Source organism: Colossoma macropomum, unplaced genomic scaffold (assembly GCF_904425465.1).
Source record: "Colossoma macropomum unplaced genomic scaffold, Colossoma_macropomum, whole genome shotgun sequence".
Taxonomy (NCBI): domain Eukaryota; kingdom Metazoa; phylum Chordata; class Actinopteri; order Characiformes; family Serrasalmidae; genus Colossoma; species Colossoma macropomum.
Window position 1 is genome coordinate 26,072,883 of NW_023494810.1, and position 108,404 is coordinate 26,181,286.

The window sequence follows — 108,404 nt, forward strand, 5'->3', positions numbered from 1 at the left end:
GCACATCTGTAATGCCTTTTTCTTTGATCTCTACTAAAGCAATACACCACGAGAAGTTGTGCTGCATTGCGTTACAGTGATTTTAGGCTCAAAGCAGAATAAAACCATTTTTATCAGGATGTTAAACTAAAATTTTCAGAAAAATGCCATTTTTAAGTTCCATATGGAAGATGTGTTAACTTATTTTCACTTAGAAAATCAACAAAACTAAAGGTCTGCACAAGGCAGGTTCACCTGCAGGTCCCACGTGGTCTCATGGTCTGCTAAATAATTTGCAGGCAGGATTCAATTTGAAGCACCACAGTCATTGTTGTGGCTGCGGGCTTGTGCGGGGGGTGGGGTATTATGGCTGGTTGAGTGGGGTGGGCTTGGGCATTTATCGGCTGACAGGCAAGTAAAAAATAAAAAAGCATCAGTAATTATCACATGAAGCTGCATAGCATCTAGTAAACAACTTTTGCATAAAAGCCAAATGTTTTGTTTTGTTAACCTGTTTTGGCTTTAATTTAATAGAGTAATTAACTAAAAATATGATTCTGATACAGATGAAAAATAAAGTTAGTAGCAAAGCTATGTTTTTTTTTTTTCTTGGCTGTGCACACTTGTCAGTGATGTCACATGACGCTCATTGTTTAAGTTCATATGGTTTTGTTTAACCTAAAATACACAACAAATTTTCTTCTGTTTTGCAACACTGAAACATATTTTTAACATATTTTTGCAGCAAGGTGTGTGAAGGGATGGTGTATCTGGAGGCTGCACTGCCATGTTGCGGGGTTTGCACGGACACTTCTGACACCAGTGTAGCAGATTACAGCAAATGCAGGAGGGAGTGGACAAGGACCACAGGCATAGCCCAAAGGTAGGTGCAGGTGTGCATAGCGTGTGGTTGAAGTGGGCAGGTGTGGGCAAAAATGGCACTAGATTTTGAAGGTGGGAGTAGGCAAGAATGACTCCAGATTTTGCAGGCGCAGTCAGATGTGATTAGTGGTTGAATTGGGTAGGCGGGCCTTAATAATTAGGACTATTCAGACCTCTAAACAAAACAGAATTTGTCTAGGGGTGTTCAAACCTTTATATATGTGTGTATCTCATATTTTACAATGGCTTCAGTTGTGGTTCAGCAAATCAGATTGTAGAAGCAGGACTGTCCATTTCATGAATAAGCGTGATAACACTTCGTTTTGCTGAAATCTCAGTCTACACTGGCTATTGAATTTATTATTCATGACTTGAGCTACCATCCTCGTTTGGTCATCTTGCTGCCTCTTATTAATTTGTCACTTTTTTATTATAGAGTGCACTGAAGCCTCTGTATAAAATGCACTACATTAATACATCTTCAGAGATTTATTGACAGAGAGTAAAAAGCAGATTAGAGTAAAGATATGCCATCCTTCATTCTGTCTGTAATTGGACAATACATGAGTTCAGCCCAGAATAGTAAAGTAATAGGCATCCAGGAAGACGGCAAAATCAGAGCACGTTTTCATAACTCCGGCTTTTATGGAAATGTTCCTTTTGACGACCGTCTAGACACGCTTTTTTTGCATGATGCAACCTGGAGAAAGCCCTGTTCCAATACTTCATCATCAACCTAGTACAAAGAAGATGATCACAATACCACAAAAAACGGAGACATCTCGAGCTAACAGGGTCACATTTGGCCCTACGACAGTTTCCCCTGGGGTATCGATGCTCTAATCTGCAGGCTTACTGTCGGGCACACCTCGCTAAAGTTATTACAGGTAAGGCGTGTCCTGGTTATCGGTGCACCATCCTGAGTCCTATACCTTCTGTGGCTTTTAAACTGCACTGGAGGCTTTATGAGTCTCTCACAGAGGACAGTTAGAATCTCATCAGGTCCCAGACAGAGTGCCTCTGATAGAATCCTCTGATAACTTTTATAGTCCTTCCCCTGAGATACTGCCTCAGGGAACTGGGCAACGGGGGGGGGACGAGGGAGGAAAGTGGGAAGAAGCTACAGCCAAAGGGTTTCATTTTTTAACTGTCCTATCCATGTTCTTAAGCATTGCCATTAAGGATATTTTGCATAGCGTCAAATGTAGGTGAAAATACCAAATAGCAATTCTTGCTCTTAGATGGGTAAGATATCAGCCCCCAAGGCTGATCTGGAATAGTTTAGGAGAAACATCTCTGTGAAGTGTACTTAATTCTGCGTGTTTGAATTATAAAAGGCAAAATGTTTTCCTTCAAAAAAGTTGATATAACAGCACAGGTACTGGTTTTAATCATACATCTATTGAAGTCCATGCCAAATGGCAGTCCACTGTACTGCTCATTTTGCCAACCATTCCACTACATTATATCTTTTCTGGGGGTTCAACAGGCAATTTTTGGGTCACTATCATATTTAATGCTTTGTCCAGTGGAGCTCAATACTAATAGATGACTTACACTGCTTGCACTTACACCAAAAACCTGAATCAGAACATTCAGTACAATGTCTGCTCTAAGGTGACCACTTTTAATTGCTAAACAGTAAAAAAACAGTTAACCATCAAAAACAGTTCAACTGCAGTCAAAATGACCATAAAATACAACTTATATTAAAAAATACAACATATGTAAGGAGAATGTCAAAGGAAAAAAAGGGAAAAACAAAGAGTTTCCTAATGTGGAATTCAAAAAGTGAAAGAAATTGGGACTCCTAACAACCACGCAAGGCCCAGTAGACCACTGTAAACTGTCCCCATCAGATAATGCAGCACTCAAAGCTTTCATCTTTGACAGAAAATCAAGCTCCACCCTTCTTCAGATCTGAAGAATCCACAGGTGTTTCTGTCCGTCCTTCCACTGTAAGAAGACAGTTCAATACTATGAGTCTGAAAGGATGTGTAGCTTTCAAGAAACCCTTACTGAGAAAAGGAAACATTGGATGTGTTTGGGATTACTTCGACTGAGAAAAGCAGAAAGTACAACCAACTTCTGAGACTGAAATTGGGAGGTGAGGATAAACATCCCTGCAGATTTCTTTGAAAAAATGAAAGCAAGTGTCATGAAAAGAATAGATGCTATAATAAAGGCAAAGTCTGCACACACTAATACTGAAATAAAATAGTTTTCGTTTTTGTTTTCTGTTAAATGTTTTCTACCTTTTCCTGACACTGAAAAATGAATAAGTTGCACTTTTGACTGTAAGTAAATAAATGAAAGGTGGTCTTTTGTAGAGTACTGTAGATAGGCACACTGCACTTGATATTGGGCTCAAAGCTAGTACATTTAAGTATATCGCTGCTGTCGGAACAAAACCTCGTATCTCCATGTTTGGTGTTTTTCGGTTTTTGACATGATTTGCAAGTGCCCATGGTCCTATATATTGCGTGTAAATTTCATGATAAATGGACCAAGAGAAATAACCCAGAATTACTTGGAAAGAAGTCTGGTTCCATTGACTTACATTAAAAGAAGAGTATGTTTTTTCCTTCTCCTGTAAAGTTATCATTTTAGAGATATAAGATTTTGACCCGACAACAGCGATATTCTAGTACATGCTGTCACAGTGCTGGTATGCTCCATGATTTATTCTTTAGCTTAGAAATACAGTATCAGGAAACACAAAAGAACCATTTTTTTCTACTTCCTACCATTTCTACTTTCTCCATTATACCTTTTCACATCCTAATGATGGACCTCCTGGTATCAGGCAGGTTTACAGTTTAAGGATTACGCCAGATGCTTGTGTTTGTTCTCTTGCCTCACTGACTCTCATTTCGCTCATCAGTATGGGTCTCAGCACTACAGCGGTGATAATCCCCAATGCCATGTCTAGTTGTATAGATGTCTCACGTGAGCTTTCTGCCAGTTACACACTATTCAAATACACATAATAAAAATGTGTGACCGGTTCCGTCCGCCTCCAGCCCGACAGGTAGCCTTGCTATCTCACTCCTCTCGTTCGCCGTGTCTGGCTAAGATTAAAAGAGCTATCTGAGGGAAAGTGGAGGAAGGAGATTGGGTTTGTTACTCAGCTTGGATTTCAGCGTAATCATTCTCTCACTGCTCTCTCCCTCATAGACAGCTAATCAGCATCCTCAATTACCCAAATAAATGAATCTGCTCTTTCTCCAGCCAGCATGAATTAAAGTTCACCGTCCCGTCGCGGAAAAATAAAGAGTCTTCTAATTAGTTTCTGCACTCCACTCTCCTCGTCAATCGTGTCAGGCTTATTTTCCAAGGTTTCATCGCTGGATCCAAATTCTGCGATTCCTATCGTTTACAAAGGCAAGCACAAAGAAACTCCATTTTAGTATCTGTATTTAGTGACAAGAAATTTAGTATTTAGTAAACTTGATCATTCATAACATAATCATATGCTTTTTTGTTTGCCAAACAGTGCTTTAACACTGTTTTAAATCAAGTCTTTTAAAGGCTTCCTAGTTAATCTTTATCCAATAAAGTATTTCGGCCATGCAGAGTTTAAAGAAATTCTTTGGCAGCAAATCAAATTTACACAGTTTTCCATTTTCCCCAGATGTATTCGATCAGGCAAGACATGTTTGGCGTCCAAATTTTGCTTCTGTAGTTTAGTGATGGAGCTATTAGGCTAATGTTGCTAACAAACACTAGACATCAATAGTCACCCAAAATCTTTTCTCTCAACCTGGTCAAAACGTATCTAGGTCTTCATTAAGGTACTGCAGACCTTTGCAGTTTCCGCAATTTCTGTTGTTTCTTTTTACAAATAATGAGATGTGCATGCATGAAAACAGGACATGGAATTAAGCACAAACCACATCAAGCCTGTGCCACCTTAATAAAGATCTGGACGTGGTTAGAACAGGCTGAGAGAAGTTGTGGGGGTGTATTTACATAAAAAATGTAGGTTTCTATTGATTTCTAGTGTTTGTTAGCAAAGTTAGCTCCAGCACTAAACTAAAACAGCAACATTTGAACCCCAAATACATCTTGGTTGATCAACAACATCGATATATTTCACTGAACCATTAGCTGCACTATGTGTGTTTCTTGGTAAAATTGATAGCATAAGTAGTCATTTAAAGTCAGAGGGGTTGGGTCAGATGTCGTGGGAGATTTTTGAATGTCATACGTCTTCATGTATTAACGTCACACACAGACTCAAAACGAAGGTCAGGCTTGATGTTTAAGTCCCAATTGCAAAATCAACATTAAATTGATAAAAATATGACAATAGTAGAACATTCACTTAAATGCTTGGAGAACATCCTCCACCAAGTTTTGACTTCTCTTTCGATACTCTCTGCAAGCACTAGCAAACATCAGATTCATCCACTTAGGGAAGGTGTCTGAAGCACAAACGACAGTACAAAGTGTTCTTCTGCACATTGCATGCAATTACACATTTCCACCAGAGAGGGCTTACACACTTACATAGTGCAGCTTTAAGGCCAGACGCTACAGTCAGAGATGTTGGTCCAGTCAATCTTTATTTTCTGATTTTTGGATCAATTGCACCTATAACATGTCTTCTATTAAACTTTAGCCAAAAAATGCCAAAACTCAATAGAAATATATTTATTTCAGTCAATTTGAATGCCTTTGCATCTAACTGTGTTTTCCAATTTAGCAACTTTGATGAAGGCTTAGCTCCACCACATTTGTAACAGCCAGGTTGTATCATATATCATTGAAAAGCTGAATTTAAATAGATTCCAAATTGAATGTCTAAACATCAAATTTCTTTGTACCAATGACAGCCTTCATGCAAATAGTGCATGCTTTCTGAGATGTCACTGCGCAGTCTTGAGGCTCATTCTTAATTCCTTTTTTCTCGAAATCAGCTACATTCAGAACCATAAATCTCAGCGTCTAGAATACCTGTATTAGTGAAATGTTGCATGCTCATCCATAACCATATTCTAAAGCATTTTATAGAAGGATATTCCATATATATTGCTGAGTATATTTTATTTTGGAGTATCATTTTATAGTAGCATTGTGTAGTGTTTTCTTGATTAAACAATAACACAATGAGGTTTCACTATGATGTACAGTACAATCCTTCCTGTAGAGTGTATCTTCACAAAGAAACAGATTTTTTTTATTTTATCCTCCAATGGTTTTGGTTTTTAAAAATATGCAAATGTATGCAAATTTAAGTTGATCCAGTCTCATTTTCATATCTAGATGCATTTCTTTAAAAACAGTAATCAACTGGGAAAGATTGATTGTGGTATCTATTGTTTTAAAAAATGACCCTGTTCACTGGTAATGTCCACTTCTAGTAGTTGGCCTTATTTACTTTGATTACTTGATTAATCATCAAAATAATCAGTAGATTGCTTGATTAGTAGTATCACTGAAAGTGACAGCCCTAAGTAAAGAATACATTTCTAATCTGCAAACACAGAGGTATCTCTAAAGTTAGCATCTTTAATGAAGGCTTAGCTCCACCACATTTGGTACAGCCAAGTCTTGTCATATATAATTGAAAAGCTAAATTAGCCTGTCTAAACATGTCAGTTTTCTTTGTGCTAATGACAGCCTTCACACAAAGAATGCAATGTTTTTTGAGATGTCAGTCTCATTCTTGAAGTTGTTTTCTCAAAATCAAAACCTTCAGAACCAAAAATCTGTTCATGAAATGTTGCATGTTCATTCCTAACCATATTCTAAAGCTGAGATGTCAAACTCAGGGCCATACTACAAAATCTCATCAAATTTGCAGTACAGAGAAAAAAGAGTTTTTATTTCATTTTTAATTAATGTTGTGCTGGAACCCAAACTGGCCGTTCTTTACTCAAAATATGAGAAAACTTCAACAGTAAAATATAAACACTTGTAGTAGACCTTGAAATATTACATGGACACTTGAAATATTCAAAATACAAAATGCTTGAACTAGAGACCTGGCATCCTTTCTTTGCTGCAAGTTCATTAAGACTTAGGCTCAGGCTTAGGTTCTGAGCTGCTGAGCTGACGTTAGGTGTTTATGTTGGTTGAACTGAAGCTGAAATGCATTTAGTGATATGACTGGTGAGGAATTGTGTAGAACTATGTAGAACTGAGGGGTAACCACTGTCCCATAGACTGTTAGGTAGGAGAGTCGGAGTGCACCTCATGTTGAAGTGTATGCTGGGGATTGTAGTGCAGCGCATTGTGAAACGAGCTAATATTAATAGAAAATTAAAACACATTTGCAGGCCAAATACGATTGTCCTGCAGGCCTGATCTGGCCACTATTATAGAAGGATTTCCATATATATTGTTGATAGCTGGATTTATGCTTTCAGTGCTTTTCAAATCCGACCCAAGACACTTTCATATGTGGTCCTAGATTGGATACGTATCCGATTCGTGGCTAGGCGATTTTAATGTGACGCTCAGATCGGAATTCATGTGCTTCTTTCCCATTGCGCTTGCGCCATCATTCAGTGTTACCATGGCAGCAGCGCTGAACAGACGTTAAAGCCTGTAAACGGTGGAAAAGCAACACATCTCACCTTTTTCGCCTTCATCTTGCTCTAATAATGAAGCTGAGAGCTGATCAGGGTTAATTATCTTCACAGCGAAGCTCATTCTGACCATTAGTCTGTTTGCTGATGATGCACATGATTCATTCACATGACGTTACTGAGTAGGATGTGTGCCTGCGGGTCATTTCAGGATGCTGGTTTGTTCACATTAGTGACAGATTTAAATCACTTACCTAAACGAGTGTGAACCATCATGTCAAAGAGATCGGATATGATCAGATTTGAGCAATGAGGCTTGTAATGTAAATGTAGCCATATAGTAGCATTTTGTAGTATTTTCTTGATTAAACAATAAAACAATGCGATTTCACTATGATATACTGTAAAATCCTTTGTCTGGAGTGTATCTTCACAAAGAAACAGATTTTTGATTCTCTCTTCCAAAGGCTATAGTTTTGGTTTTTAATTATATGCAAATTGATGCAAATATAAGTCTATCCAGTCTCATTTGTATATCTAGATGTATTTCTTGGCAAAACAGCATTTAAAGATTGATTGTGGAACCTATTGTGTTAAAAAAATGACCTTGTTTACCAGCAGTGTCCAGTTTTAGTGGTTTTAGCCTTGTTTAATCCTTTGATTACTTGATTAATCATCAAAATAATCAGTAGATTGTTTGATAAGTAGTATCCCTGAAAGTGACAGCTCTAAGTATGGTATTCATTTCTAATCTGCAAACACAGAGGTATTCTGTGGTGCCTTGGTGCCTTTTTAATCTGATGCAGTAGTTTGTGCCACTGCCAGAGATAAGGCATGGCCAAAAGAAAAGTATTGATCCGATGTACAGTGTGCGAAAAGCCTCGCGTACGTCAGCTTGGACTGCTGCGCGTCGGCCTACTGCCAGAACTGGCCTTGCAATTTTACTGAAGGATTCAAGGCACTGAAAATATGAAAAATATTCACATTTTTCTGTTGAAGTACCCTCAGCTGACAACTCCAGCTCAGAATTATGCGAGCCTGAATTACTGGTTTCATTTTATCCAGTAGTATAAAAGAGATGAATGCTGGAGGTTGGTAAGGTTAAAAGCTATCGATTACACGCGGTGTGTCATTACTTTCGGGACTTTGAAGTTATGGTCTCTGAAGTGAGAACTAAACAGGACTGCCATGAATATGCAACGTCATGATGCGTAAAACTCCATCTTCGTCCCAAACTTAGGATAAAAAGATTGCTTGAAATGACAATGTGTCTCTCTCTCCACTGAGCTGTCAGACCTGTCAGTTCAGGTGTTTTTTCCCTTCTCAATAGAAGAGATTCATGCCTTCAAATAGTCTCTGACCTTTATACGGATTGATGGTAGCCATGGTAGCCCACTGTTTTCTTCACGAGAGCAGAAAAACATGCATTGATCCGCAATTTTCGAGAGCAGGTAAACACCGAATGAAGGAGCCTCCTGCGAAAAACAGAAAAAAGAGACAAACACGAGGAGTGCACCTTAATTTGAGGCAGAGAAAATAAGACTAGACAACGTACAGCCAAACACGTTCATATCCTGTTACTCATTCTATTCCAGTAGCGCTGCAAGGCTTTGCTTCCTCTCATGATGTTGAGGTCAGCGTGCCTCTCAGCTAGAAAGCCCTTTTCGCTTACATCGTGAGTAAAAAACATTAGCATGAACCTCCCTCTGCTCATCCATTCTGCCTCTTTCTCCACCACTAACCCAAAACCCAGCTCACTCGGACATGAAGATCAATCGTGCAGCAAACTCCAAGCAGCCCCTCCAAATATCTTAAGCCGAATTAGCATTCAGCTACCTCCTCATTCAGGTTGGAGCACATCAATGGCTAAAGCTAGTAGACAGGAGTGTTTTGGAAAACATGCAGTAGGTGAACATGATCAGAATCAGCTGAACTTTTGCTCCTAACGTGATCAGGAACCAGCAGCCAAATGCACTCTTAAAAAAAAAAAGGTTCCTCGAGGAGAAAGGCAGTGGTTCTATGTAGGACCATGTACACTTAAAAAACCATTTGAATGTTTTTTTGCGTGGTTAAATGGTTCTTCTCTATGATAGAATACTAGCTGTCTTTAAAGAACCCTTCAAAAATGGTTCTGTATAGCACCGCAAAGGGTTCTACTATCGTTATGAGTCAAAGAACCATTTTGCTAAGAGTGTAAATACAGGCCTGTAGTCTAATATTTCAGTACTTACTTGTCCCTGCTTTGCCTTTATTATATAGACTTAAAAAGAAGGGTTCTTTAGTGGAAAATGGTTCTATATAGAACCATAACCACTCAATAAACCCCATGCATGGTTAAGGGGGTGCTTTGCATCATGAAATGGTTCTTCAGATGGAGAATGTGTTTTATATGGTTCTATATATAACCTTTTTGAAAAGGGTTCTATAGAGCACCAAAAAGGGCTCTTCTATTGTTACATCCTTGACATCGTAACAATAGTGCTATGTAGAACCCTTTTCAAAAAGGCTCTATATAGAACCATCTATAGCATATTATACATCAATCTGAAGATTCATTTAACAATGCAAAGAACACTTCAAACATGCAAAGGGTTCTTTGAGTGTTCATGGTTCTAAATAGGACCATTTTTCTTATTAAAGAACCCTTGAAGAACCATCATTTTTTAAAGTGTAGCTTCTGTTTTCTTTAGGAGACTTTTCAAAATATTTATTCAAGATATTTTCCCACACTTCCAAAGTTCAGTCTTAGAAGTTGGTTGAATTTTCTGCTTCACACAGTCCAAGTAATCCCAAACACATTCAATGATGTTGAGGCCTGGACTTTGTCCACTTTCTGTGCAAATTTTCTTTTGTCTAGTTCAGCTTCTTGATAGCTACACATCCTTTCAGACCCATTAGATTGTGTCAGAGGACAGAGCTGTAACTACTTGCTTTTAAGGTTGGAAGATTTAAAGTGACAGTGGACAAACAAAAGTAAAGCATGGACAAATGATGTACTAATAGATTTGTAGTTATACTCTTCTGTATAATTTACTGTTTCCTTTCATTGACGCTGAATGATGAATAACTTGATGGCCATTTTGACTGGAAACTTAACACATGAAAATACAAGTGCAAACTTTGGGTAAAGGGTGAAAAAACAAAGTCATTGTTTTTGTTACCTGCTGCTTTAAAAAAAATGCTAATAAAATTAGGCCAAAAAACTGCCACCAACAATATGGCCAAAAGGAAATTATAAAAAAAATCAGCCATGAAAAGTCATGATGGCTGCACCCCTAACAAACACCATTCCTAGATCAGTCTGGCTGATGCGTTATTAACATCAGCATTGTGCCGGGGCTCTGAGGGGAATTTCATTCCCAGGCATGTCTATGCATCTGATTTCATCATCGTTCAGGTTTCAGTTATCCGGTCCTGTCACAGCACCATTGCACGGATGTCCAGCCCCCCTAATTAGCCGCCGATCATCATGTTTGATTAACAAGCTGTAGCCACTGACCTTCTGGAAATGGCCGTTGCTCTGCTGTGAGTCACCACTGCTTCATTACCTCAGCCCGGTCTACGCCCTGTGGAAAAGCAGGTGGAAATTTCCCAGCAAACCGAGGGCATTTTATCCCCTGACCGTAACAGTAATGATGCAGCAGGCGCAGCACAAACTTTGCTTACCTTGAGGCCACATTATCAACTTCCAGGGGATCTTGCACAGAAATAGATGGGGTCAAACATTATAGTCATACAGTATAGGTACAAAAGTGTCACAATACCCCTCCCAGGTAGTAGGTTCACTACTTTAACCTATAGGAAGTAAGTTATTACTTTCATTTGGATATTTTATTGAAAAGTAAGTATATAATTCTATATTGTAATCATATAGTAAATTACACAATGAGTCACAATTACACTCCGTAGTGGCAAATTCAAGTCTGCACTTCTGGCCTTTTTTACATTACATTTTACATTAATGTCATGGCAACATGTCAAAGCAGCCAGTGTTGTTGTGCATAATATTTTTACAAATGTAGTTTTCAAAAGTTTGGGCACCCTTAGCCACAATATAACTAACTAACTAAATAAATAAATAATTAAATAAATAGAACTATTTTTAAAAATCATGTTTTTCTGCAGATGTTAATGTACAATTACTTTATACTCACTAAACTTAGCAAAAAATAAAAAAGTAGTAAGTTTTATATATATATAAAAAATATATATATATATATTGCCCAAACATTTGTATACAACTGTATTTATTTTCAGGAAGTGCAATTGTGATTAGAAGCTAATTTAGAGATTTATATATAATTTATATTAATTTATATCTCACAAAAATGTGTTTGTGACTGAATGCTTTTATATCGCTGCTGTCAGAACAAAACCTTGTATCTCCAAAATGGTAACTTTATAGTAGAGGGAAAAAACCTACTTAATTTTTATGCAAGTCAATAAAACCAGAATTTTTTCCAAGTCATTTTTGGTCATTTCTTTTGGTTCATTCATTGTAAAATTTGCATACAGTGTAAAGGGCAACAGGCATTTTCAAATTATGTCAAAAGCTGAAAAGTGACAAAAATGGAGATGTGAGGTTTTGTTCCGACAGCAACGATATATTCATGCATTTCAAAACGGGGCCAAAGAATATTTAGCATATATTTCTATATCTGTCAAACAATAGAGTTATTTTCTTCTCTCAACCCTACATACTTCTTGAACAGTGCTTAAGAAAGCCCAAATAGGTCTGCCCTTGATCACAGTCAGTTACAGTCAGTTGTCAGCTACATCGTAATGTTGGTAACTCATTCAAGCTGGGTGGCACATGACTACTTAATGATGGGGTAACACTGTAAAGTATGACAAAACAGCACTGTACACACATCACTAACTATTTGTCACATTCAAATCATAATCTTCTACTTATGAACATAAACGTACTATAAATTGAAAGGTTAGAATCCACACTTTCAAAAGAATCTCTCCACTAGTTTTAATGAGCTACGAGTGAGAGATAATTAGTATAGAATTACACCATGCTGCAGCTTCTAAGAGCTGAGATGCACCTAATTGCTGACAGCTGTTATCCACATAATCTGCAAAGAAAAGTACTGTCAGTAGAATAAGATGCTTTGGAGAAGCTGCACACAAACCCAAGAAGTCCAGTAAAGACCCCTGCCACTGGACTGTGGAGCAAACATACCTCTGAAGTGATGATGCATCATCAGATACCGTTAGAATGAGTTGAGCTCAACCTGTCAAAAAGATTCAATAGAACAGTCACTTTTGTTTCCCTGAAAAAAAATTTTTCATAGATGGTTCCAAGGAGAACCTTTTTGCTAAATGAAATGGGAGAAGTGTGAAAAACTTTGTTAAAGTTGAAAGAACCTTCTAGTAATGTAAGTTATATACTCTCAAAAAAGATTGGTCTTCAAGGGTTCTTTAGTAAAGACAATGGTTGTATATAGAACCATGAATACTCTATTCTATTTGCATGCTAAAAGGTTCTTCAGATTGATGGAGAATGTGTTGTATATGGTTCTATATTAAACTTTTTAGAAAATGGTTTCAAATAGTAGCAAAAAGAGCTCTTCCATTGATATGATTTCTAGCTTGTAACAGTAGAAGAACCATTTTTGGTGCTTTAGAATCATTTTTAAAAAGGTTCTAGATAACACCATATACAACACATTCTTCTTCTTTTTTCACAGTGTAATCAGCCAGTAACAGAACCTGACCTCACTGATGCTCTAGTGGTGAATGCAAATCCTCACAGGAATGTTCCAACATCCAGTGTACACTCCAAATAAAGGTTCTTTGGACCTATGCAATTGAATAACCAAATTTGGTTCCCTAAGTAACCTTTTTCGATGGATGGCTCACCATATAACCATTCTGTAAATGTGATATATGAATAATGGCAATAACCATCTAGGAAACTTTTCTTTTAATAGCGTAAATGTTTTTAGCACAACAAAGAGGCATTTATTCTTGGCACATCATGTTGTCCAATATTAGCTGTTGACTCAAGCGCTAATACAAAGTATGCTGAGCGCTCCTTTATATTAGGTTCCTGCACCACTACCTTCATAAGCTACTGTTGTTACTGGAACTGTATCTCTTTAGCTTGTTTGCTTGCGTTGTTTGTCACTTCTGTACACTGGCAGTGTGTAAAGGATGCCTGCACCCATATCAGTGCTGCTATCTTAATAACCTTATGCTTCCTATTCTCCCAATGCCATCCAGTCTCATTACTCTTCTCAAACTGTGTATAGGCGAGGGTTTGGGTGGGCGGATGGGTGGGACGGGGGACTAATCTGATGAGGAGAATCGTTTAACAATAATCTCTTTTTTTTTTTCTCTCTCTCTGTCTCCATTGTGGTTATCAGCATCACAAATATTAAGACATTAATAATGGAGCAAAGAGTTAGAAACGAGGGATTTTCTTGTAAACACATTTTGTTTTCATCCTAGATTTTGTGGCAATCCTTGGTGCAAAAAAAACAAAAAAAGAAAAACAAAACAAAAATACACACCCACATAATTCACAGTATCATTTCTGCTTTCTCTATCAATCCAGCCTCTCCTTAATCATAGCGCATTTTAATTAGATTTGAAGCTGTGCCTCGTTTCGGTAATGGCACGTTGCATCATTTTCTCGACGTAATCTCGGCCTGGACGCGTAAGATCCATTACGCTGCTCCTAAGTAGATAGCCAGGCTGGTAGTGCCCGTGGAAGAGGCCAGAGAAAAAGCAACTTTAATCTTGAAAACAAACAGCAGACGGAATGAGGAGGACGCAGGAAGTAGGGAGAGAAAGCAGCAACGGCAGAAACTGCAATAATTGTATAGGAGACAGCGGTAGTCTCACTTTGAAGTAGTGGCGTAGTGGGAGAGCGAGCGAGGAAAGAGAGAGCTCATTTAGATTGCACTGAAGGTGTGGGAGGCTGTAAATCTCTGCCGGGGAAAAGATCGCATGGTCACCGGTGCCTTTGCCGCGTCCTTGAGCAAGGTCGTTCAACTTCAACAAGGCCCTTACGGGCTGTGTATGTAATTGGCTGTTTACAATAAGATATATTGGACTGTCCACATGATTTACGTCCACTTTACAGAATCTGTGTAAGCGTCGAAATTGAAGGGATTTTCAGAATTTCTGTATTATTCTGTATGATTCAATTCGAGATGTGCACCATTCAGAGTTGCTTGATGTAAAATGGTTTACTGTAGACCTGCTCTTTACAGTGGTGGTCATAGGAACTAGGATAATAGGATAGGATGCTGTGCCCACTGTGCCAGTTTATTGAGTACTAGATGTGTTTAAATGCAGTCATTATTGGATTTTGGCAGTTATCTGATTATTCAAGTGGTCATGTAAACAGCATACTCTCATTTCTTAGATCGAATCAAGGCCTAAAAATTCAATTAGCAAACATATATATTTCTGATAGAAATAGCTGGATTTTAGCTCAGTAATTGGGTTTTTCAGTTCATGTAAACTCTTACTCTGATTTCTTTCATTTTTCTCAGTCTGCGCACGTGTAAAACAGAGCGCCGTCCTGGAAATAGCAAGCAGCGTAACACAGCACCCATGAGATGGCAACAAAACACTTTTAAAATGATGCTGAAACCAACCACATGCTTGAAAAATGAAAAATTTAAATATTCTTAATTTTCTAGATGATGTATAATCATATATTCTGTGACTCGATGGTTGAAGAAAAGCCACATTTAAGCATTACATTACCTTTATGTCATGTCTTTTATTGAGTTTATTGGTTGGTTGCACAGCAGAACCCCGGTTACTGTCTGACTAATGTAGACTCGTGAGTTTTCCCATTATCTGATTACCAAAGTGCATGTAACCATATTGAATGAATTCCTGACAGAATCTGTTAGAAGCAGTTATTGGATTATTAAGTGCATATCAGCACACTCACCATCGAGTATCAACAGATAATCTGTTAATAACATTAACATCTATAAACAATCTGTTGTGGGCTATCCAAATAAGGTGGGACCTTGAGTAATTACTCAAAAACAGTAATTCATTACAAAGTACTAATTACTTCTCTCTAAATGTAATGAAATTACTTCATTTATTACTTTCTTTACTCATTACTTTACTTCCAGGTTACTCTCTAAAACCCATGCACAACTGCACCAACTGGAAAGTAATTCAATGGTTGAGATGAAATCATTAAAATCATTTAGAGTGGTTTGACGTTTAAATGGTGCATTGTAGAGAACTTCATTACAATGGTGGTGATGGGAACCAGGGGTTGCAATGTCTGCAACACAAACATAGCCATTTTTCATACATTCTGAAATGATCAGCGAACCTAATCTTCTGAGCTTAAAATGGAGTGTTAACAATGGCAAAATAGCAGCATATCTGAGAAGAAAACAAACTATTTTACCTTACAACACCATGAATTCACCTTGTTATAAACGGGTTAAAGAAGTATACAGTTAAGGCCAAAATTGTTGGAAAAATGTGTCAAGCAGTGCATTCATAATCAATATTATATGATGAAACTTTCAGAGCAGAAACTTTTCAGAAGTTTGGTTCCCATTACCACCACTGTGAACAATTCTCTGGAAGATTCCCTGGAATTTCACATCAAACCACTCTGAATAACTTTGTTTGCATCTTAATGATTTAATTATGCAGAAAATGTTTAAAATCCCCTTTCAATTGTCAGACCTTGATGGTTCTGCTGTATGGTTCAAATATAACAATGCAATTACATATCGCTGTTGTCGGAAGAAAACCTCCATTTTTGTCGTTTTTCAGTTTTTGACAAAATGTGAAAATGCTTGTTGCTCTTTACATTGTGTGTAAATTTCAGGAAGAATGGACCAAAGGAAATGGGCAAAAATGACTTGGGAAAAAAAGTCTGCTTCCATTAACTTACATTAAAAGTAAAGTAGGGTTTTTCCTTTTCCTGTAAAGTTACCATTATAGAGATACGAGGTTTTCTTCCGACAACAGTGATGTGTAATTACATAGTGAGTTATACAATGAATTACATACACAGTTGATTTGCATTCTGTATCAGGTTCATGTGATACTTCTGACTTTTTTCCAATTGTTTTGATGTCAATATCATGGCAGAAGTTTTTTTTCAAATAAAATCAGAATAAAATAGACCCTGCTCTACTCATGAAAACAAATAGGGTAACAACCGAAAGCTTAAAATCTGTATTTCTGATAGAATTTTAGCTCTAAATAAGCTACAAGTGATTTTTACCACTGACAGTAACTACAGCAGTTAAATCTGACCAGGCATTAGGATGTTGTCTTGCTCATTTGCCTTTGTAAAGGAGTTTATTTGCTTCTGTTCAGTATGCAGTTTAATGAGGTTGTCAATGCGGCACAACTGCAAGCTTTTCAAACAGCACGTCTTGCTGTGAGCGCTTCCCTCACTGGTTAGTTAGCATGTTTTCTTGTTTTCTCCTCAGTTCTCCATCAACCAGTCATTCATTGCAGCGCATGAGACGTCCCATCCTTTCATACGTGGGCTTTGGGGCTCTGGCACGATATAAATATCTAACACACCATTTTGTCAAGAAACTTCCTCTCGCCGTTTCGGCACAGCGGCAACAACCTTTCCTCTTTTCCGGGAGTTTTCAGGCGAGTGTATCTGCTCGCTGCAGTCAGCAATCAAAACCTGCCTCTGGCTGGTAAACACTCTTTGAAACCTCCTAAAGATGCTGTCATCCGCACACTGTTGTCTCCTAGCCGCACATAATGTTGAGAGACACTCTACTCAGAAGCAACTTAGCAACATACTGTAGGCGCGTATATGCGTGTGGGGCTGTCAGGGTGGGTGTGTATGTGTGTCTGTCTGTGTGTGATAGGGAAGGAAGCAGGGAGAAAAAAGAGGAAGAGAGGAAGATAGAAGCTCACACCACACAAAACAAAACAACATTCACACACGTTCTGACCGATTCCTTTCCTTAAGCACCTTAGGACTTGGAGGCCATGATGATAATGTAGAAAATACACCTGAAATGTTTGCCCACTGGGCCAGATTATTAGGTACAACTACTCTTATTGATCCTTTTGTCAACAACCATTAACATGCCTACCGACTACCTGAGGTGGAAAGTAACGAATTTACTTTACTATAGACATTTTTCCTGTAACGGTACTTTTTGGTGCAGAATTAGTGTCGCAATAGTACTTTGACTTGACTGATTAATAAAGTATTTTTACTTCACTAGTTTTATTTTTACAGGGCAAAAATAAATAAGCTGTAATAGCATTTTAAACCATTTACAGTTCATGAACAAATGAAAAGAAAAGATTTGCTCTACAGTTATTTTCTGTAAATATACCAGTAAATTTTACAGTAATTTTGAGTGTTTTTACTCTTACTCTTGAGTAGTTTCTTTCATTAGTACTTTTACTTGCATTCAAGTAAATTATCAATACAGAAGCAAAAATAAATGTGCATTTTAGTCCATAAACCAATGAAAACACCCAGGTAAATTTGCTCTGCAGTTATTTTCTGTAAATTTGCCAGTAAATTATTGTAAATTTTACAGTAGTTTTTTAAGTGTTCAAGCCATTTTTACTCTTACTCTTGAGTAGTTTTCTTCATTGTACTTTTTTGTACTCAAGTCAATTTTCATTACAGTAACAAAAATAAAAGTACATAAACCATAGAGGAAAGCCTGGTTACAGTATTTATAGTACAGTAAAATACAGGTTTGCTAATTTACAGGACCATCCTACATACATATAATACAGTTATTTTCTGTAAATATACAGTACTTCACTGGCAACTCTGCTGTCAGCAAATTTCTGTAAATTTTACAGTACTTTTTTATTCAGTGTTGAAGTAGCCTTTACTCTTACTTTTGAGTAATTTCCTTTATTAGCAACTTTACTTCTAGATCACACTCTAAAACATATACACAACTGTAACAACTGGAAAGTGCAACAGTCCTGTTTAATCAATTATTTAGATAGAAATAGCCATTTAGGTGAACATCATTTGAGAGGCCTGTCACTATGCTTACCTTTCACCAAGACACCTCCAGTTACACTGATTAAAAAGATGAACAGCTAAAGCTGTTTAAGAACCTTTAAACTAGACGGTTGAAACAGTTCAAAAACAGCTGCCTCTGAATGGTTTTGTAAAGAATAAAACGTAGAGCTTACAGAGCTGTTTCTGAACAAACCTCCAGTCTGATTTGTTTAGATAAGGTCAGGGCTTGCTCGTGTTCTCAGATCATCAGACACCAGTTTAATACAAGCTGGATTAGATACTTTGACAGATTGTTTGATTAAAATTCATGCGTAATTAATACTAGCTACATCTCCAAAAGATTTTTTTTAGAAAACGCTTCAAGAGCGTTGATGTAGGCTACTAAAACGGAAATTGTCAGTAGTGTTTTATGAACGTTGACAAAACCTTTTTTCTGTTCAACGTTAGTGGATTTTTGGTTTCTACCAATACCTGAAATACTGAAAAAAAATTATTGGAAAAGCATTTTTTTTTTTTGACATTTACACATAAGTTTAGTGTCAGGTACTTGAAACCCAAACAGCATGATGGAGAGAGGGGTTTAGCTGGCCTGAGGAGAAGATGAGAGCACGTTTAAAAGGAATTCTGCCACTTTTCAGCTCTTACAGAGAGAGATGTCCAGATAAGACTAGAGCCTTTCTAAATGGAAAGTGCTGAAACAGCTCTATATGTCTGAGAAACTTGATCTCTCCTGCGATGGTCCCAATGGGAAAAAAAATAAATAAATAAAATAAAATCAAATAAAAAACTTCCTTATCAGTAAATTATGATTATATGTTACACTCAAGGTTGAGTAGTAACGGAATACATGTAACAACGTTACATAATCAGGATACAAAAAGTGGTAACAGCAATTAATTACAGCTACAGAACAAAAGGCAGTAATCAGATTACAGACCCATTCTAAAGAGAGGGTGGTTACCAGCAAGATTACATTATCACTCACACACCAAACTGTTTTTTCTGATTATTTTCTTCATTCTCTGTTCAATTTTCCGCCTCTCTCCACCAATATTTGTTGTCTCTGTGGTCAGAATAGCAACAAGCTGACTGGATAGTCGGGTCCCAGCAAATACAACATTTAATAAACACTAAAATGATTCGTTTGTCCTCTGCTTCATCACATGTGGACATCTGCATCTCCAAAATCAGCTCAAACTGAGCTAAAGACCTCTGAGCTGTGTGAAGTCTCCACAGTGCTTTTGCTTTTCCAAAATGGAAATTAGTCGACTCTCTGCCTTTCTTTGCAAGGAGCAAAGGATATCCTTGCCACTTGAAGACATTCTCTTTTGTTTTTCTTTTACTTTTTTCACTATGAACAATACAGCGAAATTAAAAGTTTTGCATCCTGGGGTTTTTTTCCACCTCACACCTAGTCACTAGGGTGGGACTCCTCTTGTCACTTAGTGCCTTTAGTTAGGGAACATAACTGTACCATAATCCATTGAAATTATATTTTGTATTGGAGTTTGACTCCAATACAACGCCAAAGAAAACAGTTCAGTGCTGAAAAAAACAAGAAAGTTGCAGTCTGCACCATTCGCCCTAAACATATATAGCTAGAGCTGTACAAGGTAGGGCTGTGGTTAATTAGCCTTTACCCACCATGGTGTGCTGTCAACTGTTATAGTGAGTTAACCCCTTAAAATCCCAAGCTTATTACATACTAAAGCTCATTATTCAGTAGCTACAGGGACTTCAATGCAAGCCTGCTGAGCTATTCTTAGGTTGTAGAAGTGTGTAAAGAAACTTTGGGCCCACTGGCCATTTAAGGGGTTAACTAAGCAGTTAAAATGCGAGGCCAGCATGTTGTGTTAAAAATGTCTCTTTTCTCTCTGATTGCGGAACCTGCAATGAAGTAGGTTAACTGGCTGTTGGTGGAGACATAATGCTTCCCAACTGGCCTATGCTAGAAATTCTGCCCACACCATTGGTATAGTCTTGGCAATTATGAGCCATGCTATAAAATATCATTTTGCCTCATAACAGCTCATAAAAACTGCAGTTTAAAGTCATCTTGTTGATATTTATATGAATTTAATGACATTGTAAGTAGTCCAAAGGTAACAAAAATTATGAAATATGTAAAGTAAACTAATGTAATCTGATAATATTGTGTTACTATAACATAATAATCCTTTCAATTAGGTTGTACATTATATATACCACATTTGTGAAGTAGCCCACCCAGCCCTGGTTACATTACACTAAGTGATACCTGGTGAGCAGTGGTCCTCTGGTGGTACTATTGATGCAAAGGTAGAGGGTGGCTAACAAACTGCGCACCAACAGATGGGCTTCAGTCAGTATTTATACACCTACAAAGGGCATCTGCATGGTACCCGATAAAAGCCAACGAGGTGTAGGCGTGCCTAATAAACTGGCAACTCAGCACATATTCACTTTCATCTTAATCTATTGTTGTTGTGCTTCTTTTCTTCTTTTTCTTCCTTTTGTGTTCCAAGAACAGCGGTTGTGGCCGGCAGTCGCAGACTGACTGTTGAGTTTTGAGAGCACACCCTGCATCTTAATTCCGCTGTTTTCAATAACCGGCTTGGGCAGGGAGCTGAAACAAAAGCGGCCTTTCTTTTTTTCCCAGCCTTGCAGACTGAACCGTGGCTCACCGGCTCCCCCAAATGGATGGCAGAGGAGAGCAAGGGAAAGAGAGGGAGAGAGAGGAAGAAAGGACACTGACCTCGTCCTCTCGTCAAGGTCAAAACATCTATATTTAATCAACATATAATCTGGAGCAGCGGAGATCGAAGGTACTCGATGCTTCAGGTGATCGTCTAAGAGCTCTGGACAAAAATGTGGGATGGTCTCTGTGCGCTTCAGCTTACAGTTTCTAAATGTTAAACCCATCATTGACAGGATACAATGCAGACATGCGAGAGATACAGACTCGTTCTAGTACACAGCACTGGCTGCCTATTTGAATGATGTCATTAGCTTTAGACAAAAGAAATGAACTGGAGCAATTCAGTCCTTTCACAGCACCATTCTTTCAGAGCACAAAGCCGGTCCATCTGTGGACGCGAATGTATGACCAGGACTGGGCTACAAGAAAAGAAAAAAAAAGAAGGGGAACTGGCAGATAAAATGAGAAAGTGACCTTCACATCAAAGCTGAAAGGATATCTCTGCGAGCCGAAAGGCCGGACAGCATGAAAAGCATGTGATGAATAGTGTTTCTTACACTGAGGTAAACTTCAGCAAACGACGAGAGCTGAGACCTTTCTGCCAATATATGCCCGTATGCCTCTTGAGCTGAACTGCTGGAACAATATGGGATTGAGCATTTTTCATCCCCACATGATGGTTTCTCAACAGTGAAAGGACATATCAAATCTGTGGCTTCGAGTACTGTGAAAGAAGATGTACCGAAAAGCTTTGACGTGAGATGTGGCAGTACCCTGTCACAGGAAGGTAATCAAGTAGAGGCTAACATCTGAAGTGAAAGTAGGAAATGAAGCATGCATAAGTTAACATGTTTCAGAGTTTGCCAGAATTGTTCTGCCAATATATGCCCAAAGGCTATAGAGCAAACAATCAATCAATCAACCCTTATTTAATCTTGGAGAACATTGAGGGTGCCCCTCATTTACAATGTTGCCGAGTTAATACAGAGCAAGGGATTGATAATGTGAAAGAACGTATCAAATGATAAAAGTCAATTTAAGAAACAAAGACTCAGATCAGGTAAAGTGAAACATTAATAATAAAAATACATAAAAATATAATAAAAAATAATAAAACAGTAATTAAAACATATATAAAATGTAAACATTAATAAAATCAAATCAAAATAAAATAAGAGGAAGATAAGATAAAAAAAAATTAAAATGACAAATAATAATAAAATAATAATTAAAATAAGGATAACAATATGAATAATAATAATGGATAAAATAACAAATAATAAAATAATGAAAATAAGATAAAAATGGTAAAAAATCAGGTAAGACAGTTGCAGGCAGAGGGGAGGTGGTTAGAGAGTAGAAGTTTAAAATGACCAAGTGACGCCAGCGAGCTGAGCTTTAGTGTTTCCTGTAGTGAGTTCCAGCTCGCTGGTGCTCTGTAACTAAAAGCAGATTTTCCCAGTTCAGTAAAAACCCTTGGTACCTGGCATCTGATCCAACCACTGGAGCGAGTCTGATAAATACCATTATTTACAGATAAGTAATATATTCTGGCAAATGGCTGGAGAGTGTTTTATAAATAAAAATAAACCAGTGTGTTTCCCGCTGTGTAGCTAGTGATGGCCAACTTTCTCATACAGTCTGCAGTGATGAGTGTTATAAGGGTCTCCAGTGATGAACCTCAGTGCAGAGTGATGGAGTCCAGTGGTTTGAGGGAGCTGGTAGATGCGTGTTTGTAAATTGGACAACTGGAATAATATAGGATTGAGAATATAACGTAATTGTATACTCATAAAAACTATGGTTTTTCAAGGGTTCTTTAGTTAAGACAATGGCTCTATATAGGACCATGAACAGGTGAAATGTTCTTCAGATTGATGGAGAATGTGTTGTATGTTGTTCTATATACAACCCTTTTAAAAAAGGTTATGTATTTCACCAAAAAGGGTCCTGCTATTGTTACAAGCTTGACACTGTAACAAGAGCAAAGCCCTTTCTGTTGCTAAATAACACCATAAACAACACATTCACCATCAATCAAGAACCATTTCACCATGCAAAAAAAAATGTAAACATGCAGATGATTCTTTGAGTGTTCATGGTTCTTTATAGAACCATTGGCTTTACTAAAGAACCCTTGAAAAAACATCTTTTTATAAGTGTAGTTTAGAGTATGGTGTTGCCAGATTTGACAAAATCTTTCCATACAGTACTATGCAAAAGCCAGACTACTTCTCACGCAAAACAACCAATAAGCACAAGTTTTCCATTTCTCAGGAGATATTTTTGAGGAGATTTGATATAAGAGAACCCACTTGTGTAAGGAAGGAGAAGGTCAAAGGGAATTAGTGAATTTTCAAGACTGAAAGTCAAAAAATGATTATAAGCTACAGAGAAAATGGGATTCCTAATAACCATGCAAGACCTGGTAGACCACCAAAACCTTCACCATCTGATAAACAGCACTTAAAGCTTTCATTTTTGAGAGAAAGGAGAAAATCAAGCTCCACTCTTTTCAGATATGAAAAATCCACCTCCTTCCACTGCAAGAAGACAGCTCAACACAACGTGTCTGAAAGGATGTGCAGCTGTCAAGAAGCCGTTACTGCGAAAAGGAAACCAAGACCCAAAAGAAGAACATTGGCACATCAAACAAAGAAGCTGCTGGTGTTCTCAGAACAATGAACTGGCCACCCCAGAGTCCAGAACTCAACTGTTAAATGTGGTTGGACTGTGAGAGAAGAAAATGCAGCCAACTTCCAAGACTGAACTTTGGAGGTGTGGAAAAATATCCCTGCAGATTTCTTTGGAAAACTGAAAGCAAGTCTCCCGAAAAGAGTAGAAAGCAAAGGGTGGACCTACTAGATACCAAAAAAATGGGATATTATATTGAGCTGCTGAAGTTTTTCTGTAAACTATAAGCAGCTCGTACTTAATGACCATTTTGATGGGAAATAAATGAAGGGTGGTATCTGGCAGTACTGTAGTTACAGAAATTTAAAACACAATAAAAGCAAATTTTCTTCCAAAATGCCAGTATCTCACTCCAAATCAACCTATATATGAAAAAGTATAAATAAGCATGCTTATCAAAGATCAAAGGTCAGTTTCTGCTAAGAAAAAAATCACAATGAGGCCAAAAAAATTATAATAAAGTTGCTTCAAGGAGCCTGGAAAGTGCCTGAGAGTTGGTCATATTCAGACAGCTTTCATCCAACGTTTTAGGATATGTTTTATAAAACATGTAAATGTAGTAGAATGAGGACGTTTTTGTTCCAAATCTAACAGAATTACATTTAAAGCTGCTAAACACAGAGCTGCTCAGTTACAACACATACCTCAACTTAAAATGCCTTAAAATTTTAGAAAACTGGATTTTACGTTTATTCAAACTACACAGTTGTGTATAAAAGTTTGAACACCCCCAGTCAAATAGCATGTATTTTTGAAAGAAGGTCCTGTTCAATCCCTTTAACGTTTAACCCAAAGTTAGGCCCTTGGGGACAGCCAATCAGAAAAGAGGTCATTTCCATATCTCTTAAAGGTAGAGTAACAAAAATGTCTGTTTAGTTCTAAGATGGATTGGAAAATGGCCATGTAAAATGGTGCATAAAAACAAGGCAAGGGTAAAAAGTGGACGTCAGGGCCAAAAAGTAGAAGAACAATGTTATAAAGAAAAATCTCCTACTCTTTCAACCGTCATTCACCACAGACCCACCAGCACAGTTCAACGATGAAAAGAGAAAGAATAGCCAGCACAACCTGCACTTCTCTTAGCTTCTGATGAAATCATTTAGCATGTATAGGGGACAGACTGAGTATTTGCTTTGTGAAGTAGAACTGAAGAAGCGTGCCTCAGAACCTGACCACAAAGCACACACCAACTTGTTAGCCCTCCGGGGTACAGGAGAGGGAGGACGACGACCTTGAGAGCCTGCGGCCTTCTCCCTGCTATCACGTCTTTGAGGCTTAGCGTCAGGGAAAGTTCTAGAGCGTTGCTGTGCTTTGGCGGGAATCGATTCGCTGAGGCTTTTCACACTGTTGTGCAGGAGGGACCAATAACCTGTCACAGAAATGTCTTGGGTGTTTTGGGGGGAACAGTAATGCACGGAGCTTTTATTACAGCACTGGGAAAAATGCTATGTCTGACCTCGAGGGATAGGATACGCAATGTCTGGGTGTGTATTACTGCCACCGAATGTGTTACCAAGCACAAGTACAGGAGCTCTGCTAGCCACTTGGTGCTGTAGCTGTGGTGTGTGGAGAGGAGAGAGAGGTGTGATGCTCTAAGAAATACAAAATAGTCCAGAATTGGTCAAGTGCTTTTTATAAAAGCTCCATGTTTAATTATTTAACATCGCAAAACTAGAGATAACACTTTTGCTTTTCTGATACCGATACCAATCTTGAAACGTGGGGTATCAGCCTATTACCTAGAGTTGTAGTCAAGAGCATTAGAGGCGAGTCTGAGCCAAGACTGAAACCTGGACACAACCAAGTCCGAGTCAAGACCAAGACCAGAAGTAGCAAGACTAACTTTGCATGGTCACGTCTGGAAGCAAGTAATGGTGAGGTTATTTTTCAATCCTTCGTCTCTAAACCTTTTTCAAAAGCACCACCTAAGGCAACTAAAGATAAATCAAGCAACCTACATGCATTTTTATTATTACATAAAAACAAAGTAATTAATAACTTTCTAATCTGCCCTTGGGAGATGTTTGATTATGGGGAACAATGAACATCAACAAACAAATAATACCTAGTTAGAAAGATCAATTGGATCCTCAAACAAACATATTTGATGTAAACCTGTAGAGGAAGCACTGTTTTATTCTGTTTGAAGGTTCTGCTGATATTCAGTAGCGATAGAAAATGATCATTTCCAGTCACCTCAGATGAAGGCATCATTCTCAGCTGGTCAATTTCTGAGGGCACCTTACCCCAAAACCGTTCATTTTCACTCCTGAGACTGAGACCAGACTTGAGTACTATAACGGTATCTATATATCAATACCAGTCTGATATTTCTTCTTCAGAACTACTAAGATTTGGCTATTTTTAATTGAGGCACTTCACTTAAGATGCACATCTCAAAAGTTCAGCCCGATGTTTAAATCTCAAATGCAAAATCAACATTATATTGATGTGATGACAATAGTAATTAATTCATATACATCTTCAGAAGACACGTCCTTCACCAGGTTTTGACTGAGCAAACATCAGATTCATCCACTCAGGGAAGGGGTCTGCATTACAAAATGTTCTACCGCACATTGTATGCAATTACACATTTCTACCAGAGAGGTCTCCAAACCCCCAAACAGAACGTAGTGTAACTTTAATCTAAATCTTAATATTAGGCAGGGTCTCTGAGCTAGCTATGTGTTTTCTATTGATCATAGTTGAGGTGGGTGGGAGGAGAGATGAAACAGCATATTATTAGTTAATAGAATTTTTCCTGCTCGCCGGATGGTGACATAATCAAAAATAACTTTTAAATAATATATGATATGATGAATTGTGCTTAGTATATAAACCAAAAATGTAAACAAAGGTCAATTTTGACTTCAGGTTGACTTTAAGGTTAAGGTTTAGGAAATTCTTCATACATATATGTAGTGACATACTTTAACTCGTTTTCACATCATTTAAAAATGCCGCCCACCCTTTACATTGTATGAACATTTCTTGATGATTGGACAAATAGAAATGGTCTGAAATTACGAATTACTGTAAGATACACAAGAGCTAAGAACATGTTGTTCTTCTGCTTCAGGGTTCAACCATTTCATGATGTCACATCTGTTTCTTATGACCTCAACAATGTACAGTGGGCTCCAAAAATTCTAAGAACTAATATTAGAAACAAAAGTAGAATCTTATTTACATATTTACATACATTTCAGATGTTCTTAGTATTTAGTTCCTTTCACTTTAATGACAGTGCTCACTCGAGCTGGCACTGACTCCACAAATTTGTGAAAAAGCCTCTGATGAGTACATCAGATCCACTTAAGAGTCATTAACATGAGCTTTAATGGAAGAGATAAGACTGAAAAAAGTCTGACCTTTTTGTACAAAGGTCTAAACATCAAGGTCACAAATTTGCTTAAATTTGAATGGTGGCTGAGAAATCAAGCAGAAACTTGAATATGTCTCCTTGTCATAACTTTCCTTTGTGTTCAAATTTTCAAAATTCTTCAAAATTTCAAAATGAAACAACTTACGTTTCTTATTTCCAGGTTCAACGTTCACAAACTAAGGATAATATGGTGCAGTTGATTTAGTATTAGTGCCATATGCTATATGTTCTTATTTTCAGGAGACCCTGGGCTACTCAGTTATGTCATTATTCGACATATAAATGCTAAAAGAATTTTGATACCTTTATGAAAAATTGTTCTTGCCACCTCCTATTTTTTGTAAATTTTTGCTTATACAAACTTTGAAAACTGTTAGCGACCTGAGCCTGCAAGAAGTTTGATGATAGGTTATTCTGTTGCTTATTATTGAGTAAAAATAAATGATCAGCATAAGGCAGTCATGCCTTTCATTGATTTTCAGTCCACTTGCATTCATGCTGAATGCTAAAACTCTGATAACCAGCAAGACAGGCCTTATTTTTCAATTTCAAACTGAGTTATTTGAGTTGGTTATTATTTGAAAAAAAGATTTTCTACATGGTCTTAGACTCTGGACTCCACTAATACAGATGGTGGCATATAATGACTTCACATTAAACCCAGATGAGGTATAAAAACAAACTTGTGTGTGTGGCTGTGCGGGAAATTGAAACATCTTGGGCGGGCGAGGTGTGAGAGAGAGGAAAAGAGGGAAGCAGAGGACCAGAGAGAGAGAGTGAGAGAGAGATGAGTACAGCCTAATTTATCCACACTGGCTCTATGATGGGGGTCCATCCATTACACCAGCGCTGCCACATGCACATACACACACACACACACACACACACACACACTCTTACTCACTCTCTCTTTCATGACTCTCTAGTCCGGAGAGATTCTCCACATAATTACTATGATTATGGCAGATTATATTGGGCCTGTGTCCAGCTTGCGGTGTGAGGAGAGAGAGGAGGGCTATTTTCAGTCAAACATTTGCTATTTCATTAAGGCTCACTGCTCTGAATGAAGAGTTGATGTTTAATGAAGACTATTCATCCACTGGCATCAACAGGGTGCCCTTTTCATTGCTCTGCGCAAGACAAAGTGTGCCATTCCTCTCAGGTACATCACTTCTTTGTCCAGTCTCATAATCAATCAGCACGTTCTTGGTCAACTGAGTTTACATGCATGCACTTACACAGTACATTGACCACTGAAGAGCAAAGTGGACGCAGAAGTCAAACACAATCCTGTAGACAACCATGAGAAGATGGAAGATAACATATATAGATAAACACAAGCTTCCATTTAAGGTGCAAACGTGGTTAAGGTTCTATATTTCCCATTTACCAATGCTATGTAATTTACTTATTTGCCCCTTTGTGTGGGAAAGGTGGGATTAGTTGAGTTTAATAGAAAATCTGGCCTTTTGATTAAGTGTTATTGGAGCAGCAGTATCCAGTTGCAGCCCTGCAGGCCTCTAGCCAATTGCACCAGCTGAATATATGCTCCATCATAGCCTAGTTTAAACATAAATTGCCCCGTACATTCACATTTGTGAGCTGCTAACATTTAAATGGTTGCACAAGGCAGTGTGGTGACCCACCGCTGGCTGATGCTGGACTCGTGAGTTCATGAGGATGATCCAGGTGGATCATGGGAAGCTTGCCCTCAGGAAAAGGGACTTTTTAATGTTGTTGTTTATTAATCTGAAGTGTATATATGTGAAGCAGGATGATGCATGTGGCTAGTAGTGACTTCCCCTGTGAGTTCTGCATTGTTTATGTGCCTTTCTGTACTAGTGTTTAATGAAAAGTACTTCTCATGGGGGAACCATGGTCTTCTCTGTGTCTTACTCCATGCCTTTGCTACAATAGTTCAATGTAGCCTTAATTTAAGGCTTAATATTTGCACCTGTTTAACATGTTCTTTTGGGAACCTGAAGTGGTTCTTCTATAGCATTGCACTGAAAATGGTAGATGTTGTTCATTCAGTGTCTCACAATACATGACCGTTCACTGGACCCAATCATGGCTCTCATGAATGTTATTCCTGACTTTGTTCCCTGTTTTTTCTAATATCATTAATTTCACTAAGGGCTGCAATGCATATCTGCTCAATTCATCTATGCTTCCATGCCTATTTACATTCTGTCTATTAGACCGTTCGAGCTATTCATCTGCCAACTGTGTTTATCCAAATCATCTATCTAAGTGTCTGACCATGTGTTACTGCTTTGCACAGTCCCTGAGCCACTGCCCTTTCAATACAAAACAATCTCTATATGGTGCTCCTTCATATAATTCCAATTTTTCACATGAGCTGGTTCCCATTTTGCTCTAACGGGATTATTTCTTTCCATGGATCTGTGCAAGCATAGCGGGTATATAGTAGGAGACATAGTGAGGTGAAAGAAGGAGAAGTGGAGTGTATGTAGCATGTGTGTGTTTTGGGGGTGTACATAGAGGGTCAAGTTGTATCAAGAGGTAAAATGTTAGCAATGGTGCAACAGCAATGCCACACATGAGGATTCAAATGTATCTTCGTATTCGTCCGTTATTCATTCATTAAACACACATTGTGGTGCCGTACTCAACTAAAGAAAGCGTGGATAGTTGCAGTCATGATTAGGCTTTTTCAGAGTGTATTATTCAGAGCTAAAAAGCTATGTTAAGGGTATCCATATTATTGACTCAAAGGGGAAGCAGCATTAGTAGCAGTCACGCATCTCATCTCAGCAGCTCTTTAAGACACACAAAGCCTGTTCAATGCAGCAGTGCAATTGTTGCTTCTGTTGAATTGTAGCTCCATGGGTAAAGTGAGTCTGCGGAGAGGATAGCCACCAGTGCAGAGGGTAGCCTCGCTTACTGAGCAACATTCCACTGTAATCCCTTCTCCAAGTTGACAATCTATTCACTCAATGTTGTTTAGTTTCATTTAAAAACGTCATGGTTACATCTTTGAGTTAATTCTCTGTGTTACTCCTCCTGCTCTGAGGATCAGAGATTCAGTTCAGGGCTACCTTAAATGCAGTTCCACTTTAAATTCAAGAAAACCGAGGCTTAAACAGAGAAAGACCAGGATGGAACAAGACAGGATGTTACAGTTGATGTTTGACCTGTGACTAGTTGAATATGGCATAAATTAAATGAAGATAATAATAAAACTAGAAAAGGAAAGTTTGTGAACGAACTTTAAGTTGGCTTGAAAAAGCCAGCTATAATTGCGTTAAAATGTTTAAATGGTGGAAGACTGCTGATGGTTGTTAACGTGTTGCTTAAATGTTGCCAGGTTGTTGTTACAGTATCCAAGGTGCTTGGCGATTTGTTGCACCTTAAATTCAGTGCTACCTTAAATGTAGTTCCACCTTTGTTGATGTTTGATATGTGACTAGTTGAATATGGCATACATTAAATTAAGATAATCATACAACTAGAAAGGGAAAGTGGCAGAAGCGCACTCTTCAGGTATGGGACCTACGATCCTGCAAAGTTTTGTGGTTCTAGCTTGAAAACTGCGGGACGAGAAACATTTAGTTTTTTGAGCATAGAATAATAATAAGAAGAAGATTGCGAATAACAGTAAGTTGGCTTTTTCAAGCCAACTTAATAAGATACAAATTGAGCTGCGTCTGGTAAAAACATGCTCTTTATACCTATAGTGAGCCAAGATTCATCCAGGATTTTATAGTGTTGATCTGTGGTGAGCCATGATAACGCACTTGTAGAGATGACACTCTCTGGGGGGCGTGCAAACATGCATTTAATCAAAGGTTATATGTCAAGACAGCCAGGGTCCTTTATTAAAATGTTACATTTGGATGCTCAGAACAAGAGTGCGTTTTATCCACTTTCTGTAGGTGCTTTCAGTACAGTTAGTATGAGCCATTCTGCAGTGCAGGGTTTCTGTATGTTGCTGCTTCAGCAGAACTATGACATATTAGCACTGTAATAAATATACTTTGTAACTTCAAGTTTGTTTGTTTTTTTCGCATTATTCGAAAACACCAGCTGCCCTTTAAATAGTGTTAACATTTCATAGTGAATGTATCAAAAGAAATGCTTGAAAAGCAAATCTTTCAAGTTTTTTGTTACATTATCAGATAAGAATGTTTAGAACGTTCACGTTTTTCCTTCTCCTTTAAACTTACTGCAGAGAATTTCTTGAGACAGTGACAATATATATATATATATATATATATATATATATATATATATATATATATATATATATATATATATATATAGCAAATATACATATTTCTCACCTAAATGCAAGGTGAGAAATACAGGGGTATTTAAGTGATGAAGTGGTTCTTCAGATTGACAGAGAATGTGTTGTATATGGTTCTATATAGAACCTTTTTAAAAAGAGTTCTATGCAGCACCAAAAATGGTTCTTCTACTGTTGCAAGCTTGACATCATAACAATAAAAGAACACTTTTTGGTGCTTTATAGAACAATTTTCAAAAACGTTCTATATAGAACTACATACAACACAGTCTTTATCAACCTGAAGAACATTTTCATCATGCAAAGAAACATTTAATCTTGCAACAGGTTCTTTGAGTGTTCATGGTTCTACATAGAACCATTTTCTTTACTAAAGAACACTTGAAGAACCTTATTTTGAAGAGTGTATGTCAACCTCGTGACAATGGAAGAGCTCTGTTTGGTGCTGTATAGAGCCCTTTTCAAAAAGGTTCTATACAGAACCATACACAACACATTCTCCATCAACCTGAAGAACCATTTCACCATGCAAGAAATCATTATAAATGGCTCTGTGGATGTTCATGGTTCTTTACTAAAGAACCCTTGAAGAATCATCTTTTTTAGAGTGTATGTCAAGCTTGTAACAATGGAAGAACCCTTTTTGGTGCTGAACAGAACCCTTTTCAAAATGGTTCTAGATAGATCCACATACAACACATTGTCCAATAACCTGAAGAACCATTTTACCATGCAAAAAAATCATTTAAGCAAGCAAATGGTTCTTGGGTGTTCATGGTTCTATAAAGAACCATTTTCTTCACGAAAGAATCCATGAAGAACCATCTTTTTTACAAGTGTATGTCAAGCATGTAACAATGAAAGAGCCATTTTTGGTGCTGCATAGAACCCTTTTCAAAAAGGTTCTATATAGAACCATTTACAACACACTCTCCACCAACCTGAAGAACCATTTTACCATGCAAAGAATCATTTAATCATGCAAAGGGTTAGTATTTTCTTTACTAAAGAACCCTTAAAGAACCATCTTTTTCAAGACTGTATGTCAAGCTTGCAACGATGAAAGAACCCTTCTTGGTGCTGTATAGAGCCCCTTTTAAAAAGATTCTAGAACCACATATAACACTTTCTCCACCAACCTGAGGAACCATTTCACCATGTAAATGGTTCTTTGAGTGCTCATGGTTCTATATAGAACCATTGTCTTTAATGGATGGAAACGGTTAACACACTGACAGACGTTAAACTAACAGAATATTGTTTATTGTTTACATGTGCTGTGTTTTCTCACTGCTCAGACAACCTTTTGCACAGTACTGTATGTGTGAGGATCTGAATATCATTGTCAACCCGCAGCACCTGTATACATGCGCAGGACTGTTGATTTATACACATGATAAATTGTTGCCTCTTCAGACTGAAATCTCATTGAGGTCTGTTACAGAATTGCCTCCTTACCCTTGGCCTTGAGGGAAGGATTGCCCAGTGTGCTAACAATAGCACCGAAGCGGCGGAGAGAGGTTTAAATGCCCTTGGGGATGTTTTCAGGAGCCTACAGGTCGTTCTAACAGCATTGCTCCCCCCAGGCCTGATTATTTCAGCAAGTGATCAGAGACACCAGCTTCACAGCACAGCTGTGCCGGACCTTTAAAGAGTCCAGGGTGGAGGATATCCAAGAAGGCCCCTAAGCCATTTAATGCCCCCTCACATCCTTCTCGTGTCAACCCAGCCTGTTGTTTGTGAAGCAAATATCAAAGCAGACGCCTAGAGAGCAGGAGTAATGCGGGGAGAGGGCAGTACGATTGTTTATACATTTGGGTCCAGCTAGCATGGGTTTACACATTCAAAAGGCCAATATACATGCCAAGTGCACATTAAAATGACTGTCGGCAAACACAGATTTGCTCCAGCTGACCTTGTCAAGCACTTGTGAGGCAAACACAGTGTACAAAAGTGAAAGTTGGAGTTCATATTTATGAACAGAGCTGAAAAAGGGCCCTTTTCAGCTCTGTTCATAAATATGAACTCCAATTTGTTCCACAGAGAGCAGAGGCTGGAACTGCTGTCCTCTGTTGTCTAATGAGGACAAACAGTAAAGGCAGATTCCTGTGACAGATAGAGACTTGGAAAATATGTACCAAAACCAGTGAAAATTTACTCTAAAATGACCACTTTCTTTATACCATAGAATTAAACAGGCTGCTTTTGTTTCTGTGCCTTTAAGACTGATATATTGTTGCTGTCCAAATAAAACCATGTATCTCTATTTTTGTCGAGTTTTATTTTTCTACATCATTTCAACACACCAGCTGTCCTTTAGGTCATGTGAAAATTTCATGATGAATGGACCAATAGAAATACTCTAAAACCTCTTTACATTAACTTACATTGAAAGTTAAGACTGTTTTTGCCTTCTCCTGTAAAATTACTGTTTTGGAGTTTTTCTTTGGACAGTGATGATATGCAAATGAATTCTGCTCTGATTGGCTGCCCTGTATTGTTCCTCACTCAAAAAGCAGTTCAGGCTGAAATGTGCAGTAACACCACTCCTTATCGCTTCATTGTGCTGGATAGGCCCAACTGCTTTAGGCTGAATGGGTAATCACACACAAATATGACCAAAAACGTTTTTTTTTGTTTTTTTTTGACAATCTGGCCCCTACCTGGCTACCTTTTTTGGTGGTCAGGGATATTTTTACATGAGGACTGTGTAGCACCACAGTGGCAGCATACAAACCGCAGTGTTGGGTCTAGAAAAAACCTCTTGAATTAAAGGTTTCTGATTAGTATTATAGCCTAATGTAAAGTTAAACTGCCATTTATAAGTAACTGTGCTGATCTGCACTGGTTGCATAAAGGCTACAAGTTGCCAAACAATGCATTTTCCAAATGTGCTGCATCCAGCTATGGCATGATATGGGGTTACAGCCTATTGCTGAAAATAGAGTATTTAATGCAGCCCTATATAGTCATAAAAACAAAACTATAGTAAGATTGTGCACAAATTAACATGAACATAGGTTGAACATACCACTGCCAACAATGACACGGCTGACTTTTTTGTGTTTGGCTTTGGCGTCCTCTACTCTACAAGACATGATAACTTGGGTTATCATGTCTTACTTTACAGATCCAGGCGCATCTTTGGAATGTCTGAAACTTCAAATTCAATGTACATTCAGGAACACTACCTAGCTGGTGTAAAAGTTTGCCCAAGGTAATGGTAAATAGTTAAGCAGTGATTGGAGGATAAGTGAAGCTGACTTTCAGAAAAGATGTGGAGAGCACCAGGATTGTGATCGGCCATAACACAATGACAAGGCCTAAAAAAAAGTTCTTTTTTTTTTTTTTTGCTTAAATTAATGAAGCATATTTTTCCTTTAAAAAAGCAAGAAAGATTCAATTTTCCATGATGTGAACACTTTGAATCAGAACTTTGGCTGGCGTTAGATCTGGTGACAGTCTGGTGAATATATTCCTCATTAAATACTTTCTTTACTGAGTGGGAAATGCAAGATCTTCAAAGAGGGAAGAGGAGCACAGCAGCTCCAGCTCAGTTGCCTGACCCGGACTTGAACCACCTCTTTGAATCAACGGGGATCTCAGGGGACAGTGCGCCAGACTCGTTTCGAGCTAACAACTTCATGATGTGATAATAATTCTCCCTCACAGGGTGCGAGATGTCACCCCTGGAATTTTATTGAATGACAAACGATCCTAATTCTGGTCGAGCCATCGCGCCATGCAGAGAAACGACGGCACTTCAATAAGGCCGTTCAGTCCATATTGCACAGAAATACTCCTCGGCCTTGTGGCCAAATGAGATCGAACACTGCCTCATCAATAAAGACTCTAAGTGGAATGATGTCCATATATAGAATAAAAATGGCCATTCGGTGGTGCGTCTGGCTTTGGACAAGTACGCAGTGTGAAATTTTCTGTCTACTTTGTGTTCTCGCTTTCTTCTTTTTCATTCCTTGATGCAATTAAAACAAAGAACCAAATAAAAATAGCTCTCCAGCTCCACTTCAACCCCACTTCTCCCACCGGACTAAACAAGAAAGCAGAAGAGAGAAGGCGAAGGGGACTTTGACTCTTCAAAGGCTTTTTTTATCATTATTTTGAGTTAACGGACATGAAAAGAGTAAAGACTGATTAAAAACATTCAATGTCAGCTCAAAACACACAAACATGATCTCCTTCATCATTAATTTAAAAGAACAAGATCTTTCTCTTATGCATTATCAGAGGATCCTGATCCGGATTTTCAAACAGACGTGTCCAGGCATGTTCTGAAAGCTCAAGGACGGATGAAGTGTCCATGAAGAACCTGGAAAAAGAAGCTGCTTTCTTCTCCTAGCTGATGGGTAAGAAAAGCACTTGGAAAGAAGAAAGTGGCCTGCATCAGTGCCATCAGCAGACACTCGTTGGTCTACTGAAGAAAGGAGCATTGAATCAAAGTGAGAGCAAATGTGAAGGCATCAAGCGAAGGCAGAAGAAAGGCTTTCAAAGCTCTCAACATTGGTTACCACCAAACATGGAACAAAATAAATACACATGAGTAACAAAATCAGTCGATTGGTCACCATTGCCTGGGAGAATGCTTCAATTACTGGGCTAGATGGGTGAACCTCAACAGACATTAGTGGGTCACGTAACTATAGGAAGGTGCAGCGAGTCTGAGTGCCAGTAAATTTGAGGACACATTTACTGGCAGGGTTTCAAAGCTCTCAGCATGGTTTCCCCCATGTTCTTTAACACATACTCAGCACGATTTCTAAGAATGAACCAGCTGCACACAAGCAATGAAATAAGGTGCTTGGTCACCACTGCCTAATTCTGGGCAAGCCCTCCCCAGATAGCAAGATTTCTTTGATTCAACATTGAGAAATTGAATAAAAACACTGATTCAGGATCAGTTTTGAAATATCTATGGCAATATTGGTGTTTGGTTAGTTGTTTTTCAACACTGACAAGTGGCTGTCAATGTTAATATTTGATTGCTTGATTCAATGTAGACATTTTGAGTGTTTTTTACTGTTACAAAAAAGTGTTTGTTCAATATTAGTATGTTGTATATGGTTAGCTGATTCAATATTTAAAATATATTCAGTTTACATTCATTTAAATTAGGTTAATTTTTTAAAAAGTGAAAAGTAGGCTATGTATTAAACTCTTCTGAGAAACAAACCTTTTTAATGGGCAAAAATTAGAAATGTCTCTTGTACATTAGCTTACCATATAATGTAGTTTGAGGTTCTAGTATTATCATTTAAAAACACTAACTAAGCAACTGCTGGGAGGCCCTGCAACTATTGGCATCACAGGTTGTTGGAATATGTGCCTAACAACACAACTTATAACTGTGTAGAAAGGGCAAGAAGGTCGTAACAGATAGCATAGTTGATAATGCCATTTCCCTGCATACAGTACACTGGAGGGTAAGTCTCCAAGTGCTGCAACAAGTTGTTGATTTAGAGTATTTGATAAATTTTGCAAACACTGAAACATGTAAACATGTAACATTAATACTAAGGCCTTGTTCAGACTGCCAGCCCAAATCTGATTTTTGACATATCCAGATTGTGTCCAGATTTTTGATAGTCTGGACAGTAAAAAAACACATGAAATCCAGTTTTTGCTAATCAGATCCAAACCACATTTGGAGGTGTTTTGAAATACGATTCAGATTTTTACAGATGCATCTCAGTTTGGACGCTCTGGACACTCAAATTGGATTTCAAAGTGTCTTTTGCGTCACTTGTGTCACAACATGACAAAGAGCACCAAAGACTCATGCTTATGCCAGAGAATTTTGAAGAGTCTGGAGAGCGAGATGATGCACCTCCATCTCTCCTGCATCCACGTTTGAAATCTGCATCACCAGCATAGCTACGTAGTTACTGTGATGTCTGGATGCACAAATTCAATCTGATCACATGCAAATAACAGTGCGGACTGTCATCTCAAAAGATCTGATGTGAGAATCAAATCCGATTTGTCCGCAGTCTGAACACAGCCTAAGACATTAAATCACCAGTGAGTGCTGTTAAATAGACATTCACTGTTCAATGTGGTTAATTTTCAGCCCTTTCAGCCAATATTGTGTAGAAAAACTGAAAAAGATGGATAAGAAAAGCTCTCGGAAATAGGAAAATGTCATCATCTGTAGTGGATCCTGTTACTGTACCAAGGAGCAGTGAATCAAAGTGCCAATAAAGGTGAAGACAGCAAGCGAAGGCTAAAGAAAGAAGGCTTTCGAAGCTGTCAACATAGCTCAAGTGAAATCAGGTGCTTGATCACTCCTGCCTTAGAGGATGCTATTTCTTCAGTTACTGGGCAAGAAACAAAAAAACTCTATAAAAAACCCTGATCCTAATATTGAAGCCTTCACATCATGTAGAGAAACAACTACATTTCAATAAGGCCTTTCAGTCCAACACGATTAGTGAGAACAAAGCTCCAATTTCTGGACTAGACAGGTGAACCTTACAGAGGAAAAACGAGTCTAAGGAGTACCAGTTCATCTAAGTAGGCTTTTCATCTACTATCAGTTCCATAAACAAGCCCCAGGCACTGAAACTCCAACCATAAAAGTTTGTAATGGACAATAGCTTTTACAACACCTTTGACCTTTATAAATTACTGCCTGTCAAGTCCAGCATTCGTCTGAACTACCAAAAGGCCAAAAAAGACACCGGAACAGTGTAGAAAAGAGCAAATTCTGTTGAGTTTGGAGCCCCGCAGTGTTAAATCTGGATCAGTCACCGTCCTCCTTTAGAAGGAACCTAGTTTATATCCTCATCGAGCGCAACAAAGACTCAGTAGAGCTAATTATGGGATATGACAGCTTTGTAAATACATCTAATGAGAGCAAAATAGAGAGAGAGTGCGTATGAAGGCGGCTTAACTCGATGGCAGTTCTTAGCAGGGGGCACCGGCTGCCAAGGCTGCAGCTCCTTAAGGGGGTGAAAACAAAAATTGTTCACTCTCTCTCTCTCTCTCTCTCTCTCTCTCTCTCTCTCATTTGAAACCTCACCTCCAAAATACACCCCTCTCTGCTCTGTGTATTATCGCATTTATTTATTTCTTTTTCTCGGTCCATTAAAAATTGGCCAGCCCGAGAGAGCGCAGCGCTTTTTTAAAGGACAAATGAAATGAGTCAGAGCAAAACTGACGGATGGAAGATGGGTGGTTATTTGTATAATATGTTTGATGGTGCTATTAAAAGTGTAGTGAGTCAGAGAGCAACGCTTTTCCTGTATCTTTTAAAGCTACCAAAATAAAACAGTCTACCATTACATCCCTCTCTCAAACTTCTGGCTTGGTGTGTGATAAACTTCATGACTGCCAAACTCTATATACTGTCCTAACCTGTTAGGCCGTAAACCTGCCTTACATTTATACTGCACTTATGTTCTCATATCAAACCTCCTGTATATCTCTGACACAGCAGTCCACTGGGTTTTGACACTTAAGGCATCACTCAGCGGTTTATCTCGCAGGTCTTTTCACAGAGCTCAGTGCCACTGTAACTTTCAGAGGAATTTCAGTTTTGCCATTTTGTAGTTCTTCTTATTTGTTTCTTATCTGTTTCATTTTCTCAGTAACAGCTTCTTAATCAAAGGCGGATCCAGAGGGGTGGCCAGAGGTGGCCAGTGTCACCCTAGCATGAAGTATGGCCACCCTAGTAATGACAAATGAGGCCGTTAGCCATCATAAATGCCAATCCGATTAAATACATTTCAATTACAGATTAAAGCTGAGGTGTTTATATCCGATCTACTCAATAATGTGATAGAAAACCTCCATTTACATGCACACTACAAGGAATCCGATCCAAAGTTATGCGCATGCGTAGAGAACCACTTTGTGTAATCATTTCCATGACAACGAGCATCACGTGAGTCCGGTCAGAGTGAGACGAGCAGCAGTGAGCAGTGCTTATGTTTTTAACTGCTTTAAAATGGTGTCAGACTCGTACAGAAATGTACTTCACATGTACTTATTAAAGTAGGGCGAGAGGAAGACGTCCTGTTCTGAGACACATAAGCTGGACGTCCGTCCCACCGCCGTCTTTTAAAGATCAAAGCATAAACTTTGTCTCCTCTGCAGACCAGTTTCTGCTCCGCCATGTTGAACATTAGAAACGTTAACTATGGCGTGATGCACATGATCAGAACATACTTAAACTTTCCGATTGGGAATGTAATCAGATATAAGTCTTTACGTGATTATTATTCTTCTATTTAACAGATTATTTACAGGATTACCCACTGGTTCAATAGGATAGGAATTGTATTCCGAAAAGCTTTAATCGGACTAGTCTATTCAGATTGAAGTGTATACAAGGGCGTCTTCTATTCCGATTGAGCTATTAGTCCGATTGTTAACGGATTATTAGGCCGCTTGTAAACGTGGCTAATGAAGCAGGTGTAAAAAAACCCTGTATGTGAATTGTTATGTTTTAAAATCTGCCATGAGGGGAGTTTTTAGTTCTAACAGTCTGATGCATTTAGCATATCTTGCTGTGATAGGCTAAGTTTGCTGAGCTAACAGGCTAACAGGGATGGGAAGCAATGGGAAGATGAGTTAACTAGCAAAAAGTAGTCTGTTGTAATAATTTATAATGCTAACTAGTTACCTTTTCAGCTGAATTCATGCATGTGTTGTAGGCTAGATTCCACCTGTGGAATAAGTTCATGCTAAAGCTAGGTCAAACCACTGCGCTAGATCACCACTGCATAATTATGGGCTGGTAGAATATGTGCCTAACAACACAACTTATAACTGTGTAGAAGGGGCAAGAAGGCCTTAACAGATAGCATAACTAATAATACTATTATGCATACAGTACAATGATTAGTTTTATCTAGAGCCAACATTAAATTGTGCAATTACAGTCGTAAGCAAAAGTTTGAACACCCCTGGTAAAGTGACAAGATTTGTTGATTTTCTAAGTGAAAATAAATTAACACATTAACACTCCCCCCATTTCAGCAAATAAACAGTAACTGTGCATTGAAATGTGCAGAAGTGTGTTCTCTGTAGAGGATGTGTTACTTATTTCCAACAAAACATGTCATTTGACCTTTTGCATATGACTGTATGTAAAAATGAATTTTAAATTGTTGTATCATTCATTGTACCATTATATAACACTTCATAATTGCTGTATAATGATGTACAATAAGGTTAATTAAAAATACAAAGCTTACGTATCACCAGGTAATTTATAATGACAGATTTTGATGATAATTTCAACGTTTTTTTACAGAAAAAGGTGATTACTTATCTAATATGAAATATTATAATGCATACATGATATTCACAGCTATACTGTACTATACTATCACTATGACCTGTTTAGTAATAAAACAGCAGCATGAAACATCGCATTATGGTATTACGTAAACTGTTTTCTATGCTTTTAATTGGTGTACTGCTTCAATAAAACATATAGTAATTTCCTAAAAAAGATTTCAGAAAGATATTGTGCAGCTTTGAAAAGTCCCGTTGCGATTTTCCTCTTTTCTTTTTCCCTATTTGTGTACAAATTGCCTAATTATAAGCTCGGCCTAAGTGTCATAACAAAATAAATGAGTACATGCCACCCACTTGTTTTAATTTTGCTGTTTTAATTTCCCGCTGTATCTGCAGGTGATATGAGTTATACGCCCTGCTGAAGAGAGAACACAGAAATAATTGATGACTGAGTAATTTATTCTGAACTAATTAAAAACGGCAAAGTGAATTCAAGCTGTGTTCATTTGGTGTATATATAGTGGTTTTGCTGCTCTACTCTTTTTTCTGTAATTCTTTTTTTTTTTTTTGAAAATGTGGTTGATTTAGTTTGCACTGCTTGTTATCACTTCATTCTTTAAGTGACAGGATGTGTTTAGAGCTGCCAAGTCAACAAAAAAAAACAACAGCTATTTCTGTGCAGAGCAGAGCAAGACAAACACTTTCTGCTAATACATGTTCTCCTACTGCAGGCAATTACAATTACATTATATACATTATATATAGATAGACTGGACTGGCCGCTATACTGTGGCCTGGGATTCGACGGTATGGTCAGTGTTGTTCAGGGCCATTTCCAGAAGGTGGCAGCAGCGGCTAATTTACCCTTACTCATCTGAGACCACTTGCCCTTTCCCTTGGCCTACGCACTGGTAATATACTAAAGCATTTGTGAAGCATTAGACTGCATGTCAATTGACTAATCAGGAAATTATGTTGCTTTATTCATAAGACGTGTTAGAAGGTGATAACTGTCAATATGTGTAAGATTAGAATGTGTTAATTATCATTAGGAGGAAGATTAGAATATGGTGTGCATTGCATTTACATTACACTGCATTAACAGTAATTCAAATTGTTGTACAACATAGTGATAGTTTTACATTCTGATGTGCACAACATCAACAGAGCTGTTAAAGAACCCTCATTATGGAAAAACAGATTTTTCTCACTCTTTTAAATGAGTTTCATGCAAACATTGTTAAACATGTTAAAGATACTGTTCACTCCTCCATCTGTACAGTTCATGTATTAAATATAATCTGCAAAAACCATTGTTTTTGTGATGTCACACACTGATTCTGTATATCTGATTATTTAACTTACAGCAGTTTAGCTAAAATCTGTTACAATTATTAGAAGTGTTTAAGCCTGGGCTGCTTTTTGAATGAGGCGCAACAAAGGGCAGCCGGTCAGAATGGAGAGTATTTACATATCGTCGCTATCAGAACAAAAGCTCATATTTTCAAAATGGCAACTTTACAGTAGAAGGAACAAACATTTTTAACTTGTAATGGAAGTGAATGCAACAAGATTTATTCATAGAAGCAATTTTGGACCACTTTTGTTGGTCTGTTCATCATGAAATTTTAACCCTATGCTAAGGTCAACTGGAGATTTCATAGTATGCAAAAACATAAAACCACACCAATGTTACAAAGGAAGCTCCCTTCATTTGCATATTATTTTAGGCTTATAGTTTTAGATACAGTTCCCAACAGCAATACATCTTGCATTCTGTCACCCTCTAGTAGAAACCTCAGTGTAAACATTGAGTGGTTTAGCCTGGTCATGGTCTGGAAGAAGAATGAGAATTTCGTTTTTGATTCAAATAAAGATGCTGCCAAAAAACACTCAAATCAGGCTTTCGCAAACAAGCCAACAAAAAAAAGAACAGCAAAAACAAAAAAGACAGTATGTTATCCAGTTTTCAGAGGTAACGTTGGTTATCAAGATATACTAGAGCTATTAACAGAAATTATGCTATAGTAACTGCAGTTTTCAAATAGAAATAATGCAATAGAGCTGTCTAAACATAAACATGTCCTACTGCAAATGTAGCCTTTATCAGGTTTTTCCCTGATAAATCAACACTGCAGTGTACCCTCTGTTTTTGTTTGACATGATCTCTCAACCACTGAGATGTAAAAATTTAACTTAAAAGTGAAAATGAAGTAAAAAGTGGCCCAGTATCTGCTGTGGATGCTAAGGCTCTTCTGTATCCTCCCTTTCTATCTTTCAGCTTGAGCAAAGTACAAACTAAAAGCAGAATATATCAGTTATTCCACCAGTGAATTTCATGATATACAGCTGGATAAACATGTATGTTTGTGGTGATTTCAGTGAGTTTCAAATAATGTCCCTGTCCCACTACTCAAAAAGGGTGACTGCCAAGATCCAGCGCTTTAAAGAAGCACATGTTTTGACCAGCTGCATACAGTATATTGATATTGATATTTTGGAGCTATTTTCATCAACATATTATGATTTTATGTGTGTACAACTGTTCAAAGCTGTGTTTGCAAGTCATGAACTGGCTAGTGTTTTTAAGTTCTGCTCAAAATTAGCTAACATTGTCACCAAAAACATTACTACACCCTTGGTTCTTCAAGGGTTCTTTAGTAAAGAAACTTGTTCTATATAGAACCATTAACTCTCAAAGAGCCATTTGCATGATTTAATAGTGAGTTCTTCAGATTGATGGACAATGTGCTGTATATGGTTCTATATAGAACCAAAAATAGTTTTATTGTTGCAATGTCAAGCCTTCTACAACAGAAGAATGCTTTTTGGTGCTATATAGAATGATTTTCAAAAAACACATATACAACACATTCTCCATCAATCTGAAGAACAATTTCACCACAAAAAGAACTGTTTAAGCTTGAAAATGGTTCTTTGGGTGTTAATGGTTCTATAAGAACCATCTTTTCTAAGACGGTACTGAAACATTTGATAAAGTTTTGGTAGTGTTATGATTTTATTTATTAACAAAATAAAAAGTAGAATAAATTTTGGCAAGTTTTAACATTGTGACAGGTTCTGCTAAGACAAATGAGGTGAAGCAAGATGCCTGTGCATTAAATTTTCAGGAGGCCCAGAATTCCAACTAGCACCTCTGATTTAAGATATTATATTGTATTGGTATCAGAAAAGAAAACATGCTATTGTACAATATCTATTCAAGATTTTCCAGAAGCTAAGTGACCAGCCATGCAGTTATCAAGTACTACATTATTTACAAATGTAACAAGTTGCTCAAGGCTGAGACAAAGATAAGATTGTTACCCAACAGAACTGAGAAGAAAAGTGTAGCCTTCAGCAATGATTCACCTTGTATAGGACAGTGGGATCTACATATGCTTAACCAACTAGAGGCGTCTTCTTATTAAACTTTACATGACCATAATCAATAATGACAAAGGGGTTGTTAGCATAGGGGGGTCTGGAGATGTTAAATGGGACTGTTGTGGAATAAGTGCTTAATCTTTCCTCTGCTCTTCAGGGAAGAGGATAATGAGAGAAATGCCCCGTAGAACATTTTCTCCTCATTGTTGCATGGTAGCTTCATAAGCCTGAGGTCAGGGACAATGGCCCTGTTCGCTTGTTTCACTTGGATCAAGTCCTCTGAGCTTGCCCGAGCTTTCGGAACATCTGAAGAGCTAAGCACTCTGTACTGTCATCATCATCCTGGGCCACTTGCCCAAGCAGTGGCAGCTGGTACCTTCCACAGCCCAATTCCCCTGAGAAGGGCACCATTCCCAGCATGACCAAGCTCCAGCCCTGCTCCTGACCATTCTTAGCCCAAGAGAAGAATCTAAGGGGGCTTCTGCGCAACTCCCCAGCGTTATGATAATCATGGATGAACACTGACACCAAACCCCCGTGTGACTCTGGATCCCCGGCTGTCACCCTGAGGCCATCCTACCACACACTGTCCCTAAGGCTTCTTCCACTGTCACTACCAATTAGCATAATCTGGCCATGGTGGCTAAGTCCTTAAGGGAGCCCAGGCTAGCAACAGATGGCTGCACTTGGGTCTGTTCTGCTCTGCTGTAGCCATAGCTGCTCTGCTAACTCTTGACTTGTCCTTTCTCTCCTTCTCTCCCTTGCCTCTTTGTGTTCAAATCTATTTTGTGCAACTTGTTTACACAATGGATTACTTGGAATGACCTGCTTTTTAAACGTCCCCCATTCCAAGCAAGGTGGACCCCTCCTAGCAAGTCCTGGTCATGGTGTTGCAGTAAATATCTACCCCTAGCGTCCCGCTGGAATACCCTGCTGCTGACAAGGTGCCAGGGGCAGAGAGAAGAATCCTTTTTCCCGTTGGTTAACCCCCCTCCCTCTTGGACGGAGCCAGGCTGAACGCAGAGCTAAGCTGGGAGCGCCTCGTCCTGGAGCAGCGTGGGGGAGACACAGGGGAAACTCTAGGGAACTCTGAGAGCCAACTGCGAAGCACCTGACCCAACCCAAGCTCTCAAGTCAGCCAGCCTCAGCATGGGGGCTTCTTATGGCAAGAAAGTAAGTGAGCGTCTCGTTTAAAGAGCTACGTTTGCTGACAGCGTCAGAAGATAGTTGAGCGCATGGCCTGTTTGTATGAGCAAGATGTAAACACTAAAGGTGACTTCTTGTTATGTTTACAGCTCCGTGCAAACAGAACGCTTTAATGCATTCTAATTGTGAATTCATGAACTATCATTGCTGCATTATTTCATTGAATAATTGATCATGAAATATCCATGTTTACCTTTAAAATTATGCATTTGATTAGGAAAATATTTCACACCGAGTTAATAATAAGTATAAACCAGGAATCTTTAGTTTTGGTTGGCATTGTTAAGCTTGCAGTCCTTATCAGCAATGATTTTTACATTTATAACTAACAACTAATGGCACAGGCAAGGTCAAGGTCCTTGCTTTTTTATTTTGTATCACATTCCCAGTTCTGCCAACTCAATTTCAACAGCACCAGCCAAAGCTCTCTCACTCCCGATTCCATGCATGCTCAAGGTTTTTGATTAACCCGAGCTCCCATTGTCAGCCACCACATCCAGCAGAGTACGCAAGTGGCTACATTCACAAATATTTGAGCAATGGGGTGGGCCGCGCCTGTGTGGAGGGTGTGGAAGAGGGGGTGTGGTGGGCTTGGAGTTTGATTCAGAGCTAAGGGCTGCTGGTGACAGCTGACAGCTGCTCTGGAGAGGGTCACTGTGGGATTAAGGGACACGCGAGAGGCTTCTTGTTACCTGGAGGAATTAGATCACATTTGACTGTACAGCCAGCTTTAACTGCAGGAAAACATGTTTATTATGTAACATATTAAGAACTGTAGATTAAAGCCAATGAGTACTCTGCCCTTTCTAGTTTTTCTAGGAGTCAAATAGAGTTACATGTAGAATAATCCTGGTTGTGAGGCCCAAACGCACTGGTGCATTGCTTTCAACAAATGGTGTAACCACTAAACCATAGCAGCACTGATATTCTCTTACACATTCCTCCTGGACTAGAGGCTGTTCCAGGCCACTGCAAATGAGGCATCCTCTAAAAAAAACTTCACTCAGTCCAATGAAGTCCAGTGAAGGAGATGGACTTAATGGACAATGACTAACTGAGCATCTGAATAAATTGACTACATTCGCATTGCAATCCCTGGTTCCTATCACCACCACTGTACAGAAATCTGAGTCAGTAGGTTTATCTATAGTGAATCACTTCACATCCATAAACCACTAATTGACTCTGTTTACATCTCAGTGATTTAATTATGGAGAAAGTTTAATAAGAAGTTAAAATGTTGAGAAGTTTTACTTTGCAGAAATAGCTAAATTAAGAGCTGCAATCTGAAAGCTGATATAACATTAGCAGCATGAGAGTAAGAGGCTACAGTCATACAGAGGAGCTGGAACATGTAGCCATTGTTGCTGTCACTAAATAAAAATTAGAAACTGCTTTCACCTTTTCATGTTTAGGTTCATGTACACTTTACATTCACATGATAAAAATAATGTTATTGAATTACGGAAAGTCAAAAACACATTCTGATGAAGATTAATGTGACTGATCGTGATTAATAAAGCCTGAAAAGCTATACAAGGTACAAGGACACAGATATGAAACAGAAAGAATTTGCTGAAAGAGAGACAGAGAGAGAGACAGACAGAGAGAGAGAGAAAGAGAGAGAGAGCGAGAGAGAGAGAGAGAGAGAGAGAGAGAGAGAGAGAATAGTGCTTTGCTCTGCTCTGCTCTGGAGCTGAAATGTCAGCGTGTGTCAGTACTGTAATTTCATCCTCTCTGCGCCAGCTTCCGGGCAGCTTGGCATGAGCTGAATAACTCGAATACCCCTCACGGCACTGGCACAGTCCCCACTGCCCATGCTTCAATCACAGACTTCTAAAGAATAGCACAAGAAGCCATTCCGTCTAAACTTTCCATTCCCCCTATCTGCAATGGTTTCTCCTGTCTCTGAAGGGCAAAACCATCCACATTGAAGCTACAAGGTTTGCTTTGCTTGTATGTACTTATCATATATGATTTCATTACACTTTTGTCCAGCCATCGTCCCATTTCACGCCTAATTGAGTAGAGACATACCTGCAGATCTCTTTTGCAACCAGCATGGAAACTGGGAGTCTAATTCTATTCCAGGCCACAGTGAGCAGGCTGCATCCTCTGTGTTGCTGATTTTTAAAGCCATGGTCAAAAATTGTTGTGACTAACAGAGCAGTTTTATTCTTGGGTTTTTGAATTACACCTACTACAACAGGTTAAGGGTGGACAATACGATATTTTATGGTCATTGTGCTAAATTAGAACATTGCCCACATGTCGGCTGTAATTAGGCAGCAGCCCTAAATATATCGACAGCCCTTTTTAAATATCTATTTTTTTACTTACGATGTTAACAACTTTAGGCAAGATTCCACTAGATTGTTTTTCATAAACAAGCCACACAGTGTCATTGATCCAAAGCATCACTTTTTCCTGTAGCCATTTTTGTGACCTTAATCTTCATTTTATCTAAGTCCATAAGGTTTAACATTCACTGCTTCAATGCATTATTTGAGTATGAAATTAAGTAAACAAATGCCAGCCCAGTGCTTGTATTAGACCTGTGGGAAACACTGATCACACCACACCTTTGTAAGCATACCAAAAGCACTTCTAGATTGCTACAATGCTAAACAGCTGCATCTATTAAAGAAAATTGTATAAAGTCTATATAGTAACTGTATGATGCAGGGTAACAAGAAGCCCAATGCTCCTGTTCCTTGAAAACTTTTTAAATATTTAAATTTTATGCTAATTTTTATGCACAATTTTTTTATCATTTTTTTTACTACATTAGAAAACAATAAAATATAAATGATATGCACCATTACTTTCTTACAGGCCACATTTTATGTCTTATTTTTTCCCAATATACTAAATTCATTACATAAACCTCAAACATAAACAGCAATTTTGCATTTAAATGTCTTCTCTGTAGAGGATCTGTCAACATATTTTCACTTAGAAAATCAACAAATCAGCAAAACGTGCAATTTGACCAAGAGAACCCAAACTTTTTGACTGTATTACTCATGATGTTCGTTTTACATAGCAGACACTATTAGTTACAAAGAGCAAGATGAATTTAAAAATTGTAGTTCGAGGTTTGCAGCCTATTTTAAATGTGACTGCTATTTTGCTGGTGGATTTTGTCTGTTCTAGGGTCATAACCACTGGTAGGCATGGGTGAACCCTGGAGCTATCACTATATTATAGCCAATCAAATTATTTTGCTCTCGGCCAAGCTTCAACTTATAGTATTAATCCTTTAATCACTGCACAGCAACCATTGATATCCACCATTGCCTCAAGCCTTCAGTTTGTTTTTGGTGTACTAGTGTTTGAGCTTGAAGTTTCAGCTGCAGTTAAAAGATGTAAAAGTGAGGTTCCCATAAAGTATGTCATTTTCTACCCATTCAAAGCCAAAAAATGCCAGTTTCACTGCAAAGGCTGAAATCAAAGGTAACTTCAATTAATCAAAAGTAAGACATAAACATACCTGCCAATATGTTTTTAGTATTGATGACTATGTTTAGGTTTTCATGTATAAGTCTCTCCCTGTGCCAGTATGCTTTAGCCTAGGATGATGAAGTTTGGGTTATGAAGTTTGTTGTGTTGTTTTGTACATCTCAGCTCTCTGACATTAATTTAACATTAGTTATGTCATGTTCATTGGGCAAACATGCCTTTGGCAAGCAGGCGCATGCTTTACAGTCTTTGTAGTGAAAGCTGCTGCAGTGTTTTTTGTGTTTATGTCAATCCAGCATTTTGATTGATTGCCAGAGTACAGTGATATCACAACAAGACAGAAGCATTGGATGAAGTAGGCTGATAATTGCAGGATTAGCCGTCAGGATTAGGCTACAGCCTGATGTATTGACAGTTTAGAATATTATCGCATTTGGAAGTTGTATCTACCAAACTGGCCTCCCACTTTTTCCACAGGCCTACTCAAAAATGTATTGCTGCCTATGCCACTGGTCGGTTCCGATCTCTTCACACACCTCAGGGAAACTAAGTGTTGTAATACCTATCATGTTTCATGAAGAATGATCTGTATATTATGTTTGTGCCGTATTGCCTGCCCCTAACTATAGCTACAGTCACAAGCTTTGTGTTAGAAAACTATGTTAGTCCTGGAGTGGCTGTTTTGTGGGTTTGTGCTCCAGCCAGGAGGTACCCTGTTTACACTGATTTGGGACCAGAATGCTGCATTCCAGGCTTAACCTGAAGCAGTTGCTCTTAGCTCAGTACAAAGATAGGAAAGTTATATATAAAAAAATCAGTCAGCACAACGGTAGCATGTGACTGACCTACTGCTGTACTTGACGTCAAGTCGAGTCAAATCCTGTTGCGCCAAAGACCTACTGCACTGAGGCAGATTAGGCCAATCAGAGAAAATCCTTTGTGAATTATCCAACGGACAAGCTAAAAATAATCACTTTGCCTGGAAGGAATTTAACTCTGCAGGAGCAAGTGTTTACATCCTAAACTGACAGACAGTTGTTTGTTGGCCCTTTTCTGTTCCAGATGACTCAACTCTTTCTGCATAGCATTTAAGAACAATTCTTGTTTAATAAGTAGGCGCTGCATAAATAAAACTTGGCTGTTTCATGTGTTTGCACCACAACATTGCATAAATCTCACCGTTCTGAACACCTCCTAGTCAACGTGTTATCATCTTTCAAAGCATGGGGGTGTATTTTCATTAAATATGTAGGTTTATACAAACAACTGATGGACAGATTGATTGAAAAATGCAGTACTGGACAAAATTCAGAGACTAGCCTTTTATTTATTTGCTTTCCAGTCAAAATGACATTATGTACAAGCATATTATTATAGAAGCCTCAAGAAAAAATGACTAAATTTTTTCACTATTTATTTTGTCCATGCTTTGCCTTTGTCCCAGCTTCCATTCAATTTGGCAGCCTTGTTTTCAGTTTTTCAAAGAAATCCGCAGGGATATTTTGCCACCCCTCCAAAGTTCAGTCTAAGAAGTTGGTTGCATTCTCACAATCCAAGTAATCTCACAAAATTAGTCTCATCAGTTCATTAAACCTCCACATCTCAGACCCAGTTTAAGCATTCTAGTGCAAATTGTTTTCAACTGTAGTTAGATGTAGTTGTAGTTAGTTGATATTTTACTTTGTAATGTAGTTTTTGTCTGATTTTCCTTTAATCGTGTTTCCTTCTTTTTTCCTAATAGTGTAAAATAAATGACTTGTCTCTAAAGGCTGCTTTGACATGAAATTAAGTCTAAACAAAAGGCTGGTCACTGACTATTGCACAGTACTGTAGGTAGTCCTGCTACAATATTTTCTGCAGTGTCTAATTTCCGTTCAGTTCAATGCAGTGTCATGCCTGGATAGGAGACGGAGCTGAGAGCAGTGAGAGTAGCTCAGATTTACACCGAGATGGGCCCACAGACCTGAACACGCAAGCGCCCAAGAGACAGGTAACCAGATCTGCCCGTAATGAGCTACAGGCTGACAAACAAACCACACTCTGATCACTGCCTCGGAGAAGAAATCTCTCTCTTTCTCCATTAGAGTAGAAAGCCGCTCTGAAACGGGAAGCAGCATTTAAGTCGGTTTTTGAGGCTCACATCACAAGGCAGACGATCATTTGAGCCTCTGGAATGTGGAGGTCAGAGAACTACGAAGGTTGAATTTGTGCCATTGTGTTCACAAATTGGAACGTTACTCAGTTTGACGTTCATTCAGTAACTGCTAGTTTCTAGCAGCGATTCAAACTTGAGTCGCACTCGAGCCGCATATTGACTTGACACATGACTCGACTCTGAATCATGCTTAACTGACTCGTGACTCAACTTGAACGTGCACTTAATTGTGTCATGACTCAGCCTGAACTTGCATTTAACTGACTCGTGACTCGACTCGGTTGTGTGCTTAACTGACTCAAGCCCCAACTCCAATTCCACTTAACTGACTCGTGATTCAAATCGAATGTGTACTTAACTGACTTGTGATCTGACTCAAACTCACGATTAACTGACTCGTGACTCAACTCAGACGTGTGCTTAACTGACTCGTAATGACTTGAACTCACATTTAACTGACTTGTGACTCAATTTTGGTGGGCACTTAATTGACTCATGACTCAGCTTGAACTCACGCTTGACTGACTCGTAACATGACTTGGATGTGTGCAAACTGTCTCAAGACTCAACTCCAACTTCACTTAACTGACTTGTGACTTGAATCGGATGTGTGCTTAACTGACTCACGACTCAACTCAGACATGTACTTAACTGACTTGTGACTTGACTCAAACTCACAATTAACTGACTCGTGACTTAACTCGGATGTGTGCTTAACTGACTCATGACTCATCTTGAACTTGTGCTTAACTGACTCGTGACTCAACTCCAACTTCACTTAACTGACTTGTGACTTGAATCGGATGTTTGCTTAACTGACTCATGACTCAACTCAGACGTGTACTTAACTGACTTGTGACTTGACTCAAACTCAAAATTAACTGACTCGTGACTTAACTCGGATGTGTGCTTAACTGACTCATGACTCATCTTGAACTTGTGCTTAACTGACTCGTGACTCAAGTCAGATGTCTGCTTAATTGACGCAATGCTCAACTGTGATTCTGCTTGACTGACTCGTGACTTAAATTGGATGTGTGTTTAACTGACTCATGACTTGACGCGAACTCACGCTTAACTGATTCCTGACTCAGCTTGAATGTGAGCCTAAGTGACTCACTACTCAACTCAGAGCTGGGCTTAACTGACTCATGACTTAATTTGTATGTGCTCTTAACTGACTTGTGACTCGACTAGGACACGCAATTAACAGACTGACAACTTGCCTTAGATGTGCCCCTAACTGACTTGGGACTCGATTCAGATGTGCACTTAACTTATTTGTGACTTGACTCAAACACGTGTTTAACTGAATTGCAACTTGACTCTGACTCACGCTTAAGTGACTTGACTCAATGACTCAGATGTGTGCTTAACTAACGTGTGACTCGACTTGGATGGGTGCATAGCTAAATCATCACTCGGCTCAATCTCGTGCTTAACTGCCTCATGACTAGGACTTACGTTAAACTGACTCGTGACTCAACTCAACAAATTTTGCTCTGAGCATTTCTCTTATTGTCCACTAGTTTATTGTGTTCTCACGCAAGTGATTTGTCAGGCACCTTTGTTCTTTTAGCTTCAAAGGTCGTTGAGTCTAAATATTCTAAATATTCAGGGCAGCCTTTATTTCCTGAAACTGCTGATTCATTCTAACGATTTGTGAAATGCATTATTAAATTCAACTCCATTTTCAGTTTATTAGCATTTAACATTACAAAAGTACAATATTTGAAACAAAATCTATTCTTTATAGTGACCCAATATAACACTTTAGTCACAAGCTAACATGTTTATTATAATTAGATACGATACAGTACGACAAACTGGGATAGAATTCTATATGTTTTATTTTTAGATCCCTAGCTAATGCTAATGCTAATGCTAAAGCCAATATCATGATAACGGTTAACAAATGATATATAATGCAAACCTAATACTAGTGCAGGGCACCATAGAAGGAAGACTTCATATTCAAATGCTTTCTAGCTGTAGTTCTGCACTGGAAATATGAATCTTAACCATAACAGTTAAAAATACTACTTTATGGAAATGCTATGACCTCACTGAAGTCAGTTTCAGGCTAGGAAATCAGCACATAATCCCAATGACCACTTTAATGAAGATCAGCTAAAGAAAAACTGAATTTGCCAGGGAAATATTACATGTGCATATTTACTTAATTCACAACAGACAAGGCATCTCAAACAAGGCAAATGAGGTTTGTCCTTACACTGAGCCTCCTTCAAACTAATGGTTCTTTGATGAATTCCTACACGAGACTGTCATCAGAGGCGTATTTAGTGGTTTATGTTGTCGAAACAAAGAGTCTCTGATGAAAAACACAAACCGTAACGACAGCTGTCGTTATGATTACAGATTGACCGGTTGCCATGACTACAGTGCCATTATAATCATCATTTTGGTCTTTAAAGCTGTGGCTTGTTCCCTGATGTTGTTGAAAAAGTATAGGGATCTTAAGATTTAGTGAAGTAGGTAATAGGGGGCTGTTTAATTCAACTTCATTATTTTATTGAATCATTTTAGTTGATCATATATCAAATAGCAGTCATATGCAAAAGTTTGGTTTCCCCAATGTGGCCTGTGCGAAACTTATGGAGCCATTTATAACTTTATGTTTAATTTTCAAACTCAGCATAATATGTAGAAATTATGCACCGCAAATGTGAAGCAAAATGGCAAATGGCATATTTGTTCCCATAGAGGATGTGTTAGTTTAAAATAATCACATATATATATATATATATGTGTGTGTGTGTGTGTGTGTATCACTGCTGTCGGAGCAAAACCTTGTATCTCCATTTTTGTGGTTTTTCAGTTTTTGACATAATTTGAAAATGCCCGTCGCCCTTCGCATTACATGTAAATTCCGCAATCAGTGGACCAAAAGAAGTGGCCCAAAATGACTTGGAAAAGAGTCTGGTTCCATTGACTTACATTAAAAGTAAAGCATGTTTTTTGCTTCTCCTGTAAAGTTACCATTTTGGAGATGAGGTTTTAGTTCCGACAGCAGCGATGTATACACATATATACATACATAACAAATCCTTAATAAGCTTCTAGTAGTTAGTTTGAGCTAAAACAAGCCTAGCAGAGCTGTGACCCCAGAAAGAAAAGCACTTTTATCCACACAGCTGCATGCTGTAGCCTCATCTGTGCCTCAGTCACCCTCATACACACTGACACGAGCCAGCTGTACCCAGCTAAAGCAGATGGTGTTCGTTATCTCATACACACAAGCGCAATCACAAACACGCAGCGGTGTTGTCATTAAAGCTCTAATATGAAGTGGCTGCGACTAGCGGTTTTTACAAGTGCAACAACAGAGGCATCTGTTAGTAGCCCAGTCTTTTTGTATAGTTCACCCATACTGAGTAGGACAATATACGATACAAGACAGTGTCATTTAAAAGAAAACTGCTTATGTTCATAGGAAAGCTTGTAGAACCCTAAGTGTCGAGTCATGGAAGACGCTAGCTGCAAATTTGAGTTTTTCTCAGGTCAGCGTACCTAATTAAACAGAAATTCCAGAAAGTTTTTCAAAATGTCTGAATAATTACGCAGAGAAGATGTGAGCAAAGTCATTGAGAGTGGATTGATATGAGATGCATTTGAGAGAAAATTACTGAGTCCGAATTGTTGACAGTGGTGGTGATAGGAACCAGACGTCTAAAGAGTTTAATGCCTTTAAAAGCTCCCTCACAGAATGTGATTACACAATATGATTACAGATATATTACCTCATGTCTGAGGTATTGTTTACAATAATTTCGAGATAGGATTCTGTCCTAAAATGTATTTTTAACAGTCATTAATGGCAGAGAGACACAGGCAGGGCATTTTAAGGCCTTTAGACGTCTGGTTCCTATTACGACCACTGTGAACAATTCTCACTCAGTAAGTTTCTCTAGAATGCCTCTGTTTACATCTCAACATCTGAATTATGGAACCATATAAAAAATGGTGGATTCACCTTTGAGGACCTGATTATGAAGAATCACATACAGAACAAGGGAACTTTAGAGGCAGGCAGATGTTCATAGATCTGATAACTAATATAGTACTAATACTGTACATTTACAGCAAGCCTTTTCAACAAAGACCCTTGAAAATATGAACTTGAGATGCATGGAAAAAGAGTTTCTATTAGCTTTTACTGTTACTTGCCATGCCACTGCCCTCCTATCACTTCGTAGTGTAATGTAAAAGTAGATTGAATGTTGTCCACAAGAGGGCAGAGTCAGCCTATTTGCGAGGGGAGTATCTCAGAGCCTCCTACTGTACATCTTTACTGCTGACAAAGGCTGATAATGCATGGACTGCTGAATCCAGCCAGTAGTACTGGTCATGAAACATCATCATGATGTCTGTTTGGTGCTCAGTAACATTTTTTAGCAAATGCCAAGCAATACGTAACTACCTTGCTGAGGTATGTGGTAAACAACACAACAATCAAAAATTATGCAGTATTATAAGTTCACTTCACACCAAGTCTTACACTGTATAATTAGAGATTATAATTGCTCATGCATAGTGGCTATTGCCTTTATCAGTGTGCAGTATCTCAAACAAAGAAAGATGTATTTCATGCTTTTTGTCCAAAAGGTGACAGTCATTCAAGTTGCCTACATATCAAATGAACGCAAATTATATATAACGTGTTGCGGGTAAAGAAATAGAGCTTTACGATTAAACAAGGCGAAGGCTAACATCCTGCTACATCACCACAGCATAGTGTGAGAACAGTGCTTTATGGAAAGCCTATCCAGACTAAAGAGCTCTGCATTGCTGTTCAAAAGCCTTGCTTGATGAATGGAATCATTAAAACAGGATTTAAAGTTCATTTTCATGCAATTTTATATTATTCTTATTCCAAACAGAAATCCTCAGGCTGGTCGGATCAAGGTTTCAGGCTTGATTAAAGTTGAAAATGACCCACTACTCAAATAATTCCTGGTCCTAGAGTCAGAAACTGACCAATGATGAATGGGTTACATGGTGGCGGACAAATTATGCAGAAGAACTACATTTCTAGGAAGAGTTTTTAAATATCTCGATTATTATTAATAATTATCTAAATTATTTATCAAAACATTGTATATCTCATCATATTTTAGCTTTTCATTGTTTTCTAAAAGCAATAAGCCGCTTGAGGTTGTACGTAAGGGGTATTTAGGTACTCATAATAAAATCACTGCAACACAGAGGCTCTCATGGCTTATCACTTTAATATCCATTCTTATTAGCTTTGGTTATAATGAGTTTTTAAAAAGAAGTTCATGTTGATGAAGGTAGTATTAATCAAAATATTGCGCCAATACTTCTTTTATATGTAAAGCCCACTCTCAACAGTGTATATCATAATCCCTTAATATGTAATTCATTTATAGTATTTTCTGTGCTTTTCTCGATATTTGACAAGCCTAAATGCCCACTCATATTGTGTGTCTTTCATAGTGCTTAATACCCAAACTTGACCACTAGCCCCCACTGGTGTACACATGAAACAACATCTGCAGATACACACTCAATTGTGTCGCTTTGTCCAGCTAAAAGTTGCCAAAAACAGAACTGGTACAAGTTTATTCCATATTACACAGCTTTGATGCTTCTTTTAAGCTTATAATGGTGCAATTCCAAAAAAAATGGACCACCAGGTGTTTCTTATTTGCCTTTGACACCAATATATTAATGTCAGGGCAAGTTACTGAGTCAAACTTCATGTATAACCTGATTTTCAGAGTGAATACTGGTCAGTATCTGCACATTCTTCAGCAGAAGAAGCAGTACCAGCTCAGCCTCAGCATGCAGTGGGAGCTGTACACCCCACGCTCTGCCCGGATTCCTGCGTAGCTGCAGGGAAAACTGTCAGTCCCATTTCCTAAGTGTCACCATGGCTTGTTGGAAAGCGGTTGCTGCAAAGGAACACTTTGTAGTTTACAAGGAGTCTGCAGGCCGGATGTGAAGGCTGTAAACATCTGTAGAGCATGCCCCAAATCAAATCCCAAATCCGCCACGTACACCGCCTGCATGCCCGCCTGGTTCCCTGGAGGCAGATTAGAGCTGCGCCAACTTTTAAAGCTGCACTGACCCATACTGGAGGCATGCTAGCAGTAATCGCAATAGGGAATTTAACTGAAATGCTACATGCTAATGCAGATGGTCAGAGAAACTAGCCAATGCCAGTGATAGCAAGTAATAAGCGTTGTGTAGCCAAATGGGTCAGTGTGTTGGCACACAGTAGTGGGTGGACCAGGGACATGGTGTTACAGACGGACAGCAGCAATACACACATAGAGTATGGTCAAATGCTGTTTTCATACATGTGCTGGCTTTAGTAAACAATGCCATTCAAGGGGGCTACCTATAAGAGGCCTAGGCCTACTTACTTGGAAGCCAGTAAGTAGGCAGTCGGTTTCTTTAGTGTTCGTCATTCAGAGAAGAAACACCCATAAACCTCAGCAGGATCTCACAAGCACATGTGTTTATGTCAAAATGAGAGGTAAAAAAGTTGGTTACCAAAAGCCATTGAGTTCCGTAGTATTATTTATTTGATTTCCTTTAAAGGATTTAATGAAATGACAAGTTAAAAAGCACTGAACGCACCTACAGAGGTTTGTGTTCATTGCCACTCAAACTGTTTGCACTTCTGTGTTGCCCAGTAGAGTGCAGGATTCAAATAACATTTCAAACATACTTTCATTTTTCATTAGCATTCAGATCATTTGTTAAGTGTTTGATTTTCAAATTCAGTGCGTCCCTAATTTGTTGTATCGCCTTAATGCCTTGATCCATGAACACACCCACAGAAACTCATCAACAACAGCTAAGGTTGGTCAGAACATTCATAAAGACACTAAGATAGATTGGAGGACTCAATTGGGTATTAATGCCTTCTGTGATACTGATATTTCCAGAGCCAATATCATAATAATGATCAACAAATGATATATTGTGTTAGTGTACTACATATACACAAGCCCAGACACTCTTCCTTTGATGGCATCGCCTCCGGAGCTGCAGCAGAGTTACCAATACTTTAAAGCTCTTTCATCTCATCAGGAGAGATCATTACTGCCTCTGTCCTTCCTTTCCTGGCCCACACATTCCCTCACAGCAAAGCTTTAAAGCTCCTAACTGTCACCAGGGGGTCAAGGACTGTCTGAGGTCTGAGGTTTGCCTTCAGTCAGCCTTGATACTATAGTACATAAATGAGTCTTTAATTTGTGTTTCATTTGCATGCAAGACAGTGTTCATGTAAACCTGGACCAGTGATAGGTCAGCAAAACAGGTCACATGTTGTCATTGCAGCGCATTCTATGTCTGCTTGTCATTATGATGCGGCTGTGGAACATGAAATCACTGATCCATGCCTGTGTTCCTTGTTTGGTTCCGTACGTAATTAGCAGGCTGCTTCCCCTCCTTTTCCGTGGCCCCTGCTAATTGTTTGTGTTGTCTGGGAAACCCGAGAACCTTCGGCTTGCAACCAGAGCGCTGGAGCATGGCCGAAATCTATAAAAAGCCTTTTTGTTCAATAGTTATTAGCAGGATGCAATATCGCCCGCAACGTGATGGCAAGGAGGCCCTTTCTGAACAGAGTAAATAAAACATAGCACAGATCAGACAGGGCCAGGAGTGGAAAGGTCAAATGGCCACTACAACTTGTAACTGGACTCTGTGGAGTGGGCAGCAGCGTCTAAGTTGCCGTGGGGAACAATGGCGTAGTCTCGCAGCCGTCACGCTCAGTGCTCCTTTGGGTTTTGGAGATGTCAGATTGCCTTGGCCATGACCTACATTCTGCACCTTGTGATAGGAGAAAGGACAGCTTTGATTTCATACTGCCACTGAGGTCAAGTGCTGTTTCCATGTACACTGCCCATCAAAACTTCAGGGATGGTTCCTTTGGGATTTTGGAGGTTGGGGAGCCCTATTTTTTTCCAATGGCGTCAACAATGTGGGAATAGCATTTTTCAGTATATGTCAAGTCAACTCAAGCCAAAGTTTATTTCTATTGCGCTTTTTACAACAGGCGTTCTCACAAAGCAGCCTTACAGAAAAATCCGGGTCCAAGCCCCCATGAACGTCGCCATTGGCAACAGTGGCAAGGAAAAACTCCCTAAGTCCAAGAGGAAGAAACCTTGAGAGGAGCCAAGACTCAAAAGGGGAATCCATCCTCCTCTGGTTGACACCATATAGCAAACAAAAACAGCAGAAAATAAGGTTTGACCATTAGTATAAGTATGAGATGCGGAAAAGGGGGAAAGCAGGAGAAGCAATGTTTATGATTACATAGAATCTGTGCAGCAGCAGCATCTTCAGGAGGGTCAGTGCATGCAGGTGAGATTTACACAGCGTTGTACAGCAGGAAGCTCCATGGTGGTCAAACATGTCCAGAAGACTGGCGAGCAGTGGGCAGCTGATCAAGGCAGATGAAGCAAGAGCATAACACCGCACAGTTGTTCAACACGGACTATGTGAAAATTACATTAAAAGCAATAGCTTTATTAATTTAATTGTCTGTTTCGGTATCAGAATATCTTCTGATTCTTTTCTGACAAACATGAAAGTCACACAAAAGCCTTGAATGAACTGCACCAAATAATGCCACCCATCTGACAGTAAAAACCTTAGAATCAAGAAATGTTAACAAAAGCTGCTTTTTATTTGTGTCATGCTAATTTTAAACAGCTCATGGAACTCATTACTTTCGTTCTCGAGACACAACAGGCTCTGTCCTAATTTAACCCCCGGATTTATAAACTTTCAAAATGTTTTTGATACAAATGAACATGTTTCCTGGTCAGTCTGCAGTAATGTAACATATTAAACACTAACCAGGTTTATTTTGAGAAAAATAATATCACATATAAATATTTGTGACAAAGCTAAATTATGATACCAAAGCCTAAGCATTTTATCCCCTTGTTGTGATATCAGCACTCAAATGTTGGTTTAAATCACCTTTGAGCCAACAGATTTTCAAATCATTACTTGGGGCAACATTTTCTCTTTACACCAGGGAAGACATTTCCTGGGTGTGCTTTGTAACACAGCGTCATGTTTATTAAAGTAGCATGTATCATGTTCATCAAAGCTGAATGAGTTTCTAGTGGCTTCGATTTTCTACAAACCTGGATGTTTGCCTCACATGAACATATGAACATCATAGTCATATGAACAAGCTAGAAGTTGATGATATTGTGCATATGTTTATAGAAAGTAATGGTGTAGCTGCCATCATAACCATCTTTTAATTAGACAGGTGGGATTTTGCTTTTCTTTATTTTCTACATTGAATAATTTAGAACACACATATTATGTTGTGTAGACTTAGTATGTGAAAAGGAGCCATGTCCTGAAAGGTTTCTCTTGATTTGTGGGGAAGTACTTGAGAGCAATGTGTACACAAGAAAAACTATATCTCCAAAATAGTAACTTTACAGGAGAAGGCAAAACATCCTTTACTATTAATATTAGTTAATGTAAAGAGATTTACTTTCAAGTAGTTGTGGAGCATTTCTGTTGGTCCACTTATCATGAAATTTTCAGTGCAAAAGGCAGGTGCGGTGCTCACATGATGTAGAAAACTAAAAATTGACAAAAATAGAGAAATCTTTTTGGACAGTGATGATATTCTATACTGAAATTAATATATTTTCTTTCTGATCCTGATAATGCTCTACCAAGTAAATGGTTAAGAGACCCTTCAAACACACCCCTCGATTGACAATTTAGGAAGCGTTTGATATGGTTTGCCACACTAGGAGACTAAATACAGCAGGTGGAGTTGTCAAAACTCTTTTTTGTCCAATGCAAAGCAACATCTGACTGGACAAAAATGATCAGACCACCACTGAGTGTAGTGAAAATAGTAGATAATTTTTTTAGAGGAGAAGGGAGAAAAACAAAGATACAACCAATACAGATGCAAATAAAATTACAGAACCTGTGAAATTGGAAATTGCCCTAGGCCACCATGTAAATTTAATCCCATCTTAACTGGGCTCAGTCTAACAAATTTTTCTGGGCACTTTTCTTACTTGAAAACAGTAAAAATCAAACATTATTCATATTATAAAGAAAGGCAAAGTGTACCTAAACTACAGGGAATGTATTTATTGGGTTTAGCTATTACATCATATTAAACTATATGGTAAATTATACTATACCACAACATATAGCACCATATTATGCTGTGCAACACTATACATTTGGATAATACTGTGAAGGCAATCACCAAATGCAAACGTAGCAAATTCTGTGCAAAGCCATCCTGCCAGAGACCTAATTAAACCAGAGAAAATCAATCGGCTGTCATTTTGCATCAGTGATACTGCGCAACAAATCTTCATTTGCACCATGACAGCCTGTGTTCCAGTACACACAGCTGAGTTCTGCATTGTGGCGCACTGAGCTCTTCCAAATATGGATCGACTCTCATTGCCTTTAAGCTCATTGCGATTCGACTGCTTGGTTATTAGAACAGACTTTGCGTCTTACAACCTCTTAGCCAGCTCATAATACAGCTCAAAGCCTCGCTGATGCCGACGAGAAAATCCTCTTTAAATACAAGTAAATTAATTACATTTCAATAAAATGTGTTTGTTCAGTCAAGACTGAAGGCCTGTTCAGAGGACATGTGTTTTATTTGAGTATTATGTTTTGCAGGTGGTGAATATTTGTCAAGTGAATGCTGTAGGATGTGCTTGAGCTACTTTACCAGACATTGTGTAATTGAGAACATAAAGTTCAATAGTGAGATGTACTTTGTACATGAAACAATGTTGGAACAGTGTTTTCTTCAGTTTCTTACAGAATGTGCTTTTAATTCCGTCAGAAGAAACAGTCTAGCTTCAGTGTACGTCAGTGGTGAACCATGAATATTTGAGCTTCAGTTAAGGCCATAAATGTCAGAACACAGTCAAAAATATAGGAAAAATCAATTCTATGATCAGGCCTGCATAAAGACAGGACTCAATCCAATGGAATCCCTGGTATACCCTCTGATTTAGTCTGACTCTGATTCCAATTTGGGCATCCCGAATATTTTCTGCTTCAGGAGTGTTAAACTTTGAGGAATAAACACTTAACCTCTTGCCTCCCCACCAACCCTCCAACCCCTTCCCCGCCAATCTCAGTGTTACTGAGCTCTGCTAAAGCCTGAGTAGACTGATAAATCAATGTAATGAACAGTTACATTGATTTTTTCAGTTTAATGACCCCCACCTCCAAGTGACAGGCCTCATGAAAGCTCCCCACCTTATGGGTAGCCCTGTCCATGATAATGCTAATTTCTGCTCAAATCCCTATGACATTCTAGTCATGAATTATCTTTAAGCTAATGGTAATTCACATAAACATTTTTATCAATTTTAGATTAAACACATCATAAAAGGCATTTCATGTTTTATTTGAAGCTGCAGCAGATTTCCATTTCTAACAACTGACTGAAACACACTTGTTAGGCTACCGCTGATATTAACAGTCAGTCTAGGACTTTTAGAAGTCTTTTAGAAGGACTTTTGAACTGCTGTATGTAGGCTTTAGCCTCCTAGCATTGGTCCACCCCAGTATTTGGGCCAGCCCTACTAATCACTGGCAATTTTTCACTTTTTACAGCATTCCCAAAAAACCCTTGAGACAGATGCTTATGAAAGGCCCTTGGGAAATGCCAGAACCGGTTTGGGAGATGCTAGAAATGGTATTCTGACAAATTGTCCTAATTTGTCAAAATGTCCCAAAATGTACTGTAGCTCCCTACATACACTAAATTCAGGATATTCTGGTAGTCTAAATGGCCTTTCATAGGGTGAATAATAACATTAAGCTGTGTCTGTACAATAAACTTGTAGTAAGGCAGAATTCTCATTAAAAACCCCTGGAGATCTACTTTCCTCCAGAGTTCGTTTCTAATCTCCATCTAACGTGCTCCATATCCCCATACCTAACACAAAAGCATCTGATCCAGCCAATCATGGACTTCTAAAGAAGTTCAAGTCAAGTCAAGTCAAAGTTTATTTATATAGCGCTTTTTACAACAGGCGTTGTCACAAAGCAGCTTTACAGAAAAATCCAGGTCCAAGCCCCCAGGAGCAATTAGACAGTGGCAAGGAAAAACTCCCTAAGAGCAACAGGAAGAAACCTTGAGAGGAACCAAGATTTAAAAGGGGAACCCATCTTCCTCTGGTCAACACCAGATAGCAAACAAAAACGGCAGAGAATAAGGTTTGACCATTAGTATTAGTATAAGATGCAGAAAAGGGGGAAAGCAGGAGAAGCAATGTCTATGATTAAAAGATGCCGCAGTATCATCAGCAGGGTCAGTGGTGTGCAGGTGAGGTTTGCACAGTGTTGTATGGCAGGAAGCTCCATGGCAGATGAAGCAACAGCATCAGACCGCATAGTATGGGCAGTTGTTCAGCTCAGCAAAGAAACACACAGGCAGTTAGTTCTGTTAAGAGAGGCTGATTACAGTAGTTCATCAGCTGGAGCCGGTGTTTCAGATTGTGGTTGGAGCTAGATTCTGCAGGATGGCAGATCTCCAGAACCAAGGTTGGTGACCACTCTTCTACACTAAACAGATGGTATACACGTTTGCTCAATGGGTAGGGCAGATTTTTAGAACACCTGCAAACCTAGTGTCAGCTACCATGCCACATTCAAAGTCACTAAGGTTACTCATGTTGCCTATTTAGTTGAACACAGCATGATCTGGTTTGCCTGAATTATTCCACACAGCCATGTACATTGAAATGTACAGTTTATGTGAAGGTGTGTTGTCTATCTAATGATCTGACAGTTTATTCTTTATACATACCATAAATTTGATTGAAAATAAATCACTCTTCCCTCATTACAAAGTTGCCATCATGTTACTGACTTGACATCACATGTTCGCTGTACCTCTAGCTTCCAGTAGTGTTTGGACGGAGGGTAGGGGGAGACCAAGACAGTGAGGGCCTTGTAAAGGCATCAAGCCTGCCTAGGCCTCTCCTAGCAACCAGCAAGCAGCACCAACAATATCTATTATATCCATTCAGCTTTGTCATGAACCATCCGAAGGCACTCTGAGCTGAACCTAACCCAGTAAAGGGCAATGGCGCTTCAGGCTTTCAGACAGCAAGAACACCAAAGAACTGGGGGGTGTTACAGAGGGGAAATGAACATGCATGGATTGTTTGCTGGATCTCAAAACCAAACGTTTGTTGTCCGTAAATGTGAGGTGGTGCAGCTTTTCCTCTCCTGGAGCTGTAATTCCAGGCCTGAGCCCATGCTGTAGTGTTTTATAGTCTACTAAAGCAGGGGAAACTATGTAAAGCCCTTTAAAAGCAAAAGGCAATGAAGACACTTTGTTTGTTGTTTGTTTGTCACTTCTTTGTTTTATCCCCCCACTGACTAAAGGTCGCTGATACAGAATGTGATTTGAAGATTTATGTAAGCCAATATATAACTAGCAATATGAATAGTTAGGTAATTATGTAATTACATCTAAATCAATACATAAAATAGTCGAATGTGTAGCAAAACGTCAGTAATAACTCCAGACTCTGCAGTACTTTTTTAGTCTAAGGCCTCCTTTTAGGTAGAAAGTGCTTCTGTACACTTAAATATGATGGTTCCTCAGGGGTTCTTTAGTAAAGAAAATGGTTCTATATAGAACAATGAACCCTAACCTAACCCTTTGCCTGACTGAAGGGTTCTTTGCATCATGAAATTGTTCTTCAGATTGATGGAGAATGTGCTGTAGACTTGACAGTGTCAGCTTGTTACAATAGAAGAACCCTTTTTGGTGCCATATAGAACCCTTTTCAAAAAGGTTCTATATAGGACCTTATAAAACATGTTCTCCATCAATCTGTAGAACCCTTTCATAATGCAAAGAACGCTTTGATCATGCAAAGGTTCTTTGTGTGTTCAGGATTCTATATAGAACCATCTTTTTACTTAAGAACCCCCAAAGAAGCATCTTTTTAAGTCTTTTTCCTGCCCTTGCGTCCCTCAATAACATTTTAAAAACTTTTTACCATTTATAATTATAATTATTTTAATACTAATAATCATAAACTTCTTCCATTTTTGAACAATGTCCACCTATGAGATATGGCCAAAGCCAATTTAATAAACTGACAAAATTAAAAATGACAAAATAGAGAGACATCTTCTGAGACTTTTCTGTGGCCCCCTTAGTACCACTGTTCTAGACTCTTAAGTTAATTGCAACAAAATGCTTCGAATAAGCAGAGATCACACACACACACACACACACACACACACCATCATCATCATCATCATCATCATCTAAACCACTTATCCTTCTGGGTCGCAGGGGGAGCTGGAGACTGTCATAAGCGGAGATCAGTCATTCACATCACTGTAGAGGAATTCTGGCCCAAAGAGTTAAGGCTACTAATGAAAGTTAGTTTTGAGAACTTTTACCTAAACTAAAAAGAGCTGGGTGCCCTCAGGTTGAGTTCACTCCAAAGATGTAGGGTCATAAGTTGACTTAGGCCCTACCCCTTGTTTTTGAGTGTCACCTTGCCCCTTGGAACTGAGTCACAAGGGGTAGTGGTTGAAATCTTCCCCTACAAAATTGGAACCTCGAATAAAAATAACATTAGTTCATTAACAGGCTACTAGTGGTGCTCTGTAGGCGACCCTGCCAGTCTACAGTGATAGAAGAGGAGGTTAAAGTTCAGCAACCTCACTGCTGGGCTTAAGGTAAATTTGGTTGCTTTCAAAGAGGGGGGGTGTGTGTGAAAATGGTACATTATCACCCACCCCTAATTCTTTGGTGATATAAAGCTGAAGTCATTTTTTTTTTCACCAGCTTCTCTTTTGAATTTTCCTGTTCCACCTTAAATGGGGCAGCAGTAACATTCTGGCACTTCAGGTATCAGTATTCCTGGACTATTTAAGGGGGAACAGGAAATTTATCTAGCTAGCTACCAAGATGTTAGCATAGTACTAGTGCTTTTTTATGCTTGGTATGAAGAAAACCATCATAATACATTGAAACAACATTAAACTAAGATAAAACAGTGGTTATCGTAATTTGTTAACGGAGAAAACACTTACACTTCTGGCTTTCCTTGGTCACTCGTGCAGCCATCTTGCTGGTTTTTCTTTTTTTGTCATAACACTCTGTTTGGAGTGTGTCTCTGAAAAACCTCCGTTTGAAGGGCGATGTAGCCCTAACACTTCACCCTACCCCTCTATCTCAACAAAAATTGGGATACCCCACTCCTAGACTTGAACATGCAAAACGGAGGGCTAAAGGCTTAGTGGTAGGGGCAAGGGGTGAAATGGGATTGGGCTTTAGAATGTTAGCTGAGTTGACTTCACACGTGGTGCACAGTGGCCTTCCGTCTATCAATGAATGCAGACAAATCAAAGGACAAATGCCTTACATAGTTCTCCTTAAGTGATCGAGAATCAGTCACAGCGAAGCCACAGAGGTGCTAATGAGGCTCTAATGGGAAGATGAGAGTCGTTTAAAGTGCTTCTACGCTCTTAATTAAAAGGGTGTTCTAGTGTAGGGTTCTTTGACTGGTCGCTGCAGTGGGGCTCTATCACTTATTGGATGATGAGAACTTTTCAGGGCTTTGTTCTGTGGAGCACACAAGGATTCCTCAACCTCGAACTCAAAGAGAGGAACCTTAATATCGTGTAATCTTTTCATTACAAATTGAGGATTAAACTCTTGCGCAATGATGGAGCCCAGTGAAAGTGCAGAGATATCCTATTATAGAGATATTATGTAATGCTTAATTGAACTGAATGGAAGTGTAAAAGGGGGACGTTCATTCCTGATGTAGCAGCTGGAGGGATTTGAACAGAAAGTTTGTGGTAATTGACATGAGACATCACAGACTGCGTATCATACACTGTCTCAGATTAGGGTAATATGCATTCGAAATGCTGGTTCTGTTGTAAAAGCTTTTAGGGATAATCAAAATTAGGGGCAAGGAGACCATTAATTAATGATAATTAGAAGTTATTGCTGGTGAGATTAAGAGCCTGGAGTAATTATATATTAATTAGTTGTGAGTAATAGCTCATTAAAACAAGCAAAAGTCCAGATTCTAAGCTTTAAATTGAAGATGATAAGAAGAAAGAGGAGAATCTGTTATTATTTGAATTTGATACGTTATTGTTATAGTCAAGTTTTGTGTAATTACAGTTCTGCCACATGGAATTAAATCTCATGTCATTTCTTTACATTAAAATAAAAGTTACCATAAAAATTTAAACATGCTTTTGTCAATTCAGAGTGTTACTTCAATGCAAATGTGTTTTATTGTATAACTCATTATGCAATTAAATATATAATTATGTAATTACATTTGAATAGTATAGATACAATATAAAACTAACATCTCTTGACTTCTGAAAGTCACTTGTTAGAGGTTTTAGAGATCAAATCAAACAAATTCACAGTCTCAAACTCCAATATAATGGTGAATGAGTGTGTTTACATTCACTTAGTCTTGCAATAGTCTGATAACTGCAGAAAAATTAAATCCTTAATTTCGTCAAGCATGTATTTGGTTTCAGTGTCGCTCCAAAACTGTTTTGCTGTCATCTCCTGGCAAAGCTGCTTGCTTATTTCCAGTACCGCTGTCTGTTTTTGCACATGCTCAGACTGAGAAATTCGAAAGAAATCAGAGTAAGAGTTTACATGCACTGAGAAATCTGATTACTGAGCTAAAATCTGGCTCTCTTGGTCAGATTTATTAATCAGATTTCTAGACCTTACTCCGACCTAAGAAATCTAAATATGCTGTTTACATGACCATTTGAATAATCAGACAACTGCAGAAATTCGATTCTGATCAGATTATTGAGTGCATGTAGATGAGATACAAGGTAAATGTATCAAAACACTGGGTAAGTGTACCTAATGCACTTTATTGACTGATTGGACTTGGTTGTGCAATGTGTTGGGCAATGTGCATATGTCAGATTACTCTTTTAGACTGATCTGACATATTGACATTCTGTTGTGCAATATGCTATTTCACATCTTCACTGTTGGAACAAATCCTCATATCTCCAAAATGGTAACTTTACAGGAAGAAAAACATTCTTAACTATTTATGGAAGTCAATGTAATGTTATGTTTATGGGCCATTTCTATTGGTCTGTCCATCAGGAAATTTTAACACAGTGTAAAGGGAAAAGTTTTCAGATTATACAACAAAAGGTTTTAAAAAAAGGGGAGATAAAAGGTTTTTTGGTAGCACTTTACGGTAATGCACTGTTCATAGGGCTACATGTCCCCTACATAAGCTTGTCATGACAACTTTAGCTAAATTTGATCAAAATTGGCAAATATAACCTTAATAGCAAAGGATGCTAATTGGAATAAGCATTTATAAATGCACGAATCTGTAAGAAGTCTCATCAATTAGTTTTGCCTTAAGTCTCAAACCACACACCTCAAACCACCTGTGATTGTTGCCGTTAAAACAAAACCAAAAAAGTTTAAAAAAAATCTTTTTCACATAGTTTGAAAGCACCAGTTGCTCTTCACATTGAGTCAAAATTTCATTATAAACAGACCAATAGAAATACCCCAGCATGGTCCAAATGACCTAGAATAAACCTTGTAGCTTTAACTTACATTGAAGGTTGAGAACATCTTTTCCTTTTCCTGCAAATTTGCTTTCTGGAGATTTTGTTCCAACAGCAATTTTGCTATAATTCATCTTTGTTTTGACTATTTAATTTCAAGTTGAATATATTTCTATATATTTTAAGCTGGAAGTCCATTGTGGGTATTTTTAAATTTGCATTTAAACGTAACAAACTGAACTGAATTCAACTGGTAACTCAGTGTAAAGTTAAAGTAAAGTCAGTCTCAGGCCCAGCTGTGATGTATGTATACATTTATATCCAAAAAAAGACCATTTTCTAATGCTTTAGATTGAACTATGTAAATGAGCTCTGTTCTGATTGCCTTTCCTGCATTGTGCCTCATTCGAAAAGCAGTCCAGGCTGAAACATTCCTTATAACATCAGCTAAATTGGCAGTGACTAAATTATTTAGGCCGAATTGGTGGACATATCATAGCTGTTGTGCATAATTTGAATACTCTACCTTTTATATTGTGTTAAAATGTCCTGATTTTATTGCAAAACCAATAGAAATGGTCCAAAATATGAAGAAAAAAATCCTGTAATATTAAATTTAATTACATATTTAAGAAGTTTTTTTCCTCCTGTAAAGTTGCAATTTGGAGATATAAGGTTTTGTTCTGGCAGTGACAAATATGTAAATGCATTGGATTTCTATCACATCACAAAAACATTAGACTAAAAAATGGACCCTTTTTGCAGCGTCCAGATATGGACCACATAGACTGGGTACGTTTGAAACTTTAACAATGTTTACATTCTGCATTAAAAAATTCTACATTATTCAAAAAGCAAGGATATTTTGTTTTTTCCGTAATATGGACCCATTAATCTCTTTGACCCCTTTGCACAAAGTTCCACCAGGAGCTTGGTCGGAACCTGTCTACAGAGTGCAGTTTGATAGTTCTTCCCTCTCTTTCTCTGTTTCTGTCTCACAGAAGGCGTATAACCTGGAGCAACAGAGTGCGAAAAGCGGAAGGCCGATGAATGGCGTGGGTAAGTCTGCTCTCGTGTTTCAGTCTTCCAGAACAATGCCGGCTCCGCGCTCCGCTACACACTGATGCCGATCAACTACAATGCGCCGCTATCACGGCCTCGCCATAACTGACCTTGCCTCTTGACACGTCATTGACTCGCTCTGAAAGACTTCCGAAGCCTCTGCCATGTTTTCTTCAGCGCTATGAGGCCTCTCAGAGCACTGCTTGTGTTGTGGATGCTGACCTCAATGAAACTGCTTAAACTTATGCATCATAGACAAACACAAAGACACAAAGAAGCACATTTTAACCGTAAGTGCTAATACGCATTAGTGAAACTGTAAAACAGTAACAACGGGATAATAAGTTTAATTAACACATTTGCTAAGATCTAGCATGCAGCTGTCTGTAGAGAAACATTTAGATACAAAATTACTGTTTAAAATATTGAACTTTATATTTTATGTTTTATCTTTTCCAAAATAGTGAAATTAAAAATACCAAAAATTTGCATAAAAATGCCAAATGCAGAGGATGTGTTAACTTATTATTATATACATATGTGTGTGTGTGTGTGTGTGTGTGTGTGTGTGTGTGTGTGTGTGTGTGTTATATATATGTATTACATATATATTGTAAACGATTGCATTTAACTGTAAATATGCAAAAATCTGGGAATGATTGCTTATAAGATCATATGTTTTTGGCTAGTTTATGAAAGAACAGTACTGTTAAAAAACTAGCAATGTTCCTAGTAATAAACAAATAAGTGAAAATAAGTCAACATAAGTGTTATGCAAATATAGCAGGGATGCACAGTGATTTAGGAATCATATTTAAAGTTAGTCGATAGTGGCTTTGAAAACATTATGAGTATCACACAGATGATTTATTTATTGTTTTCCAGAGGAGCAGAACATTTAGGCAACAATGGCCTTTACTGCATTTGTAACACTATATGAATAAATATTATTTTCCTCCATAATGCTCACAATTTCTGCAGTTATGTATCAGCATTGGTATCAGCTGATATGTCCATGAAAATTATAAAATTTTGGAACTCCCATATCAGTACATCCCTAAAACAGAATATGCTAATTGATAGCTACTAGGTTCCACTCTTTGTTAGCTATGTTAGCATGTTAGGTTAAGTGTTGACCCCCTTGCCGTTCAGCAGAGTTTGTGTGTTATGTAATCTAAAGCTGGCTGCTCCACAGCCTGCAGATAAGCATTCACAGCTTAACCCGGTCCATGTCCTCACTGCTCAAATCATGTGTCATCTCTACAGCAAGCATAAGGACACAGCCTGTGTGTGCATATGACTGTGTGTGTGTGTTGCAGTTATGTGTGAGGGATAAAACACTCTCAGCACACTGATGGTTAACATGAGATTTAGAAGAGAGAGAGAGAGAGAGAGAGAGAGAGAGAGAGAGAGAGAGAGAGAGAGAGAGAGAGAGAGAGAGATTAAGTCCCTCAGTAATCCCTTCAGAATCAGAGCCCTGCAGTCAATGGATTGAGAAAGTGGAGAGGGAGAAAGAGAGAGGGACAGCAAGTGCAAGGAGACAGTAGGAGAGACAGAAAGGAAAAGAGGGAAAAGTAGTGAGGGAAATAGAAAGCAGATAGAGAAAGAGAGAAAGAGCAAATGAGAGAAAGTGGAGAGGAAAAGAGAAAAAAGAGGAAAACAAAAGAGAAAGAAAATGAGGAGAGGAAAAGTGAGAAAATACTAGACAGAACTAGAAAGAAAGAAAGAAAGAAAGAAAGAGATGAAATGAGTAAAGAAGGAGGAAGAGAAAGAGAGGGGACAGAGAGAGAACAACAGAAGAGGGAGAGGAAGAGACTCAGAAAGGAAAGAGAAAAAGGAAAGCAAGAAAGAGAAAGCAGATAGGAAGAGAAAGAGCAAATGAGAGAAAGTGGAGAGGAAGAGAGAAAAAGAGGAAAACAAAGAAAAAGAGAAGGAGAGGAGGTTAGAGAGAAAATACTAGAGAGAGAAAGAAAGAAAGAACGAGTAAGAAGAGAGGAAGAGAAAGACAGAAAGAGAATAAGAAAGGAGAGAGGAAGAATGAAAGAGGAAGAAGGACAGATAGAGAAAAAGAGAAACGGAGAGAGAGAATGAGAGAAAGCGGAGGACAGATAGAGAAAGAGAGAGACAGGACAAATAGAGAAAGAGAAAGAGAGAGAAAGAGAGAGCGAGAGAGAAGTGGAATAGATAATAGAGAGAACAAGGAAGCAAGAAAGAGAGATAAAGAAAATCAGAAAGAGAGACAGAATGAGAGTAAGGGGAGAGGAAGAGACAGAGAGAGTGTGAGAGAGAGAGCAAGAGAGAGAGACAGAGAGACAGAGAGAGAGAGAGAGAGAGAGAGAGAGAGAGAGAGAGAGAGATATAGACAGAGAGACAGAGAATATGAGAAAAACAGAGAACGAGAGAAAGCAAAGAGACAGAAAGAAAGAATGAACAACAGAGACAATAAGAAAGAGAGACAAGGAAAGAGAAAGAGAGGAAGAGAAAGAGAGAGAATGAGAGAAATAGGAGAGAAAGAGAGGACAAGAAAAAGAGAGAGAGAGAAAGAGTGAGAGAGAATGAGAAAGAACGAAAGGCTAAGAGTTTCACTGTGTGTGAGTGGCGGAGAGGGAGGGGCGTGGCTGTGGAATGCCCAGCAGGTCATGTGACTGTTTACATCTGAGGGGAACAGAAGAGAGGCGTGAGTGTGTGAGCAGCGCAGCAGAGCACACACACACACACACACACACACACGCACACACACACTCATAACCAGAACATGTAGAGTCTCCGAGCACCACACTCACACACTCACGCAGACACAGCAGCAGGATGGAGCAGAGATTAGGACACAGTCTGTACCCTGACAGCCCACCCAGCAGACCCAGAGATGTGCTGGTTAAATCAGGTAAGAAAAGCCACTGCACCACAACACTCAGCACAAACCTCACATTCACTGCTATTAGACTAAATGTGGCAAATATGGTGAAAACGTTTGGGTCAGAGCTGTGAGAGTGACCGTGTGCTACGTGTGTCCATCTGTCCAGTGTTAACAGGCTGTGTCAGGACTTTATGTACCGTTTCAGCCACAGTCAGTGAAAGCAGACTGCTCTTCAGTTTGTCCATGCATTATGCTGGGATTGCTGAAGTTATTCAGAGAAGTGCTTTCTGTAACAAACACTTCAGTGAAATTCCCCCTGGACTCAAATAGGAAAGGACATTATATGAACAAGGATAGTCTATGCACTCCTAGACATTAGGGTTCCTAAATGGCTCTTGAGTTGTATGTACAGTCAGAAACGTTTAAAGGGCCCATATCATGGAAAACCAAACTTTTCTCACTTTTCTGGAACTAAAGAGTTTGATGACCAAGTTTTGAAACATACCATTCACTTTCCAGGGAATACAGTCCATATATGGATATGAGGCTGCAAAAACAGCCCCTTTTGAATTCATTGTTTTTGTGATGTCAGCAGCAGCAGTTAAGCAGTTTAGCTCTGCCCATTCACATTAAGGTAAAAAGGAGAGTTTAACTTTTTAAGGCAAAATACAGAGTAGCCAATCAGAATAGAGCTCATTTACATTATATAATCTTAAAGGCACAGTAACAAAAACAACTTTGTTTATGTCTAAGGGATAAAGACAGGAAAAATGGCCTTGTAAAACACATTATGGCATTATATGATGACATTATAATACAAGAAAAAATTAGTGTGTGGGGTCTTTAATTGGCATGGAATTTTTAAATAATGTCAAGAATCTTTAACCCCTTGTCCATAATCCACTGGCAGGTCCAAACTTTTATTGAACACTTCTAGAATTAAAGGAATATCTCAGTGAAAAATCAAACAAACACAATTTTCCACTTATCTCAAATGAAGTCGATCAGCCAAGAAACGTTTGGTGTTCAAATTGTGCTTCTTTAGTTCGGAACTGGAGCTACAATGCTAATGTTGCTAACAAACACTAGAAATCAATAGTCACCCAAACTGTTCCTGTAAATACATCCCCAAAATTTCTGTGAACTCATTCAAAGTCACATCCAACTGAATGTTACACTGACTTGCTGATGTGGTTTAGTGTGATTTACTATAAGCTATAAACATGAACAAAACCTCAGATACTGCAGACACTTTAGACAACAGTTGTTGCACCAGAATTTGACTGCCTATCACATGCATGCATATATTGATGCTAGATTATGTCAGCTGTTTATATTTCTAAATAACTTTTAAACTTATATATATATATATATATATATATATATATATATATATATATATATATATATATAAACCTCATATTTCTAAAATGGTAACTTTACAGCAAAAGGAAAAACATACTTTACTTTTAATGTAAGTCAATGGAGCCAGGCGTTTTTCCAAGTAACTTTAGGCCGTTTCTGTTAGTCTATTTATCATGAAATTTACCCACAATGTAAAGAGCAAAAGGCATTTTCAAATTATGTGAAAAACTGAAAAACTTCAAAAATATGCTAGAATATAATGTAGTGCAAAGGAGAGGCTCATTGTGTGGGGGGTTGGGGTCGGAATTCAAGTCTTATTTATGTTTTTAGTTTACAGTTAATCATACTGTGTGAAGAAAAGTTTTGGGGATGTATTTACAGACAAGGTTTGGGTGTCTATAAACATATAGTGTTTGTTAGCAACATTAGCCTCGTAGCTCCTTCACTAAACCGAAGAAGCTAAATGTGGACATCAAACATGTCTTGGTTCATCGACTACATCTGAGGTCAATGAACGACTATGTAAATTTGATATTTTGCCAAAACATTCCTTTAAGAACAGTCAGACGGTTTGAAATATAGTACATGTAGTTACTGAATAATAAGCCTTCAGAGGTAATAAGCCCGGGAGCTTAAGGAGTTAAACTTTAGAAAAGTTCTTTACACTTTGTTTACAAAACTCATTCTTTACAGAACCATCCACTGAAAGTTTCCTCAGGGAACCAAAAGTGGTTCTTCCATGGCATCGCTCCAAAAACCCCTTATGGCCTGTAGAGAAATCTGAAATCCCTGCAGTTCCAAAAGAGAGAAAGAGAGAATATAAAAGAGAATGAGTCAAAACTGAAAGTACATATACAGGCTCTGGGTCTCACATTACTTTTGTTTCTCCTGGCATTTTGGGCCACTGTGCCACTAAGCTCTTCAGAGAACACCCAAGAGTTAATCATTAAAGTCTTAGCTTTAAAAACCTGAAATCTTCACTGAATGGTTGACCATGCACTCCTACACAAACTACCTTCTACCCACATAATTCAGGGTACATTGTACACCAGACAATACGGGAGAGACTGTTTTAACTAAAGCTAAGACAAGATTTCATTAAAGTAAAAGTTCTATCAGTAAAGACATGCAGCATTGTTCTAGACTCGAACACATTTGGAGCCTCCCTGCCCTTTATGTTGACAAAGGACGTTCTTTCACAATTGTTGCTTTAATTTTCCACTAGTTCAGTGTTTACTTTTGCAGAAAAAAGCACAAGGTTCACGTAGGCTGCTCTGGCCAGCCACGGGTGGCCTCTAATAAACCACACTGTGCATATTTGCACAGCCATCTGAGGAAGTGCTGTCAGTACTAACACACCTTACAGCAACACGCCACTCAGACTGCCCTGACCTGTCATTTTAAAAAAAATGGGACTTCATTAGACATGCATAAGCATTGAATATGTTTTAAAAAGAAATACTTTACTAACAGTTTATTTATTTGACAATATTACATTGCGTTGGCATAAAACCACCAAAACTAAAGTGATAGACATTTTATTTATGACACTGATATGAAGCATCTTGGCCTTATAAAACAGAGGCCTACTTAAGAACACCATATATCGGTTCTATATAAGATTTCAATGTCCTCAAAGGTGATCATTTTCATGCATAATTTTCCATATTGCTTTAGTCTGAGGACATCTTTAATAAACTAATACAATAAATGATGTTGGCAGAAGCTTTTCTCTAGGCAGCGTACAATTGCCAAGTTACAGTAGTAGGTGAATGCATCATTAAGAGTCTTGCCCAAGGACCCTTATTGGTTTAACATGACGTTGTTGCCTAGATGGGGACTTGAACCTGGGACATGTGGGGGTCCTGCAGGCCACTAGGCTATTGCCTTATAATTCATAACAGCCTTAGAAATGGCCATTATGTCAATCCAGTGTCATTTACTTCAAGAGGCACTTACAGCTGTGCTTTAGCTACAAAACACAAAATATTTTATTCCATTTAAGTTTTGCTAAGCATGTTATGCATGTCTGTAGATGCCGTTGGCTTGGTTCTTGCTCAGCTTTTCTAATGCTAATGCCTTGTCCGAGCTCCAGTCTCAATCCTGTGGTTTGCCAAGGGTCAGCATTCAGTGTGGATTATGGGAAAATGGCCCCCCATCCCCTTGACACACCGACACAAACACACACACACACACACACACACACACACACACCCACACACACACACACTCCAACCCCCCCCTTTCCTCCCCCACATGGGAGAACAGCAATTCTGGACATCCCCAGAGAACGCTGACGTCGCCATGACAACAGCCAGAGCTCTGTTTGTATACAAATGGAGGAGGAAATAAAATAAACCGCTTCAGAAAAGAAGCTTTATAGCACTGTGTGGCAGCGATTGAGACAGGAGTGATATAACACTGTACTAAATAATCACTTCTTACACGCTCAGCAGCGCTGCCGGTAAATTACAGTAAAACACGTTTAATCAGAATCAGAGTCATAATTGGTTTATTGGCCAAGTAACATAACAATTACAAGGAAGTAGTAGCAACCGCTAAAGCCACAGTCACACTAGCCTTCAGCAGTTTGTGTTGTCTTGTGAAAATGTCCTCCATGTTGGTGCATTAATGCTACAATCAACGCTTAAAGACTCTTAAAAGTCACATTATTGTACATGTGAATTGTGCTAAAAATACATGTTTCCAAGTAAACACGTGAATATAATGTGAGCACCTTTTTTTTTTCTGTGATAACACACTATTAACATGTGAAATATGCAAAAATCATGAAAGGACATCACATGAAAATAAGTCTGCTGTTAAACTTCAACACTATTATATACCAAAAACAGCTATTCATGCTGCCTAAAACTGCCAAAGCCTGTAAACCTCCACAACTGACAAAGCTCGCTGGTTTGTTTAAGGTATTTTGGTGAGGTTGCGAGTCTTACGATGTCCACCCTACTAGAAAAAACAGCATAGACCAGTATGCCTGGTCACCTGCAAAATTAGCATAGTATGTTGTGTTTTGGATGCCGGTAGGCTGGTCAGCAGCAACAGAGGTTAATATGCTAAACCAGCACCAGGCCAGCAAAAACCAGCTTAAACTGCTTATCTGAGCTGTTTTTATCAGCAGAGAGTACATAGGAAAAATGTCCATGCTTAATCTGCTTACTTAATGTCCAGGCTTATCTGCTTTGGGGCATTTTAGATTGCGACAAGACCGATTTTCCAAAATGCCTCATTTTATGTCGTTCATTTTTAGAATTTTCATGCCATCTTGCGAAATGGCTGTGACCAGGCTGGTCCAGAAGATTGTCCCAAAAAACATTCCTCCAGGTTGGTGCAGTTAGCCAGCTGAAAACTATTAGAACTATTAGTTACTGATTATTGGACACCAAGAGGAACCAACAGAAATGGTTTTTTGGGTTTTTAAGGGTTTTAATGCTAATGCTAATGCTAACTAGCTAACCATAAACAGTAAAGGCATAAAAGTGAATACTCATGGGAGCATAGTGCTGATTCATACCAAAAAATGCAGATAACTGGTGTGGTGACTTGTTTGCAGCTGCAGTTAGCTAGGGTGCTAACATAGCAGTTAGCAAGCTGGCCCTGCTGAAAAAAACATTGAAACCATGTGTTTCTGTTGGTTTCTGATGGGTTTTGTAAAGTGTTTTGGCTTTTTTTTGATGGGATAATATCACAATGTTAAGGATCCTAATGATTTAACAGATGACCAATGACTGATTTCATAGATTCCTAATGGGATCTAAAAGTGTTCTACAGAAAACTAGGGGTCTTCATTGGAAACCATTAAGCAAAGAAAATCATTAGGTTTTAATCTTAATGGTCCTTTTTCAGCAGGTGGCTAACACGCTAAACAGTAAACACAAAATTGAACACAGTGTTATACACTGATACAGAGCAAAAAAGTGTAGATAACTGGCGTGGTTGGAAGCAGTGGGGTAACTTGTATGCAGGTGCAGTTAGCCATGAAGCTAACATCACAGTTAACAAGCTGACTAACTCATCTATAACAAAGAGTCTCCTGACTGACTGCATGTCTTGTGGTCTCTGTTTCATGTATTTATTCACAGCCACAGGAAGCCACAGGAAGAAATGGTAGAAGGCTTGTGCTTCACACTGGTTAAATTAGCAGTTTCTCCATTTTTAGAGGTTCCCTGCTATGATGCGCCGCCCCATTAGTGCCAAAAGCATTAGTGCTGGACCTCTGAAGTCATATGTCATTCTGTAGTCAGCATCATGCCCCTGAGGGTCACTGGATCCTCTGAATTACGAGACTGTTTAGCAGTCAAAATGCTAAGGACGCTACATGCTGCAAGCTGGCTGACACTCCTGCACACTGAAATGATGAAGCAGTTTAATATTAAACTTGAACACTAATATTTATTTCAACACAGTTATAGCTTTATAATTTAATTCCTTTAATTTTCTGTGTTTGCACTCTGAATTGCCGCTGTATATGGCAGGTGCTGTACAAATACACTTGCCTTGTCTCACTTTGCCTTGCCCATCACGTACGAACACCAGATACTCAAACTGCCTAAAAGTGCTGCAATCTCTACCAACTACCACATTTGGCAAAGCTCACTGGTTTATGTGGGGTATTTTAGTGAGGTTATGGTGTCAGTTCAGTGTGCAGCAGTGTTAGCTTGCATGTAAGCTTGCAATAGACGTATTTCAGCTCCTTAAGAACCTTGTAATTCAGAGGATCCAGTGATGTTCAGAAATAAAAATGTCAAAATGCATCAGCTATGGAATATTACAGTTTACCACAGGATGCGATAGTTGCGATTTCCCAAAAATGCCATACATTACTTTAAACTTGGAGTTCCTAATATGGGCACAACAGCAACTACAGGAAGACGACACCTCTTCAGAGGTTTATTGGTGAAGGACACGAACGTTTGCTGGCAAACATGAGTGTGACTGGGCCTCAAACAGAGTAAAAAAGAAATGATTGAATACAAAACAGTACACACTTAAAAAAGATGGTTCTTCAAGCGTTCTTTAGTAAAGAAAATGGTTCTATATAGAACCGTGAACACTCAAAGAACCCATGATTGCATGATTAAAGGGTTCTTTGTATGGTGAAATGGTCCTTCATGTTGATGGAGAATGTGTTTTATATGTTTCTATAAAGAACCTTTTTTGCTATTGCTACAGGCTTGACATTGCAACAATAGAAGAACCCTTTTTGGTGCTATATAGAACCCTTTTTCAAAAAGATTCTATACAGAACCATCTACAGCACATTCTCTATCAATCTGAAGAACCATTTCACCATACAAAGAACGCTTTAATCATGCAAAGGGTTCTTTAAGTGTTCATGGTTTTATATAGAACCATTTTCTTTACTAAAGAACCCTTAAAAAACATATTTTTCAAGATATATATTGATATTTGCTCTATGTAACCTACAAAATATGTGCATACTGATATTCTTACTGATATTGATATTCTTACTGATATTGATATTTGACTTTCCATAAGAGTTAAAGCAGAATTTCATCAATCTTTTTAACTGTTAGCTTAATAAAGTAATTAAGATTTAAATAAGGTTATTCGTAGTGGTTTGATGTGAAATGCACCATTCTAACAAAATTATAGATAGAACTGTTCACAGTGATTGGAACCAGGCATCCAAAGTGCTTAACACCTCTTCAAGCTCCCTCACAGAAAGATATTAGTTAGAAATATGTTGAGGTCAGGGTGCTACCTGTGGTTCAGAATCACAAAAAATTGGAATCGAATTAAGCTATTCCTGGAAATAGACTCGGTCTGGCCAGGTCATTGTCTACTGAACATGTTAAATGACTCATAAGGTCATCAGGGAAGCAGCTAAATGCATTATGGCTATAAAACGAGAGGATATTAACTTTCAGATCAGATGTAAAAAGCTCTCTGCCTCTGCCCTGCATGTCATAGATATCTAATCAATGCGAACATGGATCCTGCTGCAGAGGAACAGTCGATACACTGGAAGATCCAGTTACTTGTTTCTCGTCCTCTTTTTTCCTCTCTCGCTCCATCTTTTACCCCATCTCATAATCCCTCTCTCACTCATACACACATACACACTCAGCAGGTCACTCACCACGAGCGCTGATTGCAATGTATGAGCCTGTCAGCACTACCTGAGAGAAACCACATTCCATTCACGCCACCCACCCCATTCACTGCCCATGTAATCTACATCAGAAAAAGTATGTTTTGTATTCTTTTATACATGATGCTGGTGCAGCTATCACATAAATTATAACATACCTAATAGGTTTCAACTGATTGATGACAGTATCATCACTCGCTGATAGTTTCCATCTAGTGCGATTCTTAATCAAGTTGGAAAATTTACATGCCCAAAAACAGCCAGCTGCAGCTTTAAGATGTAAAAGTAATTACATTTGTCTCTTAATCTGTTTTGTTTTAACAAGTTCTCACATCAGTCCATGCCCTGAATCGGCCATGATATGTTGTCTGGATTCAGAACATTCTGTAGCAGCCTGAGGCCGATCTTTCATTTCCTACCCAATGTCGTGCTTGTTATATTGATAAACCTGTGCTGCAGCCTTCCATGGATGGCATATCTTCCCTCATGAAAGATGAGTGTGGGCTTAATGGTGCAGTGTGTAAACATTAGTGGCTTCTAGCCATGAGGTTGCAGATTGCAACCAACTGAGTATCCCTACCTCACCCCTCCCTTTCCAAGCATGAAGTAGAACCTACAGTGGCCATCAGTTAGATTGGTACACTAAATTAACTGTCCAACAGAAAACAGGCAACTTTGGCATCACACTGAAATTGATTTTTGTCTGGGAAAGGCCACACCAGTGTTTATCCTTGTTTTCTGTCATCATCTGTTCCAATTTTGCCTTTTCATGTTTTCGATTCTTTGATGACAAACATTCACCCTCTTTTGCTTTTTCTTGTGCTGGATAATGTGAATGATCCTGCATGTGTCAAAATTTGGGTTCTCAAACTTCTCACAACACAAAATGGTTGGCCAGCACTGGCAGCAACCACTGATTCTTCTTCTAGTCTTCCAACCGCTGCTAAATTTAATCTGCCACTTCAGTGTAAAAATGAAAAAGGCACTCTCCAGAGCCAGTGTTTGGTTTGTCCATTCTGGGCTACTGTAGAAACATGGCGGACTCTGTTGGAAGAGGGCCCGCTCCCTGTGTAGATATGAAGGGATCATTCTAAACTAACAAAAACAACGATTTATGGCTACAAGTGATTATACACCAATGAAAACATGGTTTTATATACTGTATTCCATTTCTGCTAATAGATCCCTCTAAATCTTACACACTGCACGCTCAGACGGTGTACTGGTGGTGCTGAAAAGCATTTTTTACATGATCATATAAAAATGAATCAATCTGTGGGCTTCCACTTTAGACATTAGAGTCTGTATTCACAAACCACCTCAGAAGTAAGAGCTGAGCTAGAATCAATAAGATCTGAAAAGGCTCCGCACAGCTTCAACCACATCAACAAGCCTGTTTTGGGGATGTATTTTTGAAGAAACAATTTGGGCTATTTGGGTGTCTATTGAGTTCTAGTGTTTTTTAGCAATGTTAGCTTTATATCTCCTGTTTTACACCAAAGAAGCCAAATTTGGACTCCAAACATGTCTTGGCCAATTGACTACATTTAAATGGAAAGGGGGTGAATTTGGGGCGGCACGGTGGCGCAGTGGGTAGTGCTGTCGCCTCACAGCAAGAAGGGCTTGGGTTCGATTCCCGGCCGGGTGACCAGGGTCATTTCTGTGTGGAGTTTGCATGTTCTCCCTGTGTCTGTGTGGGTTTCCTCCGGGTACTCCGGTTTCCTCCCACAGTCCAAAAACATGCAGTCAGGCTGATTGGACATGCTAAATTGCCCCTAGGTGTGAGTGAGTGTGTGAATGTGTATGTCTGTCTGTCTGCCCTGCGATGGACTGGCGACCTGTCCAGGGTGTATCCTGCCTTCCGCTCAATGACAGCTGGGATAGGCTCCAGCGCCCCACCGCGACCCAGAATATACACTATATAGACAAAAGTATTGGGACACACCTCCCAATTATTGAGTTCAGGTGTAGGGTATATATATATATATTCCTTTTCATATAGGAGTCTCTGTCCTGTTTTTACTTACTTTTCTCTGTTTAACTCTCCTCATGAAGGGCCTGAAATCCAGAGACAATGATATACTTGCTAAACTGAGTATCTTTGGTTGCTAAACTGGGTATCTGTGATTTAGGGATGACATCACAATTAACCATTTGGCTTTGGCCTACTTAACACTTTTGTCCCATCTGGGACCGTCACCCATGAGTAACATAGGTTTAAGTCTTTTTCTTAATGATTCAATGGTGTAGCCAACTGGGACCCATGACCTCTTGAGTTGTGGCCAAGGCTACATTCACATTACCAAGTTGAAGTGATGTTACTGAGTAGGATGCGTGCATGCGGGTCATTTCAGGACGCCAGTTCATTCACATTAATGACAGATTTGAGTTTCTTACCTAAATGAGTGTGAACCATCCTGTCAGAGAGATTGGATTTGAGCAAAAGATCAGATTTGAGCAATGAGGCTTGTAATGTGAATGTAGCTCAAGATCTCCAGCCAGTGGGCAATCACCACTCACAATTCACAAATACCGTCTACTGGTCATGATCCAAAACAGCTAAACTTGGCTACATATAACTTATAACAAGTGGATCACTCAACTTTATAATAATACTCTTTGTTTCTGAGGCATCTTTTCAGATTTTTTCATCCATTATAATCATCTTCCTCCTACTCTACCCTGCTCTGATTTTGAGGCACTGCTGATTTGGAGTCTATTGTGATGCTGGTTTTAATATTGAATAGTGGAGATGGTCTCTGGTTCCTCCTCAAACCCTGCCATTGTTCCGATCCGGCCTTGGAGAATATGACACCTGATCTTTTTCCACTGTCACTCTGCAAAGGATCACTTCACCTTTTATCTTTCCATTCATAAAGGGGCGAAGGAGTCCGCTGTGTTCTGAGGCCTGTCGGGTTCCCTCACGAAAAGGGCAAGCACTGGGCTGTCTGTCAGAAGCGTCAGGGTCAATGAATTACACTTTCAGTTCAGCAGAGTCAAGTGCGCCAATAGGCCCATTCATATTTCAGCTGAGGAGCTGGATTTAACATCTGTATTAAATTAAATTGCTTGCTTGTGTTAAAGTGATTTGTTTGCACAAATTTGCATATTGTTCTCCTTACTTCAAATGTAGTTAATCAGCCAAGACATGTTTGGGATCTAAGGTTTGCTTCTTATTTTGTACTGGGGATATAAGGCTAATGTAACTACAGCTTCACTTCTGAGTTTTTAAATGTGATGTTGACGATGGTAGTACAGTACAAAATCTGAACAAATCCATTTTCTTTTGGGACTATTTTGCATCAGAATGCCCTGTATGGACCTCTCTGCTGTGAATGGATTTAAATAAATGGATTAAACTGTGTTTTCGGACATAATTTTGTCAGTAAATACCTCTCAAAGGGATTAAATGCATCAGATGTCTGATTCCTATCACCACCACCGTGAACAACTGTGACTCGGTACATTTCTCTAAAACAGAGCATTTCACATCAAACCGCTCTGAATGACTTTGTTTACATCTCAACCATTTCATTATGCAGGTGGAATTCCCCTTTAAGTCTTTAGTTCCTTTCTTATAAGGCAGCAGCAGTCTGTAATAACGGTCAGGTAGTGCGTGGCTCATTAGAGGTCTGATGTTTGGATGTACAAATTGCAGGGTTCAGCAGGCAGGAAATGGATCTCAGGAATTTCCTCCAGAAAGGAATATAAACAGTCTTAAGACGCTGACTGTTCACCTGCTACTTCTATCTCTCCTTCTCTTTCTGTCTTTCTTTCACTCACTCACACATTATGCCAACTCACATGGAATCACTCACAGCCTGATTTCTTTCTTTTCTCTCCCATCAGCTTCTGCCTGCAGTTCTGAGCTCATGCTGCAGCGGCCACATTTTGCACCAAAATACACAAAGGAGCACACACACAATATGGACCATTCCACCCAAATAGCTCAAATTGCAGTTCCACAGTGACTATTACTATATAAAAAAAGGATTCATACTGTAGATATTTACAAGGATTGCATTATGATCTATTTTAAACCAAGGCATTAATTGAGATAGTTATAAGCTAAATATAGACAAAATCTTTATTTATAGGGTACTTTCTAATGGAAGGTGGCAGTCCCAAACCCCTAATATATATGTTAGGGGTTGGGGTTTGCTGTCGGAACAAAACCTTATTTCTCCAAAATGGTAATTTTACAGGAGAAGGAAAAAACGTACTTTACTTTTAATGAAATTTTTTTCAAATTATGCCAAAAACTGAAAAATGACAATAATGGAGATACGATTTTGTTCTGACAGCGGCGATACAGATTTATTTTAAAGTGAAGTTGAAAGATTAAGATTTAATAGATTTATTTTTTAGTTTAATAGTTTTAACATTAGTTTAATACAAAGTTTTAAAAAAATGATTGTGGTCCCATTTTTTTTTTTTCACTAGCAGAAAAAAAAGGTGCATTCCAGTTGCCCTAAGGGTCCGTTTCAAAAAAGGGACAGCAGCACACGGTATTCAGATATTTAAAGGGTGATTTCAAACCATATGGAGTGAAAATGTTTCATTGGAGGAGAACCTCAAACTGCATAGGGAGTATTCATCTCTTCACAGAAAGTTTCAGGAAGGTTCACCCATCAGTCACTGCATGTCTCTTGAAGATGTGTGTTGCTTCATGTTTGATTATGATGCTGCAGAATGTTCCAAATGAAAGCACTTATCAGCCACAGTTAGGGACCCTGTGCAAATCAATGCAGCTAAAGAGTTGTACTATGTGGGCGGAGCCTTACTTTAGCCACAACCCTTCATTTTAGAGCAGGAAGTGAGACTGCATCCCTGTCCCTCATGGCCACATGGTGAGCAGTTAGACCCCATTGTTTTGAAGTAAATGTGTCCTGAAGTCTGAAAATCAGTGTGTAATATTAAGAACTGTCTCTACTAATGAATTTTGTTTACCGTTCAAAGCTGTGTTTGCTAGATATGAACTGGCTAGCACTTTTGAGCATTGCCTGTATCCTTATAGGAAAGTCTTTTCACTCAGTGGCCATCTTGGCAATGCCACTGGGCAGTTATTTCCAGTCATACAAGACCAAACACCTATCTCTTTGAATGGGAAAAAAATGTAAGCTGAAGGCCGAATTACCGTTTGAAACACTGGCTTAAATAAAGCACAAATAGCATGTTTTTTCAGGTTGTTCTGGCTGCTGCACTTCCGCAGATTTCCACAACAAACGGGGGCTTTTCCCACTTGTGACTTACCAGCAAACCAACTGGCTCTTCTTTTTTTGGAAGGGCGGGACTTTCCCTATATACAGACTCATTCATTTCCCATTCATCCTTCTTCATAACGTCTCTAGTTATGCTCAAAATTATGCAAAATTGTCACTACTGAATCAGTCACTTACAAAACATTTAGTGAAGTTTCAGTAGTGTAATGATTGTGTTCTAGTGATAAAATATAATATTCAATCATTTGTTTTGATAAAATAACATCATTAAGGTATAGGGTCACTCAAAGCAATAGGATTTTAGTCTAAGGTCCAAGTTAGTGGGTTTTGAACTCTGACTTCGAAACATTTTAGTAGAATGATCCATATACAAAACAATAATATTCTACTTTATTTAGATTAGATTCAGATTGTTTGACTGCCTTAGTAACCAAGGCTACAGTGTTTATATTTTGAAAGGATGTGTTATCTGTAGCCTTATTGTGGTTGCAGATAATTAAATATGGCGTAATCTACTTAATGTCTATCTGGTGATCTTCTAATCCCTCTCTTGAAAATGATAAAGGTATTATGAACTTCATTCATTTAAAGCTCACCTCATAACACACTGACAGAAAGCTGACTGTCTGAGCTGAAATTCAATGCAGTTCATAACTGCTTTTAAGGCATACATGTCTCAAGTTACACACATTCAGTGGGGAACTCTGAGGGCCTTCAAAGCCTTCTAATTATTTCTGCACTATAAAAATTACATGCCTATAATGTTTAGTTCATTCTTATTTGTTCTTTTTAAAGTTTTGTAACATAATTTTAACATGTTACAATATGTTAATGTTTATGACAAGCTTTAAATAATAATATCTTTTACAAATGTTTTTAAAAAATGCTTAAAATGTCTGCATTTAACTTTGAGCAGCCAACTCACCACTGAATACATTATTGCATAATCTAATAAAGTCTCTCTTTCTCTTTTTCTTTCTTTCTCTCTCTCTCTCTCTCTCTCTCTCTCTCTCTATCTCTCTCTCTCTCTATCTCTCTCTCTCTCTCTCTCTCTCTCTCTGTCTCTGTCTCTCTCTCTCCAGCCTCAGCTTATGCTGATATCCAGTGGGAACAGCCTCATCAGCCTGATGGGCCATGCAGGGACCCGCTGCGTTACCCACACAGGGACATTCTCCCCGTGGCCAGCTACGCCCCCCAGCCGGATTATATGGAAGGGGACGATGATCTCATCAAGCCCAAAAAGCTGATTAATCCAGTGAAAGCCTCTAAAAGCCACCAGGAGCTTCACCGAGAGCTGCTCATGAACCACAAACGGTATGAGGACAGGCATCAGGCTAAGGCTGAAACCAGTGATTTTGTTCTGTAATTGATTCATGTATAGACCATTATTAGATCAATCGATTAAACTGTCCCACATTTATGTACTGCCATCATTCAGATTCAGACTGCCCCCTACACTTCCTTTAGAGTACTGCAATCTGTCAGAATGACCATGATATGAACATTTTTGAGTGTTTTATAGTGCTTTTGTTTTTAAGTAAACAAAACATTGACTTTACTATTTAATTGTGGCAGCCTTATTAGACAGATACACAAACAGGAGGGTCAATAACATGATTTTTTTTTCCAAATCTGACATTCCTCTTAAATAATTGAATAAAAACATGATGTATATCGTATAGTTCTCCAATACCCCCTTTTAAATACATTTTCAGAAAATGCAAAAGCAAAAAATAATAATTTCAGGCATTTAGTCCTCCAAAAGTATAAAAATGTCAGCCGGTGCGACCATTCAATCATATATGATGTTTAAGCAACCAAAAAAGTATAATTTAATTATGCATACAAAATCCAAATGAAAATATTTGCATGATTTTATGTTTGAAACCTTTAAAATTATAACACAACATTGAAAAGTATTTAACTTCTTGCCAACTTTTGGCAGAAAATTTTGATTTCCTCAAATGTCACATGGAGCAACTGTCAAAAAAGGACTTTTATTCTGACATGCTTTTATGAAAGAGTAGGCTGGGTATTGTATCAACAAGAAGATCCTAAATGACCTTCACAATGCAATGCCAAGATCAATAGCCCTTTCAGAAATATTGAAAAAAGCCATTTTTTTAGTCATGGTTCGCCTTGATGAGTCAGTGGTGTGACCCTAAGAAAACCATGAAAATGTGTTATAGTAATTATTATTATGATTATGTTTATTTATTTTTTAAAAATCTGTATAATATTCAGTTCAAGGACAAATGTTTATATGAGTGTCCAAATACAAAGACTAGTTTAACCTGTTTAATCTGTTTTAATATATTTATCATTGATGTGTGGTTGCACCACCTGACATTTTCTGAGTTTTAAGATTGCTTAAGCTGTTTATAAGCTATGAAATAATATCAACACACTGAATAGATTCATGTAGATACAAAAATGGGCATCATATGCCCCCCATTGCATGCTTTATTTGTCATTTACCCACAAACATTATAGACAGAGACAGATACACATACATATGTACTTGCATTCTCATTTTCCTTCTGTGTATCTTTATGCCAGCTCTTTACAGATCATATGTATAAATCACGCTGCACATAAACCGACCTAAAAGCTTCAATTTTTCTAATTCTAGTGCGTCACATAACAGATCACTAAAGAAGCAAACATCCTGTGCACTTACTTAGACTCTCCAAAGTGGTTCAGTACAGGCTGAGCATTATGGACATGATAATAACGAGGGAAAGCCCTTTACTTAGTGAACTGAGAGTGAAGATATGACCCTCAGAGCTGATTCAGTTTGAGCAGCTGTTCCGGAATCCTAGCTGAGCTCAGTGGGGGGCACATGCTCCTCCCAGTACAGCTGCATATACAAAAGGAAGACCCACAAACACATATATACAAACCCACATACACAGGATATGGAGCTACAAATGTCAGTACAGCTTCACAGATTTAAGTAACTTAACCACTTTGAACAATTCTGACTTAGTAAGTTTCTCTAGAAGAGAGTATTTCACACCAAACTACTCTGATAGACTTTGTTTATATTTTAACCATTTAACTACGCAGAAATATTGAAAAATTAGTAAAATTTTCTCCCAAAGTTTGAAGAACCAGAAGGTTCTATACTGGGGCTGGTCCTAGCAGCATTTTATAGGCTTCGAGTAAAATCAATAATACTTACGTTAACCATCATTTTAAGTATGTTCAATACTGTACTATTTGATTAAGTCCTCAAATACTCACCTTAAAATCAATAATATTTACATTAACCATCATTTTAAGTATGTTCATTACTGTACTATTTGATTAAGTCCTCAAATACGCATCTTGAAATCAGGAATATTTGTGTTAATCATTATTTTAAGTATGTTCATTACTGTAGTATTTGCAAAAGTCCTACAATACTCACCTTAAAATCAATAATATATGTTAACTATCATTTTAAATAGGAGAATTATTGTATTATTTGCAAAAGTCCTCAAATATTCACCTTAAAATCAATATTTATATTAACCATCATTTTAAGCATGTTCATACTGTAGTATATGCAAAAGTCCTCAAATACTCATCTTAAAATCAATAAAATTTATGTTAGCCATCATTTAAGTATGTTCATACTGTAGTATTTGAGAAAGTCCTCAAATACTCACTTAAAATCAATAACATATATGTTAAACATCATTTAAGATGTTTATTACTGTAGTATTTGCGAGTCCTCAAATACCCTTAAAATCAATAATATTTATGTTAAACATCATTTTAAGCATGTTCATTATTGTAGAACTTGTGGAAGTCCTCATATACTCACCTTAAAATCAATAATATTCATGTTAAACATCATTTTAAATACCTTCATTACTGTAGTATTTGCGAAAGTCCTCAAATACATTACAATCAATAATTTTTGCATTAATCATCATTTTAAGGAGGTTCATTACTGTAGATGAAAATATATCCAGTAAGCGGCAACAGTGTATTAATAGTCAGGCTGAAGCCCAGCTACCTGTATGCTGTTGTTGCTCTCTCATTCAAATACAGCTGTCATGAATCACGTAGACGCTAAGCGTGAATTAGAATTATCATTGTATGTCTCACCATCATGGCTGTAGTTTTATTTTAGTTGATTGCTTTTATTTATTTTGTTGAGCTATTATATTTAGAGAAATCATGCTTTTTTTTTTAGCCTGGAAAGCAGCAGTGAGGGCAACACTCAGCTCCTCAGTGTTGAGGTCAGTTGAACCACAGAGAGTGGAGTAGAGGGATGAGGAGCTTTTGGAGCTGAACATGAGGAGGACCACTCTGGGAGCGGCTAGGCAGATACCCCTCTTATGCTGTATCCGAAGGCCATTGCTAATGAAATGTGTTTAGGCTACAATTTTTGTGGCTAGAAAGAAAGACGAGGCTTTCGAATATTATATAGAGATGTATCAATGTAATAAACAGCTGCTCTATTCTATATCGAAGAACTTTACATCCAAGCCAGAAAACATTTAAGAGCCTTTGTTTTTGAAACGTGTAACTTCTGTTTCACCACATTGTAAAATTCAACCTAAAAAAAAAACTTAAAGTGGTAAAAAAGCAACTTAACTGGATTAATTCAACTCAATTAATACTTTGAATGGAATAAAACAAAGAAAATTTTTAGACAGATGACAAAAGTCATCTTTTCCACTGATGCAAACTTTAAAAACACTTCAAATCTTCTGCCCTGTTCCACTTTTCCACAATGCAGGCCAAAAATCACTCAAAAACAAGTTTCTCTGGCGACACTGGTTGCAGATAGATAACCACAGTTAGATAGGTAGGTGATTACTGGATAATTATGCTCCCATTTGCAAAGTGGAACTTAATTTTTTCCTTCTGACACAATCAAATGTGTTTTAAATGATAAAAATACCATGCCCAGTCCACTGCTGAAGTAAGTCCAGAAAGACTCTGCTTTGTTTCTCCTCTTGGTCTCTCCAAGAGTTCAGGAATAGGTTTCTGAATAAGCGTTCTGAATACAAGTCTCATAGTTGCCTGGTAACTGCCAGCTACAATGCCTCCCCTCCCAAAGCCTCTGATGGCAGTTAGCGGCTAAAGCGCCACATTCAGAACACACTGTCCCCCCTGTGCGGGGACCAGGGCAACTAAAGCCCCTCCAACTGGCCAACAGAGGCAGCTTTATCCCCTTTCTCTCCTGCCATTCTGCTCTGTCATAGCTACTTTAAGGAGGGTTTAAAGGCCCCCAGTCAGCCAGACAAGAGCACTTGGAAGGACAGTAGCTCTGTTCAGCTTTTTCTCTCTTTCCCACTGTCCACTCCCTGGGCCGGTCCTGTGTTGTGCAAATTCGCTCGGGCCGGAGGCCCTTGTCCAAAACAGATCATGCGGCCCTGCAATGCTTAGGTAGCATTTCTATAACACAACAGCTACCATAGCCTATCCGATTAAAAGAGTCTCTTGAGAGCTTTTTATGGTCCTGACCAGCAAGGAGCAATTTGCAGGCTGGGTTTGAATCAGCTCAATAAGGCTCTCCTCTTTCTTTAAGTGTCAGTACTTGCTATAATTAATAAGGGGCATTAAAGCAGCAAGAGATAGACATAGCTCAAGATAGCTGGCACCGTTTGTTTTTTAATGTGTAGTTTTGCATAAATTCACCTTGAAATATAGCCTTTTTGAGTTTTGGGCTGGAGCGATGAGGCAGGGTTTAAGCAATAGAAACTTCTGTTCATGTGCAAATCACATAAAACCCGGTTGTCTCAGAGTGTGTCAAGTTATTATCTCAAATAGACTTTTCATGTACAAGACTGTACATAAATTTTGTAGATATAGCTAAAAGCTAGGAAATACATGTGTTATAGAAAGTATTCTAAAAAAAGTGTTAGTCCTAATTTGTGGAGCAATGTGTCATTTAAACTGTGGAAAAAAGTAGGAGCATATAAAAGATTACAATTTTAATGTTCATGTTATGAAAAATAAAGGATTAATTTTCTCCACAAGAGGGCACTATGAGGACACAAGTAGTCTATATTATGCATCATAAGAGACAAATTTCATGCATGACCCCACACCAGCAGGATTTTGCATGTTGTTGCTATCACAGGTTTCAACCCAGGGTTATTACCTAAAGGTAGGTTTCAGTGTTGTTTGTATGAGTTGAGCAGTTCATTCTAGAAATATGCTTAAGATGCAAAGGCAGAAGAGACAGCAGGAGGTGCGATAGCCTGTCAGAGGTGAGGGAGACTGGATAAAATTGCATTGGCTTTTAACAGCATACAAAGGGAAAACAGGCAGTCCAAGTCAAAAACCAGGTAGAAAAGGCAGGCTTAAGAATCCCAAAAGTACAGGCAGAGTTCAAAAACCAGAATGCAAGAGTGAGTACAACAGAACACGGCTCAGAAGCTAGCAAAATACCAGAGACCTCGCAGAGACTGAAAGTCACAATAGAGTTTTTAAAGCCAAGGGCTGATGGGGGCCAGGTAAGGGAAGGCAGGGCCAGTAATCAGAAGTAATCAGAAGTCAGCAAGGCTGAATGTTGGAGAGAGGAGGTGGGCAGAGCCTAGATGTGACAAAGCCTCTAAATTCGAAGGCATTTGTGGGCTGACTATTTATTTTCAGCAGGTACATGGTAAAATCTCAGGCCACAGCTGGATTTACACATGAAATTACAGCTTCAGACTGAAATGAGGCTTTTTGTTTACAGACACTCAGATTCATTCTGTAGTGTTCAAATTACCTGATGGACTACAACTACCACAAACACTAGAACTTAGCCCGTGTCATAGTTTGCACGACTATGCTGAGGAGATGGTTTACATAGTGGGGAAATGTTGGATATTGCACACACCATATAGTTAGAATAGTTCATGATAATTGACTACAATTACTAAGAGTACTAGGACCAAGAGAATTAGCACTTCTATGGACAATAAAATAAAAAAAAATGCAATGAAGAATTAATGCACTAAGAAAGAATTCAGTTGTGCTTGTCAGTTGCGTATATCAAACATTTTACGACAGCTCAGCCAATCAGATTTCCAAACCAGAACTATCCCGTTTCTAATTGATATTTAAATGACGGTTAGTTACTAATCAAAGGAAATGGCCAAAGTGGTTGAATGGACATAATTCAGTTCCACACAAATGAAATATGTACAATAATTGAAACTAAGTCAATTTACAGAAAGTCATTATTTTGATGTAACATATTCATATGAAGCCAATGTACACATTTGAATTAAGCAAGTTTAGTTTAAAGCAACCTTTAAGCAACCTTTTTAATGCACTAGTTACATTAGCCTCATGATGTAAGTGCAAGACTAAAGAAGGAAACTTTGGCTGATCAACTCCACTCAAGCTAAGGGTGGCACTGTGTAAGCTTGATTTTTTTTTTTTCCAAATTATTCCTTTAATATTGGCACTAGGATGTGTGTTAATGGGAATATAAAGCGAGAGCGGTAGCTCAGGAGTGGCACTGTTTAATAAAGGGTTTTATTACGGTGAGTGGGAGAGGTACTGTGTGTGTTTGCGTGATATGCCAGGAGCGGTATAAAAGTGAGCTGGCGCAGTGCCAAAGTTGTCATTAGGCAGGTATCTGTTTGGACACTGCAGTTGTTTTGGCCCTGAAAGACCGCGGAGAGGACAGTCCATCCACAGAGGGCACTCCGCAGGGACAGAAAGAGATCGACAGCAGAAAGAAAGAGGGAGATAACAGCAACAGTTTATAGTCCGAGGCCTGAGTGGCAGAAGAACTGGGTCACTGGCTGAATGGCGTCTATCTCTCTTCTCTAACCCTTTCTAGATAAGCGTTTATACACCCCGGAGACACACTGGGTCTTTAGTGTACACAGGAAACAGAAGAAGACAAAAAATAAAAAAAACAACACTGACAACATCTATGCAGAAAAGAGGGCAACACTGTCAATCACGCTGTTTGTACAGTAGTGTGCAAAAGTCAGAGACCACTGGCCATTAAGTAAAGGCTATCCATCTTAAAGTGTCAGGAAAAAATCTACAACATGTATTTAGCTGAAAATGGCAGCCTCTGTAAAATTACAGCAGCTGCAGGGATATTTTTCCCCACATCCAAAGTTCAGTCTTAGAAGTTGGTTGCATTTTCTGCTTCTCACAATCCAAGTTATCCCAGACACATTCAATGATGTTGAGGTCTGGACTCTGATGGGGCTTCTTTGTCTGATTTGCACATTTTCACCTTGTTTTGTCTGTTTACTTTTCTCAGTAACGGCTTCTTGACAGCTACACATCCTTTCAGACCCATAGTGCTGAGTTGTCTTCTCACAGCGGAAGGATGGACAGAAACAGCTGTAGATTTTTTTAGATCTGAAGCAAGAGTGGAGCTTGATTTTCTCCTCTCTCGCAAAGATGAAAGCTTTATATACTGTTTACCTGAAGGGGCAGTTTCGGTGGTCTACCAGGTCTTGCGGGTAGTTGTTAGGATTCCCAGTTTCTCTAAATCTTTCAATCTTTTTCAACTCCAGCTTTTTCACTTTTCACTTTCTTATGCAACTGGATCTGATCTCCTCAGAAACACCTTCTGAAAAAATAATAACTGGCTGTTTTGATTAGAAAGTAAATAAATAAGTGGTGGTCTCTGACTTTTATGCCATGCTGTATTGGCATTATTTGCTAATAGCATAAGCTGTCCATCAGAAATTTAGTGATATCTTCATTTTTTCATTTGTATCCATCTTACTTGCTTTGGCATTAACCCATACAGCCCATCAAAAGTTTAAGGACACCTAGCTTTGCAAAATGTTTTTAAAAAACGAGACATTTTCTTTATCAGATTGGAATAACATAACATATTAAATACACTATCAGAAAAAGGATCTGTGCAGGTACATTTTTAGTTCATCAAGGTACAAACGATGTAAATGTACCCTTAAAGGTACAGCAGTACTTTTAAGGTCCAACTGTGTACCTTAAAGACCCAGTGAACCTAAATCTGTGCGCAGTACAGTAAACATGTACTAAGTATACCCTTTCAATAATGTTCCAATGACCAATAAATGAGTGATATGTTTCACCATATTTCTCTCCTCTTAATGTAAACTGGGCGGTCCTAATCTTGGGTAACAGTTCTGTAAACATTCCCCTTACCAATCACAAAGCTGACGTCTTTGCCCCGCCCTCACAAAACAGTTTCAAATTTGGAGAAACACAGCAACCTAAAGCTAACCTAGAATAACCAAAAGGGATTAACCTAGACAAGCTGTCTGTAGCTGCCGGTTGCTTGTTAATTCATTTATCATTCATCATCATTATACATCAACATTGTCTTTCTTTGCCTGGTCCTTCATTCACACGTTGCTTCGTTTGCTCGTCCATCCATCTGTCCATACATCTACACATCTGTTTGTCCTTGACCTTTTTCGTCCAGTCACCGTCACATAAAAGCTGGATAATGATTTTAGTTCTGTATGAGTGGTGGAGCAGGCTAGGAGTGTTGGACAGTGAGCTGTCAATCAAGCTGCTCACTGTTCTCAGATAGGTCTGATTAGTGGTTTTTAAGCCATGTTTTATCATATTTGTATCTTATATTTTTATTTTAAGCTTTGCTGAATGAAACACTCAAGTTTCATACAAATATTAACTAAAATATTGATATTTAACTTTGTTTTTCCTGTGACTTTAAATAAGTTTTTCCACTTAACCTCAGCCCATACGGTCTATATATGGAAACTAAGAACTCATTTACAAATCGCTGCTGTCAGAACAAAACCTTGTATCTCCAAAATGGTAATTTTACAGGAGAAGGAAAAAAACGACTTTACTTTTAATGTAAGTCAATGTAATCAGACTCCAAGTCATTTTGGGCCATTTCCTTTGCTCAATTCATCATGAGATTTACACGCAATGTAAAGGCTGACAGGCATTTTCAAATTATGTCAAAAACTGGAAAATGACAGAAATGGAGATACAAGGTTTTGTTCCCACAGCAGCGATATGTCCACCTATTAAGCCTGCAGCAGTTTAGTCCCACCCATTCACACCAAAGTTCTAAGGAGTGTTTCAGCCCAGACTGCTTTTCGAATGAGGCGCAATACAGGGCAGCCAATCAGAACAGAGCTCATTTACATATACCAGTGTTAAAGGCACAGTGACAAAAACAGCTTGTTTAATTTTAAGCCATAAAGAGAGGTTAAAATAGTCATGTAGAAATCAGTTATGACTGTTTTTGGTATATAAAATCACACAAATGTTATAAGTGAAGAAAAACAAATAATATGGGCCTTTTACCAAAACTTCCGTAAGTATTTATCTTAGTCAATTGAAAAGTAACAATAAAAAACAAACATGGAAGTTTCAAAACAAGAGCGTTCCCAAAGTTTCACACCAATAAAAGTTTATTGAAGTGGACTGAAAAGCAAAGGAGACAGAAAAGGGAGCAACAGACATAAACAGGGTAGTGATGTTCCTTGTTTAACAGTATTATTCTTGCTCTGGACCTTGAACGAAAACAGATGCAGCGTATGGATTACAGCAGGAAGCGGTCAATAGACAGCGCTGTGTGTGTGTGTGTTTTGCATGCAAAATAGCCAGTGCTGCAGTAGCCCCCCATTATATAGGAGACAGTGGGCACAACCTAATCCGGGTTAAAATATAACATGGATTTTTTAATGTAGTTAAACAAGTTCAAGTAGAACATGCTTTTGGTCATATTCTCATATTCCCATAGCAACCACATCTGTGAGTTTTGGCAGAGTTCATTGAGAAGGTAGTTTTTGTACATTAAAGTGCTGAGTTGTATGTATAAGTCTCAGAATCCACACTGATATAGCTTCATTTGCCTGCTTGGCGGTCTTAATATAGCATCACTAAGTCTTTCATAGTGAACATATAAATTCAGAAGAGTTCCATTTTGGAAACTTTTTATGCACAAATGTATTAGAAACATCCACCATGTAAACAAAATATATTTCAATTTTATCCTGTTGATATTTACAGCTCTGGCTCTGATTTGTGGTCAGAAAAACATATTTCTGTCTCTGACACAGCCTCTTTTCACTTTTCACTAGTGCCCCCTTGTGGAAAATCTTCAGCCTGCTAAACATGAGTGTGTGAGTGTGGCCAGGCGCCATCTCTCTGAAATCTTATCTATTTAGACACCCTGGCAACTTCACTTAGGACTGAATTCATGACAATGGCTATTACAAAATAACAGTTCCTAATATGATCATCTTGTCTCAACTACTGATAAGAAAAGAGTATCACTGAATCATCTTACTTAGGCAAAACTTCCTAAACACTGTCCTAACTTCGGGACAACTCTAGTAGTGTTCTGACTTCTACTGACAACGCATTATAACAAGGCCTTATTTTAGCCACACCCCTGCATTTTAGAGCAGGAAGTGTGTCCCTCATGGCCACATGGTGAGCAGTTAGATCCCATTGTTTGGAAGTAAATGTGTCAGAAAATCACATTAAGAACTGTCACTACCGAAACATATTTTCATCAAAATATTATGATTTTATGTGTGAATGACTGTTTAAACCTGTGTTTGCTAGCTATGAACTGGCTAGTGTTTTTGACTACTATACCCTTGGTTCTTCAAGGGTTCTTTAGTAAAGACAATGGTTCTGTATAGAACCATTAACACTGAAAGAACCATTTGCATGATTAAATAGTGAACTTTTGAAGAATGGCTTTATATAGCAACAAACAGTAGTTCTATTGTTGCAATGTCAAGAGCTTAAAAATAGAAGAACCCTTTTTGGTGCTATCAAAAAAGGTTCTATATAGAACCATGTGCAACACATTCTCCATCAATCTGAAGAACAGTTTCACCACACAAAGAATCGTTTAAGAATGCAGATGGTTCTTTGAGTGTTCATGGTTCTATATAGGTCCATTGTCTTTACTAAAGAACCTATGTAGAACCATCTTTTCTAAGACAGTACCTAAACATTTGATAAAGTTTCTGTAATGTAATATTTGGGTTTCCAGTGACAAAATGGAATGTCCAGTCATTTATTTTAATACAACAAACAAAATAAAGGTTCAGGATCACTCAATAGCCTAAAGTCCAAGTCAGAAGTCTGAAATGTGTTTTCAGCTCTGACTTTGAACAGCTCAGTAGAATGATCCATATATTATGAGGTCTGGAAGATGGGAGTTGAGGGAGTGCGGGTGGGAGCGGCTGTGTTTCTAGCTCACCTCATTAATCGCTGCTTTGTTTGTTTGTTGCTGCTGCCATGTCTCCCCGGTTTTGACGGACACCACATAAATTAGAAGGGATGCTAATTACAATGTGGCACACAAAAACACGCTCACTCGCGCACACACCACACTGCTTTCCCACTTCTCCGCACTCGTGATGCCACCTCCCAGTGGAGGAAACAGACTCACACCTAATTTAATTAGCAGTCAGCGAGGGAGTGTTGTGTAGGTGCGAGTGTGCTTCCGGAAGTAGTCTAATCCCATGGAAGTCTGGTCTTGAAGAGCCTATTGACGTATTCTGACATCAGAGTCGGCAAAAAAATCATGTTTTGGTGTGTTTGGATGTGACTCCTCCAGTCTGATGTAATGAGGAACACACCCACCCTCCAAATCAGTCTCGGTGGATTTCAGTCCCAGTGTCATGTTGAATTACCCCTCATTTTTTTTTAACAAATAATTAAATTCTGCAGAAATCTGTATATCTAAGTAACTGAAATACAGCAATCATGCTGCCACATTGATCTGTTTTCTGTTACACAGCTATCTCTCTATCTAATGTCTCCAGCGGTCAGCTTTCTTAAAGCATGACTAGAGTGCCATCTGCTGGATAAATGATGAAAAGCTTTATTCTTTTCCTGCTTATGCCATACATCATTATAAATACCCATACAGACTGATGTGTGGCCATATATGCACATATATCATAAAGACTCGGGCAGATATTTTAAAATATAGGTACATGTATCAAGTATCAATGATATGTCTGACAATTACATGCATTATATGTATAACATATATATATATATATATATATATATATATATATATATATATATATATATTACACATATATAAGCCTTTTTATTTAAGCAAAAAAACAAAATAAATACACCAGAAATATACATTCAATGACATCTTATATTAAGTAACATGAAGCTGGCATTTATCAGTAAAATGTGCCACCCAAATATGATTAATATTTAATATTGTTAAATATATGTGATACACATATATGCTTATATATGTTGATATAGGCTACGACTGAAATATATGTTTGAAAATGGCCAATTTCAAATAAGTTGTCATATATGTCACATACATGCCCATGTGTGGCTTATATAAGTTGGATTTAAGGGAAATGTGTCATATTTTAAATCCATATATTGCCATATATCAGATTGCCATGTATCAGACACCATTCCATTCTACAGTGAGAGTAAACAAGTATTGAGGAACTTTACTATACCTCCAAATATACACATATAAAGTCTTTTGACTGCACTTGCCAATATGAACCAAAAGTTGTTTTCATTAACATGAGATGTTTTTCTTTAAAGTACCACAAACTAATAATATATTAGTTCTTGCAAAACGGTTGTTGCAATAACAGCTTTGAGACATCAACAGTAACAAGTAGCATTTTGCATCATTGTGGTTCAGTGTCGGCCCATTCCTCTTGGTCTTCAGTTCCCCAAGATTATGAGGGTACCTCTGTCGGACTTGCACTTTTAAAATCCTCATAAATTTCAACATTTTTGGACTCAGGAGGTCACCTTCTTTTAGAAGCCAGTCTTATAGTCTTATTTTGGCTGCATGAGGTTGTTGTCTTGAATAAACATCCATCTTCTCCCCTTTCTTAGTTGATGGGATTCAATTTTCCAGGTCTCTCTCGATGACATGGAAGGCCCCAGTGCCATTTGCAGGAAAGCAGACCATATCATGATACTCCAAGCTGCGTACCTCACTGTGAATGCGGCATTCTTGGGACACGATGAGCTGAATTGTTGCCAGAGAGTTCTGTTTTTGCTTTGTCAGACTGAACTACATTGTTCTACAGAGTTTTGTGAGGGGTTGTAGGAATGGACATAATCATGGTGCAGTTCATTGCTTATTGTTCTCTATGTAACTCTTGTTCCTGCTGCTTTCAGGTCATCCTACAACTCTTTTCAAGTGACTGCCGGCTGCTCTCTTACCTTCCATAACATTAGTTAACATTAGTCTGAGAGAACTCTTGCATGGAATGATTATTTGAGGTTCTATTCTACCATCTAATTGCATATTACTGTACTGTACTGTACTGGCAGGGATGTTTAAGGTCTTTATATGGCTCTGTATCTCTTCCATTCAAGTGCTGTTTAATAATATTGTCCCTGAGAACTTCAGGAAGCCCCTCCACGTTCACCATGATTACTACTTGTTGAGTAAAATCCTTCCAATCAATGGCAATTGAACCATCTTCAAGACCCCAAAGTTACCTACAAGGGTGCACTGTATTCTATTTTGTTCCGTCCATTGCTAATTATGCCATACAACATATTGTACACAGCCTTAATACCACTGTATCCCATTCTGTTCCATTCCACTGTACACCATTCAGTTGCATTCTATTCCTTCTCATGCACAGAGAATATTCCATCCAGTCTTTCTTCAGCATAACTCTACTCTATCCCTGATAGGGGTGTGGAGAATAAGCCGGAGCTCCAGCGCGTGTTGGAGCAGAGGAAGAGGGAGCAGATGATCAAACAGAGGAAGCTGGAGGAGGAGGCCAGGAGGAAGATCTCCCCATTGGAGCAGGAGCTCCTCAAGAGGCACAAAAAGCTTGAGGAGGTATTGTCTGATCACTATACCACTTACAAAGATATCGAGGTTAGAATGGGTCGGCAATAAGAACACAAGGTCTACCAGTAGAAAGCAGCTTGTATACAAGAATCCTATATACAAGTGATCTATAATAAATGCATCACGTGTTTTACAGCTGGAGCGGGAGCAGGAACGGCAGGAGGAGTGCTCCCGCAGCGCTCCGGAGTTCATCAAGGTCAAAGAGAATTTGAGGAGGACATCATTCACAAGCTCCGGAGAGAAGGAGGTGTAGAGTGGAAGAAGCTCATGGATATGAGCTAATAACGTAGAGATCGACCGCAGCCGTCTTCAAAGCTGTGCTTCTCTCTAGCTCTCTCTGTCTCACTCAAAAATAGCTCCACTGGACTAAACACTCACCTCCCCAGAAAAGATTCAAAAGATTCGGAAGCAACGTGGAACGTGACTCATCGAGAAAGAGAGAGAGGCTTTCCTTTACTCCAAGTTGTTTCATCCACGATAGATGCGACGGTGTCCGGAGATGAACTTTCGGAAGACACTGTGAGTGTGAACGGCGGACGGTTGTCTCCTGGCAACAAATGGAGTGACCAGGGTTCCAGAGAGCCACTGGTTTGAGAGAGAGGTGCAAAGGCAGAAGTGTCTTTTATTAACCTCTAATATCTTTATGTACAGGCAATCAGAAAACTCTATCAGTATTAATGCAAATCGTTGGTCTCACAACTGCCAAGTATACAGCATGTCCCATACACATGAAAACAAAATAACAGCTATGTAACGTAACACAATACCAACTATGTAAAAACAATCGGCGCAGGTCACTTTTGCACCCAATCAGAACCACTAATACGAGTGAAACTGCTATACTGTGCAAAAGCCAGAAACCACCCTTCAGTCAAAATGACCATTAAGTACAAGTTACTCATTTTGCAGAATCAACAACTAAATATAAGATCAAGTTTTTTTGGTATGTAGTGTTATTACAGCGTCCACTGGTTTTGGGAGACTTGCTTTCAGTTTCTGCAGGGATATTTTTCCACACCTCCAAAGTTCAGTCTTAGAAGTTGGTTGCAGGTTTGCTTGTCATGATCCAAGTAATCCTAAACAAATTCAATGAGGTCTGGACTTTGGGATGGCCACTCTATTGTTCTGAGAACACCAACACCTTCTTTGTTTGATTCCTCCTTGTTCCATTTCTCAGTAAGGGCTTCTTGACGGCTACACATCCTACACATAAAGCAAAAGTGGAGCTTGATTTTCTCCTCTCTTTCAAAAATGAAAGCTTGCAGTGCATTTTATCTGAGGTGGACAGTTTTGGTGGTCTACCAGGTCTTGCATGGTTGTTAGGAGTCCCATTATTAAAAGTGTCTTTTAATAATTTTTTTGGAAACTGCCCTTTCCGTTTAACATATTTTGGTCACACTTTATTTTGTTGGTCCACTGTAGATGCTTTATAGATAATCAGTCTGTCTTTAACATTAACATTCAACTAAACATCTATTAAATTCAACTGATCTTGAAGTTGAGTGTGATAGGTTCTATAGGTTCTTCTATTAAGAAGTTGGTCACACTTTTTGCTTCTCACGATCCAAGTAATCCTAAACACATTCGGTCTGGATGCCTTACTAAGTCATAGGCACGACTTAATTATCTTGTTCCCATGCCTTACTAAGTCGTGGCCACATATTATTTTTTATTTATACAGGATGTCACCAGTGGGGCTCTGTAAGTATCTGTAAATCATCTGTAAATAAAGCGTGACCAACTATATTAACTTAATCCACCTTCTTACGCATATTTTATATCGAATCTCCTCAACTGCATCACCTGAAAATGAATAACTTGTCCTTAATGGCTGTTTTTACAGGAAATTAAATAACCAAAACGTGTTCTCTGACTTTTGCACCGTACTGTCCATATCTGTCCACTAAGAACAGACAAGTGCTGAGAAAACCTGACTTTTGCTGTGATAATTAATTGGCGATTGTGAAGTAATACGACCACCTTCAGAAAAATACATAACCATCGGCACAAGTCACTTTTTCTTTAAAACCACTATGTTTTTTCACCATTTTATAAAAAGAATGAAAGCGCATGTATCATGTATGTGCAAGACTTGTCCGCTATAAGTTGACACGTGCTGAGATAAACCTAATCGTTACTGTGATATCATAATGAACCAGTGATGGTCTTGCTATTGCACAGTGCTTATCACTTTACAGCAGGAAAAACAAAAGAATGTATTTTTTGTAGAGACAGGGTGGAGCTGTTTTGTTCGTCTCTGCTCTTTCCAGTGCCTTTGTGAGAGCAAGCAGGCCTGACTGTTACTGCATTTCAATCAATATTACGCAAGATGTGTTCTTTGTTATCCTAGATGGCTGAATACTGTAGCGCATAGCTGCATACGGAGTGCGTGCGAGTATGTGTGTGTGTATGTGTGAGAGGAGAGTGAGAAAGATGCATTTTCCAGCTGTTAATTACAATCGGAAATTAGGATAATCAATCACTGGTAGAAGCTCACACTGATCTAACTGACTACAAACTCATATGTACAAGAAAAACCTACAGCTTTCGTTTTTCTTCTTAATTTTTTCTGACACTTTGTCAATATTTTAGTAGCACTTATCAGAATTATTTGATTGACACACTATGGATTAAAGCACAAATACAGTTGCTTGCAAAAGTTTGTACGCCCCCGGTCAAGTCACGGTTTGTTGATTGAGCATATGTTTCTTTACAGGGAACCAACTTAAATATGGTATTTTTCTGCAAATGTTTTGCATAGAACAGAAAACATAGAATGTGCCATAACTTTTGCACAGGCCACATTTTATGTTTTTTTTTATTTTTTCGATATGTTAAATCCAGCAAATGAACAGTAATTGTGCATTAAAATGTTTAGAAGTGTGTCCTCTGTATAGAGTGTGTGCTTATGCTCGTAACACATAGTGTGACCGGGGCCCCTAAACTTTTGCATACGATTGTATAATTGGATTTTGCCTTTAATGATCTCTAAAGCCATTTAAAATAACAATCAATATGACAAATCTGACATGTGTTTGTACTGGTATTCTGATTTCATGTCGTTATTGTTTTTGTTTTTTTTTGGTTTCATAACATTTCAGTAGCTTTAAATCAACAAGGGAAGGCACATATACTTTGCTGTAAAAATGACAAAAGAAGTGTTATAACTTTATATAAAAATAAACTGGGACTAATATTGTAACACAATGTTGTATTAATCTTATTGTAATATGGTTACAGTATAGTATTAATCTTGCATTAACCACGGCTATGTATTGCTATGGGAACAGCAGCTTAAAGGGGAGGTCCACTGATGTTTTTAAAACTTCCCCATAATTTAATGATTGAAATGTAAACAAGGTCATTTAGAGTGGTTTGATGTGACATGGTTCATTGTAGAAGAACTTAACCAACAAAAATGCCTTTACAGTGGTGGTGATAGGAACCAGGGGGTCACAATATCTACAACATAAATATACCCATTTTATTTACAATCCAAAATAGGTTTTCTTTGGGTACTGTGTTGTCTTTCAACACCCAACATGGACGTCTCTGCCATGAATGGACTTAAAATATATGTCTTAACCCAAAACCTTATGAGAAAACTATTGTAAAACAACATTTAAGACATCAGGCACCACATTTGTAACCTTTAGAGGTATTAAATGCTTCAGACGTCTGGTTCCTATCACCACCACTGTGAACAATTCTTACTCGCTAAGTTCTCCTTAGTGGCCCATTTCACATCAAACTCAACTGAATAACTTTGTTTGCATCTTACTGATTAAAGAAAACATTTGCACATAAATACACTAAACGAGTTCCATCTACTCACGCCAGCTAGTTCACAATGAGCTATCGAGTTCTGCTCTCTTTAAACTGGCCAGGCGTCTAGAAGTTGGTGGAAGAGTCAAGAATGGCGGCTTCCTGCGTGCAGAATTTCGCAAAGTGAAACCGTAGAGAATAATGGGGTTGTGGCACGAATCTCAAGCAGCAACCACACCAAGCGCTTGCAAGCGAACACCAGCGGCTGGCACGTCCAGCAAGGAACACACAGTACATGGCAGATCCCATTCAGGGGTTATCATGGTCAGTTTCTAATGGCTCTTCGGCGGAGGGTTTTCAACCGATGGAACTTCTCCATCTTTGCCTTCTGTCCAGGTTCTCGATGGCTTCTTAATTAGACGGGGAGGTAACAGTATACCCCGAATCACAAGACCCTTTGTCCATGAAAGCACTCTATCCACCTCCAATCTGTATAATCCCTTAGAATCTTCAGGATCCGATTTGTCGCGCTCTAGTAAACAAGGGCTAAATTGTTTGAGGTGGGACGCTGCTGAACCTGAACTGAACGATGGCACACCTGAAGCAGCGCACCTGAACCAGTGCAGGTAACTGAGCCACGCCGATATCTAGATGCGACACAGGTGTGAGGCAAGCAGTATGGGTCTAAAGAAGAGTGGACACTGCTGGGTGTTTAGTCAGCATCCATTAACTCAGTGGTTCCCAACCCTGGTGCTGGAGCGCCCTTCTATAGTGATAAAGTTGCCAAAAAGGGTTTTTAAGTGATGTCACAGAGGAAACAGGAGCGAGTGAGGGAGGGAGAGTGAGAGGAACCCTTTAAAGCTTGAAGAACTTTTGCAGAATGGAAAGGTTTGATAGTGCGCTCTCAGTATTTTGATGTTTGTCTTACTTAAACAAAAATGGAACAAAATAATCAGCTAATTAGGAAACCTTTCTTGACTTGAAGCAGCAGCATTAAGAATGGGAAAAACCCTAAAATTTGCAGGGCAGGGGTACTCCATGTCCAGTTTTGGGAACTGCTGCAGGCCCCCTAGTGGCCATTCCACCAGCAGAATGGAAATACTCTTGGATATTTGCAGTTCATATAATCAAGCCAAATATTTTTCCAACTAACATTTTTATCGGATTATCTAGGACACTGTTGGCTGTCTGTGTTGAGCTGTTAGCGAGCAATGAGGAATGAAAGGGGAGGGATAAGAGCTCCCTGTTGTGAAAACAGTTCACACCTCTCCAAAAACATGGCTGTGCTGAGATAAAATGGACAGCACAAGTGCAGCTTTCTTGATATCAAGAAATTATGCCACAATAAAAACACTTCTGACTAATAAAAATAGTGCTGACTTACTGGATCACGTATGTAGAGAAAAATCCAGTTTGCTTCCAATTTTGTAAATGATACATGTTTCATTGAAATATACAGGGTTGGGATTAGGTGGAATACAAGTATTGGGAATACGTATTATTATATTTTATTCAGTCCAAATTACATTTTGTAAAGGCAATATTCAGAATACACCTACATTATTTTATATTTTTAGGAGAATACTTTTAGAATACTGACCCACTAAATAAAAAAAAAAAAAAATACTATTTTTAAAAGAAACACATCTCAGCACTTACTGAACTATTTTAAAATCACTGCTAAAGCCTGAGTAGACTGATAAATCAATGTGATGATCAGTTATTAATCTCAGTGTTACTGAGCTCTGCTAAAGCCTGAGTAGACTGATAAATCAGTGTGATGATCAGTTATTAATCTCAGTGTTACTGAGCTCTGCTAAAGCCTGAGTAGACTGATAAATCAATGTGATGATCAGTTATTAATCTCAGTGTTACTGAGCTCTGCTAAAGCCTGAGTAGACTGATAAATCAATGTGATGATCAGTTATTAATCTCAGTGTTACTGAGCTCTGCTAAAGCCTGAGTAGACTGATAAATCAATGTGATGATCAGTTATTAATCTCAGTGTTACTGAGCTCTGCTAAAGCCTGAGTAGACTGATAAATCAATGTGATGATCAGTTATTGATCTCAGTGTTACTGAGCTCTGCTAAAGCCTGAGTAGACTGATAAACCAATGTGATGATCAGTTATTGATCTCAGTGTTACTGAGCTCTGCTAAAGCCTGAGTAGACTGATAAATCAGTGTGATGATCAGATATTAATCTCAGTGTTACTGAGCTCTACTAAAGCCTGAGTAGACTGATAAACCAATGTGATGATCAGTTATTGATCTCAATGTTACTGAGCTCTGCTAAAGCCTGAGTAGACTGATAAATCAATGTGATGATCAGTTATTGATCTCAGTGTTACTGAGCTCTGCTAAAGCCTGATTAGACTGATAAATCAATGTGATGATCAGTTATTGATCTCAGCATTACTGAAGTCTTTTGAGGGATGATTAAACTGTACAGTCAGTTGAGGATGTGTAAACAAGTGATAAGTTTCGATTGGCATTTTACTGGATTCAAGCATTCATTTTGTGGTGGTAACTCTAAAAATCCTACCCACTCTATAGACAACTTTGCAAGATTTTGTTATTGGGATATGGAAAATCATTTGCTCAGTTCATGAGATGGCAGTGGGATTATGAGAGCAGCAGCGGATTGAAGCAGGTAATGAGAAACAAACTGTTATGATTTACATGAATTGCATGAACTGCCAGTAGCAGTGAGGAAAAGTGTAAATTAAATGAAAATTACAACAGCAGAGTTTTTCCCATCTGCCTTGTTATAATGTAATGGCATACATCACTGAATACATTTAAGGCAAGGGTTACAGAATTCAGAAATCACTATGTTTTCAAAGTTTGGAAATATATTTTGTCAATCTATAATGCATAGTGCAAAACTGAGAGGCCTTCAAAATAGGGAGAAATTTCATTTTATGTCTACTGTGAAAAAAGGTTAATTCAACTTGATGCACTTATTTATGCATTCTCTACAACTACCAGCAACTTGCAGATCTCTGCCTCCATCCAGCTGACACATCAACCACCACTAACAAGCTTGTAATCATGGCAGTGTTTACTCAGATTAAATGGACTACAATCAAGCTTTTAGGGCCACGGCGCAAACCTGATCGTCCATCTGGCAACTATTACGTTACAAACGCTCAGTCAGTGCTAACGGTGTAAAATATCTCCTACTCATCGTGTCATATATCGTTCAGTTGCTAAACCTCAGACTAGGCCCCAGGGCTGCGACAGAGGTTATGTAAACGCGATGCTGGTGCCGGTTCAGGTGCATCCACCTGGGGCGGATGCTTGGGGGCCACACCCCTCCGGATGGTTGTTTTGCAGCAGCCAGTGGGAGGGGCTTAGGCTGGCAGGTGTGCTACAAAGCTCTGGGGCTTGGATGCTCTGGGTCTCAGTGCTCTGAGGAAGAGGCAGACATGGGCCGACGAGGGGAGCTGGCTGTATCTCTGCTTGTCTTGGCGCTGATGGCCTATATCTGTGAAGCAGGTAACAAAAGCTTGCTCTCTTTATCTCTCTGACTTATGCAGTTTGGTTTACTAGGCATATTTGTGTTCTTTTGAATGGACACTCTGAGTGGCCAGGAAGACCAGGATAATGTTTTTGTTTAATTAAATTCACTAAAGTGCACTCTTGCTGCCAGATTTCTGAAGTGCTTTTAAGTGTTGCTATTACTTACAAAGAGTGAGTACTTAAGTACCTGAAGAGTCCAAGTAATTGCTATGTCTTTCAACTCAACTGTCATCTGGAAAGCATCTAAATAACTTAATGCAACTGTATCACATATTAAATTAACACTACACCTGTATTTTAATAGTTTTGTCGCTTTGTTTAGTATGTGTTTCTTAATCCCACCACTGGTGACAACAGTACTGCACAGTACTGCCCCAACAAACCAGCTCAGGAAGGCTTTGATGGTCAGTCGAGTTGGGTTAATAGTTGAAACTGTGCTGTGCTATGGTGACTCAAATTTAAATGGAAACTGGGAAATGCCTATTTCTGGCTTCTAAATTGCACTCAATGTCAACTATTTAATGCAGTTCGACTATTTGTAATACTATATATATATACATATACACATATATATCACTGCTGGAACAAAACCTTCTATCTTATTTTGGTTGTTTTTCAGTTTTTGACATAGTTTGAAAATGCTTGTTGCCCTTTACACTGTACGTAAATTTCATGACCAATGGACCAAAACAAATGGCCCAAAATTACACGGAAAAAATTCTGGTTCCATTGACTTACATTAAAAATAAAGTAAGGTTTTTGCTTCTCCTGTAAAGTTATCATATTAGAGATATGAGATTTTGTTCCAACAGCAGGGATATGCACAAGTGGGAAAGCCTGAATTCTAAATGAAACATGAGTTTACTAGATGTCACATGCAACACAACTTCCCACCTTTCCCACCATTGAAAAATGGTAAACTTGGCAAACAATTTGAAAAATATACTTACTGTAACTTTGTGTCATCTATGTGCTTTTTGATATAGACATATATTCGCAGGATCTTCCTTTTCTCATGTTCTTCCAACAAGCACCAAAACACTGTGAAGTCATATAGTTTGGGCGCGCTTTGGCCAATTGACCCGTTTTGTTTAAAGTTAGTCAAATGGTTTTTTTGATTTTCTAAGTGTTAATAAGCGAATACATCTTCTACAGAGAACACACTTCTGCACACTTTAATGCACAGTTTCTGTTTATTCACTGAATTCAAC

General features: G+C 38.5%; 1 protein-coding gene across 2 annotated transcripts; it reads left to right on the forward strand.

The window, feature by feature from the left end:
- The first annotated feature begins 45,053 nt into the window (after nucleotides 1-45,053).
- si:ch211-236d3.4 (protein FAM107B) lies at nucleotides 45,054-103,110 on the forward strand. 2 transcript variants are annotated; one of them, XM_036558985.1, is made up of 5 exons: nucleotides 45,054-45,237; nucleotides 69,484-69,541; nucleotides 86,204-86,435; nucleotides 99,741-99,891; nucleotides 100,040-103,110. In XM_036558985.1, exons 1-5 carry the CDS (start codon nucleotides 45,214-45,216, stop codon nucleotides 100,154-100,156), a joined length of 582 nt encoding a protein of 193 aa, XP_036414878.1. In that variant the 5' UTR covers nucleotides 45,054-45,213; the 3' UTR covers nucleotides 100,157-103,110. The 2 variants fall into 2 exon arrangements, with proteins under 2 accessions (XP_036414878.1, XP_036414879.1); XM_036558986.1 differs by lacking the exons at nucleotides 45,054-45,237; nucleotides 69,484-69,541 and adding an exon at nucleotides 72,214-72,428.
- The last annotated feature ends 5,294 nt before the right edge of the window (nucleotides 103,111-108,404 follow it).

Bases quoted from the DNA above. Each gene is read 5' to 3' on its own strand.
- si:ch211-236d3.4 (XM_036558985.1), top strand. From the start codon at position 45,214: ATGGGGGCTTCTTATGGCAAGAAA. The intron at 69,542-86,203 runs GTAAGTCTGCTC...CTCTCTCTCCAG, and splicing joins AAGGCCGATGAATGGCGTGG to CCTCAGCTTATGCTGATATC. The intron at 99,892-100,039 runs GTATTGTCTGAT...CGTGTTTTACAG, and splicing joins GGCACAAAAAGCTTGAGGAG to CTGGAGCGGGAGCAGGAACG.